General features: G+C 40.5%; 6 protein-coding genes across 9 annotated transcripts; 4 read left to right on the forward strand and 2 right to left on the reverse strand.

Annotated features, from left to right (window-relative positions):
• The first annotated feature begins 2,212 nt into the window (after window positions 1-2,212).
• Window positions 2,213-3,563, forward strand: nrarpa (NOTCH regulated ankyrin repeat protein a). The gene is made up of 2 exons (XM_033647763.2): window positions 2,213-2,352; window positions 2,559-3,563. Exon 2 carries the CDS (start codon window positions 3,060-3,062, stop codon window positions 3,396-3,398), a length of 339 nt encoding a protein of 112 aa, XP_033503654.1. The 5' UTR covers window positions 2,213-2,352; window positions 2,559-3,059; the 3' UTR covers window positions 3,399-3,563.
• A 20,751-nt stretch (window positions 3,564-24,314) lies between these two features.
• cdc37l1 (cell division cycle 37-like 1) lies at window positions 24,315-42,665 on the forward strand. Of its 2 annotated transcripts, none has more exons than XM_078162034.1 (7): window positions 24,315-24,576; window positions 29,522-29,824; window positions 30,067-30,160; window positions 31,655-31,770; window positions 32,684-32,806; window positions 33,423-33,596; window positions 35,399-42,665. In XM_078162034.1, the coding sequence occupies exons 2-7, from the start codon at window positions 29,555-29,557 to the stop codon at window positions 35,513-35,515; spliced, it is 894 nt and encodes a 297-aa protein (XP_078018160.1). In that variant the 5' UTR covers window positions 24,315-24,576; window positions 29,522-29,554; the 3' UTR covers window positions 35,516-42,665. The 2 variants fall into 2 exon arrangements, with proteins under 2 accessions (XP_078018160.1, XP_033502281.1); XM_033646390.2 differs by lacking the exon at window positions 24,315-24,576 and adding an exon at window positions 27,119-27,476.
• On the reverse strand, window positions 42,145-56,157 carry ak3 (adenylate kinase 3). Its single transcript, XM_033646990.2, has 6 exons — window positions 56,050-56,157; window positions 55,146-55,897; window positions 49,842-49,961; window positions 49,414-49,586; window positions 46,333-46,451; window positions 42,145-45,139 (listed from the first exon to the last, which is right to left on the reverse strand). The coding sequence occupies exons 2-6, from the start codon at window positions 55,291-55,293 to the stop codon at window positions 45,028-45,030; spliced, it is 672 nt and encodes a 223-aa protein (XP_033502881.1). The 5' UTR covers window positions 55,294-55,897; window positions 56,050-56,157; the 3' UTR covers window positions 42,145-45,027.
• Window positions 56,158-56,284: 127 nt separating this feature from the next.
• On the forward strand, window positions 56,285-70,953 carry rcl1 (RNA terminal phosphate cyclase-like 1). Of its 2 annotated transcripts, none has more exons than XM_033646987.2 (9): window positions 56,285-56,499; window positions 56,928-56,999; window positions 58,120-58,295; window positions 59,028-59,102; window positions 59,239-59,363; window positions 59,934-60,059; window positions 60,292-60,448; window positions 68,321-68,424; window positions 70,779-70,953. In XM_033646987.2, the coding sequence occupies exons 1-9, from the start codon at window positions 56,370-56,372 to the stop codon at window positions 70,930-70,932; spliced, it is 1,119 nt and encodes a 372-aa protein (XP_033502878.2). In that variant the 5' UTR covers window positions 56,285-56,369; the 3' UTR covers window positions 70,933-70,953. The 2 variants fall into 2 exon arrangements, with proteins under 2 accessions (XP_033502878.2, XP_033502879.2); XM_033646988.2 differs by lacking the exon at window positions 56,285-56,499 and adding an exon at window positions 56,608-56,632.
• Window positions 70,954-71,002: 49 nt separating this feature from the next.
• Window positions 71,003-78,538, reverse strand: LOC117269734 (annexin A3). Its single transcript, XM_033646989.2, has 14 exons — window positions 78,392-78,538; window positions 77,931-77,970; window positions 77,792-77,839; window positions 76,526-76,613; window positions 76,264-76,358; window positions 76,068-76,181; window positions 75,844-75,934; window positions 75,634-75,713; window positions 75,027-75,083; window positions 74,565-74,658; window positions 73,512-73,607; window positions 73,320-73,378; window positions 72,852-72,974; window positions 71,003-71,426 (listed from the first exon to the last, which is right to left on the reverse strand). The coding sequence occupies exons 2-14, from the start codon at window positions 77,940-77,942 to the stop codon at window positions 71,367-71,369; spliced, it is 1,017 nt and encodes a 338-aa protein (XP_033502880.1). The 5' UTR covers window positions 77,943-77,970; window positions 78,392-78,538; the 3' UTR covers window positions 71,003-71,366.
• A 4,336-nt stretch (window positions 78,539-82,874) lies between these two features.
• Window positions 82,875-96,951, forward strand: LOC117269810 (ER degradation-enhancing alpha-mannosidase-like protein 3). Of its 2 annotated transcripts, XM_078162035.1 has the most exons (21): window positions 82,875-83,193; window positions 83,323-83,798; window positions 83,914-83,959; window positions 84,476-84,576; window positions 85,636-85,675; window positions 85,805-85,917; window positions 86,174-86,327; window positions 86,649-86,783; window positions 87,005-87,110; window positions 87,853-87,950; window positions 88,137-88,262; window positions 88,369-88,452; window positions 89,067-89,150; window positions 89,326-89,450; window positions 89,599-89,764; window positions 91,034-91,191; window positions 91,290-91,407; window positions 92,231-92,401; window positions 93,681-93,846; window positions 93,997-94,188; window positions 94,759-96,951. In XM_078162035.1, the coding sequence occupies exons 2-21, from the start codon at window positions 83,647-83,649 to the stop codon at window positions 95,028-95,030; spliced, it is 2,607 nt and encodes an 868-aa protein (XP_078018161.1). In that variant the 5' UTR covers window positions 82,875-83,193; window positions 83,323-83,646; the 3' UTR covers window positions 95,031-96,951. The 2 variants fall into 2 exon arrangements, with proteins under 2 accessions (XP_078018161.1, XP_033503034.1); XM_033647143.2 differs by having other exon boundaries at window positions 82,875-83,798.
• The last annotated feature ends 4,299 nt before the right edge of the window (window positions 96,952-101,250 follow it).

The raw sequence follows: 101,250 nt of genomic DNA on the forward strand, positions 1-101,250 counted from the left end.
GTGTAATTTGAAAGAAGACAATGCATGTAACAGGCAGAACTTCAAACGGCGTCCCAGAACTTGTCCATGACCAAGCATGTCAGTTGGTTTTATTCTTATTCTTCAATCTGTACAGTATACAACAACCTCTACCCTGATGTAACCGGTGGACTCTAGTGTTGTCTGTGTTGTGTTGATATGAAGAGGCCCAGACTGTAGATATCTTTGGAGGTGATTTCTGTTATAACAGCTCTGACAGCAAGAGGTAAAAACAAAATATTTAGTCAAATATGACCATATAAACTCGAGCCCCTCTCCCACATCACTTCAAGCATGAATACCATCTCCATGGTTACATGTGGTTCAATAAACCAGCTTGTGTCTTTATTTTGATCTGTGGCTGACTGTTTACGTAAGTTTCAGGTGCCACAGTACACAACTTAAATGTCAGTCTAAAACAATCATCCCCCATGATCATGATAATGATCTTCAAATGTATTCATATAGGAAATAATTGAAATATTGCCCCAGTCATGTTTTCGTATTGACTTTTCTCCCATATGAAATAAATCAGGTTGTGACCTTTATATGTGGGATCCACTGTATGTCACCGTCTTTCCCACGCTGACGCGCAAATGCACCGTCGCACAGTCGTGCAGACAGATGCAGCCACAGGGCCACAGACGTGCGCCAAATGTACAGTTCAGAGTGTGGGAAAACGAGGACAGTGTGAAAGCCACCAAACCATCAGAGCGAAGAGCGGTTTATAAAGTGTTACACAGATGAGATAAAGTCTGGGGCCGCCAAATGGAGCAAACGGCCCGAGAGAGGCTGACATGTAACCTGGTGCGGTTTCCACATATTTCTGTCTTTCCTTCTCTTCATCCAGCTCTGTCACTTTCACATGCGTTCTTTCTGTCAAACCCCGTGTCTATCTATCAATATCTATCACCACCTTCACTCTGTCTTTCTCACACACACTCACACGCATGCACAGACACCCAGTTCCCACGGTGGTGGTGGGGGCTGAGCGGCGTGTCAATCTGCGCACAGCGTCACCTCTTTTCACTTGCAAAAAGGAAGTAGCGCAGGGCTTTTGTTATTCGAAGTCCCGCGGTCTAAAACAACTGGAATGTATCCGCAGTTTATGATTCAAACAGCCACCTATAATCTCCTCCTCAGGGGTGTTTTTTGACGGACCCAGAGACTCGTTTGGGGTTTACTGTCCTTTTCCATTTGGTTCGGAGGTAATCTTGAGAGAACACACAGGCTCTCTGTGGGTTTTAGATGAGTTCACACTTGAGACAGCTACATTTATGTGTCTCCCCTGAGCCTTAATTATGTGGAGAACAAAACTCTTCCTTTTAACTTGATAGTTTCTGTTGCCTTTACGCACAGGAGCGCACACTGGACCCTGAATTGTGCTCTTTTTTTTTTTTTTTTGGAATATTTGCGCATAAATTCAGTGAGATGTTCAGTGACAGGTTTTCTCAGGGTGACAAGGTGAAAAATACACTCTTCCCTGGATGATATGTCATTATGAGCGCCTTTCCTGCTCCCATTTAGCATGAGAGGGTGTTAATGAGTCCAGATAGTCCTTTAAAGACATCATAATAAACCAGTTTGACTAATATTTTGTGCAGTCAATGAGGCATTGATTACTACCCCCTTTTTAAAGTTTCTTCCTTGAATTCCCACCTGTTGTGAGACTCCAAATGAAAGTTTAAAGGTCGACTGTCACATTTTATTTATTTATTTATTCATTTATTTAATTAAGTGCACATTTTATTTCAATTTAAGTAGCTGCTCCTCATGAATAAATCCTCCCCGATGCCTTTAAGTCTATTTACATCGCTTTCATGAGACATGGAGACGCTTGATTGACGTTTTGTTCCAAGTTCCTGTTGATTTTAATCCAGTGGATGATCCCCTGCAACATCCCCTCTCTCTCAGCAGTTTACAGCTCAGGCAGCGCCATGCCTCTGGCTTTCAGTCCGCTTCCTGGGGTCGGCAACAGGAGATCGGATATATAGAGCTCCCCATAATATTGCTGTGGGCAGCTTGTTTAATATTTCTGCAGCAACATTTGGCTCCCTCCTCGGAGCAGACCACGCCTCCTCCCTGCAGATTCACAGGGGCTCTGATCCCTCCCCCTAACAGAGCCGGCAGCCTATAACCTCCCCGGGTTTCCGCCCATTCCTCCACAGTTGATTCTTTGGGATGGTATTGTCATGCAAATAAAGGACGCGTAAAATATTCCCCCAGAGCGCAGCGCAGGGCAGAGACTCACACGGACCGCGCGGAGGACACAGACCGGGCCACACGGTGGATTTGTATCGTTTTCGTCGCTACGGACCCGTCCATCTGTCACAGGTAAGTCTCATATCAGCAGCGGATTTCATTTCCAGACATGTTTTAGTGGCTAAAACCAAGCAGTGTGTCCGTGCGTAAACGTGTGCGCACGGAGGTCTCCTCGCTCACGCTTGGATGTGGCGGAATGCGGGGTCCTCTCTCGCAGTCTGTTGGTGAGGAATCGGGATTCATGCGGACTTTTCTTGTCTTTTTTTGTCCTTTCTCAGACATCCTGGCCACATGAGCAGCGACATATAGCCGGGACGTGTAGCCAGGAATCAGGTCGGACCGTTTAAGGAAAACCTGCGGAGGTTGCCCTGTGGAGATAGTGGTCATACTTCCAATTTCCCCGAGTGAAGTCGGAGGTGTCTTTCTTCTCCATCCCCTGCTATAGGCTACCTGCTGCTGCTACAGAGGGGGGACTACGTCTAGACACCCCTGGATCACTTGAGAGCACCCTTTATGGTTTAGGGATTTTAGGATCTCTCAAATATTAACATTTTTTTGCACACCAAGTGTGTTATTTCCTCTCTTGTCCTTTTTGGGATATATACAGTGGTCTTTTTTCTGTTTAAGTACTTTAAAGTGCCTTAATAACTGGTTATAATCCAGTGTAACTGTGGCATTGTCACCAGACCAGAGACGCTCAACAGGGAGAAGACGATTATTATCAGCTTTAGAGCCCAGGCAGGATTACTGGTTCCCCCACCCTCCAGCGAGCTGCAACCATGAGCCAGGCGGATGTGTCGACTTGCTCCGCGCCGCAGAGGGTTTTCCAGGAGGCGGTGAAGAAGGGCAACACCAAGGAGCTGCACTCTTTGCTGCAGAACATGACAAACTGCGAGTTCAACGTCAACTCCTTCGGGCCAGAAGGACAGACGGCCCTGCACCAGTCTGTCATAGACGGCAACCTGGAGCTGGTAAAACTGCTGGTGAAGTTTGGTGCAGATATCCGGCTGGCCAACAGGGAAGGGTGGAGCGCTTTACACATCGCCGCCTTCGGGGGCCACCAAGACATTGTGCTATACCTCATCACCAAGGCCAAGTACTCCTCTGGCGCCCGGTGATCTGTCTCTGCTGTCAGGTAAAACAAATAAGAAAATAGAAAACAACAAGTGGAAAAAAACTGCAACACACGGGAAAGCCAGGCTCTTGTCAAAGCAAATATAAAAAACTGCCATTATCTACATAGTTGTGCCAAATTAAAATTTAAAAAAAAAAGGAAATAAAAATAGACCTGCACAATAATCTTCCCTCATTGTAAACCAAACGGGGCCCTCTCTGCACTCCTGAGTGGCGCACCACATGCTCCATACACAGCGCTTCAATCTTTAACAAAAGCAACGCCATTTCGGTGAGTTTGTTGGTACTAAAGCTTTCCTCTTGAATGTCTATACTAGATCTCGTCGTCCACTATAAAAGAAGCCAGTGTCTGTGTATCCCATGTGTGTGTGTTTGGACTCCTGAGTGCAGATGGCCCAGTTTTTTTTCTCTATCCATGACCCCCAGTTGAATAGTTTCTTTGTGGGGGGGGGGGGCTGTTGCTCCTCATTGTTCACTTGTAAAACCCTTTTTAAGTTATTTTATATGAAACACGGCACTTGATGCTACATGGCTGCATGCTGGAATATCTGAAAGGGAAGACACATGAACAAGAGAAGAAGGGTTGCCCTCTGTTGGCTACCAGAGGTCTGTTTTCTTTCATAGATCCATTGATTATTTTTTTTATTTTACTTAAAGAGCGGCATTATGGCTATCCAACACGCTTTCAGATGTGTAATCATTATGTAACAACAAGTGGCTCCATCATTGTTGTGAAGTACTGTACACAATAGCTTTACTTTTTTTGTTTTTTGTTTTTTAAAAAAAGAGATAAGAATAAAAGAGACAGTAGCTGAATACGCTCTTCATGCAGATTTTGCCATGCTGGCGTCCAACTTTTTCAGGCCAGTTGCGACCACTTTGCCGATGGTCATTGTGTTATTAAGAAAAAACCGCTGCTTTCGCTTTGTATCAAAAGAAAAAAAAGACAAGTCGCATTTGGAATTCACTTTATAATCTCCTTTCAGTATTTTATTAACATCCTAGTCATCACTGTGAAAGCAGGCTGGGTTTTTTTTATTTATGAAGGTACATTGAGAAGATGCATTTTTTTTTTTTTTTTTTTTGAATATGTTGTGGTTCTTCTTAAGAAAAAAAATCTATATAAGTAGGGTGATTCAAGCTGCTTCAGACTCGTAGTATAAACTGTCCCGTGTGGAGGTAGACCTGCCACTTCCCCCCCCTCCATCCACCCCTCTGTTGAAGCCTGTTGACCCTCAAGAGGACTCCCCCCCCCTCCCACCCTCCCTCCCATTAAAAGGACTTTGTTTGGTTGCCTTTTGCCAGCTACCTCGACTATAAAGTATTCTCAAGTTGTTCAGCTCTCTCACCACTCTGCCACGTTGTTTGGAGTCTGAGGAGATTCACAATTTGTCTGTGATCATCCGCATGCCAGTATGTTTTCCTTTTCTTGTTTATTTTGTAGCCTAACAGACAGATGGACTTCAGTACAGAAGATGCAATGAACCCACTCCTGCATCCTCAGTCGGGACAGTTTATTTTTACACTACAACCAAACCTGTCAAGCAATGCATCGTTTTTGCTTCTCTGCAAGGGAGTCTGCTTCTCTGTCTGTCTCTTTCACACACACACACACACACACGCACACACACACACACACACACATACACACACACTGCCATTGTTTTCCCTATAAACCTCCACTCTCCTCTCTCTCTGTCTTCATTTTCCAGTCATACAACAACAACAAAAAAAAAATGGAATTGTATCGCATGACTTTTTAATGCAGGGAGTTTTATTGCACAAAAATGCGGAGCCTTGTGCGCCCCCAGTGTTTGTACGGGGTAACTGCAGGAGCCAAGGCTTTGGAATAGTTACTACTACTGAGCAGGACCCTAATACTGTTGGACGATGAAGACTTTAAATAAAACAAAAAAAAAAACAACACATGACTATTGCAGGATTTCACAGACAAAAAAAAAGGAAAATTGGTTTCATAAACTTGCCTGCTGCATTTTGAAAGTCATGGCACCCTAACATTTGTATCAATGCTGCTTGTATGTTTCTTGTTTTTTGTTAATGTTTTTTTTTGTTTAAAGCCTACTGCTCAAATGGCCAATATAGAAGCTTCACAGGTGTACCTCACGAGAAGCTGCTGAAAGAGAGTGTGTCTTTTTTTAATTGAAGTGTGTCTGTGTGATTGTGTGCTTCTCCTGAGGGCCCCCGTGTCGCTTGCTGTTGTTAAAACAAGAGAACTTCCCATTTTTAAAAACCTGGAACCACAAGTTCAAACCGAAGCGATAGATCCACTACATCAAGGTATAGATTGGTATCAAGGCCACAAATTAAATATGCATCGCTTTGTCTTAAACTTGATGTTTTATTTCTCTTTTTTCTTTTTTTTTCTTTTTTTTTTTGAATATTGCACTGATGACTGTTGTTGAAAAGTTGGCTTTTATGTGTCAACATTTTATTTTTTTCTGAATAGAAAAAAAACAAACACAACAAAATACTATTGTATAAATATATGCTCCAGGTGATAATGTCCTAATGTGTGTGTTACTTTGTGGGAAAAAACATGATGTTTTTTTTTTAACAAAGATGCGTGTATCTCTGTGATTGGGTGTATGTATATATACATATGGATATATATATCGACGCTGATGATGATGATGATGATGATGATATCTTGGGGCACTTTCTTTTCTGAAGTGCTGTCTTCCTGTTTTTTTTGAAAGGGGAATAATACATTTGATGGTAAGATCATTGTAACATGATTAAAAACAAATTGCACGGTTGTGTGGTTGTTTGGCATACCAGGGTCATAACATTTATGACGTAAGGAGCCAGCCGCCGGATTGGTGTACATGAGTGAGATGATTTTTTTTTAAAGAGAAAAAAAAAGAGTGCTGACTTCTTTGGACCAAGTTGTGTTTCTGGTCTTGCTTCATTTCAAGCAAGAGGAAACGGCTGATTTTTCATGAGTGATGCAGATGTTCCATCATGTTTGATTTTGTTTGTATTCTTTTTATTTTTTGAACATTTGTAACACTGTGATGATGACGTGATGTCATGTGGAGATGAGTGCTGTATTATTTTTGTACGTTTGTGTACAAGCCAGTAAAGAAATCATTAAACTCGAATTCTCCGTGTATGCATACATTTCTTCCTCATCCCTTAAAGCAAGAAGCTACGTCTTCTCTGATTCAAACACCTCCTCCTCCTCCTCCTCCTCCTCCTCCCTCCTCCTGGGTTTTTCACAGAAAAGGTTGGTTTGGGAAACACACCCCTACCCTCTTCTTGCTCTTTTCCCTCCCTGTCTTCCAAGCCAGGCCCAACCCAGATCCCCATTCTCTCCTTTTGTCATTCATCTGGCCTCATCCTTTCACTGCCGGGATAAAAGAGCCCAGTGCATTGTGGGTAGGCTCAGTTTAAAGAAGGGTCCCCTCCCCTGTGTGTGTTGTGGGAGAGCTGGTTTTATGTTACCCCCACACACTCAAAAACTTTCCAACACACACTCCTCTCTTGTGTTCTTTTTCCTGACGAATAAGGCCCGAGTTCTCTGCTACGATTCAGCTCTCTGCTAACAACCTGCTTTCGCGCAAACTCTTTTTCTCCAGTTATCTTTGTGCCTTTCACTTCTCTCACCCCTTCCCATAAGCTGAGTAGCTCTGCTTCTAAAAACACTCGCTAATTTGCAATCAGCTGATTCGTTGGAAGGGAAGAAAACTTGTTATGTCTATTTTTGCGGGGGAGTTTTTGTTTTGTGAAATATGTACTTTGAAGCTTCCTGTGGTGGTGCATGAAATAACTCTGAAAATGGTTGAACTGTTATCGCCTCTCATCTAATTTGGACCAATCATGAGTCTAAAAACTGCAACACGCTGACTCATTTGCAGCCAAAAAGGCTAAGGGTGCATTTTGTTCTGACTAACAAATATAAATGTAAATCTTAAGTGAAGTCTTTCAGTGCTCATTTTCTTCTTCTTCTTCAATGTACTTCAGTGTAGCGCCTATAAAAACACAACATACTGGTGGTTACCTTTTGCTCATTAGGATCCGCACCTGTTTGTTTGAAATGAAACCCTTCATTGAGTCATGCTCTCTCCGTTTCATGGAAATGCTGCGTTGCAACTGATATTGCGCGGCAATGGGAGGATCGTGGGAAAAGCGACGACGACAATACATCTTTCTGCATGTCTGACCTGTTCATGTTGTAACACTTGCTGGGTGTCGACCTGCTGTTAACTGCAAATGTTTGAGCAAGGAGGGTTACAGATGTGATTTAAATAGCGGCTGTGGTTTGAGAGTTTTCACTTCAGCTTAAATTCAAAAAGAGAAGAAAAGTTTTATTGTCAGAGCGGCTGCTAAACTGCAGCTGAACCATCACTGACCTCAAATGTTCTGCACTGACCGCACCAAGCGCTGACCTGATGCGTCTCTTTGTCAAGCTCAGCACCAGGAAAGTTAGCTCCTCCAAACACCAGTCCCCTCTGTGTTTTGATGCTGTGGCAGGCCGAAAACGGGTGATCTCGCTTGTCCTTTCCTCTCTCCCTCCCAGTCTCTCACTTGTGCAGGATGTTTTTGTTGAGCTGGGTTCCCTATTGTTCACACACTGAGTTGGCTGGCCTCCCAGGGTTGCTGCTGGCTGCTAGGCCCCCTAATAGGTTCTTCATGTGCCTTGGCTTTCCTCGCTCGTCTTGGTCTGGCCTGTGCTCGGAGCTGCCTGCTTTAGTGAGCCAGACAGCACAAGGAATTTTGCAGAGAGGACAGTGGGAGAAAATCAGATAAAGAATTGTTTGGGGAAAAGTCCAGAAAACTTAAGGGGAAGCATCGACATGACTTTATGAAAGAGAGTGAACAGGCCACGTTGGCGTACATAACCAGTTACAATCCTGTGTGTGTGTGTATATGTGTGTGTGTATTGTCTGTTTCTGTATTTCACACACAAATCAACTTAGTTTGTTAGTTTGTCAGTGTTACAGCAGCTGCAGTCAAGTGCGTCTGTGTGATTATCTTCCACCTCCATTCAAAAGCCCATTGTTCCGCGCCTCATAAAATATTCATATCCATGCTTACACCCCTCATTTGAAGGGTTACACTTGATCAGTAAGACACAAGATTAACTGAACATCTTGTGCTATGTGTAAAACACAATTTAATTGCTCTTGCAACACTTAATTCCTCATTTTATAACGGCCCCTGTATGTCAGTGTGGGTTTTTGATTGTGAGAACCTGTGTATGGCTTCCCCAGGACATGATTGCTGTCTGATTGGGTAATAATCAAACGGCTTGTTTGAATGAGTTTTGCGTTCAGGATGAGAACACATATGAGGAACTTTTAGAGTTGTTGCAGGAACCTGTGGCCGCGCAAAGAGGAACTTAAAGAAGCGTTAAACAGTCGCTCCAGTAGTGTAGTTGCACCTGTTAAGGCGGGACAACTTTTACTGTTATCAGTCTTATTGGTACACACAGTTTGGTGATGTCACTCATTTTCCATCATAGCTCCACCTGACTTGAGATCTAATCAGCCAGAGTAACTGAAAATACTGATGTGGGAGTGCAGGGCCTTAAAGTAGGTTGACAGTAATTAATGATCTGTGGCACAGAGGTATAGCACGCCTGGCATGTACTGATGGCTTACACTTGTTAAGTGATTATTTCACAACACACCTGTCTGCCCTAAATATCCTGCATGTGCTTGACTCCTTCATATGACGATATCAAGTACCAATTTGTGTCTTAGGCTGGCATTACAGTGCTTTACCTGCTTGGTCGACAACAGCGAGGTTATTTAACAGACGTGTAATTAGTTTATTTTTAGCGACAGACACCTGTAATTTGTCAAATTACGTCACTAACTTGTTTTGTTTTCCAGTTGAGAGCAGAGACAACACTTATTATGACCTTATATCATTGATACGGTGAGGCTGTCAGCAAGCAGTTGCTTATTTGCAGATCTCGTAGACACAGAGCAGCCACAGAATTCATATGGGGTTGTATTTGTGTCCACCTGATGAATTTAAATCCAAAATTCTCTTTTCTTTTAGCTCTGTTTTGGTCTTGGAAATATCTACCACTTTAGCAGCCAGATGCACCACTGTGTTCACCAGCTTGTTGCTGTCAGCGTCTAACTGCTGTTGGCACTCGGCAAGTACAGTTGTTTAAAACGGCAAAGTCAGATTACCAACACTGGAGAATAAAAAACAATGATTTAATAATCATGATAATAATAAGTGGTAATTCTCTGGTTTGTTTTGTTGTTTTATGAACGTGATAATATCATGGAAAACTTTACCGGTGACATACTATACTAGATGGCACTCGGCATGTGGTTCTGAAAGTGCCAAAAAAGTATATTTGAAACACTCAGCAGTGATGTTTCTTTCCAGATATCATGACCTGGTTACTCAAGATAATCCGCAGACCTTGTTGTGAGCAGTTTCATGTAGGAACTATTTTCTTTTACTGATCTACAGCCACCAACTGTATCAGCACAGAGAAGGAAGTGTGCATCTACTCAAGGACAAGAGGCTGTTGCTTGTGACAGTGCAATATGTATAGATTGATGATACCCGCCTCGGCTGAGCTGTAACATTAGCTAGCTAGCTTCGCAAAGTGATTTGGTTAGGGTGTAGTTCAGTAAAACGAAAACAGTCATCACATTTTCACTCCGACCTCGTCACATATTGACGTTTGGCTATGGACCTTCCACATCCATATGCGACATCCAAGGTACCCTGGGTGCATTGGTTGTTGACGTTCTGGGACGCCATGTCAAGTTCTGCCTGTTACATGCATTGTCTTCTTTCAAAATACACTTCTGTTTTCACAGGAAATTTACTGTTTACATACAGTCTCTTTCAAAATAAACACACTTTGTCGGTACAGCACTGCGAATTGACGGTTTTTTTTTTTCGTCCAACAAATAATGCACGTGGTTGGGTTTAGGCAACAAGAACACTTTGTTAGGTTTGGGAAAAAAAGAACAGGGTTTGGCTTTAGAATCTTATGGAACAAGAACAGCGTTCTCCTGGGTGAAAGTCGGTGAGTGTTTGACCTATCCACCGTCCCTCCCGCCTGCCCTACTCAAACTTTTGCCACCTTAACTTTTGTTCTTGTCCCGTCACGTTTACCTCTGATGCTTCGGAGTGAGACTGGATTGAAATAGTTCCCACATGAAACTGCTCACAACAACGACGGTGGATTATCTTGAGTCATGACTTCTGAAAAGAGACATTACTGTTGCATTTTTTGGTGCTTTGTGCACCACAAGCTGAGTGCCATCTAGTTCCATTATATTGGAGAGAAGTCAGAAATTTTTAGTCGATATCTCCAACAATCAGCAAGTCACACCAGAACAATCTAGATGAATAAATAGCACCACAGATAAGCGGGAAAATATCTGTTTTTGGTTTGGGGGTGAGCTGTCCCTTTAACACAGTCTAAAAGTCAACAAACTGACTCAGTGTTGTCAGCTACACACCATTAAGCTAAAGTTAACCAATACTTAGCCATACTTGGCCATATACCCAGACTGTAGCTGAAAGAAAACAACTTATTTAATGTATTTCTTTATTCATCTTTATTCAAAAGTTTACTTGCTTTCTTTTAATCACAAGATGTGATGAACAGATTGAGCTTTCCTCTGTCTGTAGTCAGCAACTACTCTACCTAGTGTCCATAGTCACACCCCGCTTTCTTTTATTATAACTTGTCAGCACATTTTCTGTGGAGGAATCCTTTGTAAAGTCCTTTTTGACAGTTTGCACTATGTTGCATACTTTTTTGATCACAGTCATTCCACAGAAAGCAGCACATTATTCATCTAAAGCAGAGTACCAACTGAGTGCAGTGAAATCAGCACAGAGTCAGTGATGTTGGAGGATGACAGTGAGCTTGAAATCCTGCTGATCCAACACTTTCCTCCCCAAAAACAAAAACAAGTCTGTCGCTAAACACGACCAGTGAACATCCCCCCTCCCCAGAGTCTGCCTGTGAGTAAGAAGGGGAGTAAAAGAGCTGAAGTGAGAGAAAGAGAGAGAGCGAGAGACAGGTGGTCGGGCGGTCTTTTCCTTGCCCTCCGCTCCTTTTTGAACTTTTCTTTCATTCTTCCAGTTCATTCTGTGCTTCTTTCCATAGCGCTAGTGACAAGGCGCTCCATTCACTGCCTCATTCTTCCACCCCTCCCTCCTCCCTCCATCTCCCTCACACACCCCGACCCCATCCCCTCCCTCTCGGCTCCTTTGTCTAGCTCGTGGGGGCCTGCTTTAGCTGCTATTCACCAGCCAGACGGACCGCCATTGACTGGACCCCCCCCCCCTCAGTCCTCCCCCTCTCAACATCCCTCCCTCCAACAAACACCCTCACACACACATATGCACACAGCAACCTGGCCATTCCCCACCCTACGCCCTGTATTAGGCAGCTGCTATGCTAATAGGGAGGAAGGGATGGATGGAGGGAGGGAGGGATGAGGAGGAGAGACAGAGCAGCCAGCCTATAGTGAAGGGACAGAGGGAGGGAGAGCAGGGAGAGTGACCCCGCTCCTCCATCTCCATAGCCATGCCAGAGCAGCAGCTCGCCTCCTGTTACACAAAGGGAGTCCCCTGGCCCTCCTCCTCCCCCCTTCTCCCCCCCCTCCTTCCACCCCTCTGTTCCCCTCTTTCTCATTCAAATCCATTTTATACCCCAGTGGTAAAGGGAGCTGTAAGTGCAGTATGTAAAGTAACCTTACTCCTGCCCTGCGGGCGTAACCATTCCGGGCTCAATACACAGAGAACAGCCTGTGTGTGTGTGTGTGTGTGTGTGTGTGTCTGCGTGCCCATTCCCTTGCTTTGTTTAGGACTGCAGCCCATACCTACACACACACACACACACACACACACTGACACCTGTCCTTGTGTCGAGTTGCATCTCCCTTCATAGTCAAACAGTGCTGGGCTCACTACAGGCATGCAGTCTTCACACACTAACTCACACCAATCATTGCTCAGTGTTGAGAAATTTATACTTAAGTAAACTCAGTTGCCAATTTATTAGGTACACCTGGCAAAAAATCAGTCTCAATAGCCCTACAATAATAGCTATCTTAAGTTATTATGTTCAATTCAACAGTTTCAGAGGTGTTCATTCAACTTCATTATCATTTCTGAGGATGTAGTTTGACTTGAAATGTGTTAATATTTTGTTCTCTACATTTATATCAGTGGCATTCGGCTTAAATATTAGAAGTGAATGGACTAATGCAACATATTATGGCATTTAAAATAAACTTATTTGAGATGCTTGTCCCTAGATTGAGTTTAAAATGCGTAATACTAGGTCAGCAGTGCAATAAAAACATGCAATAATACAATAAAATGAAATTAATATTAAAAAATGCACCACTAAATTTGATACAACCTTCTAAAAAACACGATCTGTGGAGGGATCAGAAATGGATGTTGCTTTTTAAATCACAGTGAAAACATGGATGTTGCTTTTTAAATCACAGTGAAAATGATGCTTAAAGGGTTGTAAATACATTTTATCAATATTCCTCATATTTCTCATATGTTTTACATTTCTTATTTTCTTATGCATGTAAACCAATTCTAATGTGATGAATTTGGAAAGTCAGGATCAATAAGATGCTATATTTGTGCTTATAGTTGTTGGACTGATTGTAATTCAACGCCCAAGGCTGTGTGTTGGCATGTTTGTGTCAGCAGGTTTTTTCTCTGGTAGCATGTGTACACATCTCTTTTGGTGTGTTTTGGGGAGGAGGAGGGTGGGGGGGGTGTTGGCAGGAAGGCATTTTCTCTCTCTCTTTCTCTCTCTCTCTCTCTCTGTCCCTCCTGTTCTGTTATTTACCCCTGTGCAGTGTGACCCTGTGCCCCATCAGGGAGGCACGTCCCATTTGACATCTGCCTGTTTGCAGGGGGGAGGGAGGGAGGGGATACAAGGGGTGGGGTGCCCATATGGAGCTTCCACCTCCCCGCAACCCCCTCACCCCACCCGACCCAGCCTTCCCCCATCCCTAACACACACACACACACACACACACACACACACACACACGACTCCAACACCACATCTCCTGCTGCCTGCACCCTTTGTTCCTCTGTGTGTGTGTCATGCCATTCCAACACACAGACCTGCTGATAGATAGGTAGATAGATAGATAGATAGATAGATAGATAGATAGATAGATAGATAGATAGATAGATAGATAGCAGTAAACAACTATTTGATATGTAAAGATACAGTGGAGTATGACGTTAAACTCCCTTCGTGTGTGTTGTTATTCAAGTTTCTCTGTTGTGTCTTATAGTCGACAATCTGGTGGCTCGTGCATGTGAATCTTGTGTGTGTATCCGACTGGCTAGCTAATCACCGCAGCTCTGGATTACAATGCGGTCATGTAGCCAGTTCATAATTTTGTCATAAACGACAGAGTCTTTTGCCGTTTCTTGAATTTGTCAGATGATTTCAACCTTGGCCCTTGCCGACGAAGGTTCCCAAATATTGTCACCTCTCCAATTAGACATTTTTGTTACTCTTTGTGTAAATGACCCTCCTTTCTTCCAGTTTTGTGAAGTCTGTATAATAGAAACATCATCAACACACCTGCTTGCTTGCTGAGAATTCTCTGTACAGTTACCTGCCCTATTCACACATGTGCTCAGTTGGACTTAACTTGGACTTTGTACTAGGAAGCTGGCAGGGTGAAGTCTGTTTCATGTCCGATCCAGCTTATTTGGACATTTGCATTCTCACGTGCAGCTCCTCCAGTTAATGTCTAGATAATATTAGCACATGTGAAAGGCTATAGATTCACTCCAGTTACTGTATAGCACTTCTTTGAAACCGAGTCTCTGTGTTGAAACTCTTCTTAGTTTGTGTTTAAGATTATTATCTACGAGTTTAAAGTCCTTTGTAGCTGTGTACATAATGTCATGTGTGTCATCCACACCTAAATCCTGCTGTCCTTATGTGTTGCATGATAGGGTGTACCAATTACCCTGTATGGATTATCCTCCTACACAATGATTCTGTGTGCTGTGTGTACAATGAGCAGGCTGGCCGCAGGGCTGGATCTAGGCTAACGAGCTTGGTGGAGTTTAAATGGCCCAGTGTAACACTGACAAAAAACTGTCGGTGATACCGCACTCTGTGACAGCACGTTCTCTGTCAGGGCTGGCTGCCTTTGTCTGACAGGCTGTTTATGATAATACCTCTTGTTAAAGAGCTTACAGTGAATTAGGTTGTTAATACATATTGTGACACAGCTGTTACAGCTATTTTTTCTATTACAGGGAAGAAAATGAGGCTTAAATGGCTTTGGAGATTAATCTCTGTGTGCATCGGCTGAATTGCTGCATTCTGGCTCGGTGATTGAGAGCGCATCCCACCCTATATTTAGGTCAGGCGCAGGTGAACAGCAAGTGAAGAGAGGGGGGAAGTAGAGTATGTGCTGACTGTAATAGCATCCAAACATTACAGGACTGAAAACAGGCAACATTATGACCCTACCATGTTATGACAAAGAGCAAAGTGCATATAGGCATAAAACTGATTACTCTTACAGTAAGACCAGTGCCGTAACGGAAACACGTGAGGCCCCCCCACAGCTTACCCGAGTGAACACAATTTGGTTCAGTGCATCAGACACCCAAAATAAACTGTACAGGTCTCTAAGCATTAACAGCAAGACGTTGCACACATTGCTGCTGGACCTTAAAGGGGAACTACACCCATTTTTAAGATGCACATGTTACTCCTATGGTTCTAGGACAGATTGAAAATATGAGAACATGAACAACTCTCCTCTGAATCCAAAAGCAAGAGTGCTAAAACTCAAATTTGTGATGTCATCAAGTATAAAGTCTGACACTGCTCCATAAGGCCCAGACACCAAACTGACATCAAAGAACTAGTGGTGATGAACGTCCACTGTTGCATCGCCTCATGTCGTCTATGTCTTGGCTGAAAGTTGCACCTAAACACACCACAGAGACTACAGCCATCTTTGTGAATGGGTCAACAGAGGTTTTCATTCTCTGAAGGTCCAGACAAACCAAACTGACATCGAGGAACTAGTAGTGACGAAGGCCAACTGTTGCGCTGCCTCATGTTGCCTGTGCCTTGGCCAGAAAGTTACTCTTGAACACACCGCAAGGACTGCAGCTGAGGGCCAACTAGCATGTACGTTCTGCGCCTGTGTGAGAGGAAATAACTCTCCGTGCCAACAGATGGTGGTAGTCTGTAGTCATCAGTAAAAAAGGGGAAACTGGAAGACCTTTAGGACGGATTCAAGATGCTAGTTAGCTAGTTAGTACATTAGCAACATAACATGATGCTGAAAGAACAAAGGGTAGTATTTCCTGTGCACTAGCGAACAATGACAAAAACAATTACAAAGCATTTCTGCACAAACAGTCTTACCTCATATTACAAGTTTGTTTTGATCTCACATCTTCTTGACTCAAGTCATTTGTTTGCTTTCTTTACTTGCATTTCTCCTCTTGTGCACTGAGCTGAACTGCCAATCAGAGTGATTTCATAAATTGATGAGCACTGTTGTCTCCTGCGCTGATTCAACATGCTGAATTGGCCAAAAAAAAGCTGACAAGGTCTGACAAGGGCCTACTAGTGCTGACAGTGTGGGACATACCGCAAAAACTAGGGTAACAGACGCTCACCAACAGCACAACATTAACTGATGGCTGACTGTTGGCTTGTTGTGTCAGGGCCCTAACAGTAAGATGTTGCACATGGACCTTAACCACTACATTGATGTGTGTATTCTGTACTCTGGCTACAGTCTCGTCTCAACGTGCAAACAGACAACAAGACAACATTTATAGATTGTATATTTTTTACAAAATTCTCCCAGTATACCAGTCAGCAGTTAGTGACATAAGAAGTTTTTAAACAGTATGACAACATGATTTAATGACTCAGGACTTGAATGAAGGCATTTTGCTCTTTAAGAAATTGTTGCTGAACTGAACTTACTGTAAAGCACAAACTTTTTAAAGCAACAAGTAGCATTGTTTTCCATTGCCTTCCTGTCAGCTACAATACGTGTGTATTTACCCGCCTTCATCAGTATATAAAGAAAGGACAGGCTCCATTTGCGCTTGCATATTGACTCTTAACCTACACTGCAACAGTTTTCGTTCTTTATTGAGAGTCATCCTATCCATACATAGACTTAAAACAGCAGGATGTACAGCTGTTTAACTCCATTATAAATGATGTAAAACACATCCTATGTATGATTTTTCTGTGAGTGAACTTCTAGGTTCAGCTGTAATGATGGAATATTTAACAGTATTATTATTATTATTAAACTGACACTTGACACATTTCTAGACTGTCAAGAGTCAGTGCGGCGTGTTATTTTTGCAATTAGCATATGCAATCATTCATATATCGTTTATAAATATGTATGGATGTGTATGTGCATATGTCTATGTGTGTGTGTGTGTGTGTGTGTGTGTGCGAGCATGTGTGTATACATGTGTGTCAGGGAGTAATTATGGAGAATAAAGGCCTGGTTGTACAGAGTGAAACTGTGGGTTTTGAAGTGAGATGGAAGATGCTTTTCTGTTTGGCTGAGCAGACTCAATGGTCCCATTCAGCCAGCCCCCTTACTGCCCATTGTCCTCCCACCACCAGCCCCTCCACACACACACACACACACACACACACACACACACACACACACACACACACACACATACACGGCTGTAGGGAATTGGAGTGGAGGCCTGGAGGAGAAAGAGGGATGGAGTGAGCTCCTGCTGAATCTGAGAGCTGTTGGGGGTTGAAGTGAGGAGGAGAGGGGAGGAAAGCTGCGCTGTGTGGAGGACAGGGATGAAAACGAAATTGTGACCCCCAGGTATCTCTTCCAATAAAGATTCAAGACTTAAGTTGGTGTAATTATGCTGCAAGAACGTCATGTTTTTAAGAGTGGTGTTATTGCAAATGCTTCAAATGTTTTGGCGCTGTGATAAATGACTCAGTGGTGGTATTTAGACCTTTTACTCCGGTAAAAGAAGCAACAGCATGGTGTAGCAAAACTTGCTGGATCGTTAAAGGTATGCATGTATTCAAAATTTGACTTAAGTAAAAGTTAAAGGAATGTAGTAGAGTAAAAAGTACAATATTTTCCCAGGAAGTGTGGTGAAGTAACATAAAATGGAAACATTCAAGTACAGTTACCTCCTTATTTTACTTGATTACTTCAGTTACATTCCCCCACTCTCTGTCTGTCACATCTGTGTGTGACAGCTTTTTTTGGCACATATTAATGTCCGGCTTTTCACAGTTTTCTCAGGTCACAACAACACATGTCACCATCTAATGCCCTAAGTTAGACCCCCTTGTCCAGCAGTTAACCAGCTCCACACTGCAGAAAAAACCCTCACACAATAGTCTGTATACGAACACACAGTGGCCACACAATAGTCTGGCTATGGGTATGAGGAACTCACACTCGTCGGGGGTTAATGATCGTCAGCCATTGGTTTGGAGCCCATTAGGCCATTGATCTGACTGCGTCTTTTATGCCACCTGGGGAAAGGAATGCACTGGGGTCTTCTATTGTGTCTGTATGCGAGTGTCACCGAGTGGTCATATAGCCTCTGTGTTTGTGTGAGTGTGTGTGTCAAAGAGAGGTCAATCAAAGCAGAATGGACCAGAGTGTCACACACTGTGCAGAGACAGTGGAGGGTTAAATATTCTTGAAGTCAGCTGGTCAAGGGTCATTTGCTCTGGGTTGATTTGAAAGCAGAAAAATGACGTGTAAACAGTTATGAACTCACACTGACTGTACGTGAACACTTTCTGATATTATAACTCAGCATGACACACTCAAACACCGCTGCACAGTGCCCGAAACGCCAGGGAGGTAGATAAATGATAATGCAGAGCTCAGCACCTTTGGTGACTACGTGAGGAGCATACATACACGCCGCACACACAAAGGGAAGAAAGGAGCTTCATTCATAGCTGCTTCTATTAGTTGGCTGAATTTATCGCCTCTTCTTATAAAACATCCCTCTTTAAAAACAATCAAACTTCTCCACGGGTGGAAAACAACTAATTACAAGCACTCTTGTTCGTTTAATTGAACAGCTTTTTCATGCACTTCTTTTTTTCTTAAATCAGTAACTCTGTATTCACTGAAGTAGAGTTTGGATTAGGCAGACGACTAAGGCATACATTTGTTGTAAAGTTGTAAATAGCTTTATTAATGAGTCATTTCTTAATGCTAATGGATAAATAATATGCAATTCATTAGAACGGATGTCTTTTTATTAATGGCTTTCAATCAATACATCATGTATGAAGTTATGTTAGTAAGTTATTAAAGGTTCATGGTATTTCTTGAAAGTCTAATCTTTATTTTGTTTATTTATTTTTACGTTGTTTCTTATTTAGGAGAATTGCAGTTTTGAATCATTACCCCAACTGTCCATATGTAGTTTCATATACCCATCCCATGAATATTCAGGGGAATCTTTCCTCCTTTTAAATCATCGTAACATTGCGCTAACAGCAACAATCACTTCTGGAGAGACAACTGGCAGTTGTGGAGATATGTAAAATCAGCAAACTTGTTTATTTCTGTGGTAATTTCCAGACCAGTGGTCCAACCCTATGTGACTTTTCTGCTTGTGTTGCTTTGCTAGCGTCTTTGAGAAACTTAATCTTCTGGCACTGAAACTCAGCAATATCAGTGTGACTGTATGCTAAATTTGGACTATTTTTGCTGTTTTACCTCACTCACTTACTGATCAAGGCAGCAGTAGACCAGCACCTCCCATGTTCCGCAAAGTCAAGTCAATTTTATAAATATAGCACATTTCATACGACAAGCATAAATTCGATGTGCTTAAGATACATCATACATGACTCACATAAAACATCATGTAAGATAATCAAGTATTTCGTATATAAAAACAAGCAGGAAATGTTTGAAACAAACAAAATAAGAAGGTACTTTTATTATCATTATTCTTAAAAAAGGGGAGCTGATAACAATAATGATACTAATTCCATAAACACATAAAAACACACTGAAAAACCTAACTAAAAGCTTGCGAAGAATAGATAAGTTTTAGTGTGCTTTCAAAAGGGAACACTGTTGTAGCAGACCGTAGTTCAAGTGAAGGAGAATTCCAGATCCAAGTGAAATGATTGTTTTTGTCAGTGGACACTGGTGGCTTTGAGATTCAGTTCCCCGTTGGAGAAAGCTCTCTGACATCAAGGTAAAGCCATGAAAATATTCTAAATATAGCATACACTTAGACTGATATTGATTTTTTTAAGTGGGACTTTTTTTGTGGTGGCTAAGAACTAACCAACTGAGGCAGCATTTGCCCGGGGCTGCTTCATTACACGTGACATCGGGGTTTTCTACTCAAAAGTTATTGTGAACCAACATTGTGATTCGGTCTAATAATTAGATTTGTCAGGTATATACAGCATTTACTGCTGACCACATATGCATCACTGGACCATTCAACTAGGCAACATTATTTTACACAGCAAGACAATTTTACATTTGACTGACTTGAGAGGGTTTGACATGACATTTACACTTAAATTTCAGTTATTGATTTACTTACAATCATGTCAAAGAGCAGCCTTTGGAGAGATAGACTACTATTTTTAAGTTTGATCAGTTGACACTGAAAATGACAAACTGTAAACACACTGAATGATGTAAGTATAGAATTTAACTAATGATGTTTAGCTAAATGATGAGCCAGCATATATTTATATTTAACAGAAACTAATATTCTAATGGGGTCAGTTTTGACCAACAATCTATTCTTGGTCCTATTTTGTTTTCACTTTACATGCTTTCAGTATCAGTCATTTCAATGGAGTATCCTGTTATGCTGATGATACCCATATCTACCTGTCCTTTAAGCCAGATAATGTTAACTGTTTGAGCACTTTAATGGAGTGCTTCACTGCTATTAAGAGATGGATGAGAAACTCAGACAAGACAGAAATAATAATCTTTGCCCCTGATCACTTAGCAAGGAAACCACAACCCTTTATTGGTGCTCTGGCAACTGATATAAAATCTTCAATGAGAAATTTAGGCATCACTTTGAACCACATGTCAATAATCTCATTAAATCCTGCTACTTCCACCTAAGAAATATTATCAAAATCAAATCAGCTGTGTCTTATTCTGACCTAAAAAAGCTTACTCATGCTTTTGTATTCTCGCACGTCGACTACTGCAGTTCACTGTTTAGTGTACATGCCTCAGTAAATCTTCAGTAGCTTCAACTAGTGCTGAATGCTGCAGCTTGTATTTTCACTGGAACAAATCATAGGCCACATATCACCCCAATTCTCCCTCCACTGGTTGCAAATTAACTTCAGAATTGATTTTAAGATTATTTTAATAACTTTTAAAGCTCAACATGGTTTAGCCCCCAGTCATATAGCCGAGCTTCTGACTACCTATGCTCCAAGTCGTGACCTGAGATCCTCAATCCTACCCTTGCTTAATATTTCTGTTACCATTATGCTGTTTTTTTTACACAATTAGGAGGATATGCCATTTAAAGTTTTACATGAATTTCCTGTCACTCATTTAGTTATTTATGTGGAAGATGTTGGTCAATTTTGGAGAGCAGTGTTGGCAGGCAAATAGATTATTTGCTAGACTATATTCACTTCACCGAGGCTACGGTCTTTAAAACAAAATTTTTTGTACTTCTCCTTGACTAGTTTTTAACACAAGCAGTCTTACTTACACTTGAGTAATGTTTAAGTAAAGTAATTAAGGTTTTCCTTCTCTCTTTCCATGACTGAGCGTCTTTGCAAATCTTCCTGGATTCTGTCCTTTTTAGAGGAAACATCTGTTGGATCTCAGACTTAGTGAAAGCACTCAGATGACACAGCTGGGGTTTAGGGGAGGGGGTTAGCGGGGTCTTTAAACGTTGGGGGCTGCCAGTTGGTTGGCCATGTAATCAGAGTTGAACTTGAAGAAGGAAAGAAAGTGATGTCCAACACAAGATGAGAGAGATTTGTGTGTGTGTGTGTGTGTGTGTGTGTGTGTGTGTGTGTGTGGAGGGGGGTCCTCTGTCGACAGGACAATAGACAGTGGCAGCAGCAGCAGCTGACCAGAGAATCCCTTTCGCCTTTTGTCATCCTGTATAATGACGTCTCCACCACACACACTGTGTCTCTCCCTTTCCCTCCCTCCCTCTTCACCCCATCACTACTCATCCCTCCTCCCTCTCTGCCTGATTTGGCATCAGGGGACTTCTGCGTGTTCTCTTTCTTTCTTTCTCTCTCTCTTCCCTGGCATCTATTTACTCCCCTCTCTCTTCTTTCAACCCAAACTCCCCTGTAGACTTCTACGTCTTCCTCTGTCCATTCTGCACTTCAGAGCCACATGTTCTCTCTATATATTATCTGCTGTGTGCATGTGTCTGTGTTTGTGCAAGTATCTGGGTTTGTATATGTGTTTTCCAGCCTTTGCTCCTAAAGAATGTAACCTCTGAGACAACTCTCCAAACTCAGCAAATATCTCCACTACAGGCCATATGTTAACTGTGTGTACATCCAGCTCCCATCTGTGTGCAACCTGCGTGTACTGACGTCTGTTTCACTTTGCTCAGCGTGTCTGGATCTTCACTCTATTTGTAGGTTTAACAGTGTTTTTGCATGTCAGATTTTCTTAGATCTGTTTCTGGGTTGAGGATTTTTTATTTAACGTAGTTAAGGGGGGGGGACTAAATATAAGGGGTATGTATGTTTGTTTAGTATATAATAGCCTGAAAATAAAAAAAAAAAGTGGGTTCCTTACCTCAGAATGAGCTGTTTTTATCTACATAAGGAGCGGGTCCTCGTCCACAGACTGAACCATGTTACTATATGGTAGCCCATAACAGACAAACTAAACACTGACTCTAGATAGGGCCATTCGTTTTCTGGGATTCTTGTGTTTTTGCATTAGCCACCATTAGTAGCCCCTTGGTGATGAACCCCTAACTGACGGGACAGACACAGCATGGAAGGGGCAGAGAGAGAGATGATATGCAGCAAAGGGCCATCGGCTGGAACCAAACCCACGGCCACCGTGGCAAGGATACAGCCCCGACACAAGACAAGTCAGTTGGCTCCCCAGAAAAAGTAATTTCTAAAGTGAAGCCCTTTCGTCAGAATTTTAAGGGATTTAAAGCCCGGGGTCTATTCATTTTGGAGAGGGAGAGACCTCTGTGGTAAAATCGTCCTGAACAGTGAACACTGAAGGAATTCTAACCGGGAGTTCACACTCGGCACATGGGAGACGTTTCAGCAGGTTGCAGTCTGCAATCCTCATCACCATGCCACCAGATCCAACACCCTACTCCTTTAAAGTATCAAAAATAAAAGTACTTATTATGCAGACAAATGGCTCATAGAACAGACTATTATGTATATATTTCACTATTATACTGTCAATACTAATGCATTAACTTATAAGCAGCTTTTTAATAATTTAGCTGGTTGAACTGCAGCCAGGTTGAACTGCAGCGTTAATGATCCCCTAAAGGATCACAAGGTTGTGAGATAATTTATGGGGGAGGAAAGAATATAAATGACAAAGTTCTGCTACACAAATGTGTATTCATTTCTATATATCTTTGCTTTTAAAGCCTAGTCCCAATTAGACACCCAGTCCCTTTTACTGGCCCATTGTGGCTACACATTTTGACAAATAAATGCCTGTCTCAAAAAGACGCCTGGTCTGCTTGCCAAGTTGTTCATTTCTATAGAAATTCTTTGGATCTATAGAACCAGATTTTTGTGTAAACTTTTGTTAGTATGGAGATGCTACATTTTGTTAGCTCAGTTAGATTCTCCATATTTGGTGGAAAATAGCAACTCACGGAGATCTGAAATATGACAAACGTGTGCCATCAAACTGCACTTCATTAGTAAATGTAGAGTAGATGTACTTGGTTAAAAATACTTATCCAGAAAGAAAAATTCCCACACTCATTCTTTTTATATGTCTGGCTGCTGAGACAAGCAGTTTCAGGATGTTGGCAGTGTGGACCCTGAGCAGGTGTTAAAGGACTGCTGAAGGCTTGGCTGAGGGTGAAGCATGCTCACTACAGCATGGTGGACAATCTGGAAGTCTTCAGCTTTGTATGGACAGTATAGGGGGAGTACTGAGATGTGGTTTTATCCTTCTAACTGTCTTGAATTTAGGCCTGTCACGCTAATTATGTGTCAGCAAAAAGGATCAAGGTCATGTCCGTATATTGTACAATATTGCTGTGTGTTTACATAAGAAAGTCACCAAAAACTTTAGCCAACACGATGTCAGAATAAATAGCAAGGTTTTCCCTATCATTATAAGTCTTGGATGCAACTGAATTAACAGATAATATTATTCATCGCCACTATTTCTGTGACAATATATCGTCCAACAAAAGTAGTTTTCATGACAGGCCTTCTTGGATGTTCGTTCCTCGAACTTATTACCCAGTTCATGTTCATTAGAAGTTTTGTATCTTACTTAGAACACTTTGAGGGTGCTGACTCATACAGCACAGTGTAGACTGTGTGACTGACTGAATCCTGTGTAATTAAATGAAGTCATTCTGTTTTATTTCGATGGTCAGCAAGTACAAGCTGGCAAATAAATAGGAAGACAGACAGAACTGATGTGAGGAACCAGCTGAAGCGCGGTGGGAACTTTCCTGTCAAACATGTGGTTAGCTCAGCCTGTCTATGCAAAGTTCTCTGCACTTGAAGTTATCGCTTCCTCTCTCTCTTCATGGGAACTGGCTCACAGTTTTTCCCCTCTCTCTCTCTCTCTCTCTCTCTCTCTCTCTGCAAAGCAAACTGATGTGTCAAAGTGTGTCAATACAGTCTCTCAGTGAATGTGTGTGTGCTGAGAACAAGAGAAGTATGTGCTTCTGGTGAACTGTGTGTGTATACGTGTGTGTGTGTGTGTGTGTGTGTGTGTTTGTGCGTGTTTGGTTGCTCTCCTCCAGCCAGCACCAGGTGATATGGCCTGGCACGGAAGGTCACCGCTGTGATGTCACTTCCCCTTCCTCTCCGGATATTCCCAGCATTCTACTGCCAGCAGCCGGGAACTCTGGGAACTAAGAGCAGGAAGCCTGGCTCCTTCGCAGGAGAGAAAGAGAGGGAGAGTAGTGGTGAGGTTATCTGGTTATTTAGCAGCATTGAATGACTCACTTTCTGTAAACAAAACAAACATGAGCAGCAGGGAGAGAGTTAACGTGGAAGTGCACCAGCTAATAACACAGGAATGAGGGTGGTGCTGCTGCTGTGCACTGATTCACTGTATACATGTACTTAATGCATACAGCAACCTGTTGCAATATTAATTCCAGCATCCTTTGCACTATTGTCTGTCTAAAAATTGCATTATGTTGTTTTCTCATACAGAGATATATTTTTATATACATATTTATATCTGCACAAAGTAATCAAATGTTTATATTTTTAGCTGTATGTCTATTTCTGTGCAAGTACACTGAGAGTAACATTAAACAGTCAAATTCCTTCTATGTGTGCACTTACTTGGCAAATTCAACTGATAGTGGCCCTGTATTTGATTCAGATGGTGTTAAAGGCATATGGACCATCTGTAAATGGAGCAATATCGCCCCCTCCTGGCTATCACTCAATGAAAAACAGAAGGTGTGGAGATGACAGAACCCAAAAAAACTTATTATATTATTATGAAGAGGAGAATTTAATTTAAAAAAACAATGTGTTCATACAACTCAGATGAGTCTGTGTATTTCAGTGTTTGAAGTGGACTTGTGGAGTGGACTGCTTGTTGAGATGAAACAAAGCACAAATTTAAATCAATTTAAAAAAAACTATACAAAAAGATGTTTTGGCAGATATATAGATGAGGAATGGGTGTGTTAGAGGAGTGCATATTTATTTTCTAACACTGTTTTCTTGATATAATACATGAGTTAAAAGAAGAAATGTAAGAAAGGGGTAGGGTTATATAGGTGTTACTTCTACCTACTCCTTTTCGGACACTGTTAGCTTTGTCTTGTTTGTTTTATTTTATTTTTTAGTTTGAAATAAAGTAATTTATTATTATTATTATTTAAATAATGACAATAATAACACTAATAATATAATTAGTTCTGTAGATATGACCTTGCAAAATTGTTATTAAACCAAATAAGGCGATGTTTCATTTAAATAAATGATTTACTGTCCCAGAGGGAAATTATTTTCACTGCCAGTACACAGAAATATAGATATACACATAGCAACATACAGATATAGACAGTACACAAAATCCTCATGTATCCATCGACATATGATGAAGTCATTCATGGACAAATGTGCCAGTTTTTTTGCAACTCTAATAATATAAATCCACAAAGACTTATTTGGGATTTGGGAAAGGGCCGTGCTGCGTAAAAAGTCAACACCAGACTGCCAACAGCAATCACAGTTACAGAGCATATGAAATCCTTTATATCTAAACATGTTTCACAGCTGAGGTCTCTGAGACCTGAGACACCAAACAGAGGTAATGCAGCATTTTCTTAAGTGAATTTCTGACATGTGTCATCAATTCAAGTTTATTCTCAAATCAAATCAAATCAAGTTAGGCTTTAATTGTCATCTTACCAAACATACAACAGTAATGCAGGTAAAATGAAACAGTGTTTGCGGGGGGGGGGGGGGGGGGGGGGGGGGGTCACTCCAACACTAAATTATTAAATACTAATATCATAAAATAGACATAAAACCCTAACTATCAAGCAAAAACTTAAAGTCCAGTATGACACTCACACATCACACATCAGCAGTGATCATTTTAAAAAAAAGTGACAATTGGCATTTGGCATTTAAAGTGACCATGTGCAGTGCTGTGTAGTATGTAAAAGGTGCATAAAGTCCAGTTTAACTGCTTAGCATCCTAACATCCTGTGTGAGGAAGCTGTTAAGCAGTCTATGGTCCTAGATTTGCTTGATGGCAGCAGTTCAAAGTGTCTGGGAGAGGGTGTGAAGGATCCCTGATGATGCTCAGAGGCCTGTTCTTGCATCGGCTCTGAAAAAGTACCTGGACAGAGGGTAGCGACACTCCCATGATCCTCTCTGCTGTCCTCACTATCCTCTGACACACTGTAAGGTAGTATAAGCCCTGTGTGCTTCACATGAAAATAGACAGGATGAACATAAAACAGACAAGGCAATTCAATAAAAAAGGACATTTAAAACAGTTTAAAACAAAGATTAACTGATTCATAAAATCATAGAGTTGTGAAACTATAAATCATAACATCAAGTAAGATTTTAAAAGAAGCAAAGAAAGAGTTTCAAACCTGTATCACGAAGTCAGAGCTATATCAAGTATTAAAAGTAAGTAATCAATCCATAAAAATGGCTCCTGTGGCTGTTTAACGTATATTAGGAGGCTACTCATGCAATAATGTATAATAAATAAAAACAAATCCTCAAATTGTTTGGCCTTTTTGCAATAAAAGTGTTTAAAAGTTATTAAAATACTTTTTTGTATTAGTTAATTAGTTATCAGTTAGTTAATTTTCTATCAATCGATTAATCGACTTCTCCTTTGAGCTCTAGTAATTAGCTGAAACGTCGAGAAAAAAGTAGAGCTGTCAGTATTTAATTTTAGTGACAGGCGTCAGCGTGTCACGTGGTCAACGTGTTTCCACGTGCTCTGAGCGTCACCTCTTAAACAGTCGCAGCCGGGTTCCTTGGAGCAGTGACTGTTGTTGTTGTTGTTGTAGCCAGCGTTATTTACAGCCGCGGTGCCTCCTATCCCCCAGTCGGCTCTGCTGACTTCTCAGACCGGTGATTAGCTTATACATAACTCTGACAGACAGCTAACCACACACAGCAAACTGTTTGTGGTCCCCAAGACACAGCTAGCATTAGCTAGCGGACCCCATAGCAGCGGAGCTAGCAGGCTAGTTGCGTAGCAGTGATGGAGTGGCTGGGTAACGGAGCTCCAGTGTACAGCGATGAAGAGTCTAGCAGTGACCCAGCTTCAGCAGCTAACGGCTTCAGCGGTGTTTATCCTCACCAGCAGGTAATTAGCTCATAGCGGTTGGTTTGTTGGCGGAACATGTAGCTTTAGCTTCCTTGGCATCGCTGAGGTAACCTAACGGAATTAGAGGCATGCTAACTAGCTAACGTTAAACCTGTTTGGGGATCAGTGAAGTGAGTTCATGGCAACTTCCACAGCAACGCATGGGCTCGTGTGTGTTTCTAACTAAACTTAAACTCTGGTGCCCAGTGTCCACCTTCTGTTGTCATTATTTTATTAGCTAGCTAGCTAAGTTAACTATCATGTTTAGCCAGTAACTCATGGTGCACAACCACAGTGTACAGGCTGCATGCTGCATTCAGTGCCTCATGTAAACTTCCAGCTTTCATCGAGTTAACATAGATAGTCTAATTTAAGGCGTTGTTACTATAAAAAATAGATCACTTGCTGTGTCATCAGCCTGTCAGGACATGGCTGAAATCAGCGCCTCAAAGTGATCATCCATATGTGGTATGGTGAGATAACAGGCCACAACAAGACATGGAGCAGCAGCTCACTTTCGCTTTTCCCCCAGGTCCTCCCTCGATATTCTCAGACACTGACAGCTGTCTGCTGTCTGCGTTGGCTAGAACAGGGATTCAATTGTTTTGGCATCCATAAACAAAATAGAAACACGCCTTTATTTTTAGCCCTCTCTGCCCCACCCTGTGCCAATGGGAGCTCATGAACCAATGGCTTTCATTTTGTGTGTGATAGAGAGTGAGGGGGCAGATTATAGGTGTCAGCTGTTGACTCAAGTCATCCTGTGGGAAAATATGTATTCAGACCATATAGAAAACTTGGGGAGGAAAAAAGAGAAACTAAGGGGGGTGTTGCTAATGGGACCCCACTTTGTGGGTGCTTTTGCATGTTCAATCAAAATTTGGTGTTGACAGACAGTGTAGAAACAAATGATAGTACATTACCACAGAATTCTTGCATATGCCCAATGTGTAAATGTTTTAATTAACTTCCAAGATGTGCACACTCTGCTAATAAAGTTTAGACCCTTTGCCCCCTTTGCAAAGGAGAGCATCCTTAGGCTCTCAGGCAGAGTAGTGTCAACTTTCCATCAGTCTAAATTTAGGGCCTTTTCACACCTGAAAATCTAAGAGAAGATTCTTGTTTTTGTTACACTGTATACATTTGGTCTGGTCTGGTTTGTTTTGGTTTCACATTGCAATTAAGTAAACTAAACTATTCAACTATACATGACATAACTGATTCCTTTGGTCATCACCTACATGAGCTGTGTCTCCCAATACTTGACAGTGATTGATTTGTAGATCCCCTCTTTCTCATCCTCTTGGAAAATAATTGAAAAATATTAGGAGTTTTGAGATTTTTTTTTCAATGGACTCTTTATAAAGCCATTTCCTCCTCTTCCCATTTGCTGAAAAAGCATTGTTATATTCATTGACAAACTGAAACCTACATTGGACATGTACTACTACTTGACAGCGGAACTGCTAATTTCCCTTTTGCTCTGAAACCAACACTTGTCTGCTTTGAACGCAGTCACCACCACTCTCTTTGTCGCTTATCCACACACGCCATACACTGACGCATTACACTATACTTGTCACTTGTATTTGGTCCGAAAGTCGGAATCATCCAAAACAAACCGAACCATGGTTCAGTTTGAGCCAGACTGAGACCACCTCTTTTTGTCAGACCAATGTTCGGCTGTTTGGTCCTCACTGTGGTCCAGGGGAGGTTTCACACCTGTAATTTGGGTTCGGATCAAACTGAAAAGTCAAAGTCTGGAGCGATCAAGGTAGGTGCGAAAAGGCCTTTAACACCAAAGTGCTTTCGCCATCATGGCCCTGTGGAGGAGGAAATAGAAAGCAGCAGGTAATTTTTGAGATGTACCAAACACTGGAGTAGCTAGACAGGAAATGTATGATGCTCCAATTTGTACAAAGGGTTATATGTATGTAATAAATATGTATGTTGAAGATTTACTGTTATTTGACTTGAGTCTCTGACAGTATCTTGCCATTCTCTCATGTCCTCATCTCTTTTTCTTCCATCGCACCTCACACCAGTCGTCATCATCATTGCACCATTGTGATTGTCCCATGGCGTCATTGTGCCAGAGCCAGCAGCGCTGTGTGAAGGCCTCCATCGTCTCCAGCTGGAGGCTGGCTGAGGCCCAGGACCAGCTATGCTCCCTAGGTGTCCACAGCTCCGAGTCCCTGGAGCAGGAACGTGCGCGGACTCTGGCCTGCCCCACCGAACTCACGCACATTGAGGAGGAGTGGCGCCGCAAGGAGAGCATGCTGGGAAGTCAGGGACCCAGCCGCAGTCCTGTGCTCGGAGCTGTCGGAAGTTGGGACGTTTTTGATAAGGTAAGCAAACACTTTGGCTTTTTTACTTAATTAAGTGAGCTATTGTGGTGGAAAATTAAAAGCAAACAAAATCATGACTGATGTCTGACCCTCTGTTATGACTGAAATATTCCAAAAGTCAAATTATATTGTGTTGATGTCTGTTAACATTATCTTATTCTTATTTGACTGTGTGTACCTAATGTCTACTGACCATATAATAAAGTTATCAGCAGTAGGTTAATGTTTTCTCTCTATTCCAGAGTATCATTAATGTCCAAAGTCAACCTGTGGAAATGGAGCAGGACAAATGCAAGACGTTTCTCCAGAAATATGACCAAGAGCTCAGGCATTTTGGTAAGTGAGGCGCCATATCTGAAGTTTCTAATAAGAACTGTCCTGTCCTCAGACTAATGGTAAGTTAGTAAAGTTAAATAAAATGTCATAATTTAGCTACTCAACTTGTTGCTTTAATATTGTTGCATGTTAAGACAAGGCTTCTTCTCTAGTTTTAATGTTATAGATCATATTTAGTTGTCATGTGCATAAATAAACGATTAAGTTTTATGCGGGAATTTCTTCTTCATACTTTAAACCCGACTGTGGTAGAAGAATGCAGGTCCCCTACAGTTTTCAACAAACCCCTGACCCTTGTTAGTTATAGAGTAGTCTGAGTGGGCGGAAGTTCGCTGCATAGATCAGCCTCTCATTGGGCGGAACGAGCCACCCGCTGAAGTCCCGCCCTACCACCTCCGGTTGTGTAGCAGTTTTCAACATGTCCTTTACTAACTTTTGCGGTGTTGGATCTTGCGGGGATGTAGCCATTTTTCTGCCATGGTTCACATCCTGTAGGCGCTATTTTTGTGGGCGGGTTACACCAAAACCTGTTTCCCCCCAGCAATATTTTTGCAAGCGCACCGTTGCTGTGGCACCGCCCAGAACGATTGTGATTGGTTGAAAGAAATACAAGCAGCTGGGGCCTTTTTTTTCTTCAATCTTAAAGTGAGAGTCGGCCCAGTCGTACTCTCAGCTTTTACCATACCATCAGTGTGACTTTCACAAAAACTGTAGAGTCATTATGTTGAATTGCCTCTCTCAAAAAAGTGTCCATAAGCATAAAGTGTCTGTAGTTTAGGGAAGGAAATCAGTCTTAAAACATACAGACTGCTTTGAAAAATTATGTGGACAAATGTAATATATGGGCTACATGTACGGGCTTTTCGTGTGGAAGAAGAAGTGCTGGATTGTTTCTGATGTTACCACAAATAAGCAGGCACTGATTACTAACTTTTTAATAGGTGTTCCAATTGTAGGTTAAAGGTAAAAAGATTAACCGTACTATTTGAGCTTAACTGCCTAAAGATGCAAAACTTTCATACTCTTGTTTGATAGAATATTGCTGACACCTAGTTAAGTAACATTCTCACAAAACAGGAGGTTTTTTTTGGCAGTGTTTTAAAGGAGCAGTGTGTAGGATTTAGTGGACTCTAGCAGTGAGGATTGCAGATTGCAACCAGCTGAAACTTCTCCAGTGTGCCAAGTTTGACCTCCCCTGTAGCCTCCCCTCAGTGTTCATGGTTTTTACTGGGAGCTGAGTTGTCCACAGAGGTCTCTTCTGCAAAAAAAATGTGCTGGTGCTTAAAAAACAAACAAAAACAAAACAAAAACAGAATAAAGCAGTCTCACGTTAAAAAAATCAGCATTTTCTGCCACTGTTTGGCTCATTGTGGAAGGGCTGCTAACTACGTTGGTCATTTGGCTCATTCTAAGGTAACAAGACACAACAATTCTTACTCTCAGGTGATTTTCATGTCTTCAGATAACATGAACTGCTTTGTATCCGCTTGTCAGGTATGTTGCATAGATGGGACGACAGTCAGCGGTTCCTTGCAGAGAGGCCTCAGCTCATCTGCGAGGAAACGGCCAATTACTTAATTCTGTGGTGCATGAGACTACAACAAGAAGGGGTAATGTACTGAAAGAATCAGGCTGGTGTTATTCTATCTTTTTATTACTAACAAAACCTCATAGTCTGTGTCATTACAGCCGGATATAGTTTATGCCTCTGTGGCATAAAAGCCATCTTGTTGCAGCAGGTGGCATATTGCTGCATCGTGATGAATGATGGCCAGTTTGGTTCCTCTCAGCTCGTCAAACTAGAAAAGCAGTGTAAACAGGGAGCCACATGCCTGAGCATGTGCAGTGACATTTGCAGACACTGAGAGAACATTTGTGGATAGTTTAGCTTAGACTTAGGTTATTTTCACAGCAGTGTAATCAGCATGGTGAGAGATTATGACCTGTCATAGTAGGAAAAGCACAGATGTTGCTAATAACTAATGATGGTTTTGTCCTATTTAAGCGTCCCAGTAAGCTGTGACAGTGAGGCAGCATGCGAAAAAAAACAAAAAAAAAACAGGACCATGTAACTGAAGCTAAATACAGTTCATCCATCATTAAACATTCTCTTTGGTCACCAATTTTGGCTACTTTTTTGGTTATTGAAATTGGTCTTTGGTACTCAGGTGTCAGATATGTTTAGCTGTTCCTCTTTCCTTTAATGCCAGCTCAGAGGATTAGTTTCCAAATAAATTAATGGCCTCTTCTGCTTTGTTAGTCCCATATGTAGGTTGTAATTGTCAAAACCAGTTTTAAACTAATGCAGTGTCACAGAATATAAAGATTTTGGAAGTCCAGATTTTACCATTGTGCTGTCATTTTTAGTGAGATGCTGACAAATAACATTTGCAGTGATGTCCCAGTGAGTTTATATCACTCAGTAGCTGTAAACACACTTGCTATGCTATTAGAATTCAGTAATTACATAGATAGAAGAAGTAATCTGAGACATGACTTTAAAAACTGTGTATTGTCCTGCAGAAAGAAGCGCTGATGGAGCAGGTGGCACACCAAGCTGTAGTCATGCAGTTCATCTTGGAGATGGCCTCGAACTCTCAGCAGGATCCTCGAGGCTGTTTCAGACAGTTCTTCCACAAAGCCAAAGTAAGACATGAGCATCCAGTTAATACTGTGTGTGAATTTCATTCAGCTGTATACAGGGGCATGTTCAAGGCTCTTTGCCTGACTGATTTTCTTACTTTGGAATTTTTTAGCCTGGACCCTGTTTTCAATGTTTTTGTGTCCAAGTGACTAATTGAGACAATTTTTGACATTGGTCCAGTATTGAGCAGGAGCACTACTGCTGACAGCGGCGAAACAGGCTGCAATATAATGTTAATGGGCAAATGGGTATTGTCGGTTTACACTATAATTGCTTGTTTTTGCCACTAACACGCTCAGATTATTATTTTAAGTGTCTGACAACATTATGGAAAGGAGCCCACAGAGATAGACCTATTTGTTGAAGGGTAAGATCAGTTTTGTTTAACCAAAAGCAGACCCAAAATCCTGGTCAGCAAACCTCCCAGACTCTTGCTCAATCCCGGACCACTTTCAAAAATTGTTGTTCCCTTTCATCACTTAGACACAAACACATGGGAAAAAAGGGTCTAGGTTAAGAAATACCCAAGTAAGCCTTTAATTCTCCCTCAGAAAGATGTTTCTTTTAAGATATGTTGCAGCATGTTCTCCTAATACTGTTGTTTCGCTTGCTGTGTAGGAAGGACAAGACGTCTACCTAGAAGTCTTCCATACAGAGCTCGAGGCCTTCAAACACAGAGTGAAAGAATACGCAGTCAGGTCTAGAAGTGATGCACCTATTAACATTGAACAACAGAAAATTGGCACAAACTGTAGACTCGAGCCCAAAGAAGCCCTGGCCTCTTTACCTCAAGTAAGTGTTCCCTCTCTTTTGCATGGGCTATTGCAGTTACACCACACAGCTGTTAGATGGCACCATTGAGCTATTGTATGTTAGTCCTGTGATTATATAGAACTCAAAAGGGTCATCTGTAGTTGCATGCTGGCATTGAAGCTTCAGCACCTATATTCTATTTCTTAATTATGTGATTGCCACAAAATATGCAAGAAAGTATTTTCATGTGATGACATCACGACAATGCATGAGGTAAGGATTCATGGGAGTTATTAAAACCTGAGTTTACACTTGTGGCCGCAGCAGCTGCCAAAATTCCTTTACCTGCAAACCAGGACGTGCAGTTTGTCATGTTGCCGATGTTATCAGTGAGACCAGGCAGCCTTTGTTGTCTTCCTTAATTTGAAACCCTGACCTCTCTCACACAACAGAAACTTGATAGGACATCTTAACTCTTAGTTTTTACCTGACTCGGTCAAATGTGCTCGCTGATAAGGAATAGATGATAAATGGCATTTGTCAGGCGTCATAAATCACACTGCAGTAACACCTTGACACTGTTTTACAGCACCACAGTGGACGTTGTCTTTTTCCTTACTAAAAAAAACCATGTGTCTCAAACTTCTTTTTAAAATGAAATCTTTTAAATCACATTGAGGGAAGAATCACTGAGTGCTGAGCTATATGCACTTTATGCAGACACAGCTAAAACTAGCATCACTTTAATCACTAGAAAAGCAAATTTGGTAAAATCTTACCTGAAACTGCTGAGCCAAATTAGCTTGGATTTTTGGGTGCTGCCTAATTTATTTATTGCAAGGTTGAATAAATTATTTTACCCTTAAATATGCAGTGTATGCATGTTTGCATGTACCGTACTTTTGCAAGTCCAAACACTAGATAATATCCTTACCTTTGCCTTCAGTTTTTGTCTCTGCTTCCTAACCATCATGTCAGCTGGTCAGGTATAGCAAAAAAAATCCCCACCCAGATATCATTTCTCTGCATCATTATTTTTCCTAGAAGTATCAGTGGAATTTAACCGCTCCGCCGTTTTAAAGGAAAGAGGAGTTGCATGTGACAGATGTGTCATAAGTGACAAATGCCCCTCCTGACCTCTGAGTTGTTTGTAATAACATACATGAAAGACATTTTTATTTGTCTCAGCATTCAGGTTAAGTAGAGTGTGAAAGTTGCCAAATAGCATATTCCACAGGCTCTTCTACTAAACGTGATCTTTGTAGCTTGAGAGCCTTTTGTACTGGGGACGGAATGAGGCCTCCTTCCCTCAGTTGGCCCCAAAGCTTGACGAGCTGCCAAGTATCTACTCAGAGAAAAGCGTAAAGCTCCCCCCCTTCTCCCACAGAGGAAAGATGGCTACCCAGGAATGTGATCCAGCTTGTTGAAAGCGCAGCTTGGCTCATCTGGTCCTGCTTTTGGATTTGAGCTGTTTTCCTCAACTAGCGGCTCCCCTTCACCTCCGTTTGAACTCTCAGTCAGTCTCTGAGGAGTGGTTGGAGGAGAATGCTTGCAGGAGAAGCTCCCAGATTTGTTTTCCTTCATGGCAAGATGTGTGCAGAATTCCAAGTTCAGAGTCGTAGTTTCATCTCAGATTAGGGCACTACATGTTTAAGAGGCAGAGAAGTGCAGTTACATAACCATCATAATCCACTAACAAGGCAACAGTAGGTTAATCCCCCAGAGTCTTTCTACAGCTCCTTTTAAATCTGTTTTTGATTTTGATATGTGCATGACAATCCTCACCTGTGAATGGTTTTTGATTGTCATCGGACCCCCGTATCTTCCTCTCTCTCCACTAGGTGGCAGAGTATCCTATGAAGCGTTGTTTAGAGGCTGGACTGTGGACAAGCTCAGGGAGGTGGACAAAGGACGACACTACAGAAACGGACGATATACGCATGATGGAGACCTCCTAGGGATTGTAGGATCGGCCTCTGCTATTTCCTCCATCTCCATCGCCTCCCCATTTAGGAGCCACCTAAGCAGGCCTGGCTGAAACACACCAGTGCAGAGCAGGAATAAAAGCAGACATGATAGGTCTCTTACACTGCAGGAAAGAATGTTTTACCGATGACGTATTTCTCAGTGTTTGATTTTATGCCGCTGTGGTTGGCCACTGATGAGTTGGTTCCTGTGGTGTCCCTCGCCAGCTAAATGCATGTGTTGTGCCATAACGCTGGTTTTACAGATGGAGTTCTTTTATCATTCAAGCCTGTTTCTTTTTATTTCTCCAGAAAAACAGAAGCAAAATCCAGACAACACAACGAATACTAAACCAAGTGTTTGAGCGGTAAAGTACCAAATCCAGTGCCCGAGGTAGGACTCAGGTCGGTGGATGTCTGAGGAGTATCGTTATTGCTGCTTGAAATTAATCATAAGACACATTACTGACAAATCAGTGGCTTTGTATCCTGTTTGTGGTTCAAATTTTGGTTAATGGTGAACATTTTATTGAAATGGCCAACAAGACGAGATGGCCTGCTATACTGTGCTTGACAATTGTTAAGGCAAAGTTTCTTAAAGTAACATTTAACTAACTGATCATGTGGCAGTATACAGTAACTACTGTAAACAGAGAGACGGTGGTCGTGCGGTGGATGTGATCTGTTGAATTTTTTTTAAAGACATCCATGGCCTCGCATGTTTTTATTATTTTTTCTTTGAGTTGCTAAAAGCTAAACTATAAACTCATGAGCAAAGAGCAGCTTGTCTATGTTTTATAGCCTAATGTCTGAATCTGTAATGAATACAGAGAGCGCAAATGCAGCTGAGGTTACTTGGGTTTGTGTCTTCTTCAGCATTTAAAGGGTAACTTAAGTACTTTTCAACCTGGACCATATTTTTCCATGTTTTTGTGTTTGAGGGATTAAAGTAAAGTAAAGTAAAAGCAGGCTGCAATGTAACCACTTCACACTGTAAGTTTAGCTCACACAGAAAGCGTTTTATCAGCTAGCGACGTTTTTGTAATTGTTTCTAATGACTATGAAGCTTTTTGCTCACGGTTTTTGTGTTGCACCGCACCTTGCGTTTCTGGACTCTAGGCGCATGGTGTTTTGCTGGAGCGCTTTGAATTCCTTGAGTTTAAAAAAGCGGAAAGTGCCCCACGTCATCTCTTTTTCATCTTCGTTTTTCCCATTTTCTAAGCACGACAAGTTTACAGTTGGTAAACAATGGAGGAGAAACTGGTGGTAGCGGTTGCTGAATACCCAGAGCTATACAGCCCGATGATAGACAACAGATTGTCAAACTGCCCCCGATTTATCCTAAAATATGCCTGGAAACAGCCATCATCGAGGTGAAGCTCCTGGACCAACTGGTGGTACTCCTCGTAATCCACCCTCTTTTTTAGGGTCCATGTACCCACACAGATCTCTGTGTCCCTGTGCCCAACAACCTATTTACTGACAGCCTCTCACCTTCAACTAGAGCTACAGCAAGTACCCTCTGCCTCAACATTTTAGGAACTAGATACTAATAACTGTGAAAAAAAAAAAGACGGCAGATTTATTCATTACCCAGGAAGGTTAGTGTAAGGACGTGATGGGGTGGTTGCCTGGCAACAGTAAAAAGATGCAGCAAGTGTTTTTTTATGAGTGGCTTTCAGTTAAAGAAAAACAAAAGCAGTGTGGTGGGCCTCGCATTTTGCAACCTGGGCCTCAAAGTGCTTTTTTATTTGCCACTGACAGCCTCCAATTATTTCTTTAGGTGTCTGACAGCTTATGGAAAGGATCCCTACAGAGATAGACCTTTTTGTTTAAGAGTAAAATCCTTTTTGTTTTACCAGAAACCGCTCTGAAATCAGTATCCCCAAACCCACCAAACTTTTTTAAATAATCAGTAAGTTTATGGTTGTAAAACACACTTCATTCAAAGTCAACCATAACAAAAAAACCTACTTGGTTTGTCTTTTCATTGTTTCAACAATCACCAACTCTGGTTTGGTTGAATTAAACCCGTAATTCACGCAGTTAGATGTGAAAATATGCTGCCTCTATACACGCTAAAATTACTGTTAATTTAAATGGAGTCTGGTGGGTTTTGTCTGTAGCGATTTTGGGGCTCTTTCTGGTTCAACAAAAAGGATTTTACTCTTTAACAAAAAGGTCTGCCTTTGTCGGGATCATTTCCACAGTGCTGTCGGACACTTTGAATAATCTGAGCCTGTCAGTGGCAAAAACAAGAACTTCAAGTGTACGTAATTGACGAGTGTGAACATGTTCAAGTGTTTACATCGCAGCCTGTTCCGCAGTCTCACTCAATACTGGACCTGTTTCAAAAAGTTTTGTTCCCATTAGTAACTTGGACTGAAAAGCTTTGGAAAGAGGTTCCAGGTTGAGTTACACATTATAACCTATCAGGCCAGAATCAAATTACAGTCTAGGAGTAAAAAACATGGCTTTTACATGGCCTTGGCTTTTACAGCTTTCAGTCTCACAACTGATTGATGTATGGAGCTGTGTACAACCCACAGGTCTCTCAGGCTCATTATCAGGAGAGGATTAATAATGCAGTGTGTGGGCAGCTCAGTTAGCTGGCTCAGAGTTTTCCAACATGAGCAGACAACAGGGATGCTTCAAGATGGTAGCGTATGGTGCAAATATTGGCATTTATCACACATTATCGTGTCATTACCTTACTGTTACCACTCTGTGTTTTACTGGAAAGGCCATCAAGAGCTGCCTCTCTTGTTGCTTAAAGTCAATAAAAATGAATGGTTATCTTTGAACAGTAACAGCAGGTTGATAGGTATACAAAGGTCAGAGCATGTGATAGTTTCAGGAGTGGTACAGTTCATGTAATGTATGTACTTCTTGTAAGATGGCACAAGAGTCATTTTAAAGGAGCTCTACGCGATATTCAGAGCACATCTGTGATTGAGAGTCTAAGCCGGGATTGCCTGCACATGGCTCTCGGCACAGAGGTGGCTGAGCCGGCAGCTAGCAGCTAAGGGTGCTAATAGCGCAAACAGTGCTAACAACAGCAACAAGAGGGCTGGGTATACCAGTACCCTTACATTGATACTGGTACAAACAGAGTGCTTCATTTGATACCCTTTATATCGACTACCCATCAGGTGAATGGAATCATTCAGTTGTGTAAAACGCCACCAGATGCTACAGCCGTGTCGTATAGCCATACTTTTGCACGCTCAACTGCACACTCTGTCAAACACACGGCGGTTAATTTCATCACACTACAGACTGTATGGGTTGTAGCTGCTGTGGTAGTGGACCAATCACATGTTGTGTTAAACTGAAGAATGCTTGCAGTGATTGGCTGTGAGCAGATTTGGGTAAAGAAAAAGTAGCTTTGGTGCTACTTGGTACTGGATAATGTTGTCGATACCTTAAAGATATCAAGTACAGTTACCCAGCTCTAAGTAACAGTGCTGACAGAGCTAACAGTGTTAACCTTGGGGGGGACTGGAGGGTGTGCGTTAGGCTTCCGCAACAATGATATTATGGATATCGCTATTTGCGGTAACTGGCCTTTGAGCGCAGTGCAGGGACTCGCATGCTCTTAATATTCATGTACGGCCGGGCCGTCTTTGACAACAAAGAACAGAGAAGCTTTCTCTGCTCAGGACGCCATTACTCCGCTGTATCTTCTTTTTATATGATGCTCTGAATATCATATACAGCTCCTTTTAGGTTCTCTAAAAAACAAAAAGTATTCCTAGTGTTGTCTGGAGAGGCTTAAAGTAGCCATTAAAGTGCGCAAGTAATCCGACTACCTCCTTTACATCTGCCATTGACATGCATCTTTGACGTTCCGATTTCATGTATCTGTGCACACATGAATCCACCAAGTATACATAATGCATTGCCTACTGGAGAATCAGTTGAAATCACGTACAATAACAGAGGATGACAGCAATTGTTCACTTGGTTGCTCGTATTGTCCTCTGGGACAGAAACAATTCAGCCTTTCGGAGCAATAGTCAATTGCTCATTGATTTAAGCTTCTTAACACAAGACAAAGACAAATAATAAGCTAAAGACGGCAGTGCATGCTTTGTAGGATGTAAAACAATTTAACAGATCAGCGTTTATTAACATGACAAAGCACTTTTGATGCTGACACACATTTTAGAGGCACAGTCAGCTCAATTTTATGAGGATATTTAAGACAATCTGGGTGTCGAGTGTAAATGTGAATTCCATAGCCAGGTGTTACTGGGGGCAAGAGGCATGGTAATGTAAGGTGTAAAGAGGACACTCGTTTGTCAGTTTGGTTGGTTATTATTCATCACCTGAATTATGCTTCTCCTCGTCCTATGTTTATTTTATCAGCTATTTTATCAGGCATTCACACCATCAAAGCCTCAGAGCTTGAACGGGCTTTCTGTATTTATTGTCTCTGGTTTTTCTCAACCAGCTTCTCACCATCTGTACCGAACCACAACTGTCAGTTTACTCATACAAGTGCTCTGTAGAAGTTAAAATTCACAGTTCCTGGCTCTACATCTGAGAACGAGATGAAAAGCACCAGTATAGAGGGGAGGGGAAAAGGGCTGAACGCTCCACAGACACTTTCACCGTTTGTTCGCAGAAGGGAACTCTCTGCATCTGAATGTGTCCTGCACTTTATATTTCTCCGAGAGGTCAAGGTTGAGTGTTTGAAGCACTTGACTTTGTTATTCTTCCCCTTACTGTATTTTGAATTTGTCCTTTTTTTTTTGTTGTGTTCCCAGTCATCTAGAATTTAATCACGAATTCTGTACATTTTAAGTTACAAGCAGACTTTAGACGAGCTTGTGTTTTGAATCGTGTGACATTTTTTGTTTTATTTCATGTATTCTGTTTGCTGACTTTTTTTGTCGATCAAATTCAATGGAGCATTTGCCAGATTTCACAGGCTTCCAATTAACGGTCCCCACGATGATAATCTCCTTTATTTAACAGCCAGCCAAAATCAGTGCGAAAATCTGCTGAGTGACACAATCAGTGAGATTCTTACTGCAGACTGTGGAATTAAAGACACCATACGATGCATTGAAGTACAATACGTGTGTTTATGACTTAAAGCCACTGTGTGATACGTTGTTGATTCTGCAGTGCAGCTGTTATTTCGCAGATTTTCTGTGGTATGTTTGCAGTGCTGGTGTGGGGGCAGTGCACATATAACGAGTATCTTGAATACTGTAAACAAAGGCAGATGTGTTCTAAGCAGGGACGCTAAAACAATGTGCTGTGGTGGTTTTAAAGGGATAGTTCAGATTTTTTAGTGGAATTGTATGCTGTACCTATTTATAGTCAGTGTATAGTCAGTAGATGGCGGTCAGCATGCCCCCAGATGGAGAAGCAGGCATGATTGCCACCTAAAAAAATCAATATCAGTTTAAGTGTATGCTATATTTAGAATATTTTCAGCACTTTACCTAGCTGTCAGACCGCCATTATCGATCACTCTCTTTATCGCTCTCTACATGCCAGACTCCAATGAGAAAAACAGTAATTTAACATGGCTGAACACAGGAGCTGTTTGTCTATATCCACCTCAATCAGATAGTTTGTTTGTGTTGTTGTGTGACTTTGGTGTTTAAAACGGTTAGTTGGGATTAGCAGAAGTCTCACAATTACACCAACAAACTAACAAATCGAGGCAGTGATAGACCAGCAGCTCCTGTGTTCAGTGAGGTAAAATTACAGTTTTTCTTAATGGAGTCTGGCTGTGAAGAGAGCATAGATGGGAACTGAAGCTGACAGCAAGGCTAAGTGACAAATACTTTGAATATAGGCACATTTAAACACTTATTGATTGTTTTTTTGGGTGGCTTAAGTACATTTTACTCTTGCCACCGTCCAAAGCAGTGCACTGCTTAGCTTCTGTGGCGATACTCCTGTCTGCTTCTCCAAACTAAGGGCGTACCAGTCGTCATCTACTGTAGTTAATACCTTGACTTTTGATAAGCACCATATACAATCACATTTCTAAAGATCCATTGCTTTTAATGTGCTTCTTTGTCTTTCTTTTTTTGTCCACAGTGACTTATCAACTATGCAAAAATATTGTATGGCTTAAGCTGTTGTCCTAAACCTGTGGCCAGTGCCCATGGTGTCGAAACTTCCTAAATTATCTAAGGATATCACAGGATTTGTGAGTGTAAGACTGTCATTAAGCTATGAGCTTTAGGAAAACGATATACTTCTCGTTCACAGTGAGCTACTGTAAGATTTGGCTTCTCTTGCTGCTGCTGTGAGAAAACTGAAATATAAAACAAGTGCTACATGTTTGTGTCTGGTGTCAGCGGCTGCAGCTCTTTGTTAAACATCTGATAAGTTTATGAAAGGTTGGTTGAGACATGATTGGAAATTTGAGTTTACAGACCTCTAACGCACTTCTCATTGCTGCTTGAGGCTTGATGAGATTGAGTTGCATTGTGGGTAATGTAGGCACAAGGAAGAAGCATGTGTGGAGTAGATAAAAGATAATCTCTGTTTAATTGTCTGTTTTAGCAGCAGATGTATTACTGTCAATATCAGTCAAAACAACGACTACCCAGCTGTGTAACTCTGGTGTACAGTAATATACAGACACAAACTACTATCAGAAGTTTATTGTGATTTTTAATAAATACTCACGACACAGTTGTAAGTTGTCTATGAAGAGGAGATGTGCTTTTAAGCATTGCTTTCAAGTTTTTAAGACATACACACAGTACAATTCAGGAAACATTCACTCATAAATCTACAGTACATTCGCGAGGCAAGTTAGTGTCTCTGTTGCTTATCACACGATCTAACATTCTTAAGACTTATGTGCAAAAACACACAACTGCTGATCAGCCTTGAATACCATGATGTCATCGAACAAGATGATAGTCCTGTACAAACTGTGCTCTAAATGTGTTAAGTTAATACATTTTTTAAAATTAGGTTCTCAGTTGTCCAGTGGCATTGAAAAGGCAAATATCAGTATACACTTAAAGACCTTGTCACCACATGAAACGCTTGGTTAAAATGGAAATAATATGGCGTATTTCACAGGCTGTTAAGACTTAAGGTGGTTTAAATAAGGTGTTACACTGATGGTTTAATAAAAACTTTAAAAATGTTCAATAAATTGAGTGGTTGTGGTTTATGTTCATAAAAACATATTAAAAACTACATTCACTGGGCTGCCTGTCACAGCAGCAAAAGGCACTTTAGTGCAAAAGTGAATTTACAGTAATGTGTGTGTAGCGCATGGCACAAATCCCTTTAGTAATTACCTAATGCATACAAACAGGGTGGCTACAGGTCCTTAAAATACACATTTACCAATAAAAGCAGTAGGAAGTATGATTTGGGTTTAAGACTATTTAAAAATGGGTGAGTCTTAAAGCTGTAGGTGGTAACTTTTATAAAAAATAACTTTCATATTTGATAAACTGTCACTATATCCTGACAGTAGTACATGAGACAAATAATCTTTGGAGAAAAAAAAATCATGTTCCTCTGCCTCTAGTTCCTGGCCTTCCTGCAAGAATGCACTGCAACCCGGCTGCCATTTTGGAAACAGTCAAGCAAAAACTGAGCACCACTCACAAGCTAGAGCAAAGTTTCTCATATCACAGATAAACAGTACACTAAAATATGTTTCTGAACATATTCAAGGAAAGAAAAAGGCAATGCAGTGACAGAATCTTGATTCACATTTGATCAATGCTGCCTAGTTTGACAGTTTGACCACACTTCACAAGCAGCAACTGACTGCCAGTTATGAGATTACTTGGCTCTGATTAGTTGATTTATTCAGGCGCAGTGGATTCTTGCCAATGCCTTTAGAAGCACTATGAGGAAGCAGAGGAACATGATTTCTTTACAGATTGTCTGTCTTATGTCCTACCGTCAGGATGTAGGGATAACTCAGGGGTCGGCAGTCTTCACTATCAAAAAAGCCATTTTCGGCTAAAAAAAAAATCTGTCTGGAGCTGCAGAACATATTTAAGCCTCATAATAAATGTACTTTTCATTACTAATATCTAAATGAGCATTCATTAATATGTTTTAGCACAAGGTGGCTCCTCTGCAGTGAGCTATATTTGATTATTTGGTACTTTAACTTTGCAGCGTTGCCGATAAAAGCAAACAAATTTGTCCATGCATTATTATCTTATCTATTTTTCCCTGAGACTTCCCTTTTTGGATTTTGAATCCACAGCTAACCGAGCTAGGAAGACCCAAGGCTACCATAGCCATCGCTAGTGATGTTTTTAGAGGAAAAGGCCCCAGGCCAGATGTATGACGCATATTTTAGTTGATGGAATGTTAAAACTTTTTTTTAAATGGGTGTATAGGCTACACATTTTTACAGCTGAAGAATGTAAGAATCACTTCAAGCCTACAAAAATAAATGGAAATGTTAAAAAAAAGGTTATTCATTTCCATATAATTGTCTGTCAAACCAACAGGGAGCCAGTGGAGAGGGGCTAAAGAGCTGCAGGTCGCTGACCCCTGGGATAGCTTACGCAAATATGACAAAAAGCTATTCATATAAAAGTTACCAACTGTAGCTTTAAACTTTTTTTAGTGACATCATCGCAAGAATTCAGTGTTGTATCAAAGACTGTATGCCAGAGTAGGGAGGGACACATTTGCCTGGGAACTCTATTTGCCTGGGTAACAGACTTTAACACAACACCTGTATGTGTGCGATGCCTCTATTTTTGCCCCTTCTTCGCATTTCTATCCCGCAATTAGTCTGTCTTGTTAAACTATCCCCATGCTGGTGCTAATTTATATTACATTTTATATTTACTGTATTTAAAAAGGTCTTAAATTTACCTTGTTTACACCTGTAGTCACCCTGAACTAACAGTCCTGATAAGGCAGCTATTTATATCTTTGTTGTGCGGGGGCAAAATGAACATGCATTATTGCTTTCAAAGCAAGAGAAAACAGGAAAGCCTCTAATTTATCTCAAAACATCTTGTTGGGTGTGGCTGCCATCAACTGAAAAAAGTACTCATGTTTGCAATAAGAACACCTAAACATCACTCAACTCTTTAGCTGCTTGCTTTCACCAGAGAAGACTTGACATAACTATTTCTATCTTGCAACATTTCTTGTGAATGTGACCTTGATACTGTCCTGTTAAAGACCTTGATCTTCGTTTCACTGACGTCTCCTGGCTTTATAAAGGCACATAATTAAGTAAAGAGACAATCTGTGAAACGTCTAAACACTAATGTTTGAAGGATTTTAAGCATCCTGAGAGTTTAGCCAAACTAAATTCAGAGACGTGATCGACACAGTGCAACAGTGGAGTTTTTCCCAACAACATCTGCAGTCTAACTATCGCTTCCTGACATCAACTGTATGAGCCTGCTCCTCATAATATATCATTACACAGATGGCTCTTCTCTTGTTTCACAGAAAGTGGCACCTGATTGGACGTCGCAAACAGATTGGTTTCTGCCAGTAAACTTTAACCCTTCTCGTGCCTATGCGACTTTCTGTTGGACGGAGGGGAGTTTTCTGTGGAGGAACGTCTCGACGTGTGGCCAGATCTTGTTGGTTTCTGTCCCAGAGAAGGTCTCTAGCACACCTTTACTCCTGGAAGGGAAAAAGACAAACAGAAATCAGTTCTTCTTCAGTCACAATCTAGAAAAATGTGTGTATGAGCTCTTAATCACTTGTGAAAGTAGAAACAGACGAGTTTTTTGCTTAAAGTTATGAAGCAAAAGCTGATTGCACAACGTAATGGCTATGTAATAATGACATCATCTGCATTCAGATTGGTTCCCTGTAAGTCTCCCTTCCACTATGCTATTCTGTAGCCACCAGGTACCATCTCGCGGGAAAGTGAAGGCTCTGTTTACAAAATAAAGGAAGTGAGTCAAACATTAAGCAATGAGAACAGGAAGAGGACAGCACTTTTCTTTTCTTTACTAGAGTGTCATTGTAAGTTTTTTGCAGTAACTATTCTCAGTAGCAGAAATGGTGGATGGTGGAACAAGCAAAGGAAACGTGGAACCTCTACCTTGCAAAGAAAAAAGCCCCACATGCAGGCTCGGAGGATTTGGTTGTCTATGTGACAGCGGCGTCTGAGCAGGTGTTGGGAAGTTTTCTGTTTCCACTTAAATACCATAAAATATTCTGTACAGCACATAAAAGATGCAGCACATAAAAGATGTTAAATAGGAATCAAAATCATTTTTCATCCTTAAAGAGAGCACTCTCTGCCCCCTGTTCCCCATCTGTACTTCCTTCAAATGATGAACAGCCTCTCAAACATAATGGTAAAAAATAAGTGGGACATGAGCTAAGCACATCCGTGTGGGTTGAGGGGAACACAGAGTAATATGTTTTCCTACCTAATTAGTCCAGAAATAGAATTCATGATGCGTGTACAAACTGGGTCCACCGCCTCACAAGTCTAGTACTTGTGCTTTTGTTTTTTGCCTGTTTTTTTTTTTTACATTTAAAAAGTGTGGAAGAGGAAAATGGGTGTTTGCGTATACTGGCTTGTCCTGTGGGAATGTGGCTCTTAAGTAATTCTTCAGTCATGCAAGAAACTGTGAGGGAAGTGTGGGGAGGAACCAAGGTCAAGGTTCAGTAGCATTTGGTTGTCTTTTACCTATATAAAGACGTGTGTGGGGTACGCCTGAGTGAGATATCACACTGAAATTGCAGTTAACCATTTGCCCGTTTTATCTCTTTAAGGTTTTTGTGTACGGCTGCCAAATAGGTTACTGTAATAAAGTCAGAAAATAACTCACATATTAACATAGATTTATCCACACTACCTGTAGTACTCTAAGACGGGCTCTGTCAGGTTTTCATAGGACTTCAGTCTGCGTGTGACCGTCTCTGGTGTGTCATCGTCCCTCTGGACCAGAGGCTCCCCTGTCACGTCATCCAAACCCTGCAGAAAACACATTAATGCATGGTTGCTGACTTCATTCCTTAAAAACTACAACAGCACAACATGATGTAATAGTACTTTTAAAATGTATGTTTTCTGCATGCTGCAAATGAATGGTTTAGCTCACTGTTTTTGTACCTGCTGTATAGTGAGAGGAAACACCATATATAATGTTTACCAGAAAGAGAAGTGAGAAACCTGCTGAGACAGATTTACTTAAGACAGGGTTAAGGCATCGAACTTCCAGCTATTATACTAGTCCACAACTCTTTCACAGGATTAGTCCAGCCCAAACCCAGACACAGCAGCACAGGGAATGAATGTAGTTGCTGGAGTAGCTAAATGGAATGTAACCATCATCAGTTTTATTATTTACTCCTGTGACATGACAAAATGTTGTCTGTATGGTGCAGTGTGTGCTTATTGTTTTTATTGTATAAAGGAACCTGTACATATAATCTGGTCACTTTACAAGGTGGCTACTGTGTTTTTTATATTGTATTTTGTACAGCGCAGTGTGTATGTACTGCCTCTATTATGTTAGGCACATGGATTCACTAGCTATGTTTCCATCCAAAAGTGATTCGAATCATTGGGAAATGCGCATTAAAAGAAATACGAATCCTTTGTGTTTCCATTAAATGTATGGACTTCGGTGAAAACTACGAACTCGTGTGAGTTTTCCGCATAACGGTGGTTGACAACCAGCTTGTAAATGCATTACCGCCTTCCTGACCCGGAGTGTGGATATCACCATGGAGAGAGGTGCGCTACATCAGACTTAATTCGAACATAACTGTTTCCATCCCCCGTTTTGCGAATCAACATTTTTTCGAATCAACCAAAACCCGGCTAAAGCGAGCATATTTTAGTTTGTGCGAATCAGGGGATTTTAATTCGAATTTTGGCATTTCCATCATAATTTTCCGATGCGATACTTCTCGATGCGCATCTAAACAGGCTGATGGAAACATGGCTACTAAAGTCTGATTTGCACCTATTTTATTCTGATTTATTGCGTCGACTTGTTTTGTGTAGGAGTACAGATGGAAATTGGCGTTAAATGAGTGCAACCATGTTTTCATTCATTGTAAATGATTAATGTCATTGCACACTGTCCTCTTATTAATCAACTAAACTAAACTAAACTAAGCTAAGCTAAGCTAAGCCAAACTAAACTAAACTAAGCTAAGCTAAGCTAAATTAAACTAAACTAAGCTAAGCCAAACTAAGCTAAGCTAAGCTAAGCTAAGCTAAGATAAGCTAAACTAAACTAAGCCAAACTAAACTAAACTAAACTAAACTGTCTTCTATACCATTTCTGACGCAACGACAGCTAACAAGCTGGTGTGTATCTGTAATGTCGGCCATATTCATCTCAAAATTAGCATGCTAGCATTTTCTAATAAACATTACAGACAAAGTACAGCTGCAGCCGTTAGGAATGTCATTAGTTTTGCAGGTATTTGGTCATAAACCAAGTACTGGACTTGCTTGGTGCAAGAGGAATGGCTGGGGAACCGCTGCACATATAGTCTTTTTACCGAAGCACATTGCATTCACTAAATAAATAAAAAAAAATCGACACATTATCTCGCAATTACAAGATCTTATGTCATTATTACGACATAAGATCTTGTAATTACGTAGTCTCGTAATTACGAAATAAGAACTCGTAATTACGATGTCCTGATGTCGTACTTTAATAAGGCCTTTCACTGATACTGTAATAACGTTAACGTTAGCTGATTTGTAAAGTGAGCGAGTCCACTGCGAGACACAAAGATGGTACTTCCGGTCAACGTTTTTCAGAATAAAGGCATTATATCTACAGATGTAATGTTTTATTCTGAGATCTTATCTCGTAATTACGAGATAATGTGTCCATTTCTCATTTATTCCTTGAATGCAATGCGCTTCTGTGTGTTTTCTTGGTCTCATCAGAAATAAATCATCTTTTTATTTGGAGATTACTACATTCTGATCTGTTGCCTTTAACACCCTTTAACGTGGTATGATATAAACTTGAACAATCTCAAGCCAATCTAAATAGAAACTCACATAATGATGACAATAACAATGGTGCGCAGTATATTTCAGCAGGAGATGTTGTGATGAGACAGTTACAGAAATATAAGTCTTCAGAGAGCATACACAGAGCACTGTGTGGGAGGACAGCATGAATAATGTGCTGTCCCGAAATCTGCGTGAAGTTAATGATGCACGTCTGCAACATCTGAATTCATGCCTCAAACAATTGAAGCTATTCTCGAAGATAAACTCAGATCACTGTTACAAGATGCCTCTGATGAAATGATGTGTTCACTGTTAGTCTCTAGAGGTGACAGCTGCTTAAAGAACAAAGGAAGAGGAAATATTGACATTTTAAACCCTTGACCTGATTGGATTTATCCCACTTTTTATCTGCTTCTGTTACATTGTATTCTCTAGGCTGGAGCCAATGATTTACTGAATGTGTTACTCCGCCAGACTGTGCAGGAAATCTAGATGGAACGTGCCACAAATCACTGGCACAGACAGAATCCGTGACCACAGATGCGTGAAACATCCACCAGTTACACAAAAGCAGGCTCTCTAAGTCGTACTTTGTCAACCTTGACTGTGCTTAAACAGTATGTTTTTATACATATATTATGGTTATAGCTTAAATTCATTTTTCTAATGACTTTAAAAATAAATGTAGGAAGGCTGAAAACGTGTAAAAGGACAAAAAGTCTGTCAAAGAGAACTTGTGATGTCGATGAAAGATCCTGTTTCCTACATTAAGTATCATCAGAGAGCTCTGTCTGTAGCCATGGAAACAGGGTGCAACATGCACCAAAATGTTGATCAAAATAACTTCAGTAACATTATTTTGTGCTGACAGTATCTGTACTGATGATGTTCGGAAACTAGAAACCAAAACAGAGAAGGAGAAACAGGTAGGAGAGGATGTATTTACAGGGACTTTGGGAGGGTTGAAATCGATGTTGTAGACTCTGCCGCTGGGAAGGTGAGTCCAGCGAGACGTGAGCCTCTCTTTGATGGTCTGGAAAGGTACATCGAGGTTGATGACTGTGTCCACTCTATAGGTCCCATCCAGAGCCTCGGCCTGGGATACTGTACGAGGGAAGCCTGGTGGAGAGGCAGATAGACAGAGGAGAGCAAGGAAGACAGAAGGATGTGATAAATACCAGGATCTGAATTGAATACCATAAGAACAAATAAGGTCTAAGAACTAAGAACCATCATACTGTATATATCTCTTAAATATGAATTTAAGTGTGTGTTAATTATCTCACAGTTGTTTTAATATCTAAAACACCCAGTGCTGATATGACACTGCCTTTATACTAGCATTTATTTTCCAGCAAAAATTAGCATTCCTACCATCGAGCAGCCAGCTGCTGTGGTCCATCGCTCTCAGGTCACTCAGAATGAGACGAGACATGACGTCATCGGGTACCAGCTGACCCTGATCAATGCAGGACTTCATCAGCAGACCGAGCTCTAACACACACACACACACACACACACACAGAAAAGCAGACACAGAGAGGGGATGCTGTCATACTCATCTTTTTGTCCTAACACAAATCTTGAATCTCAACCTTATAAATGCCACTTGAATCACAATATGAAAGATTGCTTGCACCTGCTCGCCGAAAGCTCACAATGGCATTAATGCTCTACAGAAAAATATGAGCTCATGTATGTTTATAGCCACTTTAACCCTAGTCTCGCCACCAGACAATCAGAGATCTCCACCTTCTGATAGTCTGGGGACACTCCTTTCTAAAGTGTGTTTAACCCACCGGCGAAAACGGCCGGCAACAAAGCAACGCCTCTTGCATTTTTGAAAAGGACACGCCTTCTCGGAAATGTGCGCTCCCCCTTTTCTCGTCCGCAAGGAAACAAACACACAGAGAGCTTGAAAATGGATGTCGAGAGATTTAACTCCGTTTTATCAAACGTGTGCTCATCCGTAAAGAAAATATTTTTCCAGCAGATGTCTTAGTTACAACATGATTGAGCTAACTGGAGTAGTTTCATGTCGTATCCGACAACGGGAGGCTTTTAACAGATGACGTCCTGATGTTAGCTTTGCTGCTAGTGTTAGCTGTCCCTGTCAGCTGCAGCCACTGATGCTTTCTAGACATCGTGATTTCCCAAAACTGAATAAATACCACACATAGCAACACAAAACTGCTTTGCTAGCTCAATCATGTTGTAACTAAGATATCCGCTGGAAAAGTTTTTTCACGGACCGTTTAATGAGTTATTACCTATTACAGACACTGCTAACAGCTAACAGGGCTAACAGCTAACGGTTAGCCCAGCTAAACGTGCACACAGAAATAGTAATGTTTGTTCAATTGTGTTTATAGACTTTACAAACATCGGATTAGTCTAAACGGTGATACAGTGATGTGAAAAATGTGATATATATAAACCAGCAGAGCTTTTAGCTATATATATAGCTAAAAGCTCTGCTGGTTTTCTACCCGGAAGTAGGCTATTTGTAAACAACAAGGCGATTCCCTCTATAGTCCGGCCGGACGGATGAGTCATGGCCTTGTAAAAGATTCTGTTTGTTTCTTTTAGTTGGTGAGAATGTGTCGCCGCAAACGCGACAAACATCCACTAACTTTGACGGCGTTTTCTGCGAGCACGGCTGAGCCATATTGTATCCGCCCATCTAAACACAAAATCAGGGAGAAAGTCATCAGTCTTTAGTTAAGCAAAGCGTCTAAAAACTGACTTGTGAGTCTACTTTAACCCTGGTAGTGTTTGTAACAGGTCTATTATTGTGAACACATTAAATACTGGATTGAAATGGGCAGTATTATGGTTGGCAATGTGTCACAGATACTGGAGTGAAACAGACTATTTTAAGATTACTGAACTGGCAACCAGTGAAACCGACGGTACTGTGTTTGGCAACATGTTGGGGACACTGTGTGTGTGATGGATTTTTTCATTTAGGCTGATGACAGAATCGATTGGAGCTTGTCATGTCTGTGTGCCTGTTTAGTTTTCTCCTGTGTATTCTGCAATGCTATGTCATTATGTAAGTTGTAATGGCTGCACTGTTGCCATGTTAAGTCTGTTTTGTGGAGCTCATGTCCATGTTTTAATTTGTCACACACGCATGCCTAATTACGCTAACATCAATTACACATCACACACTCACATTTCCTGCTCTTAAATGGACACTATCGTATCGACACTATGTTTTCAATAACTTTGTGAAAATTCTAATAGGTGCAGACTTCAAATATGACCTCTAAACTATAAACTATAATAGCTGTAGCAGCACTGTAGCTAATGGGGATCCAACTAAACTCAACTCAACGCCACAGAAATTGAGCATAGCGTTAGTTCAGGCAGGACACGATGTCAAGCTCAGCTCATATCCCAGCTACATCAGCTGATCTCAAACAGCCTAATTAACTGATGGAGCAGCTGATTGATGGAAGGGAGTCAGCTGATAGATCACGATTCCTTTCTATGCAACCAACTGGTGAATCTCATTCAGGGCATCCTATTCAAATCGTTGCCTGCCTACTGTTGCTGCTTCCTCTGCAAGCTGCTTTGCAACCCGGATCCACCCCAGCTCCTCCTTTTCATGTCGTATCTGACTTATCAATGTCATTTGTGAACTGCTTTGCAACCTTCCTCCATCCCAGCTCCTCCTTTTCATGCTGTATCTGACTATCAATGTAATTTCTGTTTGTCACTGATGCTGCTCTGTTCTGTTCCCAGGGGGGTCTTTGCTGTTGCTCTCCCTGCCTTAGGCTTTTCATGTAGGTGCATGGAAGGGCAGGGAAGTGTGCTCTCTCTGCCTCAGGCTTTCCTCATTTGCACGTGGAAGGGCAGAGAGGTGTGCTCGCTCCGCCACTGGCTTTCCATGTAGGCACATGGAAGGGCAGGGGAGCCCCAGAACAGAGCCATACCACCAAATATAATACTAAGTTTTCTTTGACAAAAGTGTTCCTGACTGAACTGTATTTAAGGGACGCAAAGGTTCACAAACATATAATTTGGCATGCCAAATAACAGAGAAATGGCGCACAAAACATCAAGTATGTTTCCATTTGATATATCAGTGCAGCATGTTTGTAGTTATGGCATCTAGGGTTTTAATATCTGACAATAATCACCATAAAATCAAGCTGCATGAGCACACATGGGGAAAGTTTGCCTTGATGGCAGAACTCTTTTCATTTTAACCCAAACCAAACATTTTTTTCCAACCTTAACCAAGAAATTTCTGTCCAGCAGACGGCCCTTTAGGCAAACTTCTCCCCACAGCTGCTCAAGCAAACATTATTCCTCCTGTAAAGCTACTTGAAGGAATTTTTTTGCAGGTTAATCCCGCTTTCAGAGGTAGAGTTTCTTTTCTTCTGTCACTTCCACTTTAATTGGTCACAGTCCAGCTGAAGGAAGGAATTTCCTGTGAAGCCTTGCAGAAACGACCTGAGTGTGCTTGTGTCCTGCTGTGACCTTAAAAAGGGAGCAAACGGTGAAGCTAACAAAAAATGCATCTGCAAGGACATAAATCATTTCAGTCATGAGGGTTTTTCTTTGTTGATGTGACAGACTGCTGCATGATTTACTGTTCTATCTGTTTATTTGGCAAAAGTGACATGAAGGCACACCAGTATGTTTTGGGCCTGCACACTGTACCCAGAACAAGGTGCTTGGAAAGCCAAGGCATTGTTGCATGGATACCAGTTTAGCAAGAAGAGCGCTGGCAAAGTGACAGCTAAGAAGATTTCTGCTTCTGATAAGTGTATTAGTCTGTTTAAAATGCAATGCTCATGCCCAAACAGACATTCAGTGCGACTTGTGAGAGGGTTGATGAGGTCTCAGAAAGTAGAAGGTCACTGGTTCAGATCCAAGGACTGTTTGGGAAAATTTGAGCTGGCAGAGTCTATAAGAGGAACTGCTTTGACTGCCAGCTGCAGACGTGGAGCTGCTCAGCTGCGTCACAACAGAGCGATTTAGTTAAACTGAGTGGCTTGGAAATGTCTGCACGTGTACAGTATGAAAGTATACTCGGGCGCGATGAGAATAAAAGCTTGTTTGTACAGCAGTAACGATTGCAGGAGCCTCCTGTCCTCACTGTAACCCTGCATTACTTCTCCAACCCCGTTGTTACTCTGCCATACAGCTGTAAAACCACCTCTTCACCTGTACTCCCACCTCTCAGGGAACAAAGGTGCAACCTCCCTTATCTTTACACCTCTCCTTAGCTTCCTCCAAGGTGATATTGAGGAGCAGTGGGCCTCCTTCCAAAGTTCAGGTAATGTGTCAAGTGTTTGCAGTGTAAACATTAAACAGCACGCTCTATAACCCAGTTTGACCTTGATTAAAGAGAATGCCAATCCTTCCATTCAACCTCTGTGTATCACAGCCAGATAGGAAATCATGTCGGTATAGGAGTGGTGATGTTATCACAGCAGACAACTAACCACAGTGAGGGTATTTTTCACACTACAGTATTAAAATATGCTCAAAATAGTATATACAAATATCACAACATAAATTAATGTCAAACACCATACTGTGTCTCTATTTTAATACTTCCAAATGCATCACAAAGTGGAAAACTAGAATGTAATATGGAGTGTTGCCTGTGGTATATCACTGTCGACTGATAGTTGTGATAGCTAGTATGCCATAAAAATGTCAGTATAATATATCATTGTTCCTATTTTCATATTTGTTTAATGGTTCTCAGGTATTTAGAAGTACAATGGTTGATCAATTGTGACGAGATTATTTATGTAATAGTCTGCTTAGTGATGGATTAGTATAGTTTGAGATTGGGGGGTAGGACTAGACAAGCATGCTGCTTTTTCCTACTCCTTTTCGGACATGAAATGTGAATTTATATTTCTCGTTGTAAGTTTGCTTATGCTTTCTTTTTTTGACTCTGTTTTGTAGGTTTTTTTTCTACAATATATTCTATTTTATTTTATTATTATTATTATTTTAAATGTTCAAAATAAATCAATCGAATCAAATTAAAAGTCATAAAAACGTCATAAGAAGGCAGAATGTCATATAATAAAGATTTCATGACATGAAAATGGCATGACAAAAAACTCGTGAAAAAAAACAGCCGTAGTATAATATGGCATAAAAATGCCATTTGAAAAGTTTGTGAAAATTCCATAGTATGGTATGTCATGAAAAGGTCGGTGTGTTTCCTTTTCCTGTGCAACCTTCAATCATATGCTTACCTCCCAGAATGCCACTCAGTCATGAAAACTTTGCGAACCCCTGATCTAAGACTTTGAAAATGCTCTACAATAATCTGAGTCTATGCAAATTTCACCTTGGGGGAAACTTCCCTCAACCCCCCCCCCCCCCCCCCTTATGGTTGGTTACTAAAGGGTGTTAATTCAGATCGCCCCCCTAATGTTAAATAGGTGATTACGGCCCTGCACCAAATTGCAACTTCCAGTAATAACCATCTTATGCTTTGAGTATAATAATAAGCTATGAAGGTTGTTTCCAACAGTGCATATCATCCATCAACAGTGACATCGGATAACAATCTAAAGTGTCTTTTTGTTGCACATACCTGAAATAATCTGCAGTCTTTAAAAAACATTAAGCTTTCATATAAGATCACTTTATACTACCTTAGTGCATGTCTGAGATAGGACACCGATATCTTACCGGTTTTGGCGTTGATGTTGGCCCTCAAAATGTCCCCACTAGAAATGTGTTGCAGTCCAAAAATTTTGGTAATGCGCGCAGACACCGTCCCCTTCCCCGACCCCGGAGGTCCCATAATAACCACACGAAAAATCCTCTGAAGAGCCATCTCTGCGCGACTATTTGCTCAAAAGTTATTTACTCAAAGAGCTGAATCCTAAATCCGTACGTTATCCTTCCCATGAAAGCCCCCTCTCTCTCCGGATGCTCGGTTGAAACTGGATCGGAGCAGGTATACACTTTCTTTTCCAAGAAGTGCGCAACCAGCAGTGGGCGCGCCTTTTGCAGCCAGTCAAGACTCTGACTGGACCTTGGCTTTAATCTCCCTGCAGAGACACAAGGAAGAGGAGGAGGGGGAGGCGGAGGAAGAAGATGAGAACTGCGAGCAGATGACTGCGGTCAGTCCAGCAGCAGTAGCAGCAGAGACAGAGTAGGAGTAGTGGTGGTGGGGGCAGACGAGGATCCGCTCCCCTGATGACCCATTCATGGCGCAATCAGCTCCTTTCATCGGCGTCTTGACAAACGTTCAGTGTTTACGGTTTACTGGGGATGTATTTATATAATAACACGGTTATGCAATTGATCCACAGAGGGAAAGAAGCTTGTTGGCAAGGTTGTGGCGATTAATCCCTTCCGAGCCCCGATCCCCTTAGCGGACAGTCCTGTAGATTGGCAGACAGACACAGCAATCTGCTGCTCTCTTTAGCCAGCGTCTGGAACGATACAGATGAGATTTAAAGGGAGTTAACACTGTTTGCAGACGTAACAAATCGAAATAACACTTCAAGAGTGCAGAAAGCAATTACTTTTAGGTCTGGGTTTAACCATTGTGTTAAATTGTGTACTAAAACAGGTTTTAGCTTACTTTGAATTGCTTCATTTTTTGCCAAAAATCCGTATTAAAAGAATATAAAAGAGATAATCCGTACAAATGTCGGTTGTATCCCTCTTTGTTTACATTTTGGTCATGTTTGTGCCTTTAAGACGGAAAGATAACATAAAGCCACGCCCATAGCGTTTTCATGAATTGTAATCTGGCGCCATCTTGTGGCCAAAGGTGATAACGCACCCTTTAAAAAGCGCATATTTGACCCTCCTGCTTTGCCGTATTGTCAACTCCCACCAACGTCTTCCTGGACAAACACACGTGGATTTCCACTGACGCCAGGCAGAAACAACAATAACATGGCCAGCCACGGGCTCGTCTACGACGGCTGCAACTTCTTCAGACAGCGGCTGGTTTTGTCCACACTCAGCGGGAAGCGTGTTAAGATCAAGAACATACGGTGTAAAGATGACGACCCGGGGCTGCGCGGTGAGTCGCTGCCTCGCTCCGCATGTGGCGTCGCAGTTAGCTCGGCGGCTAACGTGCTAGCTGTTACGCAGTTGGGAGTGTGTGTTATCACTGGGCGTCAGAGGTGGGGAAACAGTGGGACAGGAGTGTAAATGTGAGATAATTTTAATCTTAACTCATTGTGTAAAGTTATGTCGTTGTTTTGCTTGTGAAGAGCGAGTTTACAGAGCGTTGCCTTTTTATATTAAAGTGATTTATCTTGGTGAACATGAGTGAGGGTCATCAAAAGTTCCCACAGTAGATGCAAAACATGTTTGTATATCATATGTAAAATATAAAAACAGGGCTTTAGTTTTCCCCATCTACTTGTTGATATTAAAAAAGTTTTTGGCTTAAATTTAATAAAAAACTCTTGTCAATATTTTTATTTTTTTGCTTGTCATCTCCAGATTTTGAGGCCAGCTTCATCAGACTGCTAGACAAAGTGACCAATGGCTCCAGAATAGAGATTAACCAAACAGGTGAGTGTTATTATTAGAATATGACTGCGGTGTTTACCTTTGTGTGGTTTATGTAATCACTGTTTACTGCCAGAGGAAAGCAGAGTGCTGAGGTTTCAGCATTGGTGATCTGCAGATGGACAACTTGGATCTGAAAAATAGGATTTTAGCAGATGTTTTTAAAGTTGTTTTTATTATTTTGGTCTCTTGTGGTTATTTTGACATCTTATTTTTGCTCTTTTTGGGTGTGGCATTCATTCAAGTTCAACTGTGATGTACATTTGCTCCCTTAAAACAAGACTGTAATGCAGAGGTGTGGACTCAAGTCTTGTGTCTTGGACTCAAGTCACAAATTTGACTTTAGACTTGACAAAATCAAAAAAGACTCAATTTGGATTTTGACACCAGTGACTCGTGACTTCACTTGGACTTCAGCCTTTTGACTTGAATATACTTGATACCTTCCCCCAAGCCCAAAGATGAAAAAGTATGTTGTATAGAAGGTGTGCCACAAACCAGTTCATCTCCTGAATCAGCTAAAGGTCAACACTATATGGAGCAAGCCAACAGGAAATTTTCCAGAACCACATTGTTCCATTTGATCTGACAGCATCTAATCAAGTTGCAGGAGAGAAACATGAAGAACTAACGTTACGTTGGACTTAGTTGCATTTCTTGAAGATGTTTTGCCTCATCCAAGAAGCTTCTTCAGTTCTAAAGGACTGGTGCGGAGTTGCATGCTTGAAACTTTGAGTGGGTGGGAACCTTTGCAGAGTTGTTGGGGTCACATGTGAGCTCTTAGCTTCAGGTCGTTGACCCACTTAGCCATCGTGTGAGTCGTTAGGGTCAGGTGGGACCAGATGTGAATGGGTGTGAAGTCATCAATTATTATGTAGTCTTGGGATCCCTCCCTAGATGACTAGTCATCCAGGTCATCCATGACATCAATACTGTTACTGCACATTATGACTCTTTTACTTCTCAAAATTCAAAGTTTAGGACTTGGGACTTGCAGTCTTGACTTTGGACATGAGTGCAAAGACTTACTTGTGACTTGCAAAACAATAACTTGGTCCCACCTCTGCTGTAAAATATCACCTGTTGGATGCACTCACTGTTGTCATTTGTCTGTCCTCACAAGGTACTGTGTTATTCTACCAGCCTGGCTTGTTGATTGGCGGCTCCATTGAACATGACTGTAACACACAGCGCTCCATCGGCTACTACCTCGAGGCCCTGCTCATGCTGGCTCCATTCATGAAGATGTCCCTGAAGGCCACACTCAGGGGAGTCACCAACGACCCAATGGACCCGACAGTAAGGACACACATGTATCTGTTACTTTTTGTTTCTTAGTTTTGCTCCCTCTGATTTCATTGTGACTCATGTAGCTCATGAGTGCATTGGGTGGAGCTGAAGCATTCCTCTACAAAGAAACATGCCAACTTCTTTGCACATTGAATTTGTGGGGATAGTGCACGCCTCCCAAATCCGAATGGGCACTGCCCTCTAGTGTACACATCATTTAATGCAGTCATATGTCAGCTCAGATCAACAGTGCTGGTGTAATTACAAACCATTACATTTGGAGCAGAGGTGGAGAGCTTTTGAATGTAGCGGCATAGTCAGGTTTTCAGGTGCTCACGACTGAATAAATCTTGATCTTGCATACCCTCTTCAAAGCAGACTCTGAAGTCAGTGCTAAAAGAGGGACCAAACAACAGAGCTGGTTAAATTTTAAAATTCAGAATTAATGTCAAAATAAATCTGATCCCAGGCTGAAACAACTGGAGTCTGAATCTCTTCCTTAATGAACATCCCTAAAAGTGTCAGCCACTGCATCATTCTTATCTCTTTGCTATGTGCTGCAGTGTTTCAAAGTGTGTATTGTCAACAAACCACGCACAAGAACACAGAAGGAAGAGGCAGTAGAGAAGTGTTGTCATGGAAACAGTTTGTTGCTGTGATTAGAAGTTGTCCATTGACGTTTTCCTCCCTTTGAAAACACAGAGGTGTATCTTAAGGATGTAAATCTTGTGTCCCCTGCAGGTGGACATGCTGAAGTCCACGGCGCTCCCTCTGATAAAGAAGTTTGGCATCGATGGAGAAAGCTTTGAGCTCAAGGTGACGACTCAGTGGCGGACTGTCGATTAAACACGGTGTAATGTTATGGGTGCATTTAAATATAGTGCTGCTACTTGAAAACAAATCAGTCTGTCCTCCTCCACCTCACCCTTTCTGTGTGCTGCTGCTCCCTCAGGTGGTGAAGAGGGGTATGGCACCCGGCGGAGGAGGAGAGGCGTTATTCTCATGTCCCGTCCGCAGGACCATCAGACCAGTGCAGCTGACAGACCCCGGGAAGATCAAGCGGATCAGAGGAGTGGCGTATCCTTCCCAGGCTCTCAGTCAAGGCCCTTTTTCATCTGAAACAACACTGATGTGATAAAAATTGTCATTTTAAAGCTTTTTCATTGCTCAGTCTTAATGTAGTTGGTTGCCTGAACTACTGAATATTATCTCAGTTACTCCTTTTGTTGATAAAATGTCTGAAAAAAAAAGAAAAATACCACCCTAAAGCCCAACATGACAGCTTCACACGTCTTGTTTTTTCTTATCACTTGTCAAAAAGCAAAATATATTAAGTTAACACTGTTAGTTAACAGATAAAAGCAGCAAATCTTTACATTGGAGAGGCCCGAACAGATAATTTTTGGCATTTTTTGCCCTCCCAAAAAATGAAAACAGAGAATTGAATGCCTATATATATATATATATATATATATATATATTTCTGTTGACTCATCTCTCTCTAGTGTGTATCTCATTATGAATTCCAGTAACTAAACTTTAAAGTTTCTCAAGTTTGTGTTGCTTTTCGGCTTTCAGTTGAACTCGTTTTTCCATTGATTTGCCTTCTGTATGAGTCATCAAAGGTCCTTGACAGGCTAAACCCAGATATTCGGTTCGAGTTTCTCCTCAGATGGCCAACAGGATAGTGGAGTCAGCCAGGAGCATCCTCAACCAGTTCATTCCAGACATCTACATCCACACAGACCACATGAAAGGAGCCAACTCTGGCAAGTGAGTAACAACATTAATGTATTTACAGGGTTGAAAATCCTGCACACATGTACTCACTTTATTCTCAGACCTTTGTGAGGTAAAGTTCACACAGATAAACCAGTGTCATCCAACATGTATATATGCAAACACAGACTGGGAAAAACGCCCTCTGTGCAACTGTAATCAAAGTGTCAATTAGCGCAGCTTATTCAGAGAAACTCACAAAGTAATTCATGCTGGTTCATCGCAGGTCTCCAGGTTTTGGTCTGACCCTGGTGGCAGAGACGCTGAACGGCTCCTTCCTCAGTGCTGAGATGTCGTCCACGCCGCAGGGGCAAGGAGACCCCATACTACCAGAGGACCTCGGCAGGAACTGTGCCAAACTGCTTTTGGAGGAAGTACATCGAGTAAGTGCTGGACAAACCCTCACATAAGCGATTTATCTCTGATGTGTTCAGGAGCATATCCTGCATGGGGTCATGTGTGAACGGGAGCAGGGATCGATATTTAGGGAAATCTGTACCACCAGTTCCCTACCTCAAGAATCATTTTAGGGAAAATGGCAGAACAGCTGAGGTTTGAATAGAAGCAGTAACATTTCAAGGACAAACACGTAAAGGGTTATGTGTTGGTTTAGCATTTAGGCCAATGCTTCGACAGAGGATTTGATAACAACTGGCAATACGAGTTCTTTTTTTTTTTTTGTAAACAAGAGTAGCTGAAAAGATAACGGTCAGAAACTGAGTGTACAACGCATTCATCTGGCCTTGATCCATTTTCTTCAGATTACAGTTGAGAGTTTTATGGTGGTTGGCATCCATAAGCATTGCATTACCGCCATCTGCTGGACTGGATTGCCATCGCATGTGTGAAAAGGTGCAACACGGAAATGTTCCTGAACTTAGTGCATATGTAAAAAACATTACCCCAGTAATTTACTGGGAATTATGTGTGAAAGAGTCTAAACAGTAGAGACTGTATTGGGACTGGGGTCTCGTGGGTCCAGCCAAACCCAACACAAATCTCACCAGAGGTCGGTGGTTTTACCTTTGTTGGCAATGGGAGCAGGAAGTCACAATATATAGTCTGCGGGTCCCATGATTCGTTGGAATACAAGCCTGTCTCTTTACCATCCCTGTTTGTGTGCCTGTCATTTGCATACAGTCACTAACCGGCTAGTTCAGCCTAAGCTTATGTCATAGGTTCCAGTGTAGCCTCCTTAACTGTTATTGTAGCAGCTGTAATATGGTGCATAAATTGTGTTCAGTCCAGTTACATTTGGAAAATCTAGCCAGAAGATTCAATTATTTTGTCCCCATTCGAGTTAGCATACGGCTTAACCAAAAGTTAGACGACTCGGCCAGTGGAAATGAGCTGGTGTGAATGCTCCACCCATTCCATGAAAGATAATAAAAGAAGTAATAATAACCATATTGGAGTTTTACTTACTGAAAACATGGTCAGAAATCCAGCATGAGCAGGCAGGAGCGGGATTAGTAAAACTGTTAGCGCAGGGTTCTACTATACTATACATACTCATTTCGCACGCGCTCATGTGAGTGTTGTAGCTCTAAGGATTGTTCGTTAAAGAAAAGATCCAGGTTTCAGTTGTCACAGCCTCATCTTTGACATGGAAATTTGAATCTTAAAATTTAAGTGACTGCTCATTTCATCCCTCTTTCAGCACTGAGTTTTCAGGCTGCTGTGAAGAGTGTATACAAGGTTTACTCAGCTGTGAGCAGGTGTAGACACTCAGTCATACCCAGGAGTCTGGCCAAAGATTTCAGCCTTGGCACAAACAGGCCTGCTCCCCATAAACATCCAGCAGCGGCACTTATAATCAGACAAGGAAAGGCTTGATATTGATTTTCATTTTTTGAAAGCCTGTTGAGGAAGTGCACTTTGTTATGGTCTTAGAGAGGAAGTAAACACAATCAAACCAGGGAGGATTTGTAAAAACAAGGCTTAGCTACATTACGATGTTTGAGTTCTGGTTGCTCACTTAACTGATTTACAAAGCAACTGCCATTCAAAATACCAAGCCTGTCCTGTTTTATTTGCATAGTAGAAGCAGGGCTAATCTAATCTTTTATTGGATGTTTTTGGAAGTTATTTTATGTAATGTATTATATACTGTTTGGATTACCCACCCTGAAGGATGCAGTATTATGATACTGTGCTCAAGTTCAGCTCAATCAAATTAAGCTTTTTGCCAGAAAACCTCCATTGTCACCGGAGGTTGCCCTGCACGCGGTAGCTGGAGAATCTGTTGTCAGCCTGCATCTGGACAAATCAGAATTCTTGGGGAATACCTGACATACACAGTCAAAACACATTAGAGTCTGAGCATTCAATACAAACTCTTGCTGCCCTTGTTTACCCACATTCCCTGGTAATGACCCCAGTCTGCTATTCAACTGAGAGACTTTTTGTGGGCAGAACCACAACAATGCGGAAAGCAACGAAAGGGTTTTTCCATTTAAATCAAAAGTCTCGATAAGACATTTTTGCCATTTCCATTCAGATAAACTCTCTCCCTGCGCTGCATGGCTCATTTTGAGCGTGAGTGATTTAGTGACTAAAAATGTATACTTAACATCTATTTGTTTCTTAATGATCTGAGCATGTTTAAGAGACATTTCACCCCAAAATTGTGCATCTACTCATGGATGAGAGGCTCGTGCTCTTGACAGCGAGAGATGTAAATAGTAATGGCGTCCTCCTCAGCTGAGCTGTAACATTAGCTAGCTTGGTGATGCTAGGTGAGCTAGCAGTAGATGCACACTTCCTTCTGGGTGGTGATGCAGTTGACGGGTTTAGTTTGGTAGAGAGAAAGTGGTTCCTACATGAAATAGCTTACAATAAGGCCCATTGATTATCTTGAGTAACCAGGTCATGATTTCTGCAAAGAAACATTGCTACTTTGAGCACCTCAAGCCAGTAGCCCTCTGGTTACATTATATATTCAAGAGAGAAACTTTCAGCAACTCACACCAAAACGATCTAGATTGATACATAGCACCACAGGCAAGAGTAAGAACATGTATTTTTGATTTGGCCTCTGCACTGGCATTAGCTGTGACTGGAGGCATTATGTTTTTGGGTTGTCTATACGTCCGTCCTTCAGTCTGTCCCATTCTTGTGAACCCACAATCTTAAGAACTCCTAAGAGGGAATTTCTTCAGATTTGGCACAAACGTTCACATGGACTCAGAAGTGATGTGATTTTAGTGGTCAAAGGTAAAGGTCACTGTGACCTCATCTGTCTTTTTCTTGTGAATACAATATCTTAAGAACACTCTGAGGGAATTATTTTAAATTCGGCACAGATTTTCACTTGGACTCAACAATGAACTGATAAGAATTTGGTGGTTAAAGGTCACTGTGACCATGTATCCGTCTCATCCTCCTGAATGCAATATCTCAAGAATGCCTTGAGGGAGTTTCCTCAGATTTGATACAAACATCCATTTGGACACAAGAATGAACTGACTGTGAGGTTGAAGGTCAAGGTCACCGTGACCTTTAAAAAAACAATGTTTTTGGCTATAACTCCAAAATTCACACCCTAATTATGACTAAATTTACCGGGAATGTCTAATAAGATGTAATGATGAAGTGATGACAAGGTCAAAAGTCAACTTCACTCTGACATCATAAGCTTCTGCGAAAACTTTTCTGGTCAATACTCAACGTCATATCGGGACCAGAGGAGGAGGTATTGGTGAGATTTGCAATTAGTAGGACTGTACCCAAATATTTGGATATTCGTTTCTATGGGTATGTTTTTCGTTATGATTTTTTTTTTTTTAAACATTTTTTGGGTGCTAAATTTAGTCTTTTTGTTGTTGGTAAATGTAGGTTATCAATAAAAATCAAAACATTGAAATTGCATTGTTAAAAATGTGAAAATATAGTATCACCTACCAACGGAGCTTGTGCGCACGGCAGGCTTGAGCGCATCCGTCTGAGGCTGTGGATCAATGCCAAGTTTTACCACTTTATCACTATTCCCTCTAACTTGTAGCTGTTTTTTCGTTATCTTTTGAATTTAATATGAATTATGGAAATTATTGTTTAAAGTTTCAACAAGTTTCTTTTGGAGTGCGTGACACAAGTGTGTTTTGAAAACGACCGCGGACTGTCACCTGCTCAACGCATCAGTACCTTCGGATGCCATGACAGTAATAGCCAATAATGTCAAAATATAATTTACAGACCGATTTAACAGACGATCACTGCTGCCCGACCCGCAGGTCCATTTGCGGGTCCCGCAGGTTACGGGTCGACCCGCGCATCACTACTCAGCTCAGTCTATAAATGCTGTACACAACAGTAGACATTATATTCTATTCAGGCCGGCAGAACCAGCAGCGCATCGGCTCTATAGTGCACGACACTGCTGATTAACCATTTTATTGCAGCACAGAGTGTCTGCCAGCAACCAGTTACTTGCAGAGGCTTCCTACAACTTGTTTCAACGGTTCTGATTTAATCAGAAGACAAATTAAACAGGATGACTAGCCAATGTGAAAATCAAAAGAAAGCATAGAATAATGTACTGAAGGAGACTGTTGTGCCATCACATTTTTTTGTGGTTTGAGAGCAAAGATCCGGTCGCCGCTGTATAAAACGCCGCAATACAGTTAGGTCCGAAAAAGAGTGCGCCACATTTTAAACCAAAGATGAAAGAAAAATGAACACCTTGTGTATCTACTTCCAGGTCACAGATATATATGTCTGTGCAGAGGTAAAAGGTCTGTGACTGTCTCAGTTGGTTAGGTGACGTGTCAGCTGAAAAACAAGCTTGATGAATGAAAATTTCTCGAGTGGAGCTTCACGGTTATGTTTGAGGCCTCAGAAAAACTTAAACAAAGTCACATTTTCTGTATCCATATCTTTCTTCCCATGTAGTGTGTTCCCAAGTGTAGCTGTAACAAAGACTAACTCAGCTGTTTCTAAAAATACACACAGGCAGCAAAATGCTTTCATGTAGAGTGGAAAAAGAGCCCACTTCATCAGAATATGTACAATTAGATCCAGTGATTGTGTGACTTCAGTTTGCCTCCACATGGTTTCTGCCTCTCAGCCCTTGCTCATAGGAGCCATGTGAGTCCAGTTAGCTGGTCAGGGTAGTGCTGATTAACTCTGAAACGGGAATATTGTTAGATGCATCCTCTTAACTCCGAGCAAGAGAGTGGGTAGCTAGCGTTTCTATTCAGCAGCCTCCGAGGGCGGTGGACTAAAAATCCTCCAGTTTTAAACATTTTGGTCCTCTGTTTTTTCCTAAACAGCTGCTGGCAGAGCAGGTTGATTCACCACTTCAGAGGCTGAACAGCATTTGAATAACTGATTTTAATACCTAACTGTAGCAGGCGGATAGGGTGATTGCTGCAGCTGAGAGGATACAGGATAACACCAGAGTAAAATGGACATGTGACTCTTATGCTGGAATAGTTAATTTTTGAAAACTAAGAAAGGAAAAGATTTTAGCTGGATTCACATTAAAGGCCACGGACGCTCTGTGCGTCTGTTTGTTTAATGGTTAATCAGTACAGGCGTCTTGTAGTAAACCAAAGCGACACGATGGACATTTTGTTTTTGGGAGCAACATCAACACTGGACAGGAGCTGATGTGAGTGGGTCCAATTTTGTTGAGTTTTCGATGTTAAATGATAATCATTCATGTATTTATTTTGGAAAGAGATCAGTAACTTGGCTGTGTGTGTGCTTGTGTGGAGAATTTTGTCATGTGAAGAATATTTTCATGCAAGTGTCTGCTGTTTTTGTAATTATATTAAGCTTGAGAGCTACAAGTAGAAAGAAAAAACTTAGAAGTGGTTACACAAGTCTGAAGACATTCAGGATTTGAGGCAAGGATCCAGCAAAAAACTATTTTTTTAACTAGGTTTGGAATATATCTCTTTTTAATCTGAATATTTCTGTGTATTATTCTCACTAAATTCAAATACAAAACATTAGGGCTACAACTAAGGATTCTTTTCATTATTGATTAATATACCGATCATTTTCACAATTTTGAAGAATGCTCATCACAGTTTCCCAGAGCCCACAGTGACATCTACAAATGTGATTATCAATTACTATTAACAGACTAATAGTTTCAGCTCTACAAAACATGGATTTATATGGCAGTGTTTTACAGGTTTAGGTGAAGTAAATGCTTGAAAGTTGACACCCAGTTTGAACATTTGAAAGGGGGTTGCCGTTCACGCGAAGGATTCAAGGGACTTTTCCATCAGGCCTCGTGGCCTGTCGGTGGATGTCGGCCTCTTGGGAGATCTCAACTGTCTGTTTTCTCCAGAGGGCAGGGCCTGAAAGTAGCTGTCAGAAATGTTGTTAATGACTTAATTTCATATTTTGTACTGAAATGTGGCAGCGTGTTGAAAAGGTTACAGCAAATAAAAAGTAGGAAGCCAGAAACTTTTCAAGGGCACAAAAAGGTAAGGTGCTCAGGCACAATGATTTTTCAGTAGTCGACTCCATGTGCTCTCCACTTTGTGGAAAATGTTTGAGAAGTATGTGATTAGATAAAATCTGACTTTAAAGTTAATGAAGTTTGTTGCTCTTAATGAACATTGTTGAGTTCTTAGTGGAGGCAACTTACACGTGATTAGTAGAAAGTCTTGGAGTTCAACGTGCAGTATTTAATTCTGGAGAAAAATTGTTGATTGTCAAGTTTTTTTCCTGGTCGTCAAATACCGATGCCTGGGTTGGTGGTACGGTCCAACCATCAACCCAAGATCATCGCTAGTTGGTGAACTGGGAGTGAGACTCAGAAATCACCTGTCTCCAGAATTGCACACTGAGCCTTTAAATATTAAAATATGAAAGATTCACTCGTGTATTTAAAGAACAAGAAGTAAACACCAAAAGTTAAGATGGACTTGCGCTGTGCATAATACAGTAAACCTAATGTCAGATTATAGAAAGCCTTTCAATCCCTCATACTGCTACTCTCAAGGCTTGTTATGGAGTAACTTTGCTCAGTTAAAGTGTTTCTTTAAATTAATTTTTAGGGTATAGCGAGTAGGGCTGGGCTGTATATCAATATCCTGATATAAGACGATGTGTTGTCTTCGATTTTGTATATCCTAGTATTGTAAGTGTTGTTGTTTCCTGGTTTTAAAGACTTATGATAAAGTGATGTAGTTTTCTGAATTTACCAGATTGTTCTAGCTGTTTTATTATTTGCTTAATTTTTAATATTATTTAATTGTGTAAATAGTTTGTGAAAGCACCAATATTCAACTCTGCAGTATTGTTGTAATATTATTTTCGAGATGCTTGGTCAGAAATATTGTGGTATTAGATTTTTTTGACATCGCCTAACCCATTTTGATAAATCTCTTGTCGAGGGGAATGCTGTTAGTAAAATATCTGCCACATCCTCAGTAAAGACAATGTCCCCACAGATTCAGCAAGGCTTTAGTTATATGATTATGTAATTGAATCATATTCCTGCTGACAAGCTGTTAGGATGCCACACTGCTGCGTGACTGGGCCACATGCGTACTTCGTTAGCATGGATGCACAGCACAAGAAACTGATGTTGTGTGGCTTGCTGTGAGGTGACAGAATCACAGAACGGACTATTAAATGTTCTCTTAGTTTTTATAACGCTCCCGGGTGTGTCGAGTCTCGCACAGACCTCCTCATACAAGCTGGTGAACAGCACGTAGCTGTTGTCGAGTATTCACGATGGCATGTGATGGCTTGGACACAAGTGGATCCTCTATCCCCTAAATATCTCACAGGTCAGAGGGGACAGGAATGCAGTGTTGTTCGGGGAAAAAGTAGAGAGCTGTCATTGAGGGAAAGTATTTGAAAACAAATGTACTTCAGAAGATTTAAAATACACTTGTGAATTTAAAAAAAAAATGAAGATAATAAAATCTTTCGATTTTGAGTAAAAAAACACAACAAAACTAGAAAAAAATGTGCTTGAAAATGTAATGTAGTCATAACTTTTGATGTATGTTTGTCTTTACTTTGGACCGGGACCAAAACTGATTCACATTTTGAGATGTGACCACCTTAAATTAGTGTCCAGAGGGGAAAAAACATCTGGCCTACATTCAGCTCTTGGATCGTCACTATGTTTTGCAAGTGTAGTTGGCTATCAGCATTTGACCTGAGATAATCAATTCTCTGTCCAGGGGTTGATGAGTCCTTTTTAAACATCTCCACCTCCATGACGTATTTCTGTGTTGTTTTTGTTGCTGAAACGCATCGCCCCTCCTCTTTCTCTGTTGTAGGGTGGCTGCGTGGATTCGTCCAATCAAAGCCTGGCGCTGCTCTTGATGACCCTTGGCCAGCAGGACGTGTCGAAGGTTTTGCTCGGACCCCTCTCCCCATACACGTAAGCAACATCACTCAGTAATAGACACGCACAGAGCTCCCCTGCCCTGGCTCATTTATAAGTTACTATACAGACACACTTTGTTATTCTTCTACTCGTCCAAACTTGGCAAGTGGGAATATTCCAAAGTTCTTGTCCCACTTTAGAGCACGAAATGCTGCACAAATACACAACAGAGGCAATAAATGCACTCATCAGGATGTTAAACAGAAGCCTCAGTATTTGTTTTTTATTGATTTCCCTGAAAAATGCCAGGATTTTAAAGAGTTTTAAATAATTTGCCTTTAAATTAAAGTCATAATGCTCCAGAAGTTGTTTCTTGCAATAAAAGCACATCGGAGTTTGTAGTAAACATGTTATAGAGAAAAATGGAGAGAAAATTCAAGGGAATTCAAGTTTTGTTTAAAAAAAAAAATAAAAATGCAATATAAGCCCCAGTAAAGTCAGTCGACCTTGGATCACTTTTTTTTCCAGCACAAATTATTCACATGCTTTGGAACGTCTGCGTTATCATGGGACTTGGCCAGCTGTGCTTTCACATGGTCACTGACATGGTCAGTGTCACTTCATGCAAAGCATACTCAGTGAATTTGTGATGAATTTCTATATAGTTTAAGACACATTTTAACAAGGATTCTTTCTTGTATACAAAAGTGTTCAAATGTTCAAGAATAAAGGAGAAAAAAATAGAAAGGCAGTTGAACACAAAGTCTATTTGGGACACCTTCATCATCACGAATGAGGAGTGAACTGTGAACTGTCCATTTTCAGTTATCATGGTACCGGTGCTGTGTCCCTCTCAAGTACAGTACTATGATAACTGAAGATTGGCAGTGCCATCCCAATGCACTCCCCTCCTTACTCAGGTAATGCTGATGTTTTTATCTTCTAAAGACCAATGAAATTAAGTTTAAACAGTTATTTTTTTTGTAAATTGCCTCTGCCTTAGAAATACTCTTTGACCTTTACCTACATCACTTAAAGGACCAGTCTGTAGGATTTAGTGGCATCTAGCGGTGAAGTTGCAGATTGCAACTACCCAAATACCCTTCTGCTAGAACTTTGATTCTCTGCCTGAACTCAAGAGGGCCTGACCTGCCAGTTTTGGGCCAGGTTGTCATTTCTCAGCTTTAGCTTGGGCTTCAGTTGTGTTGTGCTGGGTTCCTACCGATTTCCTGGTATAAGAGCGTTCTGTTTCTGTATGAATTAACAGACTGGTAAGTTTCACTTGCACTGAACTTGCTGCTCTGTCTCTAAGAGCAGTGGTTCCCAACTGGTAGGTCATGTGTCCATTCTGATTAGACCACAAATGACTTGCAAATGTGTCAAGTTTGTAAAAAACACACTTTATTTTTAGGTAAAGTGAATTTCCAGCAAAGCACTTTTATTTTTAAGTGCAGTTATCTGCTGTAGAGTGAATGATTAACGGACAGCAACTTGCTTGACGACACGGCCAAATGCCAGTATGACACTGAATATATTAAACTGTGTGGACCTTGAACTAATGACTATGGAGAAATCTGGACCCTGTGGCTGGACCAGTTGGGAACCACGGCTGTAGAGTACACCATGCTCCTTTGAGAGTTCGATGCTCCAAACCAAAAGGAATGTTCCAGCAATGTCCTAAATTTATGAAAAGTCCAGTTTGAGTCAGAGTACCCCGTGTCACAAATTCCTGCTGCTGCATTGAAAAGACTTTGGTAGACTTTGGCTTGTAAAAATGTTAATATTAAAGAAAAAAATTACAGTGGACTTTAAAGTTTTTAAGCAGGATTTTGCCCAAACTGCTAATGTGGTTCTGGCTTGTGTGGGCTTGGACAGAAACCATGCAGGTTCATGTAGGGAGGGGCCTGATTTTGGGGCCTGATCAAAGCTGTATCTATTGATTAACTTTGTTTTTCAAGACATGTAGGAGAACCTAACGTAGCCTTCAAGCTGCTACTTCAGGATAAGAACATGACAGGCCCTTAAGAACCAGTGTTTGGTTTATCTGTTCTGGGCTACTGTAGAAACATGGCCGTGCATCACAGTGGGCTACATGGAACTGCTCCTTATATAGATATTAAAGGCATAGTATAAGCACTCAAAAACAATGCTTCTCAGATTCAGGTTATGATTATATTCCATATCATCCGATTAAACCCCCTAAATCCTACACGCTGGTCCTTTTAAGCAGACTTCATGGAGTTGAGGACATTGTGTTCTGTAACTCCCAGTGTTTATCATTTATTGACAGTTGGACTATATTTCATCCAACATAGGGTGAACGCCTCTCCCTCTCGCATAAAAATGGAACTGAAATTTCATCTTCCTTCCTTTCTCTGCTTTCCACCTTTCTGTCTTTGCTCCTCCAGGATCGAGTTCCTCAGACACATTAGAGATTTCTTCCAGATCATGTTCAAGATCGAGGTTCAGAAGCCTCTAGAAGATGAGAGGAAAGGAGGAGACAAGGTCCTGATGACCTGTGTAGGAGTCGGTTACAGCAACATTAACAAAACCATTAAATAAAATAGTATTTTTTATATTAAAGCCATGGTGTCGTCTCGTATCTCTCTGCTCACTCACATAACATGAAGAATAGAATACAGTATTTTTATTTTATTTAATGTGAAAGTTATGACATCAGTTATTTGTGTACCAACTTTAAGGATATTCATGTTACAATATGCAAAAAGATAAAATACGTAAGAAATGTGGAATTGACAAAGACATTTAACATCATCTTCATGTCTATACCTCTTAAGTCTGCACAGCTCTGTGGTTTCAACCATGACTTACTGGAATTCCACATTCGAAAACATTTCTAGATGGTTAGTTCCAGCTAAGTTCAAGCAAGTGTATCACTATGGTGCTGTTGGAAAGGTCAGCGACTGGTCATTAGCTGTGGTTCATCCCATCTGCACTTCACACCACATGTTTCTCATCATGGGAGTTGGGAGGAGTTAGTCGTCTTGGCCACATAGATGCTTGAGGGCGTCGCCGTAACTGCTTGACACTTCAGACTACACAAACATGAAGGGGAGGGGGGAGACAGGAAACTGTGTTTTAAGGACACGTCATCTAAAACAATTGGGGACTGTTGATGTTCAAGGATAACTTAAGTATTTTCCAACCTGGACACTATCTTCCTATGTTTTTGTGTCTAAGTGACCAATAGGAGCAACAGTTTTTAAACTGGCCCAGTACTGAATAAGAGGAAAGAGGCTGCAATTTAACCCCTATGGGCAAGTGAGCACTGTCAATTTACATCCACTAAAAGCGCTTGTTTTTGCCACTGAGAGGCTCCGATTGTTATTCTAAGTGTCTGACAATTTATGGGAAGGATCCCTACAGAGATAGACTTTTTTGTTAAAGAGTAAGATCCTTTTTGTTTAACCAGAACCAGCCCCAAAATGGCCATTGCCACACACACCAAACTCCATTTAAACAGTAATTTAAGCAGGTATAGAGCCAACATATTTTCACATCTAACTGGATGAATTTATTTATTTATTTCAATCAAACCAGAGCTGGTGACTGTTGGAACAATGAAAAGACAAACCAAGATGTTTTTTGAGAGTTTTATTTTCTTTCTGGCAGCTTTCAATGATGTGAATATTGTATTATTATTTTTTTAAAGATTATTTTTAAGGACTTTTTGCCTTTAATGGACAGGACAGTATGTGAAATGGGGAGAGAGAGAGTGGGGAGTGACACGCAGCAAAGGGCCGCAGGCCAGAATCGAACCTGTGGCCACTGCAGTGAGGCAGTGCCTCTGTACATGGGGCGCCAGCACTATCCACTACGCTAATGACGCCCCAATGATATGAATTTTATGATGATAAAATTACTATTAATTTAAATGGAGTCTGGTGGGTGTGATGATAGCAATTATGGGGCTGTTTCTGGTTATACAAAATGGATCTTTTCTCCATAACAGTAAGTCTATCTCTGTAGGAATCCTTCCCATAAACAATAATATCAGCTGCTAATGGCTTTAAAATGAAATATCAGAATCAGCCAACATGCTTTTTCTTAATTCGCACAATGAATGTATATTACATACATAGAAAAGTAACGCACTTTATGTCTCCATCTGCTGGTGGGCCATCATGAGAACACTATGCATGCACATCATGATGTTAGTTCCACCACATAAGAGATTTGATCACTAAAATTAAGAAGGGTAAAAAAAAAATCGACATATCAATGTCAGTATTGGTTATCGGTCAAATGAGATGTTATATATCGGCATATCAGATATCGGCAAAAATCCAATATTGTGCATTGGTGTCTCCCTTAGTCAATTGGACACCCAAGTTATCCTTTAACAATGTGACAGAAATCTTACCCAACATCTCAAAACAAGATGCCAAGACATTTAAACTTGTTGAACATTTATGTTTATGAGCATATTAAATGTAATCTTTATGAGTATGTATACTGACCTCTAACTGGGAGTAAAGGGAGCATCCAAACAGCTTCTTATACTCTGCTCTGATGTCCAGCAGGTCCATCTCTGAGCGACTGACTATTATCCTGGTCAGAGTGGACTCTGTGGTCCCCACACCCTGGACAAAGGTACATTTGGGAAAGAAGCAACCTGGGTAAATCAAATCAAATAAGTTGTGTGTAGTTTGTTTACACAGATGATCCTGCATAACATCAGCTTCATATTGTTTATGTGGCCATCTGCTTTAGGGGCTGTTGACACATTTCCACCAGTGGTGCACATTCATTCAAAGCAGCTGTGGCTTAACATTCCTTTCCACACCACTGCTGATGAATACAATTGTCTGCTGTGGCTAAAAAGAGCATGGTGCATCCAAACAATATGTGGACTTTGTTTTGGGAGCCACGGGCTTTGGGATTTTAAAAAGCCCTCATGATATAGACGGATAGTTTGTATAGCTTACCTTCATGGCCTTGAAAAGCCTCTCAGCCATGTATGCAGGGACGCTCTTCACACACTTCACTAGAAACACAAGTAAGGGAATAAATGTTTTTTGTAATGTTTTATGTTTAATGCATCTCAAGTGATTAACTTTGTAATAAATCCCACAAAAAATGAAGATGCAATAAAATAAAAAATGGCCACTGTTTCTCACCAACAGCCACAAGAAGCTTCTCCAGGTCTCCAGACATCTCACTCTCAATGCTCTCCTGCAGAGTCTTCTTACTTAAATTCTTGTACTCTACCAGAGCTGCCAAAACATGTCACAGATTCAGTGTAACTTTTTTATATACATATATATATATATATATATATACATACATACACACACATACGTGTATATATATATATATATATATATATATATATATATATATACACATACGTATGATGACACTATCTGTCCGAAATTTTGTGCAGCCTTTGGTGATCTCGACTTTTTATTTGGCACCATCATCAAGGTTATTATACTGTAGTTAACTAAAACTAATCTAAAACTAGATATAAAATAATATTTTAGGTAACTGAAATAAATGTAAAACCAGATGTTAGGAAAATATCTGCTTAAAAACTAACTAAAATTAAAATATACGGGAAATATCTTCAGTTTTATTCGTTGTCAGTTTGGTCAAATTTGTCAACAAAAGCATGAGGAGGCATTGGTGCACATGTTTATTGAGACTGGGATGTCTGCATGACTGTACGTTGTCTTGAAAAAGTGTTGTGTTTGTATTGTAATACCTCTTCTGACCTTTTAAAATCTTGACCCTAACAAATACTGCACATATCATATCAAAAAATAACATTTAAACTATTTAAAACTAAATCAAAACAAAACAAAAAAAATAAACAATAAACACTGAACTGAAACAAGTAAACCCACTCTGGAGACTAACTGAAACTAAACTGAATGAAAACAAAAAATTAAAATGAAATAAATATAAAAACAAAATGAAAAATACAAAACTATAATTACTCTATACATCATCAGGTAAAAATCTAATTTGCGCTATGACCAAATATGTGCAGAACAAATTTCCACCAGCCTCAGCTGTAATTTGTGTTAAGTGCTTATTAGCAAAGCCCTATTGCAGCATGTTAGCATTTTTCACTGTTAGCATGCTGGTGTTAGCATTTAGCTCAAACCACTGTTGTGCCTCAGTACAGTACACCACTATGGCTGCAGACATGTAACACGTGAACTCACTTTGTCTGAGCTGGGGAACACTCCTGTGGCACAGGATGTCGATAAACTTCTCCTCATCAGTTCCCCACTTATTCTCCCCTGCTTCATACAGAGCCTGGGTGGAGTGAGAGTGAGTGTGAAATCACATACAGCTTCAGACTGTAATGCTTTAGACAAAGTGCATCATGTCATTTAAAAGAGTTTTTCAAGATTTGACATGTTAAGCAGTGAAAAAGCAGGTTAGACTCGACTCAGCAACAGTAGTGTGTGGTGCCTTCAGGGCCCATGAAGGTGTCAGGTCAAGCTACAGTAAAAGTGTCAAATAACAGCTAAAGAAGCGGGACAGCACCACACTTTCAGATTTGTCTGACACAGAAACTAAACTGTTCTGTAGTGTCTTATTTAACATCACTGCCATAATGTCTCTACAATGAAAAAACATCAAAACAAGGTTAATGAGCAATTCAGCCATAGAGAATTTACCTTAGCATCTGCTTTAGCTTTGGCAGTATCCACATTGGTGCTCTGGTCTCTCTTCCCCTGTGAGGATGAACACAGTTTGTGACATAGGTGTGGATTTTAGGGGGGAAGCACAGGACAGATCCCCCTCAATATTCAGAATGTGCAAGTAGCTGAGGACTTCTGACAAAATTGAAGACATTTACACAATAAATTGATGCAGAAACGACACAAATTGGTGCCTAAAAATTTAGCAGAATGCAGGAAATTAAGTGTCTGATGCTCTAAAGGACCCCCAAATGAGTCCTCCCAAATGTTGAAACAAAACTTATGTCCTTATTTGTGACAGGTATGACAGGCATTTTAGCATACTTGTCACAGTTTGACAAGCTTTCCAAAACAATACAAATCTCTTAAAAAACACATCTTATTTTTCTCTAAAATTCAGGCCTCTAACTAAAGACAGAAATATTAAACATTTTTCTTGAGGTGGAATTTTGTTCCATCGCATATTTTAAGATCAGATAAAAATGTTCAGACCTGTCCCCCTACAACAAATGCAAAGCTTTATGTCTGATTCTCATCTGTCAGGAATGCCATCACATCCCTGTTTAAATTTAACGTACAGTACCTCAGCCAAGATGAGCAGCGCTTTGGCATAGTCTCCAGAAACCTCTGACTTCAGATCATTAATCATCAATCTCCCCGTTTCTTGAATGAGACAACAAATACAGAAGGTTTCACAATAATTACATCATCACAAACATCCCCAAGTGTTACACAATAATCTGAGTTACTACATTATTGGTGGAGTTACATACTGTGTGTTGAAGATACTAACCTTTAAGGTATGCTTCAGACAGAGCCTCGATCTGCCTGTTGGTCCTTGAGGCGAAGATTTCTGTCAGCGTACTCTCGGTGGTCCCTGCACCCTGTATGTGATGCACAAGTGAGTGATCATGGAGTGAGGTGACAAGGCATTTCGGCTGTTCTTATAACACTGATACATCAGCAGGTTTTGGAGCAGGGTCATGTCATGTGGACGTTAATCCAACACTGTCTCACCTTGATGGCGTTGATGACTTCATGACAGTCGTAGACCTCAGGGGGTGTTATCAGTGCTACTAACAAGTCCTCAAAGTCTCCATGGGTGTCGCCCTCCAGGTCATCTACTAGTTTCTGGTGGAGCAAGGTTGATAACACACGTTCTGGGTCTTTGTCACAACACTTAGAAGTGTCATTTAAAAGTGCATCAACATACCCGCCCTGTGGTTTTCTCATAGGCCTTTGCGATAATCTGGCGCTGAGCATTACTTCTTTGGGTCAACACCTCGATTAGCGTCTTTTCTGTCGTACCTGTAGAGGAGAGAACACAAAACAGGCTCAGCACTTACACTACACTTGGAGGGTTCATAGCTTTTCTACCAGCTGACAGATGTACACATTCGGTAAAATGTTATTAAAGTGCTTCACATGTTTGACTGATACAGAATGATACCGATAATGGTGAGTTATTAACTTACCGAGGCCCTCTATGGCCGTCCTCAGTGCAGCCACGTCTGCATCCACTTTGAAGTTAGGGTTGTCTTTCACAGTTCCTCTTACATTAGACTGATGAACACAGAGACACACTCATAATGACTCATACATGACAATGAAAAATGATCAGCAAGTAACCATAAATCAAGAGCAAAACTCCATGTACTAGTTTTTGGCATGGACAGATTATGAGATAGTAGGCCCCTGGTCACAGATATCTCTTACATAGTGGCAAAACACACAGACTGTGTTGTGGTTTTGCCACTTTTCGTTGCTACTTAGCGTCTCTTTGTAGCTGTTATGCATCTTTTTGTAGTTTTGCCTCTCTCTGAGGTCATTTTGTGTCTTTTTTGTGGTTGTTTTGTCCCTTTTTGTAGTAATTTTGTGTCACTTTGCAGTTGTTTTGCATCTCTTTGTGGTCTTTTTGTGTCTTTTTGTCATCATTTTGGGTCTCTTCCTGATCATTCATTCATTTTCCGTAACGGGCATATCCTGTTGGGGGTCACAGGGTGCTTGAACCTATCCCAGCTGACATAGAACGAGAGGCAGGGTGCATCCTGGACATGTCACCAGACTGTCACAGGGCTGACATATAGAAACAGACAACCATACACGCTCACAGTCACACCCAATTAACCTAACCTGTATGTCTTTGGATGGTGGGAGGAAGCCGGAGTACCTGGAGAAAACCCACGCTGACACGGGGAGAACATGCAAACTCCACACTTACGTATCTACAGTAGTTTAGAGGAAATTTCAAAATATATATTGTGTGTCTCTATTTAGCCTAGAGAGAGACAAACAACCATTTACGCTCACATTCGCACCTACGACCAATTTAGAGTTACTGATTAACCTAACATGCATGTCTTTGGACTGTGGGAGGAAGCTGGAGTAGCCAGCTCACCCATGCTGACATGGGGAGAACATGCAGACTCCACACAGAAGGGAGGTGATACTGCTAACCACTGCACTACCATGCTGCTGCTCTTCCTGATCAGTACATGTTTATATCAGTTACATTTTGCAGGTGAAGGTCACTGGGGCCCCTGACACCTGGGGCCCCTTGACACTGTGCACGAAAGGCTTTTGTAGAATTCCATCCATGGTTTATATGGTATATTGTTGGCTTTTTATATTCTCAGCTTCCCTACAGGATTTGTTACTATCCACTCAAGCAGTAGCAACCTATGTAATCATCATCTTCATCATAATACTGCATGACAAAGGTAAGAGTATGTTCAACTTACTGTCACAGTCAGCGAGGAGGGGGAGTCCAAGAGCAGGTCCAAGTCATCCTACAACATGAGTCAACAAGTAATGCTTAAAATATCATCCATATTTCCTCATATGAAAAGCCTATAATCTAATTTAAATACAGCTACTCACCCAAGCTGCCATTGTGTTGGATGTAGATAAAAGTCTTTAACTGGTGAAAAGAGAAAGCAGACAGTATCAGCACCTTCATATCAATGTGCATGATTTATTTGTTTTTCCTCAGCTCTAGATTCCTGCTGCTGATGTGCGCATTTCTCTCCCACTTCATCCTGACTTTCACTGCCAGCGCTTTTGTTATCCACATCTGTTAATATACACAAATCCGTTAACTTATTGTAATAAATGTGTTTGTGTAAATCCACATTGACCAAGCCAATAAAGTCGAGTGGACGCGCGTACAGGAATAAAACTGCAGAAAGTGAAAACCTGAACATGTCAGTGTCGATCGCTTCAGTCCAAAACAGGCTGCAGTTTCCCGATGCGTAAAGCATAAAGAAAACCTAAACAAAGAGATTACACACATGCACATCCATAAAGACTGCGATCAAAAGTCATAAAACGATATTTCTTACCTTAGTGAAAAGACAGGACAGATGTCAGAGTAGGAATTTCACAATGTGCCAAATGCGCCACACCTTTCAGAGAAGTTGAGAAAGCAACGCCCATTATTAGGTGGAGGAAGTTGAATCATGGAGACGTTTTTACAGAAACTCCTCCTCACTTGTACACAGTAACAGTGTTGCCATGTCATTTGTCTTGTACAGACAGAAAGCAGTAGGATTTATAGCCTACTGTGCCTTTCTCTGTAACCTGACTCCGTTGCGCAACAATCTACCACTTTGAAGTAACATCATCTGCTGCAGAGTGTTTCTGAAACACTTCCTCCTGTACTCAGTGATCAGAATACGACACAGAGACATGAGGAATACATTTAATGAATAGAAAAGAATATAACCTTTTCATTTTTGATGCACTGGATATGTCCTTTATGGTGTAATGCGCTCTCATTTGTCGATCCTTTCAGTGTCTGGTGTTTTTCAAGTCATGCTTGGATTTGTGAATATTGCTTTTCCTTTCAGACCATTTGCATTTTATGGAAACAATACACACCATTTTAATTTGAAAATTTAAAATAAAGACATCACTTCTCTAAACATTTTTCGCATATAACAATGTCATCTATTTCTGTAAATTAACCTTTTGTATATCAAAAAATATAGTCAACATCAAGCAAGAAGAATTTGCCACAAAGGCATTCATAAAATAAATGCAGAATTATTTCAGTGCCACCAGTAACCCACAGAAAGTGTTTCCCAAATCTTAGAAGCCATTAGGTTTCACTAATGAGCCAACAAGCTCTGTAATAACTTACAGTGGGTCCAAAGTCATGTTTGCGCTCAGGGTAGGAGCAAGGAGGACATGAGTCACAGAGAAGGAAGAAGGACGTAAAGAAACAGGAAAACAAATATTTGTTCTTAACCTGTCTTTTCTCTTAACATCATCAGTGAAGGAGCTTCATGTTGGGATCACTATTTTTCATCTACATACAGGCCTGCCTCAGTCAGACTAGCAGAACTATGCCATGTAAATAATAATAACAAATCATTTATTTTTTTGTAATTATACAACTACTTAATGGTTTGGTTGGTATAAGCAAAGTTCATCGATAGCCCTGCTTAACATCCTGAGGCAAAACTTGAAGTATAGGCTATACTCTGCCATCTCACCACAGCATCCTACACTGAAGACATGATGTTATCAAATGCAACCATGGCAACAAGGGTGACCTAAAGAAGACACCAACGTCCTCATCGAGCAGCAGCACCACATGTCAAGTGTATAAACAGATAAATGTATAAAATCCAAGTGAGGTATGAAGTGATAGTCTATACTGAGAGGAGAGGGGCAGTTGCGACATCTTGTGGCCAATAGTAGAGACTACAGCTGAAGAGACCAGAACATGTGAGAAGATAGGAGGATTTGTGCATGATGACACGTTAAGATGCTTTTCAGTGGGTATGGACATTTTTGGGGGGTTCAGTGTGTTCTTAACAGTTAGTCAAATGCAGCATGGTCATTTGCATGGTCGAATAAGATAAAATACACAAAAGGGGTTGGATTAAGTTATTCCTTTCATCACTGAGGCAGGTCACTTAAAATACACTACTGGCAAGTTATTTTAGTTCAAGCTGAATATTGATTGTAATTGTGATTTCTGTGGAGTGGAAAAAGAAAATTAATCATTTTTTCCACTGTATAGGCCTATACAGGATTGGATTGATGCTGCCAACTTTCTAAAAGAGAAACTGAAGATAAATGTTGAAATACTTGTTTGATGTTACGCTATTTATTTGTTTAATTATTTAATTATTTTATTTTATTTAACCTTTATTTAACCACGAAGTCCCACAGAGACTGAAAACCTCTTTTACGAGAGAGACCTGGCCAAGGAAGCAGCCAATCAAAACACATTTAAAATGCAACAGATACGACATATAAATAATAAATCTGAATACAAAATCCACAATAAACCAACACCTAATTTAATTTTGATTTTAATCAAGATAAGCTTGGAAATAACATGTTGTATAGTATCATACGAATCTTAATTATTTTTTGGAAAATTCCATATTTATAAGAAAAACATGATCAGAAACCAAGTCGACTTTCCTGCGTTTATTAATGAACTTCAACAATATAGAACCATGTTATCTAAAGTTAAAAACAAAGAAGCTATCAAATAAATTAGTTATTAAATTGTTATTTTACTATTTATTTTTTAACTGAATTAATTGGGGATTAATAAAGTATATAAATTTTTTAAAAAAAATTATATATATATATATATATATATATATATATACACACACACACACACATACATACAGTACAGGCCAAAAGTTTGGACACACCTCATTCAATGCGTTTTCTTTATTTTCATGACTATTTACATTGTAGATTCTCACTGAAGGCATCAAAACTATGAATGAACACATGTGGAGTTATGTACTTAACAAAAAAAGGTGAAATAACTGAAAACATGTTTTATATTCTAGTTTCTTCAAAATAGCCACCCTTTGCTCTGATTACTGCTTTGCACACTCTTGGCATTCTCTCCATGAGCTTCAAGAGGTAGTCACCTGAAATGGTTTCCACTTCACAGGTGTGCCTTATCAGGGTTAATTAGTGGAATTCCTTGCTTTATCAATGGGGTTGGGACCATCAGTTGTGTTGTGCAGAAGTCAGGTTAATACACAGCCGACAGCCCTATTGGACAACTGTTAAAATTCATATTATGGCAAGAACCAATCAGCTAACTAAAGAAAAACGAGTGGCCATCATTACTTTAAGAAATGAAGGTCAGTCAGTCCGGAAAATTGCATGAGGACCCACCCAGGAAAGGAAGACCAAGAGTCACCTCTGCTTCTGAGGATAAGTTCATCCGAGTCACCAGCCTCAGAAATCGCAAGTTAACAGCAGCTCAGATCAGAGACCAGATGAATGCCACACAGAGTTCTAGCAGCAGACCCATCTCTAGAACAACTGTTAAGAGGAGACTGCGCGAATCAGGCCTTCATGGTCAAATAGCTGCTAGGAAACCACTGCTAAGGAGAGGCAACAAGCTGAAGAGATTTGTTTGGGCCAAGAAACACAAGGAATGGACATTAGACCAGTGGAAATCTGTGCTTTGGTCTGATGAGTCCAAATTTGAGATCTTTGGTTGCAACCGCCGTGTCTTTGTGAGACGCAGAAACGGTGAACGGATGGATTCCACATGCCTGGTTCCCACTGTGAAGCATGGAGGAGGAGGTGTGATGGTGTGGGGGTGTTTTGCTGGTGACACTGTTGGGGATTTATTCAAAATTGAAGGCACACTGAACCAGCATGGCTACCACAGCATCCTGCAGCGACATGCCATCCCATCCGGTTTGCGTTTAGTTGGACGATCATTTATTTTTCAACAGGACAATGACCCCAAACACACCTCCAGGCTGTGTAAGGGCTATTTGACCAAGAAGGAGAGTGATGGAGTGCTGCGGCAGATGACTTGGCCTCCACAGTCACCGGACCTGAACCCAATCGAGATGGTTTGGGGTGAGCTGGACCGCAGAGTGAAGGCAAAGGGGCCAACGAGTGCTAAACACCTCTGGGAACTCCTTCAAGACTGTTGGAAAACCATTTCAGGTGACTACCTCTTGAAGCTCATGGAGAGAATGCCAAGAGTGTGCAAAGCAGTAATCAGAGCAAAGGGTGGCTATTTTGAAGAAACTAGAATATAAAACATGTTTTCAGTTATTTCACCTTTTTTTGTTAAGTACATAACTCCACATGTGTTCATTCATAGTTTTGACGCCTTCAGTGAGAATCTACAATGTAAATAGTCATGAAATTAAAGAAAACGCATTGAATGAGAAGGTATGTCCAAACTTTTGGCCTGTACTGTGTATATATATATATATATATATATATATATATATATATATATATATATATATATATATATATATATATATATATATATATATATATATATATATATATATATATATATATATATTAAAAAATATATTAATATTGTTGGTATTGTTTTTCTATATTTTTATTTCATTTTTATTTTATTCTGTTTTATTTATTAATTATTTTTGACTTTGTGCTTTAATTATCATTGTCTATGTATATGTTTGCATTTCTGTAAATTAATTTATGCACAATAAAGAAAGTAGGAAATGAAAAGACATCCCCCCTGACTCCACCTACCTTGTGACGCATGTCTCGTCCCGTAATATGCTGAGTGTATGCCCTGAGTACAATCTGCCAGGAGACCTTTCCCCCGTGCCTGGACAGCAATACGACCTCCATTACATTGTCAGACCGCAACTCTAAGGATAAACCTGCTCTAAACTGTCTATTGATTTATATATAACCATTTAAAGTGTGAGACTTGCCGAAAGGGAGACTTCACGTTAGCCTACGTGGGAGTACTAGCATGCCTGACAAATATAATTCAGGGCTGGAATATCCCGAAGTACCAGTACAGCCCCCGCAGCCGGGTAGCAAAACAGCCTGGCTGTTCTTTGACAGCTGCTCGGTCCTTGACGTCAGGGTGTTGTATGTCCGCTATGATACTCGGCGACGTGTCATCGACCATTTAACTGTATGACAGTCAGTTTACACTGCGAGTGAGACACGTCTTTTAAGACCAAGCTGACGTCTCGTCCGAGTTTGTTTTTTAAATTTAGCTACTAAGCTCGTGAGCTAACTAACTAGCATTGCTGACAGCTAGCTAGCAACTTGTTAGCCGGCTAGCAACAGGGATCCTCCCAGCACTGTGATGGCTAGCAAGCGATAGCGACACTTTCTCTTTCCAAATTTGGTAACTGCGTAAATATTTTCTCAATATTTATTTACATTATTTTAATTTAACAAGACGTGTGTTGTTAGCTCTGCTTGGGCTTTCTCTGTTTAGCCAGTGTTTCGTGGTGAGTGTGGTTTTTCTGTACAGGTTAAGGTCAGCAGTCATTGTTTATCGAGGCTCAGCTGTGTCTAGCTGCCTCTATTGTTTACATGGATACGGTCAGCTGAAGTGCACCGCGGGCATGTGCTCGTTACAATACTGGATCAGCTGCACAACAACCTCAGTGGACATGTGGAAATGGAGCTGGGAGGTAGCTAACATCTATCTACAGCCGACTCTACCGAAATGAGGATGACCGGGGCTTTGAAGGAGGACAGCTGTGCCTGCTGGACTGTTTGACTTTGTGTGGGCGTTGGACAAAGGACAGGAGTGTGTTTGCCCATATCAAAGCTTAACCGAAAGCTAGACGAGATGCGGAGAGTAGGAAATATACTGTGCCGGGAACTGGTCCACATCTCTGGCACTGGGATGCTTCTGAAGACCCTCCTGATCTCCAGTCTGCTTGGCTGGGCGACATGTCAAGAGAGCCAGAGCATGACACCTGAGGAGAAGACTGTTATTAGGTGAGGAATGTTTAGACTCACATATATAAGTTTGTTTGGACGTGCTTGTGCATGAGTGGCCCTGGAAGTCCATGCAATGAGGATGCATTTATATTTCCTCCTTTTTTTTTTGCAGGGACCAGATTATTGAAATGTTTGACCACGCTTATGGCAGTTACATGGTAAGGTCACTTTGATGCAATCGTTTTAATAATGGGAACACTTGTAGTAGAAGGAACAGCTTTATTATTAGACTAATGTGTCTTAGCATTTGCCCTTCATCACTGTAATCCAGTTAAGAAAAGCTCAGTGGCTGCTCCTCAGTGCAGTTGGATTTGATTTAGTGGGCTTGGGCAGAAAGCAAACAAACAGGATTTTGTTGCAGCTGCCTGGTACAACAGATGCCAGCAGAACACTACATGATTCATGGTGCCCTTAATATTGATTTAACTTTTGTCAGTAGTGATAGATGTCATCCAGGGGTGAGGAAGTAAGCAATGAGAGTGTACAGCCAGAGGTGTCAGGGTCATGGGTGGCCAGACTTATCCTGCGGCTCGGAGTTTTAAATGTAAAAATGCAGTGTCTGTTTAAGTATGTGGCTTTAGGCTGCTAGTTTCTTTCCCTCCTAGAGAATTTTCAACCCTTGAGCCGTCTTTCCTTAATGACACATTTTTCAGTTACTGTTGTTTGTGTTGCAGAAATACGCCTATCCAGCAGACGAGCTGATGCCTCTCAGCTGCAGGGGGAGAGTTCGCGGTCAGGAGCCAAATAGAGGGGACATAGATGACTCCTTGGGGAAGTAAGTTCAGTTTAATAACCTCAAAAAAACAAGCTCTGTATTTTTAATCCATCATTTTAAATCAAAGCTATAAACTCACAGTCAAAAGGCTTTTGTGTACATTTACTAGCTTGAAGTACTATGTCTGTCATAGAGCTGATTGTTAAAATGTGACTGCACGTTATCAAAACATATTTGCTTGAGTCTGTCCAGTGAACTATGTCTGTCTCCACACTGTCTTTTATCTGTTTTCAAGATTCACTCTTCACTGAGAATGTTAAAGAGATAGAGAGTGGAAGAAGAAAAACATGCCTGTGTTTTGTCTGCAATTTCTTACTTTTTTAATTGAAGGACATCTTAATATAAACTTTCCATCTAAAGTTATTTGGAGCTACTTTGTCTTTTCTTGTCACTGTCCATGGTGTACTATTAAATAAAACATTAAATTGAGCAATAAAATGCTTTCAACTTCATATTAAAATGTGCTTTGGATAACCAATAATAATATTTTTTTATTTTAAAATATTTTGTCATAAATAACTACATTTAAAAATATGTCTGGAATACATTTTTATTTTATTTTTCATTTTTTAAATTTTATTTGTTTTTATTTTATTTTATTTATTTAGAAATTTTTATTAACATTTTTAATTTTATTTTTTAAATACATTTTTTTATTATAAATATGAGAAAATATGGACTTAACACAAAATGTCATTTTTATGTAATGTCAGAATGTCTTGTCATAAAAGATATTTTGAATCTTTAAAGAAGAAGGGCTAATTTCTTTATATAATACAATTGTGTTTGTTTCAAACAGCTTTAATTCGACATGGAGAAGATGCCCTAGTTTTACAGGAATACATAAATTAGATGCTAATTCAAGTCAATTAAATGTACAAGAAGGCAATAAATCACAGACTTGCAGTACAATACATCCTTTTTTTCACTGCAAATTCAACATTTAACAGTGTGTGGCTCGTTGAAATGAAACTGGATCAGTGGGAAAGTGGGACACTGCTCCACTGTGTTGTGCCAGAGGCTTGCATCATCATAACATGTCTTCCACCTTTTCTGTAGGTTTTCTCTCACACTGATCGACACCCTTGATACCCTGGTGGTGAGTGTGTTCTCTGTTTACAAGTGTACAAGCAGTTTTTGTTTATGTCTTTTTTTTCTCACCATGTTTTTGTTTTCAGGCTTTTTTCCTCTTCTTTAGATTTATTTGTTCCTGTCTGTGTGTGAGCAGGTGTTAAACAAGCTTGATGAGTTTGAGGACGCAGTGAGGAAGGCTGTGACAGATGTGCGCCTGGACAACGATGTGGTGGTGTCTGTGTTTGAGACCAACATCAGAGTGTTAGGGTATGAAACATGCCTCTCATTTATTCACGTTTGTACTCTGTAAATATACTTTTATGCTCTTTTTAATTGATTAGTCTTAATAATTACATCTGGCTGAAGCGGATAATTCCTCTGAATGTAAAATTACTCCACATCAGCACAGACTATTATTATTACTAGACAAAAAGGCCATGCTGTATTAAATATCTCAACCTGTCCAGCCCAACCTTTCTGTTTAATTCATCTTTTTTTTCTTCCTTTATTTAATTCTCCCCAGAGGGCTTCTGGGAGCCCACGTGATGGCCGACCTGCTACGGCAGCGTGGGGAGAGGATGCAGTGGTATCGTGATGAGCTCCTACACATGGCCAAAGAGCTGGGCCATCGATTACTGCCTGCCTTTAACACCACAAGTGGCCTTCCCTACCCTAAGGTTTCCCTTATTTTATTGTTAAATATCACAGGTGTTATTTTAGATGTATCTGCATTTGACTAACTGCATTGATAGCAAAAAGTTCCTCACAGTCAGTGCACCACAGAGGAACTAATGAACAACATATTACTTACTTTAGTTCAGTATAGTGCACCCTGACCAGCTCAAACCATTTTGGAAGAAACCCGCAGTGAACAAATGTAAACCCATGAAAAAAATTTCCAGAAATGATTCGAGCTGAGTTTATTTTAAGAACCTAAAGTAGACAAAAATGTTCTACAACAAGTGACAAGATTAATGTATCATTTTTTGGTTTTCCAGGTGAATCTGCGGTACGGAGTCCTCAACCCACTTTCACGCACAGGCACTGAATCGGACACTTGCACAGCATGTGCTGGAACAATGATCCTGGAGTTTGCAGCCCTCAGCAGACTGTCAGGAGAGTCTGTGTTTGAGGTATTACTTCCCTCTACCTCTCAAGAGATAAGACTCTTTATGATTGTTTTGTTTTGCTCTTATTGTGAAATGACTGAGATATAATAGAGTGCACTTGTTTTCTTAGAAATTATAGCTGGCTATAACTGATGCCAGTTCAGGATGAAATCATACTGTATATGAATGACTTAACTGTTTTTTACCAGAAGCATTTTAATGATGTGATGCTCATTGTTTTACAGGAACATGCAAGGAAGGCGCTGGATGTCCTCTGGCAGAGAAGACAGAGGGGAAGTGACTTGGTGGGGACTGTCATCAATATCCATAATGAAGAATGGGTCCGGAGGGGTGAGGCAAAACTTTCATACTGACAAGAGATTGAATGTGAACCACACCTTCATTAATATAGGCCTATATTTTATCTACAAGTGCACGTCACACACTGAGCGAGCCGCCTGTTAATGACGCTGTCGGCAAAGCAGTAATGATTGTGCTAATGGGTATGTAGCTACTTACATGTTTCAGATGATACGTCATGTTTGTAGTCGACCAATGAAGATAAGTTTACATATCACCTTGAGTTCATCCTTCACCTTCTCAAAATGATCCCACACTTTGGATTTCCTTCCCAACGTGTTATTATTAATCACCAAATCATATTTAAAATGCAGCTGAAATGTGTGGCACTTTGTACTGTGCATTATGTACATTCCACATTTTATTACAGAACATAAAAACCCCCTTAATAAAAGTTAACAAATAAATAAACAATTTCCCATGTTCTAAACTAATGACATCCAGCTGGTGTGAGTGTGTGTGAAGGCAGCTGTAGACTTGTACCAGTAATGCTCATGCGAGTCTGAGAGCACACTTGTGTTTGTATGTGTTTAAAAAAGAAAGAAGGAGAGCTGATGACAATCAGAGCTGCTGGACAGTCTTGTATGTTGAAACTCTCCCCTTTTTCCTCTGGATATTTTAATAATTAATTTAACTGACTAGTATTTCTGGTGCCAACTGTAATCGACTAATTACACACATTCCCACTTAATACATGAACCATTTATAGTAATCCTCTCTCTTGTGTTTGCAGACAGTGGAGTTGGTGCTGGTATCGACTCATACTATGAATATTTGATGAAGGCCTACATTCTTCTGGGCGACAATGTTTTTCTGGAGAGGTTCAACATTGTAAGTCCTCTATCACTGCACGCCCACATAGAAATCTATATCCAAGCGTTTGGCGCCTGCTGTATTGTGCTCCCTCTTGCAACATAATTGGCTCTCCACTGGCCATTTAGCTCGTACCGTTATTGTGTGTTGAAGACATTTCTCATTGTTTGCTAATTTATGTTCCATGATGTTTGTTTGTAACAGCACTACAGTGCCATTATGAAGTACATCAGTCAGCCTCCCCTGCTGCTCAACGTACACATGCACAACCCCACTGTGAGCGTGCGTAGCTGGATGGATTCACTCTTGGCATTTTTCCCCGGCTTACAGGTCAGGGATCCTCCATTAATCACATTTACTACCATTAACACACAGTAGATGGAGTAGAAAAGGTTGCACCCGTGTCTCTGGAGTGACATTTATTTTTCCCACGCAGGTTTTGAGAGGAGATTTGAAACCAGCTATTGAGACTCATGAAATGCTTTACCAAGTCACCAAACAGCACAAGTTCCTTCCAGAGGTAAAGACTCTGTTCTCTTTGTTTATTTAATGACATATAGTAGGCAAATACAGGCAGATTAAGTTGGTTTAACACTTAATAGGGGTGGGTAATACGGATAAAATCTTCTGTCACATATCACAGTTATAAAAACAGTCTGTGTCCACTTCAAAAAGTACTGCATCACGATGATGTAAAAACCTTGAAATTTTAATATAATCATTAAGTGGTCCATCTCATTACAGCTCTGCCTGTAGTAATCTAACAGAGCCAGAAGTGCTGAAGGGATAATTACCTCTGTATGAATAGTATAGCACTGTCTCCACCTCTGAATATATCTTGTCACATCACCCAACCCTTATACTTGGCTAATTTGAAGTTACAATAAGACATATTCTTATTAAAGTTGACAGGTTAAGTATCAGCTGTTGCTGTATCAGTTTGATATTTTTGATCCTGTGCTATGATTTATTATTGTGGGAAAAAGTCATGACCTTACTCTGAATGAAATGTTACACTGAATGGAAATCTCTTGTAGCTACTCTTCTTTCACCCATTCATTAGTAAATCTGTTCATAATATACAGAGTAGTCTTAGAAGAAGCCAGTGTCACTGACATCTTTTGCTTTCTGCAGGCTTTCACTACAGAGTTCAGAGTTCACTGGGGCCAACACCTCCTGAGACCAGAGTTTGCAGAAAGCACCTACTACCTCTATAAGGTGATTAAAAACTGGCAGGACAGTGTCCTAGACAAACTACAGTAACCTTTCTCTGTTATAAGAAGGCTAATTAATGAAACTACTCCACTCGTGTACTGTATGCACAATTATTTTTATAGCAAACTGAATGTTCCATGTTAGATGTGTGATCGAGACTACATGATTATCCCTGCAGGCCACTGGCGACCCCTACTACCTCAGAGTGGGACAGTCCATCGTGGAAAAGCTCAATGCCTACGCCAGGGTGCCTTGCGGGTTTGCTGCTGTGCAAGATGTCCGCACTGGGACACATGAAGACAGGTACACAGATGCCGTTACAAACTTGTTTACAATGATATGTTTCATATGGAAGTGTGACATTAGAAGGTTTTTTCTGGTTAAACCTTCCTGTTGGTAAAATAACTGTCGTAATGGAACAAAATATCTCTCTATTTCTGTGTGTGTGTAGGATGGACTCATTCTTTCTGGCTGAGATGTTTAAATACCTGTACCTGCTGTTTTCGGAGAAGAGCCAGCTGCCCATCGATGTTGACGACTACATCTTCACCACGGAGGCTCACCTTCTCCCTGTGTCTCTCTCCACCACCCAGCCGCCCTGTCAAAGCAACAATACGGTGAGAGCTCTCACACACATTTTTTGAGTCTCACATTGAAACAAGCTGATATTATGCTGATATGAAATGATTACTAGACAGTGTAGCTGATGACACCACTGTAATCTGTAATTATTATTGCTGTTATTAATTTATAGTGTATATTACTGTGTAAGAATGGGACATAATGACATTCTGTGTGTGTAAAATGCTGACTTACTCTTTAAAGGGGATCTAATGTGCTCATTTTCAGGTTCATACTTGTATTTTGGGTTTCTACTAGAACATGTTTACATGCGTTAAAGGTCCAGTGTGTAGGATTAAGTGGCATCTAGCTGTGAGGTTGCAGAGCTAAAACTTCTCCCGTGTGCCACGTGTGTAGGATAACCACGGTGGCTGACGCGAAAACATGAATGGCCCCATCTAGAGCCAGTGTTTGATTTGTATGTTCTTGGCTACTGTAGAACAATATGGTGGACTCAGTAGGAGCAGGCCCGCTCTGCATGTAGATATAAACAGCTCATTCTAAGGTCATGAAAACACAGGAATTCTTAGTTTCATGCGATTATAAACTAATGAAAACGTAGTTAGAAATATTATATACAATTTCTGCCAATAGATGCCCCTAAATCCTACACACTGGACCTTTAATGTTCAAAAAACACTTCTTAAAATTCATACTGTCTGTGCTGGAACATCTGCACCCTTTGTCTTAAACGCTCCGTTTTAGTGCCTGTGTCTTTAAGCCCCCCTTTAGAAAAAGCTCAGGCTGCTCTGACTGGTCAGCATTTCTGGGTCTTCCATATCTTGGTGTCTCTGCATCGTCTTTGCAGCCCAAGGATGGATTGTAATGGAGTATATCAGCATTTTTTTACCTTGAAAAATCTGAAATAAAAGCTTCTAAACACAACCATACGTGTTACAGCAAGAATATAATCGAAAATCCAGGAGACATTAAGAAAACTGGCAACCAAGATTACATGTGTCTTGACGTTACATGCAGCTGCATGTATTGGTGGAGGCCACATAATGTAAACACTTGCAGTGGTATGCCGAGAGCAGATGACCATATAAAGATGTGTCAGCTCTCTGAAGCCTGAGGTTTTTGCTCACAGGGATTACTTTTATGTATGTTTACCTACTCATGAGAAACTTTGGCCAGGTCTAATATGAGCATCTGACATTGTAACATTATATATATGGCAGAAGATAAGGAAAAGCACAATAGGTCCTCCATGTATAGGAGCTAAAATGTGTTATTAACTGTTAACTGTTGGTTCTGTGCTTTAGGAGACTGTTCCTGTATCTCACGAGGAAGATCTGTTCACACACTCCTGCCCCAGCATGGAGACCTTGTTCCCCAACAATCCCTCATTTGCCAAAACCATTCGGGACAGCTACAAGTACCTCACTGGGGTGGGACGAGCCCTCCACCCCTTACCTGTCAGGTGTGTCTAGGGCTTTTGATTTTAGAGTGAAATCACTGATGAAACCCGTTTCTTATGATTACTTTGTGTTTTAACTTGGGTGTTTTTGTACTTCACAGGGAAATTGAACTGCCGCTCCATGATAGTGGGATGGAGCCAGTAGAGTTCTTGAAAAGCATGGGCATTTCTCTCACTCCACTGAATGAGGTCATGGCAGGAGACTTGGGAAGTCGGAAGGTATTGTAGTCACTTGTACTCAACACGTCATGAAGTCAAAGTAACCAGAAAGCGAACTGTAGGTGGTAGAACAATGGAAAAATAATGTTCTCCAGCTGGTGTTAATGGCACAATTATCAGCTTTGAGCTATGAGTTAAAGAGTTTTAGTTAATGATTTACGACCTCATTTTGTCCATTTGGCTCCACAAATGCACTCAAACACCGTGTTAAACCATGATGTTTTTTTGTTGCTGTGAGCATGCTTTAATGGAGCAGTCAGAGCAGGTTAATTATATAACGTGCTGTTGTGCCAATTATATCTTTCAAATTGTGCAAATAACAGGGTGTCGAGCAGCATGGATTTAGAAAATTATAAGCCGCTTTAATCAAATGACAGAGTGTTTTTTAAACAGATTTATTTTTCATTTTATCAGTTATGCTACACTTAATTCTGTGTTAACTTAGGCAGTAAATATGCCCCCTCCAGTGTCCTGATGTTTCCAACAGTGAGGGAGAAAAGGAAATCACTCAGTCGCGTAAAATGGATTGCAAATGTCATTTTGCTTTTTAAACTGTTTACAAGCATTGGGTTTAGAGCAGCGTTAATTGAGTGAAAAGTGGGTCAAAGTAATGAATATATGGCTCTAAATGTAAAACAAATGCCTGGAATGTAGGTTACTATAACAATGTCCACAAATTCCCTGTTAACCATGACAAAAGTTGAACTGATGATAGCATAATATTGTCATATAACTTCCCTCTTTTAATTTAAACATGACTCACACATGAATTCAAATCACAGATGAATATCTTAATAGTTTTCTGAATATAAACCCTTTATAGGAGCATAAAGGAGTGTACCGGGTAAAGCTTGTGGCAGAGGTGAGCCACACGGAGGAGGAGGAGGTGGTGCCGCATGTTGTTCAGCTCATATCACCCCCGTTTCTGGGTAGGACAGTCCTCACAGCAGGACCTGCCAAGTTCGGGATGGACCTTACGAAGCAGGAGCATGGGGTGAGCTTCCAACGACTCGTGTAGCTTTTAGAAGAAACAAGTGTTCAATGATAATAACATGACCAAAAATTTTAAATATTATGAAATCACTGACTTTTCAGAGAAGTGATTATAAAAGATGGATCTTCACAAATGGGGGCCAAAACATTTACGATTTAAGGGTGCAAGGGTACACAAAAGTCAGGGTTTGGTTCATGCCCTGGTGTAGGAGTCACAGTTTGGTGTGAGTTTGGTACAGCAAAAAAAAAAAACAAATGCATTATGATACGTTTCTTTTTATTTATTTTGAATAGACCGTAGTGCCAGAGACAAATAAAATCCTCCTGCTGGGGACGGAGGTAACATTTTGCTCACTGGCAACTTTGGTAAAATATTTTCATTTTAAAAATAAGGAACATTTTAAACACTTCAGTATCACACTGTGTGAACACTGAACAAACACTTTCCCAAAAGTCAACAGGTCACAGCAGGGTATAAAAATGAAAAAGCATCTCTTATGTTATGAAACTGATAATTTCAAAATACATAGAATTAAAGTTGTGCACAAGGAGGCAGGTTTAATTTGCCATCCTGGTGATCGGCACATCTGGGTGATGCTGCCAAATATGAGATAGCACATTAGATGTGTTTGAATTCACTTTGTTGTTTCCTACAACAGCGACACACCCTGCTTGTCTTATACACAACTCCTTCTCAGTTGCTGTTGTAGCTGACCAGGAAGGAAAGTTTTTTTTCTATCTTGGGTGGTGAAGTCATGCAACTACTGTGCCTTACCATGCTTCTGATTGTTTTACCATGACATTGTAACCCTAACCAATCTTGCTCCTCTTGCCTAAATCTAAACCAACCAACGAAGGCAACAAGCACTTGCTAGTCAGATGGAGAGTAGGGCAGGTGATGCCTTCACAATCCTAGGAAAAAAATTGGAAACTGGGAGCCTGCAAGCTGGTCTTCCAGCTCCGGCATTTCATTTAATTTGCTTGTTGGTCTAACCTTGTTATAAGTTGCTAATGGCATACACCTAAAAGTTTATGGGCCGAACTCACTCTTGTGAACTTTTGTTCCATATTACATGCATCAGTCTACATGCCATGTGTTCTTTGGGCTTCATGCACCAGACCGTGGCTCGCTGTACTGTGAGGGTTCAGTACAAATACATAAACCCTCACAGCCCTATAAAATTTCATCATAGATATTTACTGAACTGTGTAAGTTTTACCTGTCTTCTTTTTATCTCAGCACAATAACTTACAATAACACTCTTACTCCTGTGCCACAGGTTAAGGGCAGCATCGTGAAAGCCTCTCCCTACACTGCATGCGGACCAATAGATAACACAGTGGAGCTTAAAGGGCATATTGCTCTGGCACTGCGTGGTGACTGCATGTTCGCTGTTAAGGCTCGTCGGCTGCAGGAGGCAGGAGCCATAGGAGTCATCTTTATAGGTGAGGATGATTATCAGGGATGTTGAAACTACATTTTTTCCTATAGTCCATCTCAAAGCTCAGACAGCAAAGATTAGAATAACTAAATATAAGAAGGCTGGACCTAAAGAAATTAAATCTTTTCAAATACTCCATTACTCTCTTTCTCAGACCACCGAGAGGGAAGCAATAGTGAGGAAACTCCCCTCTTCCAGATGGTTGGAGATGGCGACTCCACTGAAGACATCACCCTGCCGTTGGTGTTCGTGTTCAACCGCGAGGGTGCTGTGCTCACAGCAGCTCTGGAGGAACAACACAATGTGGATGTGCTGCTGCTGCCCAAAGAGAGGCAGCTAGGACATGGTGAGGAGCAGAAGGAGGAAGATTAAATGATAAGGCTGGCGATATTCTATATTTTTGTTATTGTTAGCAAAACCCATAAACTGAACACCAAAACCAGCAAAACGTTCAGTTCAGTTAGGTGCGCTTTTTTTCCGTTTTCACTGTGAAAAGTTGTGGATGGTACCGATGGAACTGTTCCGTATCTTCCCCATTTTTGGTCCCCCCTCTGTTGGGGTACCTAGCACACAGATCTGGTACTAAAAGGTGGAGCTGTGAACACTGCAGTCTGTTGATTGGTCAATAGCGGACAGTCACTCTGCTCAGGGCTGAGTTGTGGCTGGTTTTGAGGCTCATGTAACCACTGTTCACACGAGTTTTATTAGTAGACTGTAACTATAAAATGAAAGTATGTTTTGCTGCCTCTAGCAGCAGCTGGAGTCTAGGTCCCCTTTAACTTACAACCTGTATGGATTATACAGAAGGACAACTGCAAATACGGCTAACAAAATTATTTCAAATGTCAAATCTTAGTTACTCTCTCTGTTCTTGTTCTAATTTCGTATATCGTTGGTTCTCCTCCTCGTTGTCCAGATAAGACAGACAAACCCCTCGGCATGAACATCAAACTCCGCCTGGCAGAGGAGGGGGAGCTGGAGGAGGGAGCATCCAGAGGGCCCACCTTGGAGTTTGTGTTGGAGAAACAGGAGGTGCTTCTTAAGGAGGAGGAGGACGAAGAGCTCAGAGGACGACAACAGCCGCAGCGGTTCTGCACAGTGGCAGCAGAGACAGACAGAACTGAACCGTGTTCAGCTGATACCTCTCAAACCACAAACTCTGACAGTAGACCAGATGCAAACCCCTGACCACTGCTGATCCCAAAGCTGCCAAGTTTCCTAACACTGATCTCTTGTCAGTTTCTGAATGGCGTGTGCCTCAGAGCCCCTCACTGCCCTACATGGAGCCCTAACTGACCCAGCCTGCATGTTTACAGCCGATGGAGGAGCGCAAAGCAGTGTGATGGCCCCTTTGCATCCTGTCTTGACTATGAAACCTAAAGATGGTCCTACGTTTATTAGACAGAGAGTCAAAGTGGGGCTGCAGGTCTCTCTGAAACGAGGGATGTCATGAGACTAAAACAGGTAGCTGAAGGACAAAGACTGTAGGTTCAGATGGCTGGGCTGTTACTGCCCACACCGAGCCTGTAGTGTTGCTATTGTAGGCACATACACGGTGTTGATAATGACGTAGATCATCAACTAGAATTTAAAATTACCTCACCTCGGAGGAAAACATAGACAAAGCAAAATGTACTCAGCTAGGTTTTTATGCAATGCAGTTTGTTTTTAATGTAGAGTGCACCTTTTCACTTCAATAACTACTGTTAAATATTCAGTGAGAGCAGATGGAATATTACCCGGCCAGTAGGTGGCGTTAGCTGCCATAACTTCTCAGTAACATAGTGGATGAAGGAGATGAGCTGGGGCCAATTTGGAAAGTTGATTTTTATTTTGTACCAGTAAGCAACTTCAGGGAATTTCAAGAGTCAATGCAGTTTGCTAGGTTGACCCATTTGAGGAAATGTTTGTGTGTGTGTTGTGCATTTCCTTTTTGCTATAGTGTATGTGTGAGTGTGTGTAATAATACCCAAGAAAGTGTCTCAGCTAGATCATCAGTGCTGTCAGATGACCCCCCCTGTCGTTACAAAGACGTTATGCGAGGGTTTAAGAGTAAAAACTCTGTCGGATTGACCACCGTGAATCATTTTTCTGGCTGAATGCTACTTTTTCCCCGGCCCATTAACACCTGTCTAGTCACTATTAGATTGTAACCATGTCATTTTAAAAACATCGCCAGAAAATTACCAAAGCTGGTTTTCTTGCAAGCGAAGTCTACATGTACGTAACTCTGGTTTACTTCCAGATGCAGCATCACAGGTTGGTCTGCAGTCCCAGACTGCAATGCACTTCGAAACACGGGTATGATCATCTGTGGCAGATTCATTTCTTTTTGTTTGTTGCAATAATTGCAGTCATATATGCTCCTATTTACATTACATTGTGCCATGATGCAATGGTCATAGCCGCCTTAAAATGTAAGTAGAATGTCACAGGTTAAATTTAAATTTAAGTTTTGCATTATCTGAAATGGTAACAGTCAAACTAGAAAGGCTCATTAAATCCTGTACGTCTCTTACACTCTCTTAACAATATTCCGGGCATTTTTATGTGCAATTATTTTATGCAACACTTCATAAAGATGCACAACTCTTTAATCAGTTTGTTCATATTCACTTTATTCTCACTAATTATTTGTTGCATGATTTTTGTCTTGTGTGGTACATTAAATGTGAGCCTATGTTTGAGTGGGGCAAACACTTCTCATGCCAGAGTATGTTGTGGTTTATGTTTGTACAGTGGACCTGTTCCTGATGCTGCTGAGTTCATTTGAAGTCTTAATCCAACATGACACTCTTTATTTTTTTGGTTGTTGTTGAGCCTGTATGAGGCTCTGCCAACCCGTATACCTCAGGACTGTTTACGTCTCCGCTCACGCACAGAAGAAGACCGTGAACAAGAAGTAGGGGATTCTTTTTTTTTTTTTCTTCATGCTATTTAATTTTCTGCAGTTCTCTAAGGTATTTGTTGATCAGTGGATGAAAGACAAAAAGTGCCATAAGAGATGCATGACATGGCTCCTGTTTCTGTTTCACATCCTGTCTGTATTTAGTTTCTGACTGTAAGCTGAGGCAATCCCGTTAATAAATTTGAAATCACCATTATTAAACCTTTTTCATCTTTTCTTTCCTGCATTATAGATTTACTTTACATCAGTTTTCAGCAGCTGTGAAATACACATCAGCTCAGGAAAAAAGACACAAATGACTACAAAGAGACACAAAATATTTTAAAAAAGACACAAATTTACCTCAAAAAGACACAAAATTCCTGAAAAAGACATTTAAAAAGACACAAATGACTACAAAGAGATAGAAAACAATCAAAGACAGAATTACCTCAAAAAGACACAGAATGGCTGCAAAGAGACAAAATGTCTAGAAAAACAAAATTAATTCAAAAAGACAGAATTACTTTATAAAGACACAAAATTACCTTAAAAAACACAAAATTACTTCAAAGAGACACAAAAGGACTACAAAGAGGCACAAAATATTTTAAAAAAGACACAAATTTACCTCAAAAAGACACAAAATTCCTGAAAAAGACATTTAAAAAGACACAAATGACTACAAAGGGCTATAAAACAATCAAAAAAAGAGAATTACCTCAAAAAGAGACAGAATGGCTGCAAAGAGACAAAATGTCTTACCTTAAAAAACACAAAATTACTTCAAACAGACACAGAATTACTTTATAAAGACACAAAATTACCTTAAAAAACACAAAATTACTTCAAAGAGACACAAAAGGACTACAAAGAGGCACAAAGTTTCCAAAAAAACACACATGACCAAAAGACACAAAATCACATTAAAAAAACACAAAATTACCTCAGAAAGACACAAAATGACTGAAAAAAGCACAAAATTATTTCAAAAAGACACAAAATTACTACAAAGAGGCACAGTTACCAAAAAAGACACATGACCAAAACAAGGCAAAATTACCTCAAAATGACACAAAATTACTTCAGAGACACAAGAGGACTACAAAGAGGCACAGTTTCCAAAAAAAGACATGACCAAAAAGACACACAATTTCTTTAAATAGACACAAAATGACTTAGAAGACACAAAATTACTTCAAAGAGACACAAAACAACTACAAAGAGGCACAAAATTTCCAAAAAGACACAAAATTACCTCAAAAGACACAGAATTGCCTAAAAAACAAAACAAAATGACTTTAAAAAGACACAAAATGACTACAAAGAGACACAAATAACCAAAATTCTCTGTAATTTGAGAATTATGAAGGATGAGCAACAACAATATAATTTCTTTACATATGCCTCCTCTACACATGACATTAAGCTAATTAAGCAACACTGTTTCTTTCCTGTGGAGTTTTCAGAGAGGAAACATGAGGGTTAATCGTGTCCAAAACGCAGGAAATAAACCTCTCCTGTCATAGAGCTACCAAGTTGTGTTTTGGTAAATACATTTAGCTATTCTTTTTTTTGTCTTTTGTTGTTTTCCTGTCAGAGGAAGATGAGGCAGACGACTGAGACCTTCTGTGTCAGGTGGGAACAGCTACCTCGGAATAGCACAAAAAATGGTGACGTTCAAGGTGACATCATTGATAATGACAGAGGTGATGCTGACAAGAGGAAATGATTCACAGACCTGAGTTTCTTTTTAGTTATACAGGTCATACAGTTCTGACTGTATACAATTCCTGGTATTCATGTAATATTCATCTTAACTACCTTCAGATTCAGTGATAGATGTTTCCCACATAATAAATGAGTCAGGTTATTTTTTACAGACATTTATGGTGCTAGTATTCAGGGTTGAAACATATGATAACTGACAGACACAGCTGAGGTCAAGTGATGGTGACCACTTCTGCCTATGTAACTGAAGTTTGGCCTTATTTGGTTTGCTCTTTCAGCTCTGAGCAAACAAACAAACCCGGTTTTTCACCAGCTGCCACTCACTGTTTGGCCTGTGTGTAGAAAAGAATAATGGCTTGTGGAGATAATGGGCAGAATGGACAACAATAGAAGAAGAGATGTTTGTTTATTTGATTTGTACTCAATACCTACATCTTTTAATATTTGATGTGGTGTCATTTTACTGCACCTGCTATATTCTGTTAAATGGGTACACATACACCAGTTACTCATCAACTTTCTCCCTCAGCCACCATCTTCATCAGGCTGTTATTAACCAATCTGTGTTGTGTAATGATTCATTAACTGATACAAATAAACGAGTGATTGATTGACGACGTGTAAACACAGCAGCATTAAAATAAGATTATCCATTTTTTTTTATCAGCATATGTCAAGCAGTGTGTAAACTATAAAACCTAATGCACCTAATGTCATTTAACACCGGCTTTACCACGTCATCACGTCATACGTCTGTGCCCTGTTTGTGTCTCCTGCTGCCTTCAGGTGCTGTGGGAAACGGGCAAGAATTTGGAGAAGCATGTGGTAAAGGTTGTGGTAAAGGCAATAAAATAAAATAAAATAAAATAAAAATAAGAATTATAAAAGAAAAAAAAATAAATTTAAAAGTCGGAATTTACATTGATGTTTTAGTTTTCATGATTGATTGAAAACTGTCTGTAGGTTACATCAAAAACTGATTGTCAGAATTAATATTCACCTGTAATTATATTTTTTTTAGTTATGGCACTTTTTGCTGGCGTGAATTTTACATAGTTTTAACATTTAATTGCCATGTTTGCCTTCAGTGGAAAATTAAAAAGACAGCCTATTAACCTTAGATTGAATCTGGTATAACATATTCTGGTTGATATCTTGGCTAATATTTGCTTCCTGGAGGTAAAGGCTTGAACACAGTTGTTTACCAAAAAATAAATAAAATAGAAATACTACAACAACTACTAATAATAATAATAAAAACTCAAGGTCCACTCACAAGCTTTTTCTGGGGCTTTTAACCACATGTCACTGTCTGTCTTAGCAGAGGGAGATTAGAAACATAGACAATTGTAGGCCAGCAGCCTGCAATGTAAGAAAAGGAAAAAAAAGGACCAAATAAAGACTAAATAATAAAAACAATAATTTTATTTATGTAGAACTTTTCAAGCTTTCAAGTGCTTTCCAAATTAAAATATTTCCAGAATAGATACTAAAAATCAGAAACCCATGTAAGCTGCCCCTTACACTCTCAATGTAGGATGCACCTTATCTAGCCTAATAAGGACCAACACTTCTTTTTGTTTTAGTCACATCAAATCAGAATGACGACTTTGAAGAGGTCGATAGAGGATTACCTCTTTTGACTTTGTAATTATATAAAAAATACTAATGGTCATGGAATTAATAACTGAGCTGACATGAAAGCAAAGACACAAACAACACACAAAATGATTGCAAAGAGAAACAAAATGGCTGAAAAAGAAACAAAATTACCTCAAAAAGACACACAATGACTACAAAGATACACAAAATGACCAGGAAGAGACACAAAATAGCTGAAAAAGAAACAAAATTATATCAGAAAGAATGACCAAAAAGACAAAAAAATGACCTGAAAAAGACACAAAATTACCTCAAAAAGACACATGATAAATACAAAGAGACACAAAATGTCCGAAAAAGAAAAAACTTATCTCAAAAAGACACACAATGACTACAAAAGACACAAATTTACTACAAAGAGAGACAAAATGACCGAAAAAGACACAAAACTACCTCAAAAAGACATACAATGACTATAAAGACACACAAAATGACTACAACGAGACACAAAATGGCTGAAAAAGAAACAGAATTACCTCAAAGAGACACAATGACTACAAAAAGACACAAAATAACAGAAAAAGACACAATGACTACAAAGAGACATAAAATGACCAAAAGAGACACAATGACAGAAAAAGACACAATATTACCTCAAGGAGACACAAAATGACCAAAAAAAAGACACAAAATGGCTGAAAAAGAAACAAAAATTACCTCAAAGAGACACAATGACTAGAAAAAGACACAAAATGACCGAAAAGACACAAAATTACTACAAAGAGACACAAATGGCTGTAAAAGACACAATGACTACAGAGATACAAAATGACCAAAAGAGACACAAAATGACCACAGACAGAAAAACCTAAAAAAGACCCAAAATTACCTCAAAGAGACACAATATGACTACAAAGAGACACAAAATGACCAAAAATACACAAAAATAACATCAAAAGACACAAAATCACTTTAAAAACACCCAAAATGATCTCAAAGAGACACAAAATAACCAAAAAAGACACAGGAAGTACTTTCAAAAAGACCAAAAATGACCAACAAAAAGACACAAAATAACTATAAAGAAACGAAAAATGACCACAGACACAAAACACTAAAAAGATGCATAATGGCAACAAAGAGATTCAAAACACCAACAAAAAAAGATGCGAAGTCTGTTTATATTGC

Source organism: Epinephelus lanceolatus, chromosome 19 (assembly GCF_041903045.1).
Source record: "Epinephelus lanceolatus isolate andai-2023 chromosome 19, ASM4190304v1, whole genome shotgun sequence".
Taxonomy (NCBI): Eukaryota; Metazoa; Chordata; class Actinopteri; order Perciformes; family Serranidae; genus Epinephelus; species Epinephelus lanceolatus.

Coding starts and splice junctions, on each gene's coding strand:
- LOC117269810 (XM_033647143.2), top strand. CDS start 83,647: ATGCGGAGAGTAGGAAATATACTGTGCCGGGAACTGGTCCACATCTCT. Junction 87,951..88,136: donor TTCTGGAGAGGTTCAACATT/GTAAGTCCTCTA, acceptor TGTTTGTAACAG/CACTACAGTGCCATTATGAA. Junction 91,408..92,230: donor GAGACTTGGGAAGTCGGAAG/GTATTGTAGTCA, acceptor AACCCTTTATAG/GAGCATAAAGGAGTGTACCG.
- rcl1 (XM_033646987.2), top strand. CDS start 56,370: ATGGCCAGCCACGGGCTCGTCTACGACGGCTGCAACTTCTTCAGACAG. Junction 57,000..58,119: donor AATAGAGATTAACCAAACAG/GTGAGTGTTATT, acceptor TGTCCTCACAAG/GTACTGTGTTATTCTACCAG. Junction 68,425..70,778: donor GGACCCCTCTCCCCATACAC/GTAAGCAACATC, acceptor TTGCTCCTCCAG/GATCGAGTTCCTCAGACACA.
- ak3 (XM_033646990.2), bottom strand. CDS start 55,293: ATGGCTCTTCAGAGGATTTTTCGTGTGGTTATTATGGGACCTCCGGGG. Junction 49,962..55,145: donor CAACATCAACGCCAAAACCG/GTAAGATATCGG, acceptor TGTGTGTGTTAG/AGCTCGGTCTGCTGATGAAG. Junction 45,140..46,332: donor CCCGTCTTAGAGTACTACAG/GTAGTGTGGATA, acceptor TTTCCCTTCCAG/GAGTAAAGGTGTGCTAGAGA.
- LOC117269734 (XM_033646989.2), bottom strand. Junction 76,182..76,263: donor ATGAGAAAACCACAGGGCGG/GTATGTTGATGC, acceptor TTGCTCCACCAG/AAACTAGTAGATGACCTGGA. Junction 75,935..76,067: donor AAGTCATCAACGCCATCAAG/GTGAGACAGTGT, acceptor CATCACATACAG/GGTGCAGGGACCACCGAGAG.
- nrarpa (XM_033647763.2), top strand. CDS start 3,060: ATGAGCCAGGCGGATGTGTCGACTTGCTCCGCGCCGCAGAGGGTTTTC.
- cdc37l1 (XM_033646390.2), top strand. CDS start 27,372: ATGGAGTGGCTGGGTAACGGAGCTCCAGTGTACAGCGATGAAGAGTCT. Junction 32,807..33,422: donor AGTTCTTCCACAAAGCCAAA/GTAAGACATGAG, acceptor CTTGCTGTGTAG/GAAGGACAAGACGTCTACCT. Junction 33,597..35,398: donor CCCTGGCCTCTTTACCTCAA/GTAAGTGTTCCC, acceptor TCTCTCCACTAG/GTGGCAGAGTATCCTATGAA.